Below are 144,179 nucleotides of genomic sequence, written 5' to 3'. Positions count from 1 at the left end.
GGATTCGCTTGCGTAATCTGAACTTGTAGTCTCGGGCATGCGTTCCGGAAATGACTGGGATCACCGCAGTTGAAGCACGATCTGGGTCGTGGGTTTTGGTAGGTTGGTTGTGGGTTCTGCGGGTAGACTGGTGGTGTTGGCGCAATTGGATTGGCGGGAAGGACTCTACAGTTTTCTGCAAGGTGACCAGCGCGGCCACATCGGTTACAAAGTCGACATGGGACTTGAGGTGGGTGGTGGAGTCTACAGGTTGGGCAAAAGGGGTGGTTTCCTGTGTAAGGTTTCTTAGTTGGCGGGGCAGGGAGTGCTGGATTAGTTAAGGCATAGTTGTGGACTATAGGGGGAGTTGGGTAGGCTGACAGTGGGTTAGGCGCGTATACTAGAGGTTGGTAGGCGGGTTGCTGGACTATGGGCGGGCTGGTAAGCGCGTAAGCTTGTCTGCGCCTACGTTTCGGGTTGTTATGGTGTGAGGGTTCAGGTTTGGTTTCTGTTGGTTCAGGGACAGTCTTGGTGAGTTTGGTCTTCTCAGATCCCCGCAGGAACAGGGTTCCTGCTCTGACATGGTTGTCGCTGAGCACAGCGGCCAACTCGATGGCGTCAGAGAGGGTTACTGGGTTTCTAGCCCATACAGAATCTTGAATTTCCATGGGGAGACCCCCAAGGAATTTCTCTATGGCTCGGCGGAAAGGGGTAACAATGTGAGGGACAAGCAGGCTTAGTTCATGGAAGCGCGTCGCGTACTCGCGCACTTCACCGCTGTATTGCTTAAGATTCCAAAATTCCTCCTCCAGGCGCTTAACTTCGTTGGGAGGGCAGAATTCTCGCGTCAGAATTTCCTTGAATTCCTCCCATGTCATGTTAGAAGCAGCTTCTGCGCCACGCACATGAGCTACTCCATTCCACCATGTAAGCGCTCTAGATTCCAGGACACTGGAAGCATATAGGGTTCGTCTGTCTAAGGGGCATTGGGTGTGGAGGAAAGTGTTTTCTATTTTCTCAAGCCACTGGAGCATCACGGTGGCTCCTTCAAGACCTGTGAACTTTGGAGGGTTACCCGCGTTAAAGGACTTAATGTTGTAACCAGAGGTGTTGGTATTGTTTTGGCTCAAAGCTTGGGCTATTGCGGCGGCCATTTCCCGGGAACGTTGCTGCGATCGTCTGCGCGAGGCTTCTCTCCTCTGATGGCGGCGAGATAGCGGAGGCATTCTATAAAAGTTTTAATTTTAGTTAATATCTTGGTTTTAGCGCAAAGTATAACCTCGAAAAGCTTGGTTTCACGGAGTCAGTTACTGTCAAAAGTTAAAGTAAAATAAATGACCCTAAATGCAGACTTAATAAAGGTAACGAATTCGAATCAAGAATCGACAATTCATGTATCACCATGACTTTCCGAATTCCCAATTTAAAATATACGAGCAACGAGTATTGGAGATTGACGATTCATGTATCACCATGACTTTTCAATCCTCAATATAAAATATACAAGAAAATGAGTATTGGAGGTTGACAATTCATGTATCACCATGACTTTTCAAGTCTCCAACCTCAGAACATAATCGTAAATGGAAATTGAAAATCAACTATTCATGTATCACCATGACTTTTCGGATTTTCAAATCCAACAAACGAATATGTAAGTAAAATCAATAAAAATCGAAATTCAACAAAAATCGAAATATCGCGGAATAAAACATAAAATCATACACTGCGCAGGCGCGAGCATATTCATAAATAACGAGTAATTAACAATAAGCGTGCAAACATGAGATTTCTCTCATGCGCGAGAAGGGACTCTTAGGTATTCTAGGCCGTTACGTCTAACCACCTATCCTAAAGTCAACGAGCTCTGATACCAATCTGTAACACCCCGACCAAAGGCGGATTATACATCGGGGCGCCACATATTGTTTCATTACTCGTGACACTATTGGGTGTCAATATTTAATAAATACATTCATTCGCGCACGCGCAAAGTAAACAAGATAACATAAATCATCATAAATCAATATATTATAAATCATAATATTCGAACAGCAAAAACTTGTCTTGATACATTTTAATCTAGGTCCAAAATAAAGAAAACTTCCTACGTGTCCACAAGCTCCAAAACAGCTACTGCAAACCTGAACATGTGTTAAAATAAAACGTCAAACACTTGCGTGTTGGTGAGAAATCAAGTTTAATACAATACATAGATAACAATAAATCTGCGCGCAACATGTGTATGTCTGGTTTTCAACAAGGGTGTAATCCGATCGGGACCAACTCTAAGATTCATAGACTGCCAGTGCTCACAATTGAGCTCACAAACAAGAAAGACTGTGCAAGTGTAAACAAAAGAGAAAATCATAAACGATAGTTCTCCCGTGTTCATCTAATGGATCCATGAAAACTTCGGAATAGGCCGAACAAAGCGGTTAATGATACACACATACAAATAAACAGCCAAGTAAACGTCCTCAACACATGGGATACTGCGCGACTAAAGTTCATAAACAAGTTTAAGACTCAAGTTTGTACAAACACATGAACATCCCAAAACATTAAAAATAAAAAGGGATTAGGTACGAGATTACTCACTTGATAAACGATGCGGTGTAAGATAAAGCAAGAACCAACTTTAAACAAGCACAAGTTAACCTATAAATAAGATTATTGTTTTAATGATTGGTTTTTAGTCTTAATTACAAGTTAGCATAATTAGTAAGTAAATTATTATATATAATATATATTACCGGAAAAGCAGGACAGAACAGGGAGGAAGACGGAGGCAGAAAGGAAGACGGCAGAGAGAGCAAGGAGGAGGTTAAATTAAGTGTTTGTGTGTGATGTGTTAGGAAAAATAAGATTATTATTTATAGGGAAACCCTAGGGAACACAATCCCTAGAAAAGAGGAAAAGATCTCCAAAAAGTAAAAGATTCCAAAAGCAAAAGATATCAAAAGATATGGCAGCTGCAGGGGACAAGAGAAAGCTGACAGGGAACAGTAAACAGGCATGGGAGGGTCAGATAAAGGTACTGGTCAAGCATGGAAAAGCAGATCTCAAAAGATAATGTCAGTCACTTTTTCTGTCAACCAATGGGGTTGGTGCTGTAACATCCTAAAATTTATAATGTTGAATAAAGAAAGTTATGTTTAGTAATTTCACGTTTTAGTTATTTAATGTCGAGTAAGGAACGGGTCTTGGGCTTAGTTATTTTATGAACTCGGCCTGTCTCGACCCGTAGGAAGCCAACCCGAGCCTAACCAAACCCGTAGTATATAAACGAAAGTTCTTGACACTTCCACCATTTTCACCATCTTCCTTCACTTACACCCACCCAAACACTCTCATTTCTAGAGAGAGAAGCTAGAGAGAGAAAGTTCTCAAATCACAAATCCGAGTCCACAATCTTGTTCCTAATCGTTTTTGGTATGTAACATCCTAAAATTTATAATGTTGAATAAAGAAAGTTATGTTTAGTAATTTCACGTTTTAGTTATTTAATGTCGAGTAAGGAACGGGTCTTGGGCTTAGTTATTTTATGAACTCGGCCTGTCTCGACCCGTAGGAAGCCAACCCGAGCCTAACCAAACCCGTAGTATATAAACGAAAGTTCTTGACACTTCCACCATTTTCACCATCTTCCTTCACTTACACCCACCCAAACACTCTCATTTCTAGAGAGAGAAGCTAGAGAGAGAAAGTTCTCAAATCACAAATCCGAGTCCACAATCTTGTTCCTAATCGTTTTTGGTAAGTCCCCCTCGAAAATCATCCGTTTTCATAACCATTTTCGACCTCAAATCGAGCAAAAACTCCCATTTTCGTAACTTGAGTTTTCGGGTCAAAAACCGCCTTGTTTTGGTGTCAAAATACAAGCTTTTGTGTTTAAAAGTACTAGGGATCGATAGCCCTTTCAATCCCGAGCATTTCCATGTCAAAAACTTCGATTTTGGGTCAAAAATCTGGAAAACCCGTGGGTTTCTCCGTCGCCCAGCTTGAAGGAGTCGAATCAGACTCATTCGATCGAACCAGTCGATCGAATCAGTCCATTCGATCGAATGCGTAGATCGAACAAGTCCAGTCGACCGAATAGGGAAGCAACCGAATGGTCTCCAACTCATTCGATCGAATGAGTTTTGTATTCGATCGAATGAGTGTTGTATTCGATCGAACGTGTTCCTATTCGATCGAACGTGTTCCTGTTTGATCGAACGTGTTCCTATTCGATCGAACGTGATGTATTCGATCGAACGTGTTCCTGTTTGATCGAACGTGTTCCTATTCGATCGAACGTGATGTATTCGATCGAACGTGTTCCTATTCGATCGAACGTGTTCCTATTCGATCGAATCAAGCCAGAACCAAGCTGTTTCCAAGTTCGCCTAAGGTTTAACTTCGCCTGAAGCGAAGTTCGTCTATAAAATAAATTAAAAACCTAATGGAAAATGTGTTAAGGCAGTTATCGAAAATAAAATTTTTCCAAGCTGACCTGGCAGCTTAACCCCAGCCAGGGGCTCTGCCCCTTGGACCCCGCTAGGGGCTGCCGCCCCTAGAACCCCGCTACCAGGGGCGCTGCCCCCGGACCCCCGTTCGTTGTGGGTCATATAAAGATAGAAACGCAACATAAGTAGTAGTAGCTAATTGATACGTGTAAATATTATACAGTTAGCCGTGCGCAGCTCAAGAGGGGAATAACTATTAACGGAGAGCGTAACAGTATTCAGGTGAGTTTCTAGCCCCATTTATGTGTTATGTTTTCGGGGCTGTGTGCATACTCGATGTGTTGTTAATACATTTATCCTAAGTGATAAGTGTATGCCATATGTGATATATGTGATGGATATGAATGGTTGCTTGTCGGTACGCGAACGATCTTCGGATATTGCGCGTACTGTCAGGTCAAAAATAAAGGTACGAATATTATACATCGAAGATGTATGAACATTACAAATGAATACTTGTCGGGGCGTGAACGATCTTCGGATATTGCACGTATCGACAAGAGGTATGGTTGTTAAATGAATGATGTAAAGAACGTCTAGGGTGTTCTTATGCTATGATGTAATTATTGTATATGTGAAGTAGGTGTATGCAGTTACACGAATGGTATGTGAGTTCTACGTTCGACATAGTAAGTTAGGATGGCAAATCCCTCTAGCTTTTGTCGGACATAGACTCGGCTGGTGATGGCGTAGTTAAGGACTGCGGGCCTTATACGTAAAGTAGATGATAGATGTAAACGTAGTTAAGGACTGCGGGCCTTATACGTAAAGTAGATGATAGACGTAAACGTAGATAGGGACGGTGGGCCTTATACGTGTTACAGATAATAGACGACAACGTAGTTAAGGACTGCGGACCTTATACGTATTATAGATAGGCATCAGCATAGGAAAGGACTGTGGACCTTATACGTGCTGTAGTTGTATTGTGGTAGCATAGGGGAGGACTGCGGACCTCGTACGTGCTATGGTTTAGGTTGCAACATAGGGGAGGACTGTGGACCTTGTACGTGTTGTGGATGTAGGATGGTATAGGGAAGGACTGCGGACCTTGCACGTACCATAAAGGGTGAACATAGGTAAGGACCGCGGACCTTTTACGTGTTCACGACCTTGAGTACAGGTATAGACGGCGGACTATGAACGTACTCACGGTAGACTGAGGTTAGTGGTTATAAATATGTGTGTATGTATGGTAGTAAGTGTGTATGTAGAACAGAAGGGTAACTAGTGAAGTATGGATATGTATCTACGGATATGTATGTATGTGTATGTATTGTATGGCGTTCGATTAACTAGAACTCACTCAGCGTAGCTGACTTTTAGTATGCACGCAGGTGAGCTGATTACAGAGTTAGCATGAGGACGACACACGGCATGGATTGAACGGCTGGCATCTGAAGAAAGAAGTAAAGATGTTTTAAATATAAAGTTTTGTGTTATGGTATCAAAGAAAAAGTTTAACGTTTTGTAACAAATGATTATGTTTTATATTCCGCGAAAAGTTTTAATAAACTCTGATTGAAGAACTGTGTTTATGAGTAAATCCGACGCTAAAGTAGGGCTACCGGGTTCGGGGCCTTACAGGTGCGCATGCTGCGCCAAAAGTGGCTTTTTAGACATAAAGCAGATTAGGTCAACGGCTCAAAAGATAAGATAACACAAAAGTAAACAGCTGGATTAAACAGAAGAAAAGACTCAAAGGGTTTAGCGCGAGAAGGCAGGAGCGCGCGAGCGCGAAGGCAGACAGAACCAACCTTAACGCGTCGCGGGAAGAACTACATTTCTAAGCGCGCCGCGGGAAGAACTTCAATTCTAAGCGCGTCGCGAGAAGAACTATATTCCTTAGCGCGTCGCGGGAAGAACGGTATCCATAGCGCGCCGCGGGAAGAACTAAAATCCTTAGCGCGCTGCGGGGACAGTTCGTCTCGCGTATCGCAGTAACAGGTGGTCTTCACGCAGGCTTCCTTGTAAGGAGTCTGGCGCGTGGAGCTGCGCAGACAACCTTAGGCGGGAAGGAACAAAGGACAGTTAGGGGTTCAAGGCTTAAGGGCGGGACGGCGACAAGAGGGAAAAGAAGGCGGAAAGAGAGAAGAAGAGGGACGGGACGGCGGAAAGAAAGAGAGAGAAAGAGGCGGAAAGGAAAATATATTATTATTATTAAAAGTAAAATATAAGTATAAATAAATATTAAATCATAAAAGAGAGAGATCGGATCAGAGAAACGGGTACCTGGGTCGGGTCGGATCGGGGCAGATGTCACAAAATAGGTCAATCACTTCTATATATAAAAGTGTATATACTTCATTTTGTCTACTTGAAACTATATTGTTGGAATTGGTGGTCTCGGATTTGACTATAGTTGGTAATCCACATATATGTAAGTGTAGCAGCCTTGTTCGAGACTTCTACATGTGGGAAAGATATTTTGTACATATTTGTCATGGCTTCAAGAAGTGATTTTTTTTAACGACCAACAAACATTGAATGGGTATGTAATCCGTACGAGGTGATCCAATGGCAAAGGTCACCGCCAGCTGGCCCAACTCAACCGTACGAAGCCCCTGAATGCTCACTGGTAATAAAACCTAACCGTATGAAGCTCTTAAGCTTCAAGAAGTGATGACAAGGATTACTCCTAATATTATTATCAAGGAAATGTAATTCCAAAATCTCAATTACAATAAACGCTCTCATATGAATAACCCTAATCGTAAACATAAATGTATAGACGCATCCAAACTTGGTAAATAAGAAAACTAATCAAAATCCTAATTACCGCTTAAATCATTAACAAAAATAATAAATTACTTGGGCTCGGGCCTCCCCCAACCCACCCGACTTATCAGTGGGCTTGTCCTTCGAATGGGAATTACGGAATTACCAACATAAAATCATTCGCGTGATTTGAAAAAGAAAATCCAAAACTGAAATATGATCAGCAATTAATTGAAAGAACAAAAGTACAAAACCATGTATGTAATACCTTGAAATGTTTTTTTTAACAAAATATAATAAAAGTAACAATAGAAACAAAAATGGAAAAAACAAAACATTAATAATACATGCAATTATGTCAGGTTAAGTGCGCACAAACGACCAAAATACTCCACACCACCCAATCAAACACTTCACACTATATTGTAATATAAAGTATAAAGCACAAATATTCTAAAAACACAACTATAATATAATATAATATAATAAATTGATTAAAAACATCAACAACTGAAGATACAACACATTGTGGAATGTGGATAAGATGTCTCAGATGAGTACTTGAGCTCTGATTACATACTTCAAATTTTGTCAAAAATATCAATTCCAATCTGACCTACAGTTGGATATAATATAGCCTAACTAATTAAATAGGAAAGCCCTCAATCAAACATAGAGGCTCCAAGGGTTTGATTGTGCCCTCTCTTTCTTTTTGCTAATTATAGTTAGGATACTTGAGGTCTAAGGGATAATTAAAAAAAAAAAAAAAACTAATATACATCCAATCCAAGGGGGCCAAAAACAAAATGATCATCAATCATCATGGCCATCCCTTTCATCCTAATAAACTTTTCAAAGCCTAAAGAAAATTAATTAGCATGGGAATTGGCATATATTGTGGCTAGATTATATATGGTTCAAAACACTAAATTTTGGTCAATGATGATTGGTGAACAAACTTTTGGTTCTTGGTGAAGGTGGTGGGGTTTATAATCAATATCATCATTATTAACTCCTTCACAACATTGCTCAAAACTCCTTTTTCTAGTAATATTAATCATCCCTCCACCACTAATATATAATTGTGCTAGCACAAGAGTCTTGGTGGAGGAGTATCCGAGGCGTGGTTGCGGCGGTGGGAGTTGATGGGATGGTTACTAGAGGGATCTCAATTGAGTTGAGTTGTGGTGGTGGATGTTGCCATTGAGGAAGTGGACCAGCTAAAAGAAGTGTTTGGAGTAAGGGACCAGCTTCCACTACTGCCTGCAAAAACTTACCATTCTCTGGCAACCCTTTTGTCAGTACTAGTTTGTCAGCTATTATTAACTCTTGTACTTTTGGTTGTTGATGATCACTTGACTGATGCAATGAAACCCTATTTTGAGTACTATTTTCCATTCCTTGAGTTGAACCAGTAGAGTTAGATGAATCCACCCCTAAAAGTGGATCATCTTCCAAGTAATTAGTAGTACTTGTGGTTCTAACAAAATTAGCACTAGAATTGGTAGCTTCAAGTTCTTGAATCTTTTGTTGGAGAATCATGTTTTCCAAAACTAACCCTTGATACTTCAACTGAGCTTCATCTCTCTCCTTAACAGTCTTTGTCAAAAGACACTTGAAATGCAAAACTTCATCTCCTTTTCTTGAAATCTCTTCTTGGGCACAAGCAATTGCTGATTCCAACTCCAATGTGTACAATAAAGTGTGCTTCAACTCTTCAATTCCTTGACCCTATTTACAAAACATAACAAAAAAAGTATTAAACAAAAGTACCAACTATAATCACACTCACACTCACACTCACACTCACACTCACACTCACACTCACACTCACACTCACACTCACACTCACACTCACATCAACAAAACAAAATTTTATTTTAAAAATAGTAGTAAATAATTCATAATCCAGGGTAACCGGGCAGCAAGCTGCGTCACCATCCCATTTTAAACCAGATTCATAATATAATATGTATATAAGAAGTGGTGGTTAAAATATTACCTCTTCTTGGTAGTAAGAATTCCAATGGAAAGGACTACATTCATCATCCATGTTGAGATATAAGAGAAGAAGTAAAGAAAGAAAGAATGAAAGTAAGTAAATATATGAGTGTGTTTGAACAAGAGTGAAGAGAAGGGTTTTAAGTAGAGGTTGTTGTGGTTACTTTTTGAAACTTTAGCTTTTGCTTTTGGGGTGGGGTTTTCTTCACAATGGGGACATAAGGTTGAGAGATGATACCATGGGAAAACAAAAGTGAATAGCGGGTACAATATTAGAAAGGTCACCCATAATGCTTTTTTTATACCGTTGAAAAATCTTTTCTAAGATCCCAAAAAATTAACAATGTACACAAACAGTTATATATAAATATTCTTTTCTTTTTTTATCTGGACATTTAAATATTTCCAATGCTCGTCTTAAACATGTTTTAGCCAATTATATACCCTCTACTCGTATCAACAAATGAATATGTATTTTGTAATTCAAGTAGGCATTTTTGGTAATGTGAAACCCCGCATATAACTTTTAATCATATAAGTTAAATGGGGACCTAAAAAACCCGCAAGGAATCTTGCAAACACGAGTGATAGATGGACTTGGACCATGTATGAGTTACAAATTTACAATTGGACAATTCTAGAATTACAAATAACCCGTGCAAACCTAACACACTGTCGTCCTATTATTATAAAGCAATAGCGTGACCACTTTGTGTACGTGAAACATTTTCAAACATGTTTGACGTGTTTTAAAATTAAAATTAAAATTAAAATATTTTATAAATATAGTGTTATAAGTTTATTTCTCAAAAATTTGTTGGAATGTTTCCCTTATGAAAGGTTTTTATAACCGATTCTTTATAAAATCTTCACATAAAAGACAACCAACTTTATGAACTTGTGGGTTTTAAAAAATATCTCTCTTGTTTTATGAAAACTCCAAGTTTAGGGAACAAAATGAATTTATAAAAAAAAAAAGTTTTACTAGTCATTTTAACATTGCATATTTTACTTAGTCATGTAATTAATTCATTTAATCATTAAACCAATCTTGTATTCATTAAACCAATATTCGATTTATGTGAAGTTGTATAAATGTGTGATCATTTTTAAATGAACTTAATCTCAGTTTAAACACCCATCACATATCCATATATGGATGTTAATGTGCCTTTTATACCATGCATGTGTATCATAGGGATATAACATGGTGCATTCACCATTAATCATCTTTTGTTGCTTGGTCTTTAAATTTGACATGGCCGATACATTATAGCCTCGTGCATCGAATGTAGTACTTTTGTAAGTAGAAGATTGCCTTTCGCTCGGGTACAGAATCGATGTATAAGGATTTAAAAAAAATATGTGTGCTAAGATGCATGGTTATAGTCTTCTCTTGTTAAGGCTACTTTTTTTTTCTTGAAACACCTTCACTCTTATGATGTGATAATATTAGTTGTGTCAGTTTCATGAGCAAGTTGTTTGGTGTCCTCAAGGAATACATTAAACGCTTCGTATAGTTTTCACATTTGTACATAAATTGTCCCAGTTACATGTATATAAAAAAAGTTTTCGTCAGTGTATTTTCTAATTTTCACAATTAATGGATTTTAGCTTTGCGTAATTGTCTTTAGCCCAGTTTTAATCCAAGGGAACCATAAGCTATGGATTCAAATCCTTGGAAGTGCATATGTGTGACGATTCTAAAAGTAATGTAGGTGAATAATAGAGTTTACATTCGTCTATAAAAAAAATATTATCTAATTAGAACAAAAGAGAATTTTGGTGCCGCTAATTAGCCCTCATGAGATCACTTTGTGACACCTTATTGGTCTGTAACATTTTGGTTTTTTAACTTTTGTTTTTTGTTTTGGTTTTAGTATCGTAACAACCATAACAGAAGCCGACCAAACGCAATTTTATTTTTTATACGATGCCGTAACAAATGTGACAGAAACCAACCGAATTCGTGTAGACTCACTGTTTCAATGTCCGGGACTGAGAACTCGGGTTTTACCAACGTCCAAGTTTATGATTGACTCCCCCGTTGTTCCATCTATATATATATATATGGGTTTGGATTAAATACAAATGAAGTTAACGTACTAAACATGATATACAGGTAGAGTAATTATGACATCATAGAGTAATTACATAATTACTCTATGATAAATACTCTACTTGTATATTAAATTACCCTACTTGATTCTCATGTTTAGCACGTTAATTTCATTTGTACGTTAACCTTCCCCTATATATATAAATAGCTCATGTATATATATATATATTGTTTAATAGCTCATGTACCATAACAAACGTAGTTGAAATCGACCGACAACGTTGTGGGTTTTAACCACCGCCTGGGTTTGCCGATCAAATAAACGTCATTTTAAAATTTTATTTTATTATATGTTAATCTTTTTAAAAGTTAATTTGACAAATTTATTTTCTTGGGTTTTAACGTTCAAATTTTACCAACAGTGTCTATACCGTAACAAATGTAATTGATACCAACTAAATTCATGTCGATTCAACGTTGTAAAGCCTGGGTTTTACCAATGGCTAAATTTTAGTGCTCGGGTTTTATCAGCTGTCCGGGCACAACTCAAAGGAAAAAAACTAGTTACACTAAATTACTAAATTGAAAGTATAAAAGAAAAGTGTATTTTTTTTTATTTGTATTCATAAGGAAATTTGTATATGATGATGAACAAGGGCCCACGTACACCCGTGAGATGGGTCGGACCCACAAAAGAAACGCGTGGAGTAGTCAAAGGTTATTGGCTTATTGCTTTCCTTTCGGATATATGCTAATGCTAGTGTTCATTCCATGGGGTTCCAATGGACCCTTTCAATATTATTACCTTTTTATTACTTATACTTATTATTTTCCCTCCATTTTTTATACCCATGAAATGTTTCCCTCCAAAGTCCAAACTTTCTTTCTACTGATAATATTTTTTAACATTTATCCAAGTACCTTCCTTGATTATTTGGCGTTTAAATTTCAATTCTATTGTACTATTGGTGTAACGACTTGCATTATGCTGTCTTTTGCTCTATCTTTCGGCTGCTAGCATATTATTATCAATAAAATTCTATTACTACAAGAAATTTAGTAGAACCAACCTAAAGGTAATAGTTATTACATTACTATTATATATTGAAAAAAAACCATGCTTTGGTGATGCAAGTAGTCTATAGGTCTACTTGACGGCACTTTAGGGGGTCCAACTTTTTTTTCTTAAATAATGTATTTTTTTAGCTATTAACATTCTTCGCGTTTTTTTAATGAGGTCACCTTTGTTCCCGACCAAATTTGCGTCAGTTCGCAGCCGCAATGCGTAGATTTTTTTGGTTTGCTGCAAGTCTTGTAGTTGAATTAATTTGTTCTTTTTGTTTAGTTTCGGTTCCATTAACCGATACTGGCTGAATTTGTGTTAGTGATGAATTTGTATATTAACCGGCTACACCATCAGCTCGATGTAACACATCAGGTGTGATACCTAGTTTACTTTAAACGGCGCCAATAAGAAATATTTTAGAATTACCATATAAAATGAAATATTATACTATGGCAACATCATAAGTTGTTATCAAGAACCGAAAGAATATCATTTAAGTTTAAAAGGTTATCTAACAATAAATTACATATAAATAAGATTCGGATCTCATAAAGTAGCTATATATAATAAGTGACATTACAAAATCTTGAAATCTATATAATTTTTATAAAGTAATATATATCATTTAGACGTATGACGTATCAAAGGGCATGCGCCACGGTACCAAAGAGTTATATTAAGCTTTGCCTTTTAAGGAAGATTTCAAGTCCTATGAATTGTGATCGTAAAGAAAGGTGTACGTTATCAGTAAAGTTGCAAGTATTTAAGCGTTCTAAAAAAATAATAATTTAGATGTAATATTGTATAGTATGCACTTTAGTTATTTCAAATTTCTAAAGTGATCTAAAAATGAAATCCCTTAGCATTATACGTTATACTTATAAAAAAACATACATGTTTGGTAACGTATGATCGTGGTTAGACCAAGTGACGGCCAACAATATTTTTTTGTTCCTTGTTTTTCTAAATTTTTTTTATGTTACTATAGGCTTGTAAATTTCTGTCTAGATTTAGTGTAGATACAAACCAAATTCATGTCAGTTTGTCACTGCAACACGTATTTTATTTTTTGGTTCGTAATGAGTTTAGTCTTTTTTTTCAATATGTAAATTTGTTGTATTTTGGCGTTGATTGATTTATTTTTTGGTTTAATTTTGGTTCGTAACCTGATATCGACCGAATTCGCGTTGGTTCTCTGCCGCAACACGTAGGTATTTTATTCAAACATGTTGATTTGTTGTATATTTGGGTGTTGACTAATTTATTTTAAGGTTTGATTTTGGTGTCGTAACCCAATACTGAATGAACTTTACGTCGACTAGTTGACACACCATGCGGGTTTTCCCAACGTTGTTTTAAATATGTTTTTTAATAGTAAGCTATATGATTTTCAATACTATTATGCGTGTTTTCTTTTTTGGCTTTACTGTCATTACCTTACGAATTTAACCGATACTAATCAAATTCGTGTCGTTGCACCATTGTGTTTTAAGATTCAAATTATTGTGTAACATGTATTAATCATTGTGTTTTATGTATTAGATAATTTGTTGTTATTTTATCATTATTTTTACATATTATTATTACACAATGATGTTATTAGTATTTAAAAAAACATAATGATGAGTTGAAAGACACAATGACAAAAAACGACACAATGATAAGCGAAAAGACACAATGGTGTGCGAAAAGACACAATGGCGAAAAAAGTCACAATGGTGCGCGAAAAGACACAATGACGAAAAAAACACAATGATAAGCGAAAAGACACAATGGGGTGTAAAAAGACACAATGACGAAAACAGACAATGATAAGCGAAAAGACACAATGGTGTCCGAAAAGACACAATGACAAAAAAAGACACAATGATAAGTGAAAAGACACAATAACGAAAAAGACACAATGATAAGCGAAAAGACACAATAATGTGCGAAAAGACACAATGACGTGATTTTTGTTTTAAATTTTATATAACAACAATCATACTCATATCAAAGATAAAAAACGCTTGCTATTATGATGATTTTTTTAAAAAAAAAAATATTATATGAAAAGGTTATAAACGTTCTAAAATGATGGGGGTATTAACATGTATCTTGCATGTGGAGAGAGAAAATGTGTACAATTACCTTTATACCCTTTTTCCTTTAGTCACCACTTGACACATGTCAATTATTTATAGCTTCTCACACTTCTCATTTTTATTACCCTTTATAGAATAACTTGACCATATAATATGATGGTAGTTGCAACTATAACTAAACGGCTAAACCTATACATTTAATGTGACCGTATAAAAATACGGACACAGCATGCTTGTTTGCAGTATTAGTAATATCAAAATACTTATTAGTCATTATGACTTATTTTAGAGCGACTAAGGTGATGTTTGTTTTTGAAGACAAAAAATGTCTGCAATCTGATTTCATCTTATTTAATGTCTGCAACTGAATATGTGGTCTGAAGGTTTGCAATCTGAAAATATAATACTGTTTGTTTTATAAACTGGAAATCGTCTGCATAAGCTGAAAATTAGTTACCTATCATATATATTACAATAGATAAAGTCATTTAACGTTTGTAGACTCCTAAAATAATTGGTAGTGGTGTACGAACTATGGAAGTGGGTGGTGGTAGACGATTGTGGTAGGCGGTGAACGGTGGGTGGTGGTGGACGGTGATGGTAGCCGACAATGGGTGGTGGTGGTGGGTGGTGGACTATGGTGGTGGTGGATGGTTGTGGCGGGTAGTGGTGGATGGTGGTGGCGGCGGACGGTGGGTGGTGGCGGGTGGTGGTGGATAGTGGTGGCGGGTGGTGGTGGCGACGAACGGTGGGTGGTGGTGGTAGTGGAAGGTAGTTGTGGCCGATGGGGGTGGTGGTGGTGATGGGTGGTTAACGGTGGTGAGTGGTTGACGGTGGTGGCGGGCGGTGGGTGGTGGTGGTGGACGGTGGTGGTGGCGGCCGACGGTGGGTGATGGTGGTGGGCGGTGGTGGTGGCGGCGGAAGGTGGTGGTAGGTGGTGGTGGCGGCGGACGGTGAATGGTGGTGGTGGTGGCGGACGGTGAGTGGTGGTGGTGGTGTTGGACATTGGGTGTTGGTACTTGGTATGATGTTAAGAAGTGTGAAGATGGTGAAAAAAAACTTATTTTTTAAGACAATAAAAGCATTTTTCAGATCTTTTTTTTTTTTTAAAACAAACAGTCTTCAAGAGCTTATGTCTGGGCGCCCGCAGACATAGGGTCCTTGCAGACCTTACACAGACCTTATAAGCAAAAACAAACACAACGTAAATTTTTATAATCTACCCTTCTACTTTACATTTTTACACTTTAATCGTTTTACCATCCCATCAAAGTGAGAATGATTAATCATCGTCATACATTCCATGTACACTAGATTAGACTTAAGCTTCAAAAAGTATTTGTTTCCCTTTTATCTACTTAAGGAATCATTCTTATGTGCACTTTTAGCTTTGAAGGATATATATGTCCAAAGATACATGTACAAGATTTTATTCCATTGAAAACCTATGACCATATATTCCCTAATAACTTTTGCTTTTATGAACTAAATCGTTTTTGTTAGTATAATTAACAAACATATATCCTTTTCATATCATATAGGAAATAAATGTATACGATGTCTAATCCTTATATACGATACACTATTTAGTTTTTTTAGATCATGTGGAGTTTGATAGTAACTTCGCTAGGGTAACATTTAACCATTTAAGAAAATAGTATTCTTGTTGCAAGAATCGAACAAAATTTTTTTAACAATAGATACATGAATAATATGCGTCCTTCAAAACAGATTTACGGCTATGCACATATATATCCCATAGTTTAATTAAATACTTTTTGGTTAAAATTAAATCGAATGCATGAAAAAGATAAGAGAATAAAAGTTGTTTAATTGAGTATTTGTGTTTAACATTGGTCCATAAAAACAGAACATGAGATTAGTAAGAATTATCTGTTTTCCATGACACAGCAGTCAAAATAGCTAGGTACCAGGAAATACTCGATCACTCAAAAGCATACATTGAAAAGGAAAAATCTAAAAATAAAGATTAGACAGGGGGTTTCAACAAGGATAATATTTGTAGTGAAACAAAAATGAAACAACGTCATTAAAAGAAAAAAAAACTTCTTTAAATGTCTTCAACTATATTTATTCAATTTAATGATAATTAACCAAAATTGCCTATTTTTAAATCCGTAAATTATGAGCGGTAACAATCATACTATAATAGATAGCAAACTAGGAGTGATATCCCATTCATCTAATATAACCCTCCTACTCATTCATATTTTTATAGATTTAACGGTTTCAAACACTTAACTTTAAGCATCAATGTCTCATTTATATTAGCTTTGCTTTGATCGTTGTGGAAATTACGTTGGGTGGATGTACACTATTAAAACATATATGTTTCAAGAAATGAAAATATATAAGTTTCACGGTCGATGAAACGTTTGATCGTGGCATTAATCGCAAAGGTCCTTACGAAATTAAAATCTCTTTCCTCTGTTGGCTATTTAAAAAAAGAAAAAGAAAATCAAAGATGCTGAACTTTCTGATGTTAAATAAAATTATATACTTCTCTCATCTAAAATTGTAATTTAAATATTATTATAGATTTTTTTAGTGTAAATAGGTTTTATAATAGGAAAAGCTACTATTACTACGAATTACGGACTACATTCCATTGTGATGTATCATTGATAATTCATAGGTAACATGCCACTCGGGATTCGTTGTTGAAGATATTGTCTATAATCTGCCGCTAATGCTAGCATTGGTGATCTGTTATTGACTTTATCGGTGATATGGGTTGCCTTGATGGTCAGTCGGTACGAATAATATTGGCTATTCAGATTTGGATTTTTTTTTACCTATCGGATAACCAAACTGATCCGAATTCGTAAAGGCCTAACCGAACCGAACTCAACACCTTTAAATAGTTGATATCCACATCATAAATTCATAATAATACATTATTAGGCACTAGCTAGTGTGTATTTTGTCCCCTAAAAACTTTAATAATTGGATACCTGAAGAGGTAGGTCCCAGCAGAGCCCAGTTGGACCGCAAGACTCACCTTGAAAAGAGACGTCTACGCAGTTGAACCCGCAAGACTCCTTAACGGACGTCTGCGCGGTTGAACCCGCCTGCGCAGAGACCAACTGGATCCGCAGGACCCACCATGCTCAGAGACGTGACGTCCTTACGCGCAGTACGCTAGTTGTTCCCGCAGGAAACGCCTCCCAATGGTTTCCAAGTACTCCGCCTGTTCCCGCAGTTACGGATACCAGCCATCAGGGAAGGCTACCCGCGCAGCAAGGCTACACGCACAAGGCTTAACTCTCATAATAATTCAGTAGTCACCTGAAGGAATGAGCAAGCCGGGAATACTCCCGCCCAAATGAGCCAGTCCGTACGATACTGAAAGATCTTTTGTACTGTACCTGACGAGGTATGGGCAAAAGATCTGACCAAAGATACGACAGCTCATTGACAACAGTATGGCGAGCAGCATGCTCTTGTACTGTATGTCACTATTAGCCGCTACCTACTCACCAACTCCTGTCATACCACGTGCATAGCCTGTAGTTGGTGGAAAAGGAATGGTACCAGCAGGCCTGGTCACTGTCAGCCGCTGCCTACCCACCAACTACCAGCATGGCACGTGCGTAGGCCACAGTTGGTAGAACAGGAATACTATTCAGCCGGCTATACCTTCTTGGAAACCTACCTTCGGCTATAAATACCCCAAATGGTATGATCATCTAATCTCATCTTGTATCTTATATCTTATACCTGATATCTGCTCTAGCAATCTCTTAATATATACTTATATTCAAGAGCAATCTAGTCTGATTCTCACGCCGGAGGGTGGTCACAAGGAGGAACCCCCCCTTCTCAGTGACGAGCTCACGGTGTCTGTTTTGCAGGTTATCAGAAGAACCATCTTTGCCGGATCTAACCCTTCGTGGGAAACATCTATTTAACCCCAGATTATCCGTAATCTGCCCGGGGTCGATTAGTGTTTCTTCAATACCCAATCTTTTTATTTTATTGAAAATGACATAATAATTATCTATTTCCTAGGACATGCCAAACATGGAGACAACAATATCAACCCCAGATATCTTTTACCAACACTTTTGTAAACAAATGCCAAAAAGCAAGGAGCAAATATGAAAGAAAACGTTAACTTGTAATTATTCAGAGGAACATCGATTGACAATCAACAACACAAACAAACCGAGTATATAGTGGCAAGATAAAATGCAATTTAACGTATGAAACGTGTGAGGGAATGGGGGAGAAAAGACGCGGTGACAATTTAGTAATAATGTGAATAACTAAGCAAAACAAAACGAAAAAGTAATACAGTATAACATAATGAAACAAGTGTTACATACCGCTTTGTAATTCGAGCAATAACCGAAACAAGTGTTACATGCCACCTGGTAATGCGAATAAGCGCGTCTTTCTGACACTTGGTAATTGAAAGAAGTGTTATGTGTTGCATGCTAATTCAATCAAACTCGTGTATTTTTACCACTTGGCAATAGAAGTGTCATCCGCCACTTGGTAATTCGAGCAAGCACACGCCTTTTAGTCACCTAGTAGTTTGAATAAGTGCTACATGCCGCGTGGGAATTTGAGCAACCGTGTCTCTTAATCACTTGGTAATTAGTACAAGTGCCAAAGACTGCTTGGAAATTTGAACAAATGCACATTGGCTCGTTTGAATTACCAAGCAGCGTGTAACACTTGTTTAAACTACCAAGTGTCTTGAAGGGGTGCCCTTAATTGAATTCCTAAGTAATATGTAACGCGTGCTTCAATTACCAAGTGTCTGGAAGACACGCACTTGCAAAGTCACCTATACATTCGCGCCGACTGAATTGCAAAAGCTAAGAACCAGTTTAAGGAGTTGTTGGACAAAGGTTTGAATTAACATAGCTCGTCACCATGGGGCGCTCATTTCTTGTTTGTTAAGAAGAAAGAAGGATTGATGTGAATGTATATTGATCACCGAGAATTGAATAAGGTAACTATCAAGAATCGTTACCCGCTATCAAGGGTCAATGATTTGTTTGACCAATTGTAGGGTGCAATTTATTTTTCTAAGACAATCCTTTGATCTAGATATCAATGATTGAAAGTTTAGGAAGAGGATATTCCTAAGACAACTTTAAGGACGAGATTTGGACATTATGAGTTTATGGTCATGCTTTTCTGACTCATTAATGCACAAACCGCTTATGAGGATTTCATGAATCGGGTCTGCATGCTGTATTTAGACAAGTTTGTCAATATCTTTATAGACAACATACTTATCTGCGTCTGAAGCAAGGAGATCGTGAAAGTCATATCAAATTGCTGCTTGAATTATTAAAGATAGAAAATGCAAAAAAGTTTCAAGTGTGAACTGTGAACTTCGGCTTCACGATGTATGATACTTCATTGGTCATGTCATAAGTAAGAATATAATTCAAGTAGATCCCGTTAAGGTTAAAGTTATAATAGATTGGGAGATTCCCAAGACGCAACCCGAAGTTCGTAACTTCTTAGATCTGGCTAGATACTACAGAAGATTCATTAAGGACTTCACCCGGATTGTACTACCATTGACCGCTTTGACTTGTGGGCTAGGTCAACGCGGTGAGTCCGTTACCATATTCTAATTGGGCCAGCAAATTCAGCCCAATATGGTATATGTACATAAGTCGTCAATAACAAATACATTTTATTATAAAATAAATTATGAAATTATCTAATATTTGAATACAAAATAATTTGTTGTTGAAGAACAATTTTTAAAAATGAAATAATAATTCCACATACTGATCATAGTTTCATGCATGATACGAGGAGCCAAAATATGACGTGACGACAAAAATTGTAATGATTTTGTCTTATTAACCATAAACAAAATTATCTATATATTTAATAAAAATATTAGTAATAGTAATATGATGATTGGTTTCTTTCGTGCATAAACGCGGTTTTTGGTGTTTAACAGAATGGATGTGATGGTGACCTCGTACTCGTAAGATTCAACATATTGGCCTTCCCATGTGACTTGGTTTTATTTTTCAAAAGTTGTTTTCTATTTTCATTGTTCTGAGTCGTCTATTTCTGTGACAATTTCTCACATGAAATAAAATTAAAGAATTTTTGGATTAGCTAGTAATCTAGTATATAACCCTTTTCTTTAATAGATTAAATTAATTAAGGGTTTATTTAAAACTTCCTATTTAGATTTTAGAATTTAACAAGTTCAAATATAAAGTTTGAAAAAGAATAGTTAAACTCTCTCCGATGCACATTTCTAACATAAGTATTTTAATAAAAAAAAATTATGACGTTTTGTTTGTATATATTATTTTACAAAACAGTTCCAATTTTTACTTATACTGTTATACAAACTGATTTAACTTGCAGAATAATACAAGGGAAAGTCATGAAATAGTTTTTTTTTTTTTTTATACCAGAGGGTTTTTGGTCTAACGGTACGAATGTGTTGAATAAGGTTTTGTATTTTTAGGTGGTTAGTGTTAAGTCCCGTGGTTGAAAAATAATGTAATTTAAAAGTATAATTCTAAAAAAGATAGACCAACTTTTCAGCCTTTTTCATCTATACGCATAATATATGTTCATTCTTGCATCCATTTGTCTTCACATGAAATTCACGAAGGTTTTAGTACTACAACTCTACAAGGGTTCAGGAAAAATTTGGGTCGAGCCCACAAACGCATTTAACCAAACTGATCATGACCGAGACGACTTCTCGTATGTTTGCTTGTTAAACCCATTAAAATTATACTTTTTTAAAAAATTTTATATATGCCATAACTTAAAATAATCACATAGTTTATTCAAAATTTTAGAATCTTTATAGTTAAAAAAATGTGATTATTTTACATACATTTATATTTGTTGAAAATTGCAGATTAAATGCATCTATACATTGTTAATCCACAAAAACTCTTGTCACGCTCAGATTCACCCAACACAATTCACGTTCAGGTCAACTTTTCATGTTCGCAAACACGACCCACTTAACAACAGTTGAATCTGTAAATTATGTTCAAACATACGGACAGTTTAATTAATTTATACGATATTATTATACTCGAGATTTTCGTGAAGAGAAAATATGTATTTTAGCAAAACTTTTGACCAAGTAAAAGATCTACTTGACATGAACATGAAGATTATAAGTTTGTCAAACCATAAGCATTTGGTTTTGAATATATTAACTAATAAAAGATATTAGCAAATCAGAACAAGTTCAAAAAGTCATGATTAATACCAAACTGAGTTATCAACATTCAACAATACCTTTACAGTTCAAATTGTTAGAAAATAATTCAGCCAGGTCTACGCATTTTCAAATTAAGGCTAATTTCTTTATAATTCTGAACCTTTTTAGCTGCTACACGTGATGGTCTTGAAATGGATGATCGTCTGTTTTCTCCAATTCCTTTATTTGGTAAAGATTTATCTTCTGCTTCTTTTTTAACACAAAATGCCACGTCGACGTGCATTTTATCATCGGACTCTTCGTTTGTAGGAAATAAGACTTCTGCGGGTTTAGATTCATCATGCTGAAAGCGTGCGGATTGCCTTCTAGCTCGGACTCTGTAAATCAGACAATATATACTGCTTGTTAATATGAATTTATAGTATTATTTTAACACAAATAAGATATTTAACTTAAAAAAAAATACATATAAGTGTGGACAAACCTAGCATTTTCGCAGACGTCCTTCTCCTCAACCTTTCTGACCGATGGGCCTAAACCTAAAAACAAGATTTGATTAACTTTAAAAGTAGTTATTTGATATTGAATGATCAAATCCATTCAGGTGGTAATATACAGGTCACATCCCAAGTGTGAATTTTCTGACATGAAACAAACCAAACATGAAATTCACGGGTATAGGTTTATTATAAATGAGTTAAGGTCAGTTTTGGGTCGAACCGAAAAGCAAGTTTAGCTAAATGGATTGTGTTTAAGTCAACCTTGCGAGTTAATGGTTTACCAGTTTATTTTTTTTAAACTTGTAGATAAGTGTTGATGTTGTAACTTAAACTCACAGGTATATTGCGGGAACGGGCAAACAGATCGTTTCCATGTCAACGCGCAAACACAACCATTTAACACCATGAGGTCCATAAACTAGTTCCAAAATGTAAGAAATTTACATAAAAAAATGATCAAAAACGATATATTGCGGGAAAAAAGTAGTTTAGCGTAGTTTAAGATGCAAAGATTTAAAGGATAGAATAGACATGACAGTTTAAAACTTAATTGTTTAATATATATATAATTTTTGTTGCAAATTTTGTAACATTAAAGGATTAAAACGCAAATAGTAAAATAAAAATTCAACTTAAACATACCATTTTTGTGCTAACCAGCAGACTCTCGTGTCTAATACCATTAAATGACCGAAAACGACATTCTTGTGAAAAAAAAAAGTAGACTTACTTTTAGATTTCTGCCTTCTGTTGATATTACATTGTTGCTCTTTCTCTCTTTCCACTACATTACAGACTTCCATCTCCTTGTGATCAGAAACTTTCAGTTTCTACAAGAGTACAAGTTAAAGAAATAAAATATTTACCCACATTTTTTGCAGCATAATTACTCATGAGATTTGAATGCTAACCTTAATTTGATTTGTTTCACATGCTTTGGTCTTCCTTTTTCCCTGAAACAACATCCAACATGCATCAAAACATGAGATAAAGCAAACTTATAAGAAAAAGCAACACTCTCACCTCTAAATCCAACTTTTTTGCAATAAGCAAGCCATTCACGCATCCAAGCTGATGTTGCAGATATTTTTGCTAAACCGCAATTAACCCAAAAAACGGGATCAGCATAATCATAAACAGATAAGAAACAAAAAAGTAAAATAAAATACCCTATCCTTGCCAGAATTTAGTTCCTGCAATAGTGAAGAAACATGTCAATCTTTCTGATAAAAAAAGCTATAGAAAATTCAACATATTATAACAAGGAAACAAACCGCCAGCATTTGACTATTTGCCTGAGCAAGATGCAAATTCTGCTGCTGCATCTTCTGCAAAGTGAGCCCGAGTTGGTGTAACTCGGCTCCACTTAGTTCAATAATTTTACTGGGAAATATATTAAGGAAAATTTGTATATTCATGGTCAAGCAATGTTTATCTGGGAATTTACTTAACTGCTAAAGCCCTATTTAGTCAAATAAACAAGGTACAAATATGTCTGCCGGAATTTGGCAGGTTGCCAAAAAAAACTAAACAATATAGATGAAAATATTTTAGGCTTGACTGCTATACACAACAAAAAGTGCTTGTGTAGTTGTGTATCAGCTAGGTGCAAAATGAGCGAACATCAGCAACAAAAGAACCGGAATAAAAATATATGATAGATATAGAACTCCCCGAATATAACTAAAAACCAAATATAACTAGCAATTAATATCCTACAACTAACTTCAAAATGTTAGAAATCTTTTAAAATCATCTCATCACAAAAATTCTAATTTAACTAGTTGTATACTTCATTAACTCTAGATAAGAACCACTTTGTAAGGCCTACGTAAAGTTTTGAGAATGAACAAGAGCAGCAGCCTCTGAAAAGATAGCAGAAATATCGAATTTAAGACAGGTATTGTAAAAGCGCCTTGCCTTGTGCGTTTCAAAGAACCTTGCCTTACGTATACGGTCTACCCCAGGTGCAACAGCCTCACACAAGATTGTAAACGGATCGGCTCGTTTGTAGATGAGCTGGCTCGGTCTGTAAACAAGTTGAGCCAAGCCTAGGTTGGCTCGCTCGTTGGCTCGTTTAAATTAAAACCCAAATTTGTATATGTTGAAAATTCTTTATATATCAAAGATTCTTTTAATATGGAAAGTTTTCTTTTCTCTCGTTTATAATTAGAGCGTACAATTGTTTTTCGGTGAAGTCAGGGGATGCAACGATGGTGGTGTTCTGGCCTTTGCTTTAAACCCTAAAATGTTAATATATAATTTTGGGGAAAACTGCACTGAAACTGATGCACCTGTGTTTTTTATTTTTTTTGAACAGCCACCCAGTTCCGGGGAAAACTCAAAACACAAATTTATAGATACACACACACATATATCATGAATTATGCAGTTTATAAACTATGTATTATTTGTATGTTACAAGTAATATTTTTTGGATTCTTACATATATTAGCATGTTAAAAATATAAAGAACTTTTTTATTTTTAAAAACAAATGAGCCGTCTCGATAAGCCACGAGCTGGCTCAAGCTTTTGACTAGTCAAGCTTGAGCTCAACATTACAGCTCATTAACATAAACGAGCCGAGAAAGCCTTACCTGAGCATCCAGTCACGTGTCCACTCGCTTTGGAATAAATAGGTGTGAACTTAATAGTAACTATAATAGCAAAAGGATACTTTTTATCTGCTACGAGCTTCTTGAGTGCCGCATTTTCCTGAATTACGTTAACATGGAACCATGTAAAACCAGTTAAACATGAGATAAACCACAGCACTAAGATTAAAACAAAAACTTGCATAATGACACATGCAAAATCGGGTACCTTTTGAAGTTGTTCTACATATTCTTTACCAGTAGATGAAGTCGGCCGAGACTTGTTATCTTGGGTCAAAACACTAGGTTTCTTTGGCACGTTGCTTATGTCAGCAAGCATTTTCCTTTCTGGATCTCCAACAGAATTCTCCACCACCTTTTCTACTCTGGGCTTATCTAGTTTGACATCAGCTTCTAAAAATGCATCAAAAGATATGAACTTTAAACCTTCTAATATGTAACAATCATAGTTATTAAAAACGTCCACCCACTGCGCCTAGGCGCTCTTTTTAGGCAAGGCGATCATTTAGTGACTCTAAATAGGAAAGGCGCAATTCTAGGGGTAATTTCCGGTTTTTTTTGGTTTTTTAAATTTCTATGATTTTTTTATTTTTTTTTATTATTCACTAAGTGAGTCACAAGAAATACCTAAAAAAGGGAATTAACTTAATTTAATTCTATCTATCTATATAATCATTGACTATTCTAGATGATAATTGCTTATTAAATTTTGTTATTGTTTAATAATTATTTTAATTTGCTTTGCTGAATTCCCATTTTATGATTTATGTTTCCTGTTATATGATTGAAGCTTTGAAACTAAATTTTAAAGGTGGACTTTTTAATCTAAAATGACTAAATTTTGATTATTATATGTTCTAGATTTGGCAAATACAACTCTGATTGTGTTTAGGTTAGGTTGTAGAGCATAATTAGTAATCTTGTTTAACCTAAAATATCTACAAAATGACTTCACTTAGTCGGTAACTGCGTAATTTAGGTATGCTATGATGCTTTTAAACTTTAATTTGCTTTTGGTATTGGATGAACTTTGTTATTCAAGTTTTGGAATATATAGTAAAATTTTAAGTTTTTTTCATTGGCGTTTTCTTTTTCTCGGGCCCTCGCTTCTTTTGCGCCTTGCGCGCGCCTAGGCCCCAAGCAAGTCCTATGCGCCTTGAGCGCGCCTAGCGCATTTGATAACTATGGTAACAATTAACATCTATAAAACCTTTCTGCATACTTAAAGCAAGATTCAGTGTGGAATCTATGTATTAAGTTCAGAGTAACAAACAATTTCCAAGATACAGAACATAAATTGGGATTCAAATCTTCAATACAGCCATTACCAATGTTGCAAAAATCACGATCAGACGCCGACTAATCAGCTATTAACGGGAAATAAGAGGGCTACCGATTCAATTTCACCTAATCGGCCCATGATATCATTAGCAGTCAAAAGTCAAAACCAGTGAAAATGGTCAATATTAGTAAAAAATGATCAAAAGGGACCAAATCATAGTTGTTAATAGCGAATAGCGGTAAATAGCGACACACTACCTATATGCTACATAGCGAATAGCGGTAAATAGCGACCGCTATTTCCTGTTTAGCGGTAAAGTAGTAAAAAATTTTATAAATATAAAAAATAGCAATTTATAATCTTTATATATATAATGTCAATTTTAAACTTATTTGTGTATAGATTTATAAGTTTAAGGACTAAATATAAAGTAGTAATAATAGAAGGGCTAAATATTGAAATACGCAAACTAATTTCAAACTTTTATGTTAAAATTGATAAGTTTTAGGGACCAAATACAAACAATTGAAAGATAAAAGGGGTTAAATGTTAAAATATGTAAAGTTATTTAAACCTAAAAACCTAAAACAAAGTAACATGTAGCGGCATATGGCCGATACGCTATTGTCGCTATTGACAACTATGGACCAAATGTATATAAAATCGGGAAAATTTAGATCAAAATCGGTCAAAATTTTTGAAGATTTGAAAATTTATATTTGTTGTGAAAAATTATATATAAATTTTTTTATTGATATATATATGTATATATATAATTTTAAAAGATTAAATATAAAATTCCAATCTGATTAATCCCTATTAATCGCTAATCTGTACCCTGTCGCCCGACTAGCGCCTAACTAGTTCAACAACACTGGACCTTATAGCTTCAATTACTTAAACTATGATGCAAGAACAAGAACAAGAACAGTTGTTAAATTAGGTTAATGCTGGTAAAATTAAACCAAATGAGTGTAAAATGAAACCCTAATTCGTACTTAGAATCAGTAATTGGAACTCTAATTGCACATATCAATCTAAAAAAACACAAGAATCCGAATCAAAACATGAAGTTTAAGATGCTAATTCGTCTAGTTTAATCATTCGATCTAGCGAGCATATAATATAATATTACAATAAACAGCAAAATTGAGGATATATATACCTTCAGGGATGACGTCACGGACGAATGCAGCTTCCATACTCTCTTGAACCCTAATTTATTGCATCAAACTACAAGATTCAGTATCCGATATATACACTACAGTCTACACAGAGCGGTGGTGGTCTATTTTGAATCTGCGAGCCTATTTTCAAATCTAATAATATTAGTGGGCCTAATGGGCTCAGAATGAAGGCCTGTTTTCATGGTTTTTAATATTTTATTGGTCGAGCCGAGCCCGAAGAAACTCAACGTGGCCCAAACTGAACCAAATTCAAGATAGTCAAAAATATGGGCGAGTAATAACCAAATCGTAATTAAGGCCGGTTATCGGTTTTGTTAAACACGGTTAGCTGAAATTAACCGAACTAAATCATTCATATTTTCATGTATTTGTAGTTTTTATATATTATACCTCCATTTCATGTTTTAATATCTTCATTTCAAGTATTTATACTTTCATTTTATGTATTTATATATATACATCCATTTCATGTCTTTCCAAGGAAAATCTTAGCCAAAATTTAGTTTTGGTTGTTTACCGAATTAACCTCACTGTAAACCGACAATCTAACAAGAGGTATGTAAAAGACGTATGTTCATTAGTTAGGGTTTTGAACTTTTAGGTTAGATTTTATCGGTTTTTAATGGGTTATAACTAGGAAAATTCTCTCGCGCATTGGCGGCATTGTGGAGGGAATTTGGCAATCCATAGGAAAGAAAATGTTTCACGAGCACTATATCGAAGGAGCTTCAACAAATGATGCTCATCGGGATGAATGTTATCAATGGAAGATTTTGAATTAGTGAAAGTTCAATTTTCTAGTAGTAAATTATCAAGCTCATCTTTATCTTTTTGAATTTTGACAAAAAAATACCATTTTATTGAAGTACGACATACATTACTTAAATTATAAAAGGGTCAACCCACAAATGTGTCCTTTGCTAAATATAATTACACATTCAGAAACATACCATGTTTGCGTGTATGTAAAAGTTCGGGCCTTTACTTTCAAACTAAGCTTTTCATTTTCTATTTCTTTTTAGGGTAATGTCTCTTTTCCAATGTTGATCCCAATAGAATCCAATTTTTATAGTAATACTTTTATTCTGTCTATTTTCATACAAGTTAATTATCCACGTACAATAACTTATTTTTGGAATAATGAAAGACGTACAAATTATTTTTAAAATATAATAACTATTTAACTATATATTTTGATTATTTTCTATTTGAAAATTGTCAATGAAATATGCAAGTAAATGAAACAGAAAGAACTCTACACACGGTCTTTAGGTCTTACAACAATTCATACAGTTTTATACTCTAAGATGAATTGACATTTTATAAGAGATGAATTACTAAAAGAATAAATAGTTAAATGCAACATTCAATTTCAAGAAGTATATGTGAAACTAGTTTTTATCCCCCGTATTACGGTGTTGTTTTATGTTATTTGTTTCTAATATTTATTTATTTTTTAAATTTTTATTTTTTTATGTATGATCAAAGTTAATAATATACTTATTGTTTGATAATAAAATGTTTCACAAATAAATGAGATGTTATAACCTGGTTTAAAAGCTATATGGGTTTTATGAGACTTTAGACACATTTATTTTTTTACTATAAAATTGGTTTTTTAATTATAAATAATATATATCTTTTTTTTAAATAAATCAGATATTAAATTTTAGTATATCATTACTTTATAGGATTTTTATATCAAATATTTAGTGAGATTAGTTTTTAATTTAATGAGATGTTATAACCCGTTTAAAAAAAATATGGGTTTGATGAGACCCATACTCGTGAATTCGGGTCAAATGCATGAGAAGCATCCATTTAAAAATCAAGCAAATCTGGTGACTCCAAAAAAAATGGTAGTGACCATATCGCGACACGTAGGATTTTTATGTTTTCGTTTATATATATATATTATACATAGATTTTAATAGGTGATTACGGTGTGACAACAATGTAATCTCAGTTTATATATGATTATAAAGTTGCATCTTATCTATGGTAACTCGTAATGCTTCACGTTTGCGGATTTTCCTATGAGTTTTGGGTATACCATATATGATTATAGGTGGATAAAGGTTATTCGTTAAAATTCCCGTCACCTAAAACCCGATCCAAAATCTCAACCCCAACTCCCAAACCAACTTTAAAAATCAAATACATAGGTATTATTCTAATAATTCCATTTTTTTATATTATTTCATGTCTTTAAACATAGATATCCCAAATTATCATAAATTCAACCAAATGTAGGAAGAATACGGGTTGTAAAACTAAAATGTCAGTAGTTACTCGTGTTTTGTGGCTAGTCATAGTTTTAACATATATAAACATAAAACTTAAATCAATACACACACACTAACAGTCATGTAGTTAATAGATGATTTGCGCAACTAACAAGGCAAATACAATACACTAAGGACTAACGTTGTGAACGTTGCATACCTAGAGGTATCGATGAGTTATTAAACCCACCAATGAAAAAAATTTCAAAGAATTTGTGCCGTGAAAAGAGGAATGACACTATTAACATAGTTATCGACCTTTTCTTTATATATATTTTGGTCCGACTTTATTACTTTATGTATAGGCAATGAATAGGATAAAAGGATTTGATGCTTACCTAGAGAAATATACACATATCCACCAATACCATTATATATTTATTTACACACATATGTACCCTTTATGAAATACCAAATGCAAGTTGTGTTTTTATAGCTAATTATATAAAGAAGGAGAAAACTTTATTATAGATTTTGATTAGTCAAAAAGTTGGTATGAGGATATATACTTAGAAACTAAAGTTCCATATATATGGAACTCATGAGAATTATCATATTGAATATAAGGCAATGCATTAAATAATGTAGTGCGACATGTTTTGATAATTTTATATATAACTAATTATATAGAAAAGAAGAAAAGATTATATAAATATGTATAGCGTTATATGTGTCTTCATGCATTAAGTATATAAATATGATGTGTAAGAAAGCTAACTAATTAGCAAAATACAGTTTATGCAATTGCCATTTTGATGATTTTCATTATAACATCCGTAATCGAGGGTATACGATAAAGGACACCATGTGCGACAATGACAAAAACACAAGATTGTTATTTGTCACTAATAATAACTAGGGTTTGATTTATCCCATCGTCAAAGACACTCTCAAATAGACCGAGATGCGATAATTGATAATTATACAAATAAAGGACTAAAGTAGTTATTAATGATATTTTAAATTATGATTCTTCATGACCTAGCATTGCGGTAAGCATTTTTATACGTTGGTAATAGAGAAGTCCTTGGTATTTGAAAGAAACTTGGTAAAAAAATGTTAAAAAGTTTTGCAACCCACAAGTCCACAACCATCCACACATCTCCTTTTATACCTTTTCTTCTCAAGTCTCAATTAATAAGCATGGCAATCTCAACTCGGTTGTTAGGAACATGTGGGTTAAAATAACTTTTTTTTTATAGTTTAGTGGGTTTATTAGAGTCTCTTTAAATCACAAAAGTGATCATAAATATATAACAAACCCTACCAAATAAGAACAAGCTCAAATATTGGGCGAATAAGGGGTTGATCATTTAGAAAATCACACAATATTCTCTCATTGAAGAGTCAATCTAGAACCACTTGTTCATGAAGAGTGATCACTACGGTTGTGGTTTATAGAAGTATATTAGAATTACGAGTCGTTTTAAAAGAAAAAAACTAAATCACATACCACAATGACTCAACAACAGCACTACAATGCAACCGTTATTATCAATAACTCGCCGACCCCTCCATTACCACCGTCCTAAAAGTAAAATAACCTGACAAAATAGGATGTTAATTAAGAAAAAAAATGAAGATTTCAACTTTAACTCGGGTAACCACTGACATAAAGTAGTAAAACTAAACTTTATGCAATAAAAGACGGATAACACAAACTAAGAAAATGACTTTAGAAACCGAAAGGAGAGAGAGAGAGATTATAAGCATTAACGCTCATTTGCACGTTTAACTCCAACTTTGGATAGAGAAACGTGTATGATGGGTGCGCAAGAATTATAAATATGACTCCAAGACCCCTTTTAGGTTCTAAGTTAAGCAGTTAATGCGGAAAAATATCGGATATCGGTCAAGAACCGATATCTGATATATCAGTTATCGCAGTGAGATATCAGTAGGATGTCGGTAAATTTTAATATCATGTAAAATTCATAGATATAACAATTTAACACTAATAATTCAGTATAGTCTTCTACTATTAACAAATTAACGTTTTGCAAATTGAAAACACTAACAATCGTAGCAAGTAAGAATTGATTAAGACTTAAAACACTAACATTGAACACTAAAAATTGATCATTAAGACTTAAAACACTGATATAGGGAATATCGGTGCTATATCGGCCAAATATTAGTCCAATATCGGCCAAATATCGGTCAATATCGTCGATATTATCAGTATCGATATTCTGATTTATATATCACTGATATATCGGTGATATATCAGCAATATCGACTGCATAAGTTATAACAAATAATGCGATGAATATAAAAACTCCACTTTTATTCTTTTGGAATTTTGTTTTGGCTATCGGTAAATATCGATGGATGTTCAATGTATACCACTATACCGTTGATAATCACTTTTTCGTTTCGAAAATCTTATTCTAGTATTGACCAGTTATGATATAACGGATCACTCACATAACTATAAGATATCTAATTTCAGAAAAGACCCATGTAGTTCAATAGTTGTGCGCTTGTCTGAATTTTTATGTCGAAGCACTTTAAAATTAGCACGATTATAGTGAAAATAAAAGTAATATAGCTTCTTTAATGGTATACATTGAACATACATGACGGCAATGGACTTACAACATCTTTTATAAAATTTGGTCCTACATGACATGGATCCCACGTATTTTGGCCTAACATATGCATCTGTTTTCTTTTTTTTTTTTTCTCATCTAGCTTTTCATTTTATAGCAAAGAAGAAATTAAAATAACTAAGCGGATTGGGCAAGGGAAAAAACAAAATCAATATATATTAAAAATTTTAAATTACAATTGAACGAGAATAAACAAAAGTTTTTGGCATTTATCATAAGTATAACCACATTATATTCAAGTTGACTGAAATGATATTTAAATTTTAAACTTTTGAACCATTTTCGATGCTTCTTAGAGCATCACTAATAGATAGATTTTTAGATGGTGTTTTTAGGTGATTATATGGCATTTGGTCCACCAAAATACCAACTCTCTCTTCTCTTCTCTCTCATCTAGGGGTGTTCAACGAATCAAATTTCGAATATTTGAATGTATTCGAATCGAATTATTCGAATATTGAAATTTTGAAGCTGGATTCGAATTCGAAATAGATTCGACAAATTCGATTCGATTCGATTCGATTCAAATTCAGAATAACTAATCGAAATTCGATTTGATTCGAAAATGAAGTTCGAATCGAATTCGAATCGATTCGAATTCAATTAAAAAATATATTTCAATTTCAAAACCACTATAAATGTGAGCTTTTTAACAACAAAAAGTACAATTCTATAAAATAAATAAATCATTTAAAGTTATCAGTGTCCAATTACATTAATTATTAACCAAAATGATGACTTTCTATTTTTAATCTCTATAACTCAAAAGATTTATATAGTTTATCTCTTCATAAGTATGTATATATATAATAAAAATACAAATGTATAATTTGAATTCGAATTTCGAATCGAATACGAATTTATAATCATAAATTCGTATTCGATTCGAAGTTCGATTACTTAAATCGAGTTCGAACCGAATCAAATTCGAATGACTGAAAATCGAATTCGAATGCGAGCCGAATCGAATTTCGAATTATTCGAGTCCGATTCGAATACTGAACACCCCTGCCCTCATCTCTCTTCAATCTATACTCACAAACACAATCTTGGAAATTCTTTTACAAGAATCTAACATCACATTCTCTCTTCCACATAATCATCTCTCTCTTCCAAATCAGTTTCTCTCTCTTTTCTAAAAACACATAAGAATCTCCTATTAGAGATGGTCTTATAATCAATACAATTATTTGTATGATGGATACATCACTGTCATTCTTAATTTAAATAAATCAAACTAAATTACAAATTAAATGTAACCAATGACTAAATATATATTCGCAAGCTTGTTTTTTATTAGGTTTTTATGTTTGCTATAGTGCCCCCTTAGTGGAGTTTTTTTCCGCAAACTAGCTGAAACTTTGTTATGATAATATAAAGGTCATTAATTACAATTTTTTTTAAAACGACATTCGTAGAATCGTAGACAAAATTATTAACTAATTATGAATTATGTGCATGAAACCATTTCTTCGTAACCACTCCACCATCGACAATTCACTATCACTATGGCGGTTGGTGAAAACTTTTAGTAATTATAACTAGAGTACTCTTATAACTATAGAAAAATTAAGTTAATTATAAGTCATTGGTTCCATCATGATATGGATAAATCAGGAAATATACTTATCAATTAAGAAAATTTTCAAAATAATCAACGAGAGAGATTTCAAGAAATGCCTCTTTCTTTTGTCAAATTCCTAAAATGGTCCGTCCAAAATCTATCGTCACAATGAAATTCTGCTGGAGACAATGAGATTCAACGTCGAATGAGACAGTGACACGTGGCATCAAAACTCACTGTGATAGTGAAGTTGATCTCGAAAGTGGTTTCTCACAAAGCTTTCATAGGAGACGGAGTCTCTAAATACCCCACTATTAAAAACATTGGAATTTCTGAAAAATATTATACTCAGAAGTCTATCACCATTAGAGATGCGCAAAAATCGAGCCCAATACAACTTCGTCATTAGAGTTTACTAATCATATTCGAGAAAATCCTTCTATGTCCACTGGAAAAAAAATATATCACCCATGGTCAATATGCTGACAAAACATCTTATTTTTATACAAGTTTGACAATGAAAAGAATATTATGGTAGAAATGATAAGAAAAGAAGTCAAGGGTGTTAAGTGTAACATGAAGAAAGTAGAAGGCGTGACATGAAATATCTTAAATAGTTAAATGTTATAGATATTCTCTGATCACCCAAAAAGACAACTTTTCCTCCTTTATATTCCCTCAATATTTCTATAGTATTTGTGTGTGTATGTGTGGATATTTGACTTTATCTATTGGGTTTCTTGTTAATTTCTAAATAGAATGATTTATAAACAAGATTGGAATGTAAAGTTTATGAGGAAAACAAAATCTTGGAAGTGAGCCCTCTAAAAACTCAATCATTCCCTAATTATCTTCTTTTCTTCTCCCTCAATTATGCAAAAACCCTACATCAAAAAACAATTTCTTCCATAACCTTTTCATTTAACTACCCGATATTATCACCAAATTGCTATTTATTTAAGTCAATAATTCCCATCACCATATTATACAAATAATTAAAAACATTCATTTTCTTAAAATTAACTTTCTTTCCCTCCAAAACAAAGGATGATTCAACCTTTTTGTTTCATGACAAAGAGATTAAACACTCTTCCTTCCCATTAATTTCATATATTCTTGCACAAAAATGCATCTTCCAGTCACCCACATTCTCCTGTTTTGTCTTTTAACCTCTCTCATATCTGTCATCAAAGCCACTCTTAATCTTTCTCTTCCTTATCAACACCCTAATCCTGAAGCTGTTGTTCATGAAGTTCATAGGTAAACTCTAACCCCACATGATCAAGATTTCATCTTTCTTATTATTTTTATTCATTTATAGACAAATTCCTTTATGGGTTTTGTTTATTACAATGTTTAATATAATGGGTATCTTAAAAAAAATATAAAAAAAATCAAATGAAGTTTCATAAATGTCCAAACTCATGTTCTAATGTTTCCCTTAGATATTTTATTTATTTTATTTTTTATTACTGTCTAGACCCTATTAATAGCTTTTATTATAATTGGTATTTTACTGGGTACGGTCTGCTTATTTTTATTTACTTTTTTTATAGGACCATCAATGTGTCAATACAAAGAAGACATATGTTAGACATCGGTGGTTGCGCGACCGGGAACCCAATCGACGACTGCTGGCGGTGCGACCCAAACTCAGGGGCCGACCGCCAGCGTCTCGCCGACTGCGGCATCGGGTTCGGCCGGTACGCACTAGGCGGAAAAGGCGGTCAATACTACATAGTGACCGACTCTTCCGACCGCGACACGGTCAACCCGACACCAGGCACCCTCCGCCACGCGGTCCTACAAACCGAACCATTATGGATCGTGTTCGCATCCAGCATGCTGATTAAACTCAAACATGAACTCATAGTCAACAGTTACAAGACCATTGATGGTCGTGGAGTCAACGTTGACATAACTGGTGGTGGTTGTATTACTCTCCAATATGTTACAAATGTTATTATTCATAATATTCGTATCTTTAACTGTAAACCTTCGGGTAATGCTATCATACGGTCAAGTCCGACCCATGCTGGCCGTAGAGGGTTATCGGACGGTGACGGGATATCGATTTTGGGTTCACGAAATATATGGATTGATCATTGTTCGTTGTCACATTGTACTGATGGTTTGATTGATGCAATATTGGGATCAACGGCTATTACAATTTCAAATAATTATTTTACTTATCATAATGAAGTTATGCTTATGGGTCATGATGATGCATATTTGCCTGATAAAGGGATGCAGGTAAATTTTTTTTAAAATTTAAACTCATTTTTGTGCATTAGTGAGTTGTACTTTTGGTAATGTTGGTTGTACTGTGTGTTCTTGGTGTTTGTGTGTGTTTTTGTGCATAGGTTACATTTGCTTTTAATCATTATGGGAAAGGGTTGGTGCAAAGGATGCCAAGGTGTAGACATGGTTATTTTCATGTGGTGAACAATGATTTTAGGGAATGGAAGATGTACGCGATTGGTGGGAGTGCGAATCCGACGATTAATAGTCAGGGAAACCGGTATATCGCGCCTCCGGATCCTAATGCAAAGGAGGTAAGTTTGTGTAGTCTAATGATGTGCTATTTGTTAGTTGGTCTGAACAGTTAGAGTCAGACCAACCAGCAAAATTTGGTTAACACTTAATGTTTTTACTATATATATTTTTTGTTTTGTAAATGAATAGGTTACAAAGCGAGTGGAAGCGAATGAGAAGAATTGGGTAGGGTGGAATTGGAGGACGGAGGGGGACTTGATGGAAAATGGTGCGTTTTTTGTGCCCTCGGGTGAAAGCTTAGACACCATGTATGCGAAGGCGAGTAGTGTTGATCCTCGGTTGGCTTTCATTGTAGACCAACTCACGATGAACGCTGGTGTCTTTGGTCAGCCTAGGTACATGTTTTATATAAATTATAGGTTGCTAACTCTATAAAGTGTCATAGTTACATGCTTAGTTGTCTCATTTTAAGGTCATTATGCTAATTTCATGTTTTAGAACATAATGCATGTGAAACAGATTCTTCTTTTTTTTAATTCCACAATTATATAATCCCAACGTTTTATCATAGTTAGATTAACTTAACCAACCCAATATTTTTATGTCCATAATCTATGTGTCGTTAAGACAACCACCGGTCAGGTTTTGGTTATCCAATCTCATATCTAATTGTATTTTTGTATCTCATACTGGTTAGGTATCTGTTGGTTCGTTTTTTTTTCTTATGTTGTTAAAAGTATCCCATTGTCATTCAATTATCAAAAACTCAACTCAACGCATAAACTGACTTAAAATATAATGTACTCTCTCCAACAATTATACACTTTTGATAGCTTTAGTTTCTAGCAACTAAACATGTATTAGATTATATCATACACGACCCAAGCCATTGAAAAAGTTTATAATTTGTCGTATACATGATCTCATAACCAAATACCGTTACGACTATTTCAAGTTGATTTTTTTAAAGTCTACTATTCACATGTTCTCAAGGCTAGATTACAAGGAAGTCTTTAGAACCTTATAAAGGGTATCTAACATCTTTTTCACTAGGAAGGAACTTATACCTTTTACTTTTTAAGGCTAGAAAAGCTTCCTTTATTGGCATCCTCCTAAAGGGTATCAAACTCAGTATGTGTAATATTGTCCCACATTTGATCTAAACACCCTGTAATATCAAACTCAGTATGTGATCTAAACACCCTGTAAATTAATTTATATCACATTTAATTAACTTGTTTAAATGCATAAAGTGTTTCTTCTGTGGTGACAAATTTACCCAACTTGTTTTAGCATTATAGGTGACACTATATGTGTTATATAAATAACACGATTGTTGTGCAGGGATGATGTTGGGACCATGTCATTTGGTGATAACCCGGTCACCGGAGCTGGGGAAAGCAGGAACGGCAACAACCATGATGATGATGGCTACTTTGGAATGATATTTGGTAGCGGCTCGAGCGCAAAATTAGCACCGCCCACCATTATCTTTTCATTTTCACTAATGCTCCTAGTTTTGTACCTTGACATAGTCATGATGAATGGTGGGGGTTTCTTTATGTTATTATCATTGTTATTATTATAGTAATAGATTTGGAAAATTGAGTATAAAATGAGAAAAAAGAAAGAAAAAATATATATAATTTGATCGACTTCTTTTAGCTGTTTTCTATGTGCAATTGAACACACACACACACACATATATATATATATATATATATATATATATATATATAAACTTATTTTTAATTTATGGCTGGTAAGAATTTATGAAAAACTTGAATAAATAATAAGTATCTGATTTCATTGCTAATAATAACATCTTGAAAGTTGAATTAAAATACTAAAGTTATTAAATTTATTACTCTAGTTTAATGTATTGTTTTGATAATTGCCTAATATTCCAAAGCTAATAACAAGTCAAAAGGTGACTAAATGAATAGAACATGAACAAAATGCAAATGTTGGAACGTGGAAAAGTGACAAAAAAGGGTAAAATGTGCAAGCTTTATAAATGCATGTTACAGAGAATCTAAATTCTAACACAAGAAAATTAATTAAAATCTCAACCTAAGAAATTACAAGAAGTCAAGAACTAAAATATAGTTTATGTTAGAAAGAGAATCAATACAAATCAATACAAAAAAATGTTGATTCAGTTTCACATGCATTTTCGATACCGGTGCTCATTTTTGGCGATTTTCGGTATCGGTATTTTCAATGTTGATAGTACAGATGCCAAGCTCATCTCTAATTATCTAGCCAACTAAACAAATTCATAGAAAGAAAAACATTAAAAATATTCATTTCTTTTCATACAACAGTCTTTGGTGATCAATAAAATGAATAAATATTAAATGACTATGGTTATAGGAGGTATAAGAAAATTGATAGCCATAACTAATTTTAATGGTACCATCTCTAAGCCTGCCAAAAAGAAAATAAAAAAAAAACAAGAAAAAATATTTTGCACACAACAAGAACAGTGCGCATTCACAGCCAAGTTTGTATTGAAAAGAAACATGGCCAAAATGGTTAGTTTGACCACAAAAGACTAATATGGTGACATCTTTCACATATCTGTACCATATTACTACAAATAATAACCAAAACAGTAACTATAACAACAGAAGGTACACGTTACCTTTCCAAAACCGCAGAAAAAAAAAAGTCGGTAAATAAATTAAAGAAAATGAAGGTAAAAGTCGTTGGCATGTCCATCAGTGCGGTAATTCACAATAACAAGTGAAGTGCAAGATTTCATGCAGGTTGTGAGGCGATTGACTCAAGTTTTTTCCAAGTCAGCTCACGTTGCTTTGACTTCTCGTTGACCATGGCTTCTTTGTCCATGTATCGAGTCTGGCAATCTTCAAAGAGCTCGGGATCCATTTCCATGAACATTCTTCTGACGTTTGCGGTTAATTCGTTTATTGTTTGGTTCCAGTGGCCTTGTATGTTTCTTTCTAATGATTCAAATATTATTGGTAAAATAACGGGTCTGTTAAGTGCGATTAAGCTCACGACACGTTCGTTGTTCCATAAAAACAGCGCTCGTTCTGCAACCTGCAACAACAACAAAATAAATATTGAATACTAAAGTTTTGCCACCAAGTAATTTGGTAACGAGTTAAAATATTATTACTTTTGTATAAATCTAATCTAATCAATAACTAACTTGGACCGGTATCATAATCCTTCAAATTATCAGGATAGTAGTTATAAAACAAAAGCTTGCTTAACTAATCTATCACTATCTTCAAAGCATACTCTTATCACCCTTACTCTAAATATCACACAACTTATTTTTTATCAAACAACTTACTTTAAAAATAAGCCTTTTATGCTGTTTAATTTGTGAGCTATGGGTTATTTAAAAAATCAAGAGTTTTTTATTCTGATCTTTTGATGTTTTTCATGGGATTTTTAGATTTTTCTTCACTATTTCAGAATTGTTACTGAAAAATATTAGACTTAATTAAAAATTGTAAGAAAACTTGTTCAGTTAACTCAAATTCCCAAACATTTACTATGCAGAATGCTTACATTTAACTTATCTTATGAGATATAACATGTTCAGTTAATTCAAGTCTCGTAGAATCTTACTTTGTGTAGATAATGCAAAAAAATAGGAAGCCTTTAATTGATTTCTGACAAAATTTTAAAACTTGAAAGATAGATATGATAAGATAATATACAAATAACACATAACTGAGATATTAGGAATGTGAACGAGTGAACCGCTCATGAGCTACTCGAGATCGGCTCTCTAAAAGGTTGTATAAAGTTGAGCTTAAATGAGCTCGAGCTTAAATTGGAGCTCGCATAATAAACACACTGAAGCACGAGCTTCATATATTGAACTTTAATACTAGGGTTCTGAGCCTAAACGAGCTAATTATTTATATAAATATAATCATTTTTATTTAATATAGTAAATCCATTTCACATAGTAAATGTTATTGTATATACTATATAGTTGTGATAATAATAGCTAGAAAATATATATCATGTTAGGAATATAATTATAATTATAATCGTAATCATAAATATATAAAAAAATACTAATTAAATATGTTTATTAATAATAAACCTTGTGTAACTGTGTCTGTGATTGATAATTAACAACTTAGTACAATAGGATATAAATAGACTACAATATTACACTTGAGACCCGTCTAATATAAACAATGTTATAATCTGTCTAATAACAAATAAAATGCTTAAATAAACAATAAGCAGTAAAAAAGACAAGCTCGAGCTTTAGATATAGAGCTCAAAACAATTCAGGCTCAAGCTATATGGGTGACCGAACCAGAACCATTTTAACAGCAAATCTAGAACCCGAGGACCAGACCAGACCGGGAGAGAGCGGCCAGTCTTGAGTATATCCTGGTTATGCAGGTCGGGTTAGCCTACAGACTCCGGTCGGGTCACTTAGAATATGATCCATTATGCTTTTATATTAACTTGAAGTTCGTTTAATTAAATTTGTAAATCTCATGATATGACATGATTAAAAAAGCCGTATTGTGTCATATGATCAGATTACAAACGAAACAGAGCTTGTTGAATTATCATTAGAGAATAAACGAACAGTTTAATAAGACTATGATCCACAACACATGAACACTATTTCAATGGCAAAACTGAAGCTAAGTGTTTATAATCTTGTTAAAACTTAAATGCACTAAATGTAAAAACTTTAAAGAACAAAAACACGACATAAATCACTAACCTGGAAATGAGTGCTACTTATGCAGCATCCAATCCTTCTAAAAAGCGGAACCATGCATCTTTGACACTCTGCAGGTTGAGTAGCATCCAACACTTCTTCCAATTCACCGAGAAAAAGAATTTCTTTACCACAATTTGTAACGGGCCAATACTTCAACAACCCTTTAATAACAATATCAGCCAACTTATAATCTTTTTCAACAAACTGTGTTATGCAGTAAGACAACTGCTGATGATACAAATTAATCGACTTTGGTTTGTGAAGCGGAATAAGAGCCCGTGAAAGAAACAACTTATGTTCTTCCTTCATCGGTATTGCAAAACCGTTTATTATACTTCCAAGAATCTCCAACAGTTCACTAATACCAGGGTGCCTTTCGGTTTCAAATATAAACCTATAAAAGATATTATTTATTGCCTTTCTTATAAACGGACGATGAACCATGAACTTACCATACACACGATGCAATATAGTCTTCAAATACTCACGCTCGCGTGGATCTTCTGTATCAAACAGATCAAGCAAGTTTAACACAAACGAGTGGTTAATGTATTTTTTCGCCACTTTCGTATCGGTATCAGATGATATCACATATTTCAAAAGCAATTCATAAACAAGCTGTAAATGCGGCCAAGCCGGATCCAAATACATATCATCTTCTTCCGGATCAAGATTCTCGGTACCCGAATTCTCATGCGATTGAGGCGGTAAACAACGGAAAATATTCAAAGATATCATTTTTATCATCTCCCCCTGCATAATCTCATTCATCTTACTCGAACCCGACTGAACCAAATCAACAAGCTCCATAAGACTCTGCCGTTTAATATCCTTCACCTTAACATTCTTCAACGAGTTCGAAAAATCAAACACATACGAACAAATCTGCAGCTTTTTCAAAAACAAAGCGTGTCGGTTCGCCACGGGGACGTCTTTCAACATGGGCAACACCTCAAGCACACTGGGTTCAAGCTGAGGCAAACATGAAGATACATTAACAGCCTGTGACCTGATAACACTAGCCTGCTGGTCACCGACAACGGCTGACCGAGACGCGTGGTTTACCGTCACATCGGATGATACATTAGGACCCGGTGGCGGGTCAATTGATTCTTGTTTCAATCCCTTCTTTTTGCCCTTAATTATCTTAAACATGGTGATAATATAAAAATAATAAAAAACCCAGTTCAGAAAAACAAATTCTACATATGGGTTCGTGGATTCAATCCATATGGGTACGTGGATTCAATCGATCAAAAACTTAAACCCTAAGACATTCAGTGAACAGAAAGTATACAAATTCGAAATGGGTATTTCGAGAATTGGGTGAGATTAATAACATTGACGGATCGTACCTTGTGGGTTTGAGATCTGAATTAGAGAGTAGAATAAGGGTTTTGGTTAAGCAAATCTGGATCATTTGGGGTTGGATAAGATGGGTTTAGAGTCTAAAGTGTGTTAAAGATAAGGGTGAATGAAGAATTGACAGCGAAGTAAAGGGTTCCGGAAATCTTGGATGAAGACTGGAGACGTGATGATGATGATGATGATGATCTAGAGATGATGAAGATTGAAGACTGAATTCAATAATAATAATAATAATATTATTATTTGGGGTTCTGGAAGTTTTCAAATGAAGTGATGCACTTACCCAAAAATAGTGTGTGCCATTATCTATTTTTTTTAATCCATCAAGATTTTATATATAATTTACCATAAAACGATTACAATAAAGTGGCAGGCAAACGGGCAACAAGCTGCGCCGCAATCCCCTTTTGAATAGCAAAACCAATTCTGCTAAAAACGAAGCTTTGGGACCTAGAAGCTGAAGAGGAATTGTTTTTCTTTTAATAATTAATAACTAGTATTATTAGCTATTTAGGACACGTGCTTCGTGACAGGATAATTTAACCGAACGGTAAAAGTATGTAAAAACGTTAAACCACGAAGTCGACGCAAATTCAGTCGGTGTCGGATTATGAAATCATAACTAAACGCGTCAATGATAAGATACAAGAAATTATTATATGCAGAACAAAGAAAAGCAGGCACGTTATAGTTGTGAACCGAAGCGAATTCGATTGTTATCAGCGGTACCGAAACTAATTTATAAACGTATATTAGTAAACGAAAAACATGTTTTAAGTGTGCGGTATCAAACATCGTAACATAGATAAAAACACATGTGATGACGGGATACTTGTAAAACGTGAAACAAGTTTTAGTCATTGTAAGGACGGACTATAAGAAATACGAAAGCAAACTTTAAATCAATTGTTTAATCAACAATTGAAAGTTCAAAAACATAGTTTTAAAATATTATAATTAGTTGAAAGGAAAACTAAAATAAACGAAACAAAAACCATTTGATAGTGTAAATTTGTGGTTAGCCAAAAATGTGAGAACACGACTATTGCGACTTGCGAGTCACAGGCTAAAAAGTAATCAGACCCGAATTGTTTTATCTGCTGAGCCCTTAAATATATCCGATGGGTTGCTAAAATATGGGCTATCAAAATTGAGGCTATAAAAGGTAGCTAGTGGGCTGTTAAATGGCTTGTTGTTTTTTTTATTTGTGTAAAAACTTGATTGATTAATTAATTTTTTAAATGGTTAGCCAAATTAATTAAGCTATTTTTTGAAACTCAAATTAACCGAACAGTTTATAAATTATATCCATAACCAATCTATCTATAATATATATAAACGAAAACATAAAAATCATACGTGTCGCGACGTGGTCGCTTCCCCTTTTTTTAGAGTCATTAGATTTGGTTGATTTTTAAATGGAGACTTGTCATGCATTTGACCCGAATTCACGGGTATGAGTTTTATCAAACTCATGTATTTCTTCAACGAGTTATAACATCTCTTTAAATTAAAAATTAATCTCACCAAATATTTGATATAAAAATCCTATAAAGTAAGAATATATTAATATATGATTTATTTAAAAAAAGATATATATTATTTATAATTAAAAAACCAATTTTATAGTAAAAAAAATAAACGGGTTTTGGGTCTCATCAAACTCATATAGTTTTTAAACCGGGTTATAACATCTCATTTATTTGTAAAACAATTTATCATTAAACCATAAGTATATTATTAACTTTCATACAATAAAAAAAGCAAGAATTCAAAAAATAAATAAATATTAGAAACAAATAATATAAAACAACCCACGTAATACGGGGGGATAAAAGCTAGTTTATATATTAAAAACCAATTCTTGTCAACCTCACTAAATTCACTATTCATGAAAAACTCAATTATCAGCCACACACGTATGTACCAGTCAACTCCTCCCTGATACATGGGTCTTCACTCTTCACATATCCCACTTTCTTATCTGCCTCTCTGATCCGAACTGAAGCACAGGTTCTTCTCCTCTGGCGATATTTGTTATGCACGTCTTTTTTGTTTCAAGATCGACATTCGTTATGAAAATCTAAAACCAAAATGTCAAGTCACATGCTCTGTTTTGGCTCATAAAACGAAGTGACGAACCTAACCGACCCATCCCCTAGAAAGATAGTAACAAATGACCAAGAAACAAAAAAAATATAGACCACAGTAATATGTACACATTAATTACATATTGTACTAGTCATTTGTTAAGATGTATATGATATATACAACTTAATGGGGGTGATGACTTACACCCCCCATACACATTCTACACTCCATACATTCCTAACTTTTACATTACAAATTTACATATTATACTTGAATACTTGATGCATGATAATATTATTATTACCATCCCATCAAGTTCTTCACAACACGCTCTCTGATCAGGCTCCTTGGCACCAAAGCCGCATCCCCTTCATCCAGTAGAACCCGATAAACTTCCCATTCTCGATCGTCAATCCTATGCCTCGCGATCTCAACCTATAAAAAAATCAATTTATATTTAACAAAATAAGGTGGGCAAAATGACTAAAATACCCTTTTAAGGGACTATTTGTTTAACTTACTCAAAAAATAATAATAATAATAATAATAACAATAACAAACCATAAAAGTTTACAGAAGCTAGTCTTAGACCGATTTTGTAATTTAACAACAATACAAAAAAGCTAAATATTTAAATAAAAAAGATATCCCATTTAGCTAGACTTATTTAACATGTTTTAACTTTACAACCCGAAACAACCCATTATAAATAAATGTCCAACTGTAGTTTTAATGAATAACTTACCGAGAAAATGCGGATGCTAAGACTTGTTATGGCGAGTGTGATGTCATAAAACACAAGCGGCCGACCTCTTCCAGCTAGCTCAACCGGATTAGCCACCAGCAACTCGGTATCCGGACCACGGCTCATCACTTCCACTCGAAGCGGACGAACGAGCTCCATTTTTAAACGCGTGCAAAGCGCTTTTTGCTTCTCGGGGTCGAGTAACTTCTTTCCCTCTACTTGCATTATAAACAAGTCAACTTCAAAGCTTTCTTTTGCCTTAGAGGAGAACCGCCCGTACGAGGTCTACAAATTTTTAAAAATCGTTAATTTAATTAAACAAATTATAACCAAGAGTAAATTACATTCTAAGGTAATTAATTACAAAAGAAAAACAATCATTTATTTGAAAAGTTGTAACATGTTACGTCCTTTCCACTAATTGGTGTTAAAAACTCTATTAACTTCTTACAAATGACTATTTTACCCTTAAACCTATAGGACAAACAAAATATGTATTTTTCACAATTCTTTTCTTATTTATTCTTTATTTCTTTCTTTTTTTTCCTTTTAGTATGAAAAGTAAACAATAGAGAAAATTACACATTTTGTCCTTTAGGTGTAAGGGTAAAATAGTCATTTTTTAAAGGTTAACAGAATTTTTTACACCGATTAGTGGAAAGGACAAAACGTGTAGCAACTTTTCAAATAAATGATGCTTTCTGTATTGATCTATAAGTAAAGATAATTGTGCCTTATACCTGGATGTTGTAATCTTTTAACGTTCGCATGATGTCGTATATCAAGCCTTTATGATCTTGACAAACAATGCGAACCAGGGTGTGTGAACGGCTAAGCTCATTGTCGACTGTAACCGACACGCAGTCAGACGTACCAAACGTGTCATCTGTGATTGCAGGTGGAAGAAAAGCTGATCCTTGAGGATTATCCGTGACTCCAGGGCCCGCCAACTCGATCTCAAAACTAATCATGTTTTCTCCTAACATCGCGCTTAGTTGACCTTTCGTTTCCTCCTGTCGGTTTGTTGTGTGAAGAAGTTCTCTGCATATTTCACAAGGGTAAAATGGTCAATACAAAAAAGTCAACGTTTGACTTTTGAGGTCAAAAAACACAGTACCTTGTATCAGTCACAAACATAAGGTCCATAACCCTCCCATCTGGCGCGGTAAACACTTTTACTCGCTTAACCGTAAGCTCTAGCTCATAAAGGACCTTTGTTACATCTATAGCATAATTAAAAACATTAAATAATGAGCATTTATTTAATATTTACCTATGAATAAAACACTGTATTAAGGAATCATATATTTTATAATAGTTTTAACATTGAAAAAAACACATGAGTTGAAAATATAGCTGGTTGGTGAACAAAGATAACCGATTTCATGGTCATTGTCGGGCTACTGGTTTCAAGTCGCTTTCGGTTTGTATACTATATTGAAACAACTTTGTCACGCGGTTAATAATATATTCAAAAGATGCCGACTACCATATATACAATTAATCTTACTAGTCAAAGCAAGCTTACATTCCCAACTCCTCAAGAAACCTAATCACATTAAACAATTGTACAATCTTGACTGTATCTATGTAGATTCAAAAACATGTGAAGCTTCCTTATAAAATGCAAAGGAATCTTGTATTACCCTCTAAAAGGATATGTTTCATCAAAAGTACACATGCTTGTAAGTTGAAACATATCACATTAGGGTAGATTCTCTTGTCATAATTTTGCACAACATTATCCTTGGAAGTATGACACTGTTAATAAGTGGCATACTGCAACCTTGACATGTAATTAAAAATATGTTACACGGAGAGCGTACATGGCTACAACATTCCACTTAGAGTGGCATACTGTAGCCATGTAAACTTTCTTTCATTTTTTTAAGAATATGTTTTATAAAGTTTGTGCACGGCCACAGTATGACAATGTAAACACTTAGAATGGTATACTGCAACCTTGTCATATTATGTTTCTTGGAAACTGGATATGACTGCAGTATACCATTCTGAGTGGCATATTGTAGCCATGTAAACTTTCTTCCAATTCTTTTAAGAATATATTCTACGGAGAGCGTAGAGTATATTTGTCAAACATTCTTAAAAAAAACTCGATTCCTATTAATTTGTCAAACAAACACATTAAGAATGTATTTGGATTTTAATCCCCTCCAATTCCAATTCCTATTGGAATGTTCAGATTCCAAATCCAATTCCTTCAAATTCCAAATCCTATGCAAATTCCAATTCCAATTCCAATTCCAATTCCATTTCATTCCGTGAAACGAACGCGCCCTTAGAAGTTAGAATGACATAGTGCAACCTTGTCGGATACACGTTCCTTGGAAAGTATGTATGACTGCAGTATGCCATTTTAAGTGGCATACTAAAGCAATGTCTGATTTTTTAACATGTTTGCAGTATGCCACCGAACAAAAAACTTAAATTGTAATATGTACCGTGTAAGAGGCCTTTACGGTCAAAAGTACACCAGAACTTCAAAAGGAAAACCTTGGGCGGCTTCGGCTGTTGAAACTCAGGCCGGAAGTAGAAAATTTCAGATAACGCGGGCGTGCACGGAGGGCATACTTCAAGTAGTCTTTCTCTTAATAAGTACCACCGGGTTGTTGGTTTACCAACCACCCAAAAAACCAGGTAACACCATTTCCCATCTGTTGATACATCTGTGCAAAACAAATGACTCAAACAGATTATAACCCTTTTATTAATCCAAAATGGTCTTTTTTATAGGCAAATTTCAATATTTAAACTTTAATAAGTATTTTGAAATCATTATAGTAAAGGGAACTTGCCAGTTGCCACAAAGTGTGCATTATTTATATGCAAATTGCAGGATTTTACTCCAGAAATTACAATCTTTTGATCAAATTCAAAATACTAAAAAACCTACTTTCAAGGGATAATACCATTTTTGATGACCCATAAGAAGAAATCAAGATTAAATACAAGAAAATGTACCAAAAACTGAAAATTTCAACATTTGCTTCAAAAAATTGTCAATAAAAATAATAATAAAATAAAATTTAGCAAGAACCCATCACTTAAATCACCATGTGAGGCCATCAAGAACAACAATTTTTCCAAATAAAAAAAAAGGTTAGATCAAGTACCTCCTTTAGCAATACTGAGACCAAATAAGAGAATAATCCTACAAAGATCACAACCAAGGCCTGTTTTATCTGGACAATTGACAGTAATAAGAGTGTTGTCTCCTGGTGTTTGTGGCTCTTTAATCACCACTGCATCATCATATAAAAAGCCCATGTTGGTGGTGAACTGATGGTGTTTCTTGAATCTTGATCACATAAGAAAGATAAGATTTTTGAAAGGAAAAAGAGAGCTTATTCTCTCACTACCAACAAGAAGAAGAAGAAATCTTGAAGATTTCACCAAGAAAAGAGGAAAAACCAAACACATGGAGGCACAGGAACTGACTGACTCTAGATGGATGGATGGATGGATATTTTGACTTGTCTTTTACTTTAATAATAATATCTTATATTATATATTATAATAATAATAATAATATCTTTTTTTATTTTTAGTTTTTCTTTTTTATTTTTATTACCCTTGAGGGGTTGTGAAGAGATGCGAGAAAGAGAGAGGAATCATCCCATAAGATTCTGCGACTAGTCCTGTAAATGAATTAAACGTTTATTGAAATATTCGTAAATTATTCGGTAGCAAGTTTTGTAGGAATATGGTTATCTTTTATTAAATATAATCAATAAAATAAATATAATGACACTTTTGTTATACAAGATAAATTCTTTAATATAATACAATATATAAAACTTGATGAGGAAATAAATATAAGGTACAATTTATATAGATATATGATACAAAACGATGTCTTTGGTAAAACTACAATAGAAAATTATTAACTTGAGTCGTCCTATCATCACTCGTCTTTATTTACCTTGTTGTGGCTAAAGATACGTGTTTTTTACCCAACCCTGTTGATTGCAACAATGGATGAGCATGTATTCGATATGTTTAACATATTTTGTGCCCCTTCTTAGACGAACATGTATGTCTCACATGGTACGACAACTGAACAGTAAGTGTACTTTTAAAGATGGCTCTCGCACCCGAGATTACACTGGGTATGTCGGTGTACTCCACTAGGTCTTGTGCTTGTCGTATCAGTTTACATTATCAAAATCTTTAGTGGCAAACATTCCACATTTTTTGTTTATCAATTGCAAGTAACACCCACATTTGAGTGTTATCGAGATGAGTTAATGCAAAGTTTATTTCTTTCTACACGAGTTTAAGAAACCTCTCAAACACCATTTGTATATACTCTAAAGGGTGTTTCTTAAAAAGTTTCTCTCCTGCATCTCTTGCAGATTGATATAGTTTGTTTAACTTTACTTGTGATAGCATTTGGATACCCATGATTTGAACGAGATCCATCTTTCAATGAGTCCATCAATGTTTTTTGTTACAACTTTGTGATCATACCATCACATACTTAGAACGATTGTAAGTCATCACCAAGGACAAACCTAGAAAGTTGAGGTATTCTTCATATTCTCGTAATTTATATCACTTCTTTGGATTGAATGAAAAAAACATCTTTAAATTTGTGTTACGTTGATGCCGATGTTCCACATCAAGAAGTTGGTGATGCACAACAAGCAACAATCACTCAAAATGTTACTGACGTACAAACATATCAAAACCTTGAAGTTGGATTTAATGGATCATATTTTTGAGTTACAAATGTAGTTTTTAGTGTATTGTTTTTATATATTTATAAAAGATATTTATATTTGAAGAGGTAGGTCCCCGCAAAGCCCAGTTGGACCCACAAGACTCACCTTGAAGAGGTACGTCTGCGCAAAGACCAACTGGATCCGCAGGACCCACCATGCTCAGAGAGATGAAGACCTTACACGCAGTAAGCCAGCTGTTCCCGCAGGAAAGCCTCCCTTGGTACAGTACCCTGCCTGTCCCCGCAGCTGTGGGTACAAGCCAAGAAGGAAGGCTACCCGCACTAACAGTAAGGCTACACGCATAAGGCACTAACTCTTAATACTTCAGTAATGTCACCTGAAGGAATGAGCAGGGCGGGAATATTCCCGCCCAAAAGAGCCAGTCCGTACGCTTCTAGAAGATCTTTTGTACTATACCTACCAAGGTATGGACAAATGAACAAGATCTGACAAAAGCAACCCATGAACCAATCACAGGGTGACAGCTCACCGACAATAGTACGAGGAGGAGCACGCTCCAGTACAAAATGTCACTATCAGCCGCTGCCTACCCACCAACTCCCATCGTGGCACGAACGTAACCCATAGTTGGTGGAAAAGGAATATTATATACAGCTGGCCGTACCTGCTTGGAAACATACATTCGGCTATAAATACTCCAACACTTTGGAACGGTATCATCATCTTCTCTCTGGCTATTTCTCTCTATATACACTTATATTCAGAGCAACCTAGTCTGATTCTCACGCCGGAGGGTGGTCACAAGGAGGAACCCCCCCCCCCCCATTGTCAGTGACGAGCTTACGGTGTCTGTTTTGCAGGTTGAGAAGAATAACCATCTTTGCCGGACCTAACCCTCGTGGGAAACATCTACTTAACCCTAAATTATCCTTAATCTGCCGGGGTCATTTAGTGTTTCTTCATTGGTGCCATCAGTGCATTAAGCTAGAACTTACTCTTATTTTTCTCAGTTTTTTCAAACTTCTGGAAAGATGGTTAAGGTTACTCCGATGCCAAAACCACCGAGTAACCAAGAAACTCCGGTAACCACAACCCCAGCTACTGGGGGGGAACACCGGTGAATACACGATTGTTACGAACACTACCCCGGTTACCCAAGCCGGGGCAAGTGCAGTAAACAATCCCCTCCTGGGATTCATTGATACCAAGTTGGGGAAACAACAGACGAGACTTCCGCGACAAACACCAGAACAAGTTAAAGCTTGGGCGGAAGCACGTCAGAAAGAATTCCAAGCCGAGTTGGACGAACGTTTACGTTCACTCCAACAGGCCAATGACGAATTCGGAAGCACTCGACAACAGCTCAACATGAGTAATGATTGCGAGTATGTGGATGATGAAGATTGGGAAGAATCTGACAGTGACGCAAACCCTCGTCATAAGGCGAAAGGGAAGCGTAGAGAAGCAGACTTCCACTCGAGAAGAAATTTCGAGGAAACCTTCAAACCAAAAAACACGGGGGGAAACCCACGTGACTTCTCCAAAACTTTCAGACCAACTGTTGCGAATGCGTGAGCGTCCAAATTTGCAAGGGACATTGCGGAAGCGATCGCTCCAAAGAGTGCCAAACAGATGTCCAACATAGGCACTTATGATGACATATCTGACCCGGACGACCACTTGAACAGATTTATAGCGGGGGCAACCGTCAGTCTTTGGACGGAACCCACATGGTGTTACATGTTCCAGATGACGCTCGTCGGGGCAGCCAGAGCATGGTTTGATCGTTTACCGGTCCACCACATCTATGATTGGGCAGACTTCCAGCACAAGTTCAGCCAACATTTCAGTCAACAAAGAAAATATACTGAAGAGCAATGGATGATCCTCAACTGCATCCGAGAGAAAGACGAATCTTTGCTAGACTTCATCACTCGCTTCAACTCAAAGAAGCTAAGTCTGGGCACTATAAGCGAAGATCTTGTTCGCGCCGCTTTCATCCAGGGCGCTGAGTACCCAGAGCTCATCCGCATGTTGACAGGTAAAGATGGCATGCCATCCACGTGGGATGCCATCATGACAGCAGCTAAACGCTTTGCCGAAACGGAGAAGCAGCTGGGTAGAAATCTTCCCCAGAGCACAAACCTCTACACGCAGAGAACAAGAGAAAATAATGTTCGTACCGCCCGACAAAATAAAAGGAGGAAGCTTGGTATTTGGCAGTCAAGGATAAACTTTGACGCCTCATCCAGCTCTCGCCCTCTCTTAGGCGGAAGGGACAACATGCACTCGTCGAACCGGAATCCCAGATGGACGCCACTCACCAAAAGCGTCACCGAGATATTTGCCACCGAGAGGCTCCCATGGCCAAAGGCTCCAATAATCCCACAGCGTCAAAACGATGATCAGAGCAAATCCAGTGACTTCCACGGGACAAAAGGCCACACCACCGAGGAATGCACATCCTTGAAGGATGTCGTCGAAACATTCGTCAAGGATGGGAAACTCACACACCTCGTGGCGTCAATCAAGAACGGAGGGAGGAAAGACAATCGGTACAAGGGCAATGGAAGGAAGCCCGTCGACATCAGCATTCACATGGTTCACGGCAACATCAGCGGAAGAAAACGACGAACAGAGCCAAGTGCATGGAAGGAAGCAGAAGTGCGCTTCCCGCGTGTGCTAGGGGGGCCCATCAAAGAAGGCCCCATAGTCATCAAAAGCCAGCTAGGGCACTACATCACCTCTCGCACCCTTTCTGATAATGGCGCTTCCTCAACGGACATGTATAGGCAGTTCTTCGACAAGCTAGACGACGAGGACAAGGAACGCCTAGAAACAGTTTACGCCTCGATGGAAGGGTTCGACGGCAGCACAAACACCCCCTTGGGAACCTTATCTTTCCCCGTCACTCTCATGGACGGGAAGTACTCCCGCACGGAAGACGTGGACTTCGTTGTAATGAGGAAGCCACACCACACATACGACATTCTCTTCGGGAGAGACGGGATGGCAAGATTTAATGTCGTGGTGTCTTCGGTCCATGGTATGATGGGATGGCCAACAGCTGAGGGCGTCGCGATGATCACGGGCATTCCCCAGGTATGCATCGCATCCGTCTCATCTAAACCCAAACCAAAAATGGCTAAACCAACCATCTCTGAACCAGAAGAATGGGCCTTCAATGGCAAATACCCTTACCAGGCTGTTACCATTGGCCCAACGATCACTAATCCCACACGCACCTTACTCAAACGCTTGTTGCAAAAAAATGCCGACATCTTCGCGAGGACACCAGCTGACATGACTGGTGTACCTCGAAGTAAGGCTGAGCATAAGCTCAAGTGTGACCCGGCGTTTACACCGGTCATACAAAAGTGTCGCGTAATGGGTGCTGAGCAGGCTAACGCGTGTAGAACCCAAGTCAAGGAACTCCTTGACGCAGGCATCGTACGCGTTAGTAAATATCAAACATGGGTTGCAAATCCCGTCATGGTACCAAAATCCAACAAACAATGGTGCATGTGCATAGATTTTAAAGACCTAAACAAAGCATGCCCCAAGGATTGTTACCCGTTACCCGAAATTGACCTTAAGGTAGATTCATTAGCACCGTTTCGCCTTAAATGTTTCCTTGATGCGTATAAAGGGTACCATCAAATCCACATGGCTGTTGACGATCAGGATAAAACCGCATTTCGGACGCCCGATGGCACATTTTGTTACCAAATGATGCCATTCGGACTAAAGAATGCCGGATCCACATACCAACGCCTGATGGACAAAGAGTTTCATGCCCAAATCGGGAGGAACTTGGAAGTTTACATGGATGACTTGGTCATCAAAAGCCTCGAGCCAGAGGCGATGTTGAAAGACATCGAAGAAACTTTCAACACCCTCAGAAAGATAAACATGAAGCTCAACCCGAGCAAGTGTTCCTTTGGGATGGAAGAAGCGAAGTTCTTAGGAGTCATCGTTACCAAAGATGGCTTCAGAGCGAACCCTGAAAAGGTCGAAGCCATTATGAAAATGGAATCACCTGCTACCATCAAACAGGCTCAGACACTGAATGGACGACTAGTCGCACTTAACCGCTTTTTGGCAAACCATGCGGATAGGTCGTTCCCATTCGTGTCAACATTGAGAAATTGCTTGAAGAAAACGCACTTCCGCTGGACACCAGAAGCGGAAGCAGCTTTTCAAGGGATTCGGTTACGCTTGATCGAACTCCCAACGCTCACAGCACCAGAAGTGGGGGAGGAATTAATTCTCTACCTCTCCGCCACAGACAGAGCAACCGGGGCAGTCTTACTAGTAGAACGAAAAGGCATCCAGATGCCCATCTACTATGTAAGTCGCGTCTTAACAGACGTGGAAACCCGGTACTCCACCCTGGAGAAATTAGTCTTAGCACTTGTACAGGCTTCACGCGGGCTAAGACGATATTTCCAAGGCCACCCAATCACCATTCTCACCAACTTCAAACTTGCAAACGTTCTAGGCAAACCCGAGTTGTCAGGGAGCCTAGCCAAATAGGCAATTGAGTTGGGAGAATACGCGATAAAGTACAAGCCAAGACCAGCCATAAAAGGCCAGGTCTTGGCCGACTTTATTGCAGAAGTCCCCGCTTCGCGGGAAAAAGAGTGCCAGGAAGAGGCTCAACCCTCGCCAGCACAAGACATTAACGATGTCTGGCGACTCTATACTGATGGAGCAGCCAACAACGAAGGTTCAGGCGCAGGGTTGAAACTAACTAACCCATCATGCCCATAATACACTTACGCTATTCGGCTGGATTTCCCAAGTACGAATATCGAAGCGGAGTACGAAGCATTCTTGGCCGGATTAAGAATTGCGCGTAAGATGGGGGTGAAAAACTTGGAAGCCCACGTGGATTCCATGCTAGTAGCCAACCAGATAAACGGGACGTACACAGCCGTGAACGACACAATGGCCCTGTACCTCGCACAAGCAAAAACCCTTATGCGCGATTTCAACGATTGCAAAGTTGTGCACATCAAGCGAAGCGAAAACAAATCTGCGGATGCGTTAAGCAAGCTTGTGTCATCCAAACCGGTACGGAAACATGGATGACGCCAATCATAAATTACCTTGCGATGGGTGTACTACCAGAGTCAAAGACACAGGCAAGAAAGATATGCTGTAAATCACTAAACTATCAACTCGTTGATAACATGCTTTACAGGCGTAATTTTCTTGGCCCACTCCTCAGATGCGTTGACGACCAAGATGCGGACTACCTCCTAAAGGAAGTACACGAAGGCATCTGTGGGATACACGCAGGTCCACGCGCAGTTGTGGCTAAGCTAAACACCGCGGGATACTTTTGGCCGGGGATGCACACGGATGCGCTGGCCTACATCAGAAAATGCAGGTCCTGCCATCTCTACGCACCCAACACGCATCGCCCGAAGAACGAACTTGTTCCAGTCACTTCTTCATGGCCATTCCAGAAGTGGGCCATCGATGTGACGGGCCCATTTCCACAGCAGCAGGGAACGTTCAGTTCCTAGTGGTAGCCATCGACTACTTCACCAAGTGGATAGAAGCAAAACCCCTAGCCCAAACAACCGCAAAACATATCAAAAAATTTATTTGGGAATTTATTATTTGTCGTTTTGGACTTCCACAGAATTTGGTGAGCGATAACGGCACCAACTTTGCTGACCAGAAGCTACAAAAGTGGCTGAAAGAGCTTCAAATCACCCACACCTTTGCCTCAGTGGCACATCCGCAGGGTAATGGTGAGGTGGAAAGAGCAAACAAGAGCATCGTCGACGGCATAAAGAAAAGACTCTTGGAGCATAGATCCGGCTGGGTGGACGAAGTTCCACTTGTCCTTTGGGCAAACAGAACGCTGAAAAAAGCAAGCACGGGCGAAACCCCGTTCAGCCTCACCTATGGCACTGAAGCCATGGTTCCAATCGAGATTGGTCTACCCTCACCAAGAGTCATAACTCAACCAGAAGACAATGATGCGGAAAGACGGTTAGACCTTATGCTAACCGAAGAGCGCAGAGACTTAGCCGCAGCGCGTGAAGAAAACTACAAGAGACAAATGCAAAAGTACTACAATACGCGGGTGAAACTCTGCAACTTCAATGTCGGAGACTACATACTGCGTAACAACGAGGCTTCGAACCAGGAGCGCCCATGAAAGCTGGCCCCGATTTGGGAATGGCCATACATTATTAAAGAAGTTCTGGGAAAGGGCGCATACCGGCTCGAAATGCTCGATGGCACCCCCATCCCAAGAACATGGAATGGAGCTCAATTACGCAAATGCTACATGTAGATCAATTCCAAACTTGTAACGAACAGGCCTGGAGCCACTTCTAATGGAAATGATTCTCCTTATCACATGATGTTGATAGCCTTGCCTTTATACTTATGAACTGACCACACTGATATGCCGGTATTCACCGCATAAATAAGTGAGGAAGTAAGTCGTTGCGTGTGGAAAGCGGCACAACCCGCATAAACACAAAAACAGTAAAAATTTCTAAGGGGAAGATGAGGAAAACCTTCACGCAGGTCAGACATAGATGAAGTTTGGTCATCCTACTAAGTGAAAGTGACGTTACTACCCGCACAATCATGATAGAGGAAACAGAACATTAACCTATTATCTGACACGCGTCGAAAGGTTAACTTATTCAAAACACTTAGAAAATTGCTAAGTTAAACTAAAATATGCATGAGCAAATCATATAATGTTTACAAGGCAAGGCGTTAACAAAACATTTATATTCACATTAAAAGCTGTTCAAACATTACAAAATGGCTAGGTATCTACCCGCCTACAAAAAGTACAAATTTATCCTAACTTGGAGGATTCTGAAGATTCAGGCTTCGGGGCCACTTCCTCCAAACCCACTTGAACCCGCACCATCAGTCGGCTGCGGCGGTTCGAGGAAAGCTTTGAGAACAGCTAGCCCGTCATCAGCAGCAGCAACTTCATTAACCTTCTCCACAACCGGATGAGAGAAAGCAGCATACTGGTTCACAGCTTGGTCATAGGCAGCTTCAGTGTCAACATCGTGTAGAGGAAATTTGGAAGGCGGGATGCCTTTCTCTGCAAATCCTAGACCAAGCAAGAAACCAGCTTTCTCTCCATCCTCATGAGAAGCGTTGAGGGCTGCACTCATGGCATCGTCATAGGATGTGTTCGCGAAAATCCGATGCACAACCTACAAAACAAAAAAAAACTTTTCTAAGTATAAAGAAAAAGAGCAAAAAGCAAAGGATAATGGAGCTATGCGTACCTGCGGCAACGCTTCTCGTAGAAGCCAATCCTTATTGGACAGAGCCTCCTGAAGGGTAGCTTGAGCTTGATCGCGGGAGCGTTCGGCCTCATTCTTGCTAAGGTTGGCTAGCAACACCTCCTTTGCGGCAGCCTCCTCAACGCCTTTAAGCTTGCGCTCAGTGCGATCAAGCACACCCCTCTGATCCAAGAGCTCCTGTAGCTTCTTGGCGTCCTCCAGAGCCAAAGCCTCATGTGCCTGCTGAAGCTTATCCAGTTTAGCTTTCAGTTCTTTATTTTCAGCGCGTAGAGGCTCAGCAACAGCTTCAGCTTTGGAGGCCCTTTCAGTAGCATTGCGCGCAGTTTCCTTGGCCAACCTAAGCTGTTCGTTAACAACTTGAGTAGCCTTGGAACGGGCCTCATGCCTGGCTTGGATTTCGGCCTCAAGATCCTTGAAGGCCTTCTCTTTCTCAGCAGCGGTGGCGGCAAACTTCTTGTTCTCCTCCCGCAGCAATCGCACCTGAGCCCCCTCCAAGCTACGCGCAGTCTTTAACTTATCATTTTCACGACAAAGTAGTTCGACACGCGGCTGCATCCGGGCGAGTAGAATTCGGAGCTCGGTGGACAACCGGCCTTCCTGGTAACTAACCATGGCCTCCCCCAATGCACCACTTGGAGCGGCATGGCGCGCCCAGTCGACGCAGTCTGCAGCCGTCCTGAGAGTTGTCCCTCGGCGGATATTCCACCTTGGAGCATAGACCTCATTGGAATCCGAAACTGCGAAAACAGAAAACAGTTAGGAAAAAATGACAAGGATGGATAACAGGCCAAAATAACCCCACGCACCTGTAGGGTCGATAACAGGCCGATAGCCGCTAAACCCATCACCTGAACCTAAAGGATATCCATCCAAGAGGTCAAGGAGATGGGAAGGAGGCAAAGACTGGACTCCCTCATCAACAGAGGTAAGTCTAGAGGTCCCAACTCTAAACATACCTGAAGAACCGGCCAAGGACGAGGTAGTCGCTGACGCCGAATGTGACACTGTAGAAGCCACTGAGGTAGAGATCATCGGAGATGAACTCATTTGAGATGAACTCATAACCGTGGTAGACGCTGCGGACGAGCTCACAGAAAAAGTCACCGCCGGTCCGGTGAATGATGTAGTAAAGATGGCACTGACGGCCGGCGGAGAAGTTGAACTGCTCAACGCAGCAATGAAAGTGGACGCCATCGTCGGCACAGCAGCCATGACAGATGACGTCATAACTGGAACAGTCGCTTCAACAGTATGAGCAACTGAACCAGCACCGGAAACAGGCGCAGCCGCCTGGGTCATCGCCTCAGATAAGTTGACCAAACCTATCTTCGTGGGTCCTGAACCACTTCCTCCCGCACCGCTCTCAAAAGCAGATAAGCCCACTCCTGCATAAAGAAACCAAAGATATAAAAAACAAAGGCGGAAAGAAATGCGGAAAAGATACACAAAAAGTATACTTACTGGTTTTCCTGATCTTGAAAGCCCTGACAGGCGGAGATGGACCCGATGAAACTGGCCTCTTCACGCCAGTTACCTTCGTAACGCTTGGCGGCTCGGAAGGGACAACCGTTGTCTCAACCTCTGAGACAACGGTCTCGTCACCACCACCAAGATTCCCCGCCGCCTCCTCACTTTCAGTCTCGGAGCTAGACTGATTCCCCAAGTCAACGAAGGTAGCAACCTTCGTTTTGCCCTTCACATTGGCCGCCTTCTTTTTCCTTACGATAAAAGGCCCATCTGCGGATCCCTCATCAGAAGATGACAAGATCAGAGGAATTCCAGCAGAAGTTTGAGCATGAAGAGGACGAGGATTAAAGAACTCCTTACCTGGCCGAGTGGCGCTTAAAATCTCGTGGCCTGGCGGGTAGACCTCTACGAATTTATCCGCAGTCTGCTCCAAAATGGGCAACTCGTTCTCATCAAGGTCACGAGTACCCAACCGCGCGGGACCACCAGTCTCCCGCGGGTGCAAGAGCGGCTGTAAGTTGTTCCCTTCTGAAATAAAAACGATAAAAATGTTAGAAGGAAATCCTAAACCAACACAAAAGACGGAGCATACCATAAGGAATATAGTTCAAACCGTATTCAAGAACGATGGGTATCTGCGGCGTCCCAGACCCGGCATCCTTCCACACGCGGCTCATCCCAAGCATGACCATCCCAGACTTCGCGAAGCGGTAAACAGGAGTCTGAATCTGGGAAATCTTAGTGAACCACTCCGTCTCCTGTTAATTGGAAGCCGAAAGCTTAGGAAGTGCCCTCCCATTCTTGAACGACATCGCGATGGGAATGACACGAGCGGAGATGTAGAAGAACTCACGCTTCCAAGAGCGAAGGCTACGCTCAGTAGCACAAATCTTTAAACCCTTGATCCGAGTGACAAGGGTATACCAACCCTGGACGCACCTCTAGGTATAGAAGGTCATCAGGCGGTCAACTCGAGGCTCGATACCCAAAATACGGCACACCCATTCGAAATGGCGAACTTTGGCAATTGCCATTGAGTGCACCTCTATCAGATGAACACCGTGTTTCTCCAAAACACGGTATACGAACTTCGTTAATGGGAATCTTAGATTCCCATATAGGAAGAACGAAGCGTAAATCCCTATCTTGCCCTTAGGGGCATCGTACACCGTCTGGTGGGCCTCCGGGAACTCTGGCTCATAGGGCTCCAGCATGAACTTCTTGACGATGTAATGGTATACATCGACAGAAAGAGTACACTGACACTCGCCAGCAGTACTCTTATCGGACGTGGACGTCGGGTTCTCGAGGTAAACGTCGGACTCCTCGACGTTAACCTCCGGGTCATGAATAGAAGAAGACATTTTTTAAATGTTAAAGATGAAAAAAAGCGGTTTCAGGAGAATGCTCGCCGGAAAAGATGAGTATTCGCCGGAAATCGCTTAAAAGGAAAAGGAGAGTGAAGTGAAGATATTGGACGAAATACCTCCTCTCCGCCTTATATACTCATCGCAATGAATGCGATGAATTTAATGCGGATGAGAGAGAGAGCGTAGGAGCAATGACACGGCGACACGTGGAAAAAGCAAGATGGCAACAGATGTAAGAATGGCGCGTGCCATGAAGCTCGCGCCCACGCGCCTGAAAAAGCGTCCGGATTGACCACATGCTGTCACGTCGTCGTAACTTCCTGCACGTCCTGAAACCGTCAGAAAACGCCAACGTCCTTTCAACCGTTTGGACTGTCCTTATCTTTTCACCAACCCTTCGAATTTCAAAAAGATTCAAAAATAAGAGGGAATATACCCCCTTACCTTGGAAACAAGAAACCATAAGACAAGTGTGGGTACAGTGTCAAGGCGAAACCCTTCACATACTTAGCACTTGCAGGGAATTGAAACCAAGAAGATCGATCTTATGGGCCATGCTTGCGGAAAGGGAAATAACACCACCGCATGGCGGGACGTTGAGAACTAGATTGTTTGAAGCTTCAAGGTGGAATTGGCTGTTTAACATAACTGATCACTATGTCTAAAACTACCAAAACCTCGTGGAGAATCTACACAAGTGAAACTCAACACTCCCGACTTGCGAAGAGGTTACACACCTACCCGCATCATACCCAAAGATCAAGCAGAAAAAGTCGGGAATTTTCTGCAAGTGACATTAGGAAAACTGCGGGAAGAATCCCCACGGAGAACCTTAAAAAAATGAAAACCCCCTTTTAAAACCCCTTGTTTAAAGTCCAAAAGTTCCCATCATTAACAATTCATGAGAGGAACAATGGACTGGGGGGACTTGAAGAGGTAGGTCCCCGCAAAGCCCAGTTGGACCCACAAGACTCACATTGAAGAGGTACGTCTGCGCAAAGACCAACTGGATCCGCAGGACCCACCATGCTCAGAGAGATGAAGACCTTACACGCAGTAAGCCAGCTGTTCCCGCAGGAAAGCCTCCCTTGGTACAGTACCCTGTCTGTCCCCGCAGCTGTGGGTACAAGCCAAGAAGGAAGCCTACCCGCACTAACAGTAAGGCTACACGCATAAGGCACTAACTCTTAATACTTCAGTAATGTCACCTGAAGGAATGAGCAGGGCGGGAATATTCCCGCCTAAAAGAGCCAGTCCGTACGCTTCTAGAAGATCTTTTGTACTATACCTACCAAGGTATGGACAAATAGACAAGATCTGACAAAAGCAACCCATGAACCAATCACAGGGTGACAGCTCACTGACAATAGTACGAGGAGGAGCACGCTCCAGTACAAAATGTCACTATCAGCCGCTGCCTACCCACCAACTCTTATCGTGGCACGAACGTAGCCTATAGTTGGTGGAAAATGAATATTATATACAGCTGGCCGTACCTGCTTGGAAACCTACCTTCGGCTATAAATACTCCAACACCTTGGAACGGTATCATCATCTTCTCTCTGGCTATTTCTCTCTATATACGCTTATATTCAGAGCAACCTAGTCTGATTCTCACACCGGAGGGTGGTCACAAGGAGGAACCCCCCCTTCTCAGTGACGAGCTTACGGTGTCTGTTTTGCAGGTTGAGAAGAATAACCATCTTTGCCGGACCTAACCCTCGTGGGAAACATCTACTTAACCCTAAGATTATCCTTAATCTGCCGGGGTCATTTAGTGTTTCTTCAATATTTAAAAAACATTACATTATTATTTTATTTAAAAGAAGGGAGTGAAGAGTGGAGTAGAGTGGAAGTGATTTAATGCTCTAAAACTTGGTATTAGTTTTGAACTATACCGAGACATATGCGCCAGTGTTCTACTAATACAACGGAATGTCCATCATATCCTTAAATTGTAATTAGGGTATCTGGAGTGTCGAAGCGACTTCGGTATGCTCAATCGAGTTAACTGGCAACACCATACATATCGGTTTCGTGAATCCGATTGAAGAAGGCTTTTTGTGGATCACTTGTTCGGTAACATCACCCCTAGTACAATTGGTTAGTCAGTTTGTGAAATCGGTTAGGTGGCACGTGAAATTCTTAGGTTCTCGGTTAACGCCCCGAGTAGTCGAGTACACTTAGGGGCTGTTTGACTCATTCAGATCTGAATGAGTTAAATCTGAATGAGCATGTGTCCCATTCAGCAACAATAGTAAGTCTGAATAATTCAGACATAATTTTAACCATTTAGATGTTTTTTCTATTTGGAACCATACAGTCTGAAGTCTGAATGAATCAGATGTTTACATTTGAATGGTTCCATTTAGATGTAAACAAACAGCCTCTTAGCCGGGTGAAGGGAGGAAAATTAAAATGAAAACGTGACGTCATTTACTCTGAAGTGATTATGTTTTTAAAGTTGGAAGATTATTTACTTTTTATGTAACCACTTACATAAAAGTTAAAGCAATTACTTTGTAGGTAACGTGGCTTCATTAGATACATAATAAAATTTGAGATATAAGTTAATAGTGATCATAAGTTAATGATATGATGTTATGGTGGTGAAGACTGTACTTATGAATGTCATTATCATCTTTTTGTCTCCTTTTTACACACCATGTCTTATATTTTTCATTTATCTAGACTATCAAGAATACTATTTTTAAACGCTTATTTGGTCACTTAAACACAACCGAGGGCGGCTAGAGATATTATGCGTATGGGTTGACGAGCAAGACACATACCTGAAAATTATGTCACACGCATGAATTCTAACACAGACATGTTATACACATGCTCATGTGAAGCAACTTGTTTAAAATTATACTTACATATTAGTATTGAATATAATTAAAGTTCCAGATTGACATATTATTTTTATTTGTTTTTAAGCAATGTTTATACCGTGTCTATTTATTTTCAAAGTTCTAAAATTTGGTATTATAAATACCCAAATTGTTTAAGTTATAAATAAAACACATTTGAAAGACTAAAATAGTAAATAAGTAGTTTACACAGGTCAACCATCGACGTGTCGGTTGACACGAGCAAAACATGTTTAGTTAAGCGTGCTTAATGGTTCAACTCGAAAGATCGAAACCGCTCAAACTAGACCCAAAGTCCCAAACCCATGAATGTCGTGTTAGGCTCGTGCTATATTCACACAGTTACACAACCACCGTTTGTAGTTTAAAAAGTTAATATGCGAATGTAAATAGCAAAATTTCGTAACTTTTAAATAAAAAGCCCTTAACTTTTTCTAAGTAAAATGAAAAAAGACTAATGACATAAATATGACCTATGCAACTATTACTTCCATGACGTTCTCCAAAATATCTGAAAAAAATATCTTAAAAGTCCATAGATCTTTGTTGAGGGTCTTCAATTCATCATCAATGATAGTGAGGCATATAACTTTTTTTAAGCCCAACGAATCGTTGCTAGTCGTCTTTTGCGGCTCGAACAAGGGACCTTACACGACTTACTAACGAATTGCCACGCCACCGAGGCGATATAGCACGAGGTGAAGAGATGCCTAGCTTCCCCACTTAAAGGACACACAAGAGAGCTCACCGAAACGTACATTCCTTCTAGACAAATCCGAAAGAGTTTGGATTCTATCAATTTCCGTACTCCACCTGAAGATATTATATTTAATAAAAACCATTCACACCCATCGAAAACATAATTATTACCCGAATTTTTTTCTGCATCCAACATTTTTTTAACTAACTTGACTGATGAGTATGAGAAGTCTCCAAGCCATAACCACCTACCACTCGTTTAGTTCCGCAGCAGACCGCATATCGCGTTTCCACCTCAATTCCAAACTAACTTTCGGTTTTGCCAAGAATATAATTTTTTTTACCTTTTACTTTTTTTGTGCTAACTCGAATATTTCTGGGAAAGTAACCTTCAAAGGTGTTCACGTGTAAGCCAAGGATCAAGATCCATAAATGATATTTTTGATTATTTATATTGCCGATTTACCCTTGATTAAGAACGAATCTCCAACATTATTCCAAGCCCCCTTAACCAATTTTTTGACCGGGGCCGTTGACCAAGACATATTTGCGTTGTGAATAGCTGACATCACCTTCCTTCACAAACATTTTTCTTCAACTTTAAATCTCCGTGTCCACTTTGTAATTAAAGCATTATTTATCTTGCCAATCGGACACATATCGCCTTTGCTTGTCTTTTATGACCTTGTCGCATACAACCCGATGACTTTTTTTCCTTTTCTTCACAGCCATCCCATAAAAAGTTTTCGCAAATGGACTCCAAACCGTTAATAACGCTAAGGGGCTTTATAAAAGAGAGAAATAAGCCGGCAAGCTTTCAAGAATCGATTTTAATAGAGTAAGACGACCCCGGTTGATAAAGTGGAAACTTTCCTTAAAGATAAATCTTTTCATATATATCAAAAACCGGCCAGATAGGTGAATGGAATTGAAGCCATTGTGCACTCCAAAACTTTGGCCATGTTTCATCAACTACAACCTTCACACCATACAAAAAGGATTTATGTAGGTTTATCATATACTATTCTTGTTGTCATAGGTAAGCATAGTCTAACAAGTAATATCACCTTTGACAAATTTTAAGATTAAGTAAGAGGCATAAAAACCCTAACAAACATTAAAACTTACCCCAAACCATATAAAAGGTATACATTTCACAATCTTTTAACAACTAAAAGTCACAATATAAACAAAGACTTGAATAAGAAGAAATGAAAATGATAAAAGATTAGTTAAAATTAAAATATAAAAAATGAAACACTTATTTTGATAAATAACTATTTGCAACTATACTTATTTGAAAAAAACTTGATTCAACTTGATACTAATTTGTGAAAACACGAAACAATATTTCAAGCTAAAAGGGTAAATTGTTCTACTGGCAATATATTGTAAAAAACACTCGATTCAACTTGATACTAATAGTTTATACTATATACTAAGATGCAAGGGGCTCTTTTGGTTGCCTAAGGCGAGTTTTTGGCAAAAATAAAAAAAAGGCTGACTTAAGGAGCAAACCTCACGGACTTGACGAATTCTAGTGCATCATAATGCTTTTTTAGGTTGTACATAGAAATTATTTTGACATTAAAACCATATATAAAGCTTATTTGCGTCCGAATATTAAGTTGTGCTAGAAACCTATAAAAATTAAATAAAAAAGCTATATAAAAAATTGTGCATCGTATATGAAAAGCTTGCTAATTTTGTGCTTCATGTTTTGTGCCATGGTTTTATACCAAGCCACTTTCATGTGCTTCGAATTACACCCTGTCGCTTTTGTGTGCTTTGTGCTTTGCGTCTCAAATTTGTACATTGTCGCTTTTTTATGTTTCATGCTTTTTAAAACCAAGGGTTTGATATTGAGTAGAGGTGGCAAATGGGTTGGGTTGGGTCGAAACGGGTCATGGGTCGGAACGGGTCATGGGTTGAAACGGGTTAGGGTCGAAACGGGTCACTTAAAAAAAGGGTTGTTTTGGTTCGGTCGGAACGGGTTAGGGTCAACAGGTTCGGGTTAGAACGGGTCAAGGTTGGAACGGGTCAAAACGGGTTTGGGTCAAAACCCGTTTAAGCGATTTTTCACTTCGTTTCAGCGCGTAACAGCTCGTTTAAGCGATTTTTCATTTCGTTTCAGCGCATAACAGCTCGTTTAAGCGCTTTTTCAGTTCGTTTCAGCGCGTAACAGCTCGTTTAAGCGATTTTTCAGTTCGTTTCAGCGTGTAACAGCTCGCTTAAGCGATTTTTCAGTTCGTTTCAGCGCGTAACAGCTCGTTTAAGCGATTTTTCAGTTCGTTTCAGCGCGTAACAGCTCGTTTAAGCGACTTTTCAGTTCATTTCAGCACGTAACAGCTCGTTTAAGCGATTTTTCAGTTTGTTTCAGCATCTAATAGCTCGTTTAAGCGATTTTTCATTTCATTTCAGCGCGCAACAGCTCGTTTAAGCGATTTTTCAGTTCGTTTCAGCGCGTAACAGCTCGTTTAAGCGACTTTTCAGTTCATTTCAGCACGTAACAGCTCGTTTAAGCGATTTTTCAGTTTGTTTCAGCATCTAATAGCTCGTTTAAGCGATTTTTCATTTCATTTCAGCGCGCAACAGCTCGTTTAAGCGATTTTTCAGTTCGTTTCAGCGCGCAACAGCTCGTTTAAGCGATTTTTCAGTTCGTTTCAGCGCGTAACAGCTCGTTTAAGCGACTTTTCAGTTCGTTTCAGCACGTAACAACTCGTTTAAGCGATTTTTCAGCTCGTTTCAGCATCTAATAGCTCGTTTAAGCGATTTTTCAGTTCGTTTCAGCGCGCAATAGCTCGTTTAAGCGATTTTTCAGTTCGTTTTAGCATCTAATAGCTCGTTTAAGCGATTTTTCAGTTCATTTCAGCGCGTAACAGCTCGTTTAAGCAATTTGTTCAGTTCCTTTCATCACTTAACAGCTTGTTTCAGCATGTTTTTGTTTCGTTTTTGTCGACTTTTCAGTCTCGGTTAATTTGTCAATTTTTTTTAACGAGGACAACGGACGAAACGTTTTAGTTTTTTTTACATTTTTTGTCTTTGTTTTATTTTTTAGTTATGATTTTTTTATTAATTTTTTTGAATATTTTTTGATGGTTTCTATTAAGATCAAAATCCCTTAAAAAAATTCAAAAAAAAACAAATAAAAAATCATAACTCAAAATATAAACGAATAACGAAAAAAAGTAAAAAAAACTAAAATATTTTCGCCGTTATTCTCGTTATTTAAAAAAAAAACCGACAAATTAACCGAAACCGAAATGTCGGTGAAAACGAATCAAAAACCTTAATCGACCCGTCTAGTGCGAAAACTCGAAAGAAACTGAAACCCAACCCGTCCAGTGCTAAAACTCGTGTCGGCACGAAAGCTGATCCGAGCCGAAACCTGAACCGATATCGTTCCAATCTAAAACCCGTTTCAACCCAAACATGTCACTTTTCCTTAAGAGTCTAAGACACTAACCCACATCGACCCATGGAATTAATTTTGTCAGCCCATTTTGACCCAAAAATAAGAATGTGAAATTTTAAGTGACCCATTTTGACCCATTTAATTAAAACCTATGACCCAAATCAACCCATTTAAATTTTAAAACAACCCAAATTGACCCATTTGGAATGGTTTGGGTCAAGGTTGCCACCCCTAATATTGAGGGATAGTTCTTATAGATACTATACCCGAACACATTCGACCTATTACCGATTCTGGATACAACTTCTTAATAGTTTGTTTGTTTGGTATGGAGTAATGGAATGGACTATGGAATTGAATGAGCAAAGGAATGGAATGAACACGGTAATGGAATTATTCATTATCATTCCATTAACATGTTTGGTTACCATGTGGGAATGAAATAAATTATTAGTTTTTATTTTTTATTTTTGGGTAAGCTAGAAAAAACCGAAATAAGATAAAACTGTTAGTGATTGGCGGTGGGACGGTGGTGGTGGGCAGCGAGCAGTAATGGTGGTGGTGGGTGGTGGCGGTGGTGGGCGGTAAAGGCGAAGGGCGGGAGACGAGGGCGATTGTTGGTAGTGGTAGGTGGTAAGCGACGGGTGGCGGGCGGCGGTGGTCGGTTGGAGGTGGTGGTAGTGGGTGGCACCGATAGGTGGTGGAAGGTGGTTGGTGGTGGCGGCGGAGGTGGGTGAAGGTGGTGGCAGGCGGCGGAGGCGGTTGGTGGTGGTGGAGGGCGGCAGAGGCGGGGTGGTGGTGGTCGGCGGCGAAGTCGGCAGTGGGTGGTGGCAACTGTAGAGGGGTGGTGGTGAGATGGCAATGGGTAGTGGTGGTGGGAGGGTGGTGGAGGTGATATATTGTGAAAGAATGATGGAATGAAAAAAAAATAAGGGGGTGGATGGAATGAATTTGGGGTGTTTAGGGGGAATGGAATGAACATGATAATGAGTGATTCCATTCCATTGACCAACCAAACACATCCTTTTTCATTCCATCATAATCGTCCATTACATTCCGTCTCTCGTCCATGCATACCAAACGCTATCTTAATAGACACGTTAGCAAACTAACAAACAGCCCTGAATTAAATACATATGGTTTAATAGATATTTTAATCGATTTTACATACTAAAATAGGACACGTCCTAAGATGGTTAACGGTTTCACGATTTGTAGAGTCACGCACCTACTCACCTGTCGACAAAATATCCACACCGCTTTCATGTTAAAACATCCAAACCACGTGTACACGAATCACACCAAAACGCCGTCGTATTCACTGTTAACCAACACAGTATACTGTATACACACTCTTTCTTCCCAAAACTCGAATCTTCATTTTTTTCTCCAATGGATCACCGTTTACTCTTTCCTCTCTTCATCCTCTCTCTTAATATTATTATTATTTCTCCGGCGATCAGTTTCCGGCTATCGGACACCAGGTTACCGGAAACTCAAGCTCAGAAGCTCATCAGAGACCTCAACTTGTTCCCCAAACACTACGTCAATATCGTCGATCGCGATGTTAATAATAAATCGTCCGGTGTGCGTCCGAAGATAGTTGAGAAGGCGTTTAGGTTTCCTAATTTCGTCGGTGATTCTGATGGCGTGTCGGTTGAGGAGTTAGGTCATCATGCCGGTTATTACCAGATTGAGCACTCGCATGATGCTAAGTATGTAATAATATTCTCTATACCCTAGCTTATAATTATGTTAGTATATCGGTTAAATTTGATTAGATTATAATTTATAAATCGTTTTGAGATTAATAGTTAGGCTGCTTTGTGTAACTGCCCTAAAATTTGTGATAATTAAGAGATAATATGTAGGATTGTTATTAATTACTTTCCTTGTCCGTGAATCAGTTAAGTTTGTTTAGATTATGATAAAATTAATAGTTAGGATGATGATTATTCTCAAGGACCTAAAATTTGTAGATCGAATTGTGAAGAGATTGAGTGTAGAAATGTTGTTTGTTACTTTCGTTGTTCGTGAATCGATATTTGGAAGTTTAACAGTTAGGATGATTTTTTTGTGAATGACTTAAAATTTGTATATCGAATTGTCATGAGATTGAATCAGTTATGTTTGTTTAGATTATGAATTATTTTGAATTAAATAGTTCGGATGATTGTTGTTACGGACCTAAAATTTGTAGATGACATGTGAAGATATTGAATGCATGATTGTTGTTTCTTACTTTCCTTGTTCGTTAATCAATTAAGTTTGCTTAGCTTATGAGTGATTTGGAAGTTAATAGTTAGGATGATTACTAATAAGGACCTAAAGTCCATAGATTGAATTGTGAAGAGATTGAGTGTGAAAGTGTTGTTTGTTACTTTCTTTGACCGTGAATCAATTAAGTTTTGCTTATAGTATGAATCATTTAGTAGCTAACAGTTAAGATGATTTTTGTGAATGACCCCTAAAATTTATAGTTTGAATTGTGAGGAGATTGGACGTAGGATTGTTGTTTGTAACTTTCCTTGTTCCTTAGTCTGTTAAGTTTGCTTATACTATGAATCGTTTTGAAGTTATTTGTTAGGATGATTGTAGTAACTAGTAAATGATCTAAAAATTGTAGATCCACTTGTGAAGAGGCTGAATGTAGGATTTTTGTTTGCTACTTTCCTTGTTCGTGAATCAATTAGGTTTGCATAGATGATGAATCAATCTGCAACTAAATCAACTAGGGAAGACATTAAAGGCAGGAGTGTTGTTTGTTACTTCTTTGTAAACCTAATCTATAACTGCTATTTTATCACCGACTCTGATGTCAGCTCACATATTGTTATCCTGTCAGTTCTGTGCTTTCTTTGTCATACTTAGACTCTGTTTTTATCTCTTTGCTACTTTTAAGAAGGATAACAAATGAACACCATCATGAATCATGACGCTATGTATTTGGATTGTGCAGGATGTTTTACTTTTACTTCCAGTCAAGAAACAATGAACATGATCCTGTGGTCATCTGGCTAACCGGAGGACCAGGTTGCAGCAGTGAGCTAGCCCTTTTCTATGAAAATGGTCCGTTCAAGATTGGAGATAACTTAACCCTTGTCTGGAATGAGTATGGTTGGGACAAGGTGACTCTTTCTCGGTTGAATTTTGATCTACATGATTAAGTTCTAAGAAATGATGATGTTATTGTCTCCTAATAACTTACCCTTTGTTTTAAACAATGCTTTACTTCAATTTTGTGCAAGTTCAGGCATCAAATCTGATTTATGTTGATCAACCTACTGGGACCGGGTTTAGTTACAGCTCTGATAAACGAGACATTCGCCATGATGAACAGGGTGTGAGTGATGATTTATATGACTTCTTACAGGTATGTTGCCTTTTCTTATTGCTTGTGTTTGTGATATGTAAATGATAACTATTAAAGATTTGATTTACTGCTGTTACATTTCAGGCGTTCTTTGCAGAGCATCCTGAACTTGTAAACAATGATTTTTACATTACTGGTGAATCATATGCTGGTCATTATATTCCTGCTGTCGCTGCTCGAGTCCACCAAGGAAACAAAGCTAAAGAAGGAATTCACATAAACCTAAAGGTTTCATTTGTGTTTTGATTCTTTTTGTTTACTTTTTTTATTCTGAGTTGAGTTGGTTTACCTGTGCTTATGAATGAGTTGTTATACAGGGTTTTGCCATTGGAAATGGGCTCACAGATCCAGCAATTCAGTACAAGGCTTATACAGATTATGCATTGGATATGGGACTTATTAAGGAATCCCAATATAAACGCATCAACTTGATTGTTCCCGTGTGTGAGGCTGCAATAAAGCTGTGTGGTAATCTTACATCTCTCTCTCCCTCACACACACAGACAAACACACACGCACGCACGCACGCACACGTAGGGGTGTAAATGAGTCGAGTCTGAGCTCTACTAGGCTTGAGCTCGTTTAATTTACGACTGAGCTTTATTTCTAAAGCTCTAGCTCGGCTTTTCAAGCTCGACCGTGGCTCGTTTATTATTTATTAATTAGTTTTTGTACATTTATAGTTACTTCTTATATATAATTTAATTATAATTTTGCATATAACATATAATATATTATTGGTTATTTTTATTACAATTTTATATGTATTAATAATTACTATATAAATATATACAATAAAAGTTATATAAGTAATAGGCTCGTTTAGGTTCGCGAACTGGGTTGAGCTTGATAAGTGAAGCTCAGGCTCAGACTCATTTATAAAACAAACTTATTTTAAGGCTCGAGCTCGTTTAAGCCTGGATCGGTTCAAGCTTATCTCGAGTAGCTCATGAGCGGTTTGGCTCGTTTACACCCGTATGCATCCATGGTCACTTTCTTCTGCTGAAATTTGGTTTTCATTTTAGGCACTGATGGGACGATTTCTTGTATGGCCGCATACTTGGTATGCAACGGAATTTTCAATTCAATTATCTCTATTACCGGCAAGATCAATGTAAGAAACCTTGGTTTTATCTAGCATTCAACAATTTTACAATGTATACCAATTAACGTTTTATTTGGTTTTTAGTATTATGATATTAGAAAAGAGTGCATTGGGAGCCTATGCTATGATTTCTCGGACATGGAAACGCTTCTTAACGAAAAATTGGTTCATCAAGCTCTTGGAGTTGGAGATATAGAGTTTGTTTCTTGCAGCACAAGCGTCTATCAAGCTTTGCTTATGGATTGGATGAAGAATCTTGAAGTTGGCATTCCTGGGCTTCTAGAAGATGGAATTAAGTTGCTTGTGTATGCTGGAGAATATGACCTCATCTGCAACTGGCTCGGTTAGTGTTCACTGTTCATTTATTAGACTCTAATAAAATCTTGATTGTTATTATTATTATTGTTATTTTGTTGTTGGGTATAGGTAATTCGAGATGGGTTCATGCTATGGAATGGAAAGGAAAAGAACAGTTTAATGCTTCTACTGAAGTTCCTTTTGAAGTTGATGGAACTGAAGCAGGTTTGCTTAAAAGCTATGGGCCGCTTAGCTTCCTCAAGGTTCATGATGCGGGTCATATGGTTCCTATGGATCAGCCACGGGCTGCATTGGAGATGTTAAAGAGGTGGACCGAGAACTCGCTTAAGGAGCCTGCAAGGGACCCTGGATCTTTGGTTTCATCCATATGATGGTTGTTTGTAAATAATGTTGGGCACGGCCTCGGATCATCGTGCGCTTTAGTTTTAACGTAGTTGCACCATAAAGAGTAGGACCCACTATGAGCATCTTTTAGTTGCTTTACTTGTTCTCTGGATCAGAATCGTTGTAGTGAATCTTGGATTAATGTTGGTTATGGTAATCTTCAGCGATCGCTTGAAATGCTTTGGTTTTGCTTGATTTTATGGTGAATGAACCAATGCCAAATAAAGTTTAAAAGTTAATAGAAAAATTGAGATTAAGGTGGCGGGGGCAGTGGTAATAATGGTGGCGATTGTGTTGATGGTGAGTTGGCTATGGTTGTAGCAGTGAAGAGGTGCAATCGTGTCGATAGTCACTCAATTGGGTTGTTTATGATGAAAAGTTCTGTAAGTTGAACATTTTGATTGGCAATATAACTTGAGTATGCATGTCATATATTGCCCAAGCGTTCACTGCTGTCGCTTTATTCATCTAAACCCAGTGTTACCTCTTTTAAAAGGAACCGTGTACCAGCTTGAGTGAACGGCCAAAACAATTCATTTCCAAAGACCTGCTCCTTCCGTCTTTGAACCTCCTGCACTATTTAGCCAATAAAGAATTATTTGTCTCTAAGATTCGACAAGCCCATTATGAATGGGTGCTGCTAAACATACCCCCCTTTTACTGCTAGTTTTTAATTAATAGTAATACTTGATAGTTTTTAATTTGTATATATAGTGAAGATTATTAAGTGAAAATACATTATAGGGACTAATATGTATATAAATAATGTTAAAGGCTAATAGTAATTTATCTAATAAGTTAATGGGGGTGTATATTCCATTTTTACTAAAGGAACCCTAAACCACTTTCTTCTAAGCCACCCAATGAATGGGTGCTGCTAAACATACCCCCCTTACACTTACATCATTTTTACTAAATATACACCCCCATTAACTTATTAGATAAATTACTATTAGCCTTTAACATTATTTATATACATATTAGTCCCTATAATGTATTTTCACTTAATAATCTTCACTATATATACAAATTAAAAACTATCAAGTATTACTATTAATTTATTTTTTTAGTATTAATATCGTAGATATTTATAATATATTTTTTTTTAATTTTAATAGTATATATATTTATAATATCCTTATTTTACCTCTTTATCTTTTACAAAATAAACCCGAAACTCGAAAACCTAAAACCCTAAACCCGAACCCTAAACCCTAAACCCGAAACCCGAAAACCTAAACCCTAAACTCTAAACCCTAAACCCGAAACCTGAAACCCGAAAACCTAAACCCTAAACCCGAAAACCTAAACCCTAAACCCTAAACCCGAACCCTAACCCTAAACCCGAAACCCTAAACTCGAAATCATAAAAAAAAACGCAACTTGTAAAAAAAATATGAAATCCTTGTTTTTTGTGCTAATTTGGTAATTAATTTCAATGGGTAATATTAAAGTTGGTTTTTCCAGAGGGGAGGGGTATGACAAGCAATCAGGGGGGTACATTTAGCCTGACCCTTTCCAAATTAACATTTGACCATTCCCCAACTAGCATCGCATCATTTGCAAAGCAAATGGGACACCAATGGATCCCGATTGGGAGTCCTAAATCCCTCGAAACCCCCATCTTGTACTGCTTTTGAAAAAATACTATAGAGCGCCTCTATCACGGCCAAGAATAAGAAAGGGGATATTGGATCTCCTTGTCTCATGCCTTTATGGCACTGGAGCTCAAAAGTTGAATAACTAACTTTAAAATGACCGAAGACCTAGCCGAATAGAGAATGCCCGAAATCCATCTACACCACCTTTCAGGGAAACCATTTGTTCCAATACCGAGATCAAGAACTTACTGTTAACATTATTATTGGGTTTCTCAAAATCAATCTTCAGGAAAAATACGTATTTCGACTTATTATCCCAACTTATAAGCTCATTAACAAAATTAACAATCACCTTTCCTTTTAGAGAAACCAACTGAGATTCAGAAACTACCAAGTCTAAAACCTTTTTAATACGATTCGCTAACACATTTTAACTTTACCAATCTCCCTACCAAATTACCAAGCTTAAGAAAAATACTCATTAGGACTCACCGGGTCCACACACTTTTTTGAAACTCGACTTTCAAAGAATGTTTCCTCAAATAACTCCCAAAAATTTACTTTCTATTAAATTAATAATTAACTAAACGGGTGCCCGCGCGATGCAGTGGGTGTTTGAACACAAACACTGTTAATCACATAACAAATATGAGTGTTTATGGTTCGGTTAAAACCTTGAAATCGTTTAAACCAGTCATTGGTTTGACTTGTTTTTTCTATTTCTTTTTTTACTTCAGTTAGTTGGTCGGTTTCAAAATTTTCAAAACGTAGTGAACGATTGGTTCGCGGTTTATACTGGAAACCGGCCACATGAAACCAGACCAGACTGTAAATGTTGAATGCATTTTAATGTTTTTTTATTATTAATTATTAGATATGTTTTGTTATATATATATTAGATATAGTTAAAATGTAATTGAACATAGTCTTTTTTAATACACATAACTTGGCTATTACAACTTTAAATTAACCTAATTGCAGTATAATTCTTTTTGTAATTCTTGTTGTTATTATTTCGCGTCGTAGGTTTTCCATTAATGTTTACCATTTATGTAGCTAAAACTATAATTCTTTATTATGATACTCTCAAATATCATATTATGTTGGCGTTTAGTTAAAATTGATGGTACAGTTAAATTAATAATTATTTTAAACTAAATTTATTATTAAAGTTTAAATTGTGAAACCAAACTGGAATCAGGCCGTTGGTGACGATTCGGTTTTAAATTTCAGTTGTTCATTTTGGTTTTGGACAACAAAAAATCGGTATTAACGGCTGGTCTTACAAGCTTAACTTAAAAATCATCAAAACCGACACTGAACAACCTTATCTGACATATTAATATATTTAAATTAAAAAAAATTATAACAATATCATATTCAAATTAAAGAGAATAAAATGTCCGTTTTTATGGTATAATTTTTTTTATAAAAATATTAACGTATGAAATTGTTATAGTCGTTTAAAAATCATGAATGAGAAGTTAGTTACTTAGTTTAAAAGTTAAATTAAAAACATAATATGGTTAAAAATAAGGGACCAAACTTGTAAGTTGAATGAATTGTGTTTAAAAGACAGATTTATCCCTACTAATACATGTACATTATGTATTAGCATTTGTAAAGCTCTTAAAATCAAGTGTTTTAATTTGTATTATATAGATATAGATTATTTATTAATTACGGTATGTTCATAAATTAGTACACGTGACGTGGTTTAACTACCTCATAGGCTCTACCAGTTCCCAGAACTTTAATCTTCAATTCTCAGTCAAATGGACCACCGTTTACTCCTCTCTCTTATTATTATTGTTATTTCTCCGGCGATCAGTTTCCGGCTGCCGGACACTAGGTTACCGGAAACTCAAGCTCAGAAGCTCATCAGAGACCTTAACTTGTTTCCCAAACACTCCGTCAACAGCGTCCATCGCGATGTTAATAATAAATCGTCTGGTGTACGTCCGAAGATAGTCGAGAAGGCGTTTAAGTTTCCTAATTTCGTCGGTGATTCTGATGACGTGTCGGTTGAGGAGTTAGGTCATCATGCCGGTTATTACCAGATTCATATTAGTTTTTTATTAATATTATTGATGTTTACACCAGATTCAACACTCTCATGATGCCAAGTATATTTTAATATTCTCCATACTCTAGCTTTTACTACTCTTGCTAATACTTAATAGTTAGAAATTTAGGGAACCGAACTAACATTCGTTTGTTAAGGAAATAATGTGTTCACAAACACTTACCGAATGAGATTTTATGTTTGTGTTCAATTGTTCATTCATTAAGGAAATGAATGTCTTCACGAATACAAATAAAATCGGCAGATTGAGATCGATGTAAGTGTCTATCGATGTAAATAATGAGAAAGGAAATGAGAACAATGCCAAAACAATGTGAGAGTATGGTTTCCTATTTTATGTTAGAGGTAATAAATTAAAGAATATAAAAAGTTGAGTTATAACAAGAAGATTAGTTTTTCTAAAAAGGATAGGAAATAGTCTTGTCCATTTATTTTAAAATTGAATGGTTGATATTAGATTAGAGAGATCATAAAGTGTAAAACAAGGGTAAGGGCATAATAGGGATAACACATTTGTTGACTTTCTCTCTCCGCATGCAAGGCACATGTTAAATACCCTCATCATTTTAAAACGCCCATAACTTTTTTATACGACATGTTTTTTTCAAAACAATTTCACCATAATAACGAGTGTTTTTTTATCTTTTATATGAGTACCATATTGCTTTATAAAAATAAAAAAAAATTCGTGGGTTTTTACAAGGTGTGTTTTATTATAATTGTGTTTTACAAAATTGTGTTATACAAGTGTGTTTTATTTTTTCATTGTGTTTTTTACATTGTGTTATTTAATTGTGTTTTCATTGTGTTTTGTCATTGTGTTTTTATTTTCATAGTGTTTTTTCCATTGTGTCTTTTTCATTGTGTTTTTCATAGTGTTTTATTTTCCGGCGAAATTTCCGAAGACTTTTCCGGCAAGGTGGTGGCGGTGGGCGGTGGTAGTTGTAGGAGACGAGTGAAAATTTAAGTGGGTTTAATTAAGTGTGTTTTAATTAAGTGTGTTTTTGAAATTAAATTAAGTGGGTTTCAATATTAAGATAGTAGACTAAAATACCTTCATTCCTAATCTTCTTAGGAAAACCAAACTTGTTTGTTTGTTTGTTTAACTAATCGAAATAAATTTCTTGTTCATGTTTGTTCATTTATTAAACAAACGAACTTCCCGCTGAACGGTTCGCGAACTGTTCGCTAACCGTTTGGTTCGTTTACAGCCCTATTTAGGATGATTTTTTTGAATGACCTAAAATCAGGAGATTGACTTGTGAAGAGATTGTATGTAGGATTGTTGTTTGGTACTTTCCATGTTTGCTTGATTTATTTTGTAATTAATAGTTATCAACTTATGATGATTTTGTTAATGACCTAAAATTATTTGATCAACTTGTGAGGAGATTGAATGTATGATTGTTGTTTGTTAGGATGTCTTTTTGTGAATGACCTGACGGTTGCAAATCGACCTGTAAAGAGATTGAATGCCGGATTTTTGAATATTACTTCTTTGTAAACCTAATATATAATTGATTAATTGCCATTGTATGATTGTATCACCGTCTCTGTATGATGCCTTCAACACTGTCAGATCACATATAATTTTCCTATCAATTCTGTGATTTCTTTGACAGACATGCACTTGCTTATACCTCTTTGTTACTTTTAAAAAGGATTGAACAAATGAACTATGTCATGATGCTCAGGATTTGGATTGTGTAGGATGTTTTACTTTTACTTCCAATCAAGAAACTGCGAGCATGACCCTGTGGTTATTTGGCTGACCGGAGGACAAGGTTGCAGCAGTGAGCTTGCCCTTTTCTATGAAAATGGTCCATTCAAGATTGGAGATAACTTAACCCTTATCTGGAATGAGTATGGCTGGGACAAGGTGACTCTTTCTTGGTTGATTAAGAAATGATGATATTATATTATTATTCTCTCTTTATAACTTACCCTTGATTTTTAAATGAATTAGTGAATTATTAGTATTTGAGCAAACTCAGGTATCAAATCTGATTTATGTAGACCAACCAACTGGGACCGGGTTTAGTTACAGCTCTGATATAAGAGACATTCGCCATGATGAACAGGGTGTGAGTGATGATCTTTATGACTTCTTACAGGTATACTGTTTTTTCTTATTGCCTGTGTTTGTGATAGGTAAATGATTACTATTAAAGATTTGAGTTACTGGTGCATTCCAGGCATTCTTTGCAGAGCATCCTGAACTTGTGAACAATGATTTTTACATTACTGGTGAATCATATGCTGGCCATTATATTCCTGCTGTTGCTGCTCGGGTCCACCAAGGAAACAAAGCAAAAGAAGGAATTCACATAAACCTAAAGGTTGTATTTTGTGTTTTGATTCTTTTTGTTTACTTATTTTAGTCTCAATTGAGTTGGTTTGCATGTGCTTATGAATGAGTTGTTTTATAGGGGTTTGCCATTGGAAATGGGCTCACAGATCCAGCAATTAAATACAAGGCTTATACAGATTATGCATTGGAGATGGGACTTATTAAGAAATCCCAATATAAACGCATTAACTTGATAGTGCCCGTGTGTGAAGCTGCAATAAAGCTGTGTGGTAATTTTGCTTCTCTCTCTCTCTCCTAGGCTTGAGCTCGTTTAATTTACGAGAGCTAGAGCTTGGATCGGTTCTATTTCTAAAGCTCTAGCTCGGCTCGTGAGTAATCTAAGAAGCTCGGGCATGGCTCGTTTATTACTTATTAATTTTTTTAGAAAGGCGGTTATGTATTAAAACTAGCAAGAAGCTTGGCCAAGTATGTTTATGTTATTTTTTGAAAGGTGGTTATGTATTATTTAATATTGGTACATTTATAGTTATTTTCTATATGTAATTTAATTATAATTATTAGGATTAATTAACATAATATATATTTAGTTATTTTATCATAATTTTATATGTATTAATTATTATATAAATATATTATGAGTATATATAATAAAAGTTATCAGGCATGGCTTGTTTAGGCTCGCGAACGGGCTTGAGCTTGATAAGTGAAGCTCTGGGTCGGGCTCATTCATTAAACAAGCTTATTTTTAGGCTTGAGCTTGTTTTAGCTTGCCTAGGTTCAAGCTTTTAATGAGCCGATCTCGAGAGCTCACAAGTGGTTTGGCTTGTTTACACCCGTAGCACCCGTGATCACTTTCTCCTGCTGAAATTTGGTTTTCATTTTACTATTATAGGCACTGATGGAACGGTGTCTTGTATAGCTGCATACCTGGTATGCAACGGAATTTTTCTTTCAATCCTCTCTATTACCGGCAAGATCAATGTAAGAAACCTTGGTTTTTCCTAGTATTTAACAATTTATACCAGTTAACGTTTTGTTCGGTTTTTAGTATTATGACGTTAAAAAAGAGTGTATTGGGAACTTATGCTATGATTTCTCAGACATGGAAACGCTTCTTAACGAGAAATCAGTTCATCAAGCTCTTGGAGTCGGAGATATAGAGTTCGTTTCTTGTAGCACAAGCGTCTATCTAGCTTTGCTTGTGGATTGGATGAGGAATCTTGAAGTTGGCATTCCTGATCTTTTAGAAGATGGTATTAAGTTGCTTGTGTATGCTGGGGAATATGACCTCGTCTGCAACTGGCTTGGTTAGTGTTCACTGTTCATTTATTAGACCCTAACAAAATCTTGATTGTTATTGTTGTTGTTGTTGTTGTTGTTATTATTATTATTATTATTATATTGTTTTGGGTATAGGTAATTCTAGATGGGTTCATGCTATGGAATGGAAAGGAAAGGAACAGTTTAATGCTTCTTCGGAAGTTCCTTTTGAAGTTGATGGAGCTGAAGCGGGTTTGCTTAAAAGCTATGGACCGCTTAGCTTCCTGAAGGTTCATGATGCGGGCCATATGGTTCCTATGGATCAGTCCCGGGCTGCATTGGAGATGTTAAAGAGGTGGACCGAGGACTCACTTATGGCACCTGCAAGGGACCCTGGATCTTTGGTTTCATCCATATAATGGTTTGTAAATAATGTTTGGCATGGTCTCGGACCATCATGCACTTTAGTTTTAAGTAGTTGCACGATAAAGAGTAGAACTTCTACTGTAGAACCCCAATAAGCATCTTTAGTTGCTTTACCTTGTTCTGTGGACCGGAAACGCTGTAATGAATCTTGGGGCTTGGATCAATATTGGTTGTGTTAATCTTCAGGGATCACTTGAAAAGTTGAAATACTTTGGTTTTAGGTTCATTTATGGTGGTTGAATATCTTTACAAGTAGGTAAAACATTCATGGGTATGGGCATATTAACAAATGCAAATAAAACAATTATTTGAAAATGAGAATAAACATTGAGATGATCATGGATACACTCTTTCTTCCCAAAACCACCCTCTACCTATACACTATTTCTTCCCGAAACTCGAATCTTCCTTCATTCCTCTAATGGACTGTTCGAGACTACTCCTCCCTCTCTTCCTCTCTCTCATTTCTCCGGCTATCAGTTTCCGACTGTCGGACACTAAATTACCAGCAACTCAAGCTCAGAAGCTCATCAGAGACCTCAATTTGTTCCCCAAACACTCTGTCAACATCGTCGATCGTGATGCCACCAACACTTCTGTTGCGCGTTCGAAGATCTTCGAGAAGCCGTTTAGATTCCCTAACTTCGTCGATTCTGATGGCGTTTCGGTTGAGGAGTTAGGTCATCATGCTGGCTATTACCAGATAAAACATTCTCATGATGCCAAGTATATTCTCTAAAACATTCTGTATATGACATGTATACCTCTTTGTTACTTTTAAAAAGGATTGAACAAATAAACACTGTCATGATGCTCAGTATTTGGATTCTGCAGGATGTTTTACTTTTACTTCCAGTCAAGAAACAACAAACATGACCCTGTGGTTATCTGGCTGACCGGAGGACCAGGTTGCAGCAGTGAGCTTGCCCTTTTCTATGAAAACGGGCCATTCAAGATTGGAGAAAACTTAACCCTTGTCTGGAATGACTATGGTTGGGACAAGGTGACTCTTTCTTGGTTGAATATTGATCATCATATTAAGATTTAAGAAATGATGATATTATTCTCTCTTTATAACTTACCCTTGATTTTTTAAATGAATCCGTTATATTTGCACAAACTCAGGCATCAAATCTGATTTATGTTGACCAACCTACTGGGACCGGTTTTAGTTATAGCTCTGATGAAAGAGACATTCGCCATGATGAACAGGGTGTGGGTAATGATCTATATGACTTCTTACAGGTATGTTGCCTTTTCTTATTGCTTGTGTTTGTGATATGTAGATGATAACTATTAAAGATGCTGTTACATTTCAGGCATTCTTTGCCGAGCATCCTGAACTTGTAAACAATGATTTTTACATTACTGGTGAATCGTATGCTGGTCATTTTGTTCCTGCTGTTGCTGCTCGGGTCCACCAAGGAAACAAAGCTAAAGAAGGAATTCACATAAACCTAAAGGTTTCATTTGTGTTTTGATTCTTTTTGTTTACTTTTTTTATTCTGAGTTGAGTTGGTTTTCCTGTGCTTATGAATGAGTTGTTATACAGGGTTTTGCCATTGGAAATGGGCTCACAGATCCAGCAATTCAGTACAAGGCTTATACAGATTATGCATTGGAGATGGGACTTATTAAGGAATCCCAATATAAACGCATCAACTTGATCGTGCCCGTGTGTGAAGCTGCGATAATGCTGTGTGGTAATCTTGCATCTCTCTCTCTCTCTCTCTCACACACACACACACACATAGGGGTGTAAACGATCCGAGCTCGACTAGGCTTGAGCGAGGGCTTGGATCGGTTCGAGCATTATTTCTAAAGCTCTAGCTTGGCTCGTTTATTATTTATTAATTAGTTTATGTACGTTTATAGTTATTATTTTATATATAATTTAATTATATTTTTTATATATAACATCATATATATTTAGTTATTTTATCATAATTTATATGTACTAATATTTATTATATTAATATATATTGAATATATATAATAAAATTAATTTAAGCAAGCATGTAACTTGTTTAGGCTCGCGAACCGGCTTGAGCTTGGTAGGTGAAGCTTCGGATCGAGCGCGTTTATTAAACAAGCTTATTTTTGGGCTTGAGCTTGTTTAAGCTTGCCTCGGTCCAAGCTTTTAACGAGCCGATCTCGAGTAGCTCACGAGCGGTTTGCTCGGTTACACCCATACGCACCTGTGATCACTTTCTCCTGCTGAAATTTAGTTTTCTTTATAGGCACTAATGGAACAGTGTCTTGTTTGGCTGGATACTTGGTATGCAACGGAATTTTCAGTTCAATCATCTCTACAATCGGCAAGATCAACGTAAGAAACCTTGTTTTTTCCTGGTATTTAACAATTCAACAATTTATACCAGTTAACATTGTATTCTGTTTTAGTATTATGACATTAGAAAAGAGTGTATTGGGAGCTTATGCTATAATTTCTCAGACGTGGAAACCCTTCTTAACGAGAAATCAGTTCGTCAAGCTCTTGGAGTCGGAGATATAGAGTTTGTTTCTTGTAGCACAAGCGTCTATCTAGCTTTGCTAATGGATTGGATGAAGAATCTTGAAGTTGGCATTCCTGGTCTTCTTGAAGATGGAATTAAGTTGCTTGTGTATGCTGGAGAATATGACCTCGTCTGCAACTGGCTCGGTTAGTGTTCACCGTTCGTTTATTATACTAATCAGATCTTGATCATTATTCTTATTATTGTTATTTTTTTTGTTTTGGGTATAGGTAATTCGAGATGGGTTCATGCTATGGAATGGAAAGGAAAAGTACAGTTTAATGCTTCTACCGAAGTTCCTTTTGAAGTTGATGGAACCGAAGCGGGATTGCTTAAAAGCTATGGGCCGCTTAGCTTCCTCAAGGTTCATAATGCAGGTCATATGGTTCCTATGGATCAGCCCCGAGCTGCATTGGAGATGTTAAAGAGGTGGACCAAGGGCTCACTTAAGGAACCTGCAAGGGACTCAGGATCTTTGGTTTCCTCCATATGATTAGAGTTGTGTCGGGGATGGACGCAATGATAATAATGGTGGCGATTGTGTCGATGGTAACCTATATGGTTCTGCTTTATGATGTTAAGTTATATAAGTTGAACATTTTGATCAGTAATGTAACTTGAGTAGTCATAAGTCATTAGCTGCCCAAATGAACCGGGTTTTACCGTTCTTGAAAAGTTACTCATTATTGCAATCCTTAATGAAAAGCATGAATAGAACATGCCAATTCTCTCCTAAGAGCAAAGTGTGGTAGCACAATGTGTGCACAAGTGTTGGGTAGTTCATTGATTTTGCATCTTGCTCATTCACCGAATGGCCTGATTGCATTTCATCAACTTTTACGCATGCATTGAATTTCTTAGAACATAACTTACAATCATAAAATTTACTTTATTATTTAGACACGCCATGAGAATAATCGATTGATTTCCTTCCGTGTTTCCGGCTTGTGCCCTTATATTTAAGTGTTCTTTAAGAAGATTTAACCTCAAAAGCAGGAGGATACCACACCAACTGTTATAAATTGTCAAATGACTGAAGTTACATAATTAATAAGTGTTCCACCGATTCTAGCGCATCTTCCCATAATAGACATACATTGGTTGCTTCTAAAACCCCTCGTTTATGTAGCACACCTGATGTTGGGATTTTTGAATACATTTTTTACTATTTGATTTCTATGTAAATTAGTTTCCCAAATAAAAATTAGGTATTGTTCTTTGAACTATTATCTAGAGTGATGCTAAGGTTGTGTGTAGTTGGCAACAATTGAGGGCGAGGAGGGGCGACAAAGGACGCAAACACCGCCCCCGGGGGCAATATTTGGGCGATTAGGGGCGGGGGCGGGGGCGGGGGCGGGGTTAGTTTGTCGCCGGGTTTGTGTGAAAAATAATAATATTATATTATTATTACCGTTGGACAACGGTCCAATATAAAAAAATTATTTAATTTAAACAATATATATATATATATATATATATATATATATATATATATATATATATATATATATATATATATATATATATAAACATACACCCTTCTTCTCCATTTTATATCCATTTTATACACAAATCATACCCAAATTCTTACAAAAAATTAACAAAATGAATCCTAGAAACAACCCGAACCAACCGAACTACCAATTCCGTGGTTTCGGTCAAACGTATGGTTTGCAATCGATCCAACCGAACCAACTGAACTACCAATTCCCTGGTTTCGGTCAAACGTATGGTTCGCAATCGAGCCAACCGAACCAACCGAACTTACAATGGATTTTTTTTTAGTTATGTTTTTTATATTTTTAGTTATGTTTTTTTTTGTATTTCTTTTTAATTTTAATGCATTTTTATTTAATTATTAAATAAATTGGTTTTTATTTAATTAGTTTAACTATAAAAAGAAAATAATAAAAAAAGACACTGTGGGTCCAACTTGTAGCCCCTACACTATTATACCCCAAAAACAAATTTCCACTTCATGCTGACTGGGCGTCACGTGTCACAATTCGCCCCTAATTGTAGCCCCTCCACTACACATGGCCTAAGAGACACCATCCTCAAATATCTTTATCTCTACTATATATAATAAAGGAGTAAATAACCTCTTAAAATTTAAGAGGTACAACTTCTAATTCTTGGATTATAACATATAATGCATGCAAATTTTAAAATTTGTGGGTAATTGTGTCTCTTAGTCACAAAGTTTTAGGTTAATATAATTCTTTCAAAAATAGTTACAATTTCTCCCCCTCAACTTTTGTTAAATTAAAGAAAAAGTAAACATTTCCTCCCTCATCTTTACTCATGTATTTGACAACTTAATTTAAAATTCTTATTCTTTATATATTTTTTAATAGCTAATGTTTAATAAAAATTTTTTGTCGACGTTATGATATAAATTTTATTCAAAACTGAGTAGGTGATTGTTATGTACAAGTCATAAAGCTTCAATGTACAAGTCCATCAAGCATCAATATACAAGTGTTTAGTTACTACTTTAAAAGGCTATTACTGACAAAAACTCATGTCCTTTGAATTAAGCAGTTATGCTTATACTACCTTTGTAGATAGAAATCAAATCAATTCGTATTCCCTCCAATTAAAAAACCGTTCCTTCCACAACATCATCAATTAACCGTTGAATTACGGTTTCTATTGGATTTTGTTCAATACTTACTTTCTTTCTTTATGCTTCATTGTGCCTCATGTTTCCCCCTTACAAGATGATGTTAATGGATTCTTCAATGACCACCATTTCAAATGTAAGTTAATTTGGCAGATCGATTAGGGCTCCCATGATTATTTTTTGTTATTTTCTAAATATTCAATGACTATATAAACTCTCTTGGTATTCTTTCCTGCCTTTAATTTCTTTACCCTAACAATCATGTTTCTTGATTATAACTCAGGGGTTCGTCATACTTGCATCATCAAGGCCACGAGGATAAACCCATCCCATCCCATCCCATGGTATAGCATAAAAGGTTTGAACTTTAAACCAACCATTTTTTCCAATTTGTATTTCATCATAAAAATGATTACATTGTATAATGGGTGTAACGTAACAAGAATGAATTTATCTAAAAATAGGACTATGTATGGATAACTAACATCCATCATGTCATGACATATCAATCGGTTTGTGTTTAAAACTATCAACAACCCGCAATTTAACGCAATTCGTGTCGGAACTTTTTATTAGCCCTGGTGATCGTGGAGAGATTATGCCAACAGCTTATAATTATTGTCGCTACTTCTGGTTACTTTTATAATATATTTACTATTGTTTTTATAATTTATTAATAAAAAGCCCAATACTCATCTTGTTGTATGTAGGTTGATATGATTGTTGTTGCTGATGAAAATAGAATATCAGGTTTTGGTGATTTTGGATCTCAAGGAATTGGTAGTGTAATTGAAAATATGGATTTATATGTTGCTGCTGCAGGAATTAACCCTAAGAGTTATTATTTTTCTTTCTAAGATTATTATAGGGGGTAAATTTTTGACACGACGCGAACCTAACTCGACATTCGAACTAAATTAGATTCGAATAATGAGTTCGGACTTGGGTCTTTATCTGAACCCTATTTTGTATTTAGTTAATACGAATTTGGGAATCTTGAACCGAAACGACTCGACTCGAATGGCGTGAATTAAATAATATATATCTTTATAGAATATAAAAATTTTAATTTCATTTGTATATTTTTTTTACTAAATCGGTTTACTCGAGTACACCGAATCATTTCAAATGCTATTATAATTCAAATTTAGTTTTCAAAACAAAATAACCCGGTTTGAATAATCTGAACCTATGAACTCACCTAACGGAAACAAATAGCATCAAAATTTTATTTTTTCATCTCCCATTATTGTTAGGAAATCTAATCTTTTTTTTTCCTTTTGTTCTCTACTTGTCTCCATACATTACTCCTTATGGTCTTCTAGGGTCAATAATGATTTTTGGACGATGTTGACTTGTTTTTCAATAGACAGCTTAATACTAAAGTCCCAATAAGCTGGCAGATTAGTGCTAAAGATAAGAAGTGGGTCTGGAATTCAAACATGCTTAAAAACAAATAAATGCGGAAGAAGAGAGGCGTTTATTGGATTCAATGAATCCTTTTTGTTTGATATATTAGTTTGTTTTATAAATGTAATTCTAATAAATGTATTAGAGTAATAATAATTTGTATAAGTTTGGTATTTTGAATAACTACTTAATTAACTACTTAAGAGATTTTTAAGAGATTTTCCTTGTGTCTTTTTAATTTTGTAAATCGTTTGCGTAGGTTCCGTTCCCTTTATTAATTTTTGCCGCCGCAGCAACGCGCGGGTTTACTACTAGTATATACTTGTATGATTATTACATTATACGAACCATATGATGTCATATGAGTTGTATGATATGATAAAGGTGATCATACAACCCACATATTACTTTGTGAGCTAACTACATCATACTTGATGTATGATCTACGCAACACCACCTTATATGGTTCTTTATACAATTCATATAACCATTCTTTACCGTCCCATATGTATAACTGTATATCTTTATAATAATAATAATAATTGATTTAAAAAAAAGACACAAGGAAAAGGTCTAGTTAACTTTTTATTTAGAGTAAAGTGCCAAAATCGTTCTTGAGGTTTGGTCAATTATGCGACTTTCGTCCAAAAAATATTATTTGTGCAACTAGACCCTCAACGTTTCTCACTTCTTGTCAATTACGTCTAATTTGCTAACTTGGTTAACTTTCAATGTTAACTCAGGGGCCGTTTTGTCTTTTTAAAAAAGCTATTTATTTTGATATTTTCTTTTACTCAAATAAATAAATCCCTTTAATCTTTATATCCATTCTCACCACCACCGCCACCATATCCGCACACAACCACCACACGGCCTGCAACCCTAGATCGGCAGCACCATTACGCGAAATCATCGATCTCTTAATCTCAAACAACAGATCTGGCCATAGCAGCAATAAAGACAAGGTGTGGCTAAGGTTCTGTCGCTGTGCGGTGACAACGACGGTGTGGTGGCGGCGGTCGACTAGAGATTGTAGAAGCCAATACCTGACGATCTAGGGATTGGTGTAAGTGTTTTTGTTCAAGAACGAGTTGGCAGGTGGTGGCCAATGGCTGGGTTTGTCAAGTGGTAGCGGGTGGCCGGGTTCGGCAGGTGATCGTCGGTGGTGAGCGTCATCATCACTATAATAATAATAATAATAATAATAATAATAATAATAATAATAATAATAATAAATTTATTATTGGTTAAAAAAATACAATATGTACTTTGATAAAAAGACGGTTTTGTTCTTGACTTAAAGTAAAAAAAAAAAAAAACTAACGAAGTTAACGATTCGTTAACGATTTGACGTAACCGGCAAGAAGTGGGAAATGTCAATTGTTCAGTTGCACAAACAAAAGTTTTTAGACGAAAATCGCATATCTAACCAAACCTCAGGGACCATTTTAGCACCTTACTCTTTTATCTATATTGTTTTTCACCTTCGTCTCCATTAATTAAATAAACAAAATCCACCGGACCTCCGATCACCGTCGATCCTCCACGCCACCGTCGATCAACTGCCAATCACAATTAAATTCAGGTTATTAGTATTATTATATATAACATTTACTCTCACCTGCTTGCTTATTGTTAGGGCTTGTAATTTACAAAACCACCTGATTAAAATTAATTAACTGATTGATTGATTTCTAGGGTTTACTTTTTCTACTATTGATTCCGTTAACCTGTTCCATTGATTAACAGCACATTTTATTACACCAATTGCAAATTTATGAATGTACGATCTCCTCCGATTTATTGGATCCCCAATTAATTAACTGTTGTTCAGATGCTGAATTTGCAGTCCAATTGTCATAATTGCAGTTTAATAGTTATTGAAATTACAAGTGCAATTATGTATAGTGTGTACTAGTTATTGATTATTATATATTTATATGTGATCACTCAGGAGAGAACCAAATAATGGCTCAAATTCCCAATTTACAGAACGGGCCTATCAATTTCACTTCTATAAGGTTAGTTTTATTATTATTATTTTAGAACAATTCATCTACTTAATATTCTGTAAGAATATCTATTTCTTCGCACTAGTTTTTATTTTTGTTGGGTTTGAATTACAGAGACCAGTCTCAAAAGGAGCTCTTAACAATCCTAAAAAACGTAAGCTTCAATCATTATTATGCAAATTTTATGTAATCTGTACAAGTAACCGATAAAAATAGAAGTTTGTTTAATTTTAATTTTGGTAAATTTACAGATTCGAGGGAAAAAGTGTTTGGTCATCGATCCAAAACTAGGTGGTACACTATCACTAATCGTGCAAACTTCACTTCTCAAGGCAAGTCAAAGTCAACTCATTTATGTTATTTTCTATGTGCTAATAAAACACTTACAATGTTTGTACACAAACAGGAACACGGGGCTGAACTACATCATCTTAATTCAGATTCACTCAAGAGTAACTGCACAAAAGTTGTCTACCTTGTACAAACGCAGCTTCATTTAATGAAGTTTATTTCGTCTCATATTCATAATGACACATCAAAAGGGCTTCAAAGAGAGTATTTTGTTTATTTTGTTCCTCGTCGTGCGGTTGCGTGTGAAAAAGTAAGTTATTTTAGCACCTGAAAATATTTAAGTAGATTGAGTTTTTATGAATGTTATTTACTTTGCAGCTTCTTGAAGAGGAAAAGGTTCATAATTTACTAACTATTGGGGAGTTTCCGTTGTATTCTGTTCCACTTGATGAAGATATATTATCGTTTGAACTCGATTTATCTTATAAAGTATGTATCTTTACATTATTAAATTTATTTCATGACCATAAATGAACTGAACGGGACATGTTTGTGTTCGTTCGTTTATCCTTAGCGAACAAACAATCGAATATGAACAATTAAACTAGACAAAATTGTTGTGGGCCTAAGAATTTAAAATGAATATGCAACCGAACAGCGAACAAACTTAAACAAACCTGAACTAACGAGCTTACGAGCATAAACGAATTTAAATGAGCGAACCTAAACTTACATAAATTAACGAATGTCACGTACATAAATGAAGGAACGGGAAATGTGTTCATGTTCGTTTATTTAACTAAATGAACAAAAACCTTTGTTTATGTTCGTTCATTTATAAAATACACGAACATAGTGAGCTTCCCACCGAATGGTTCACTGAACTTTTTTGTTTGTTTACAGGTCTAGGGAAGTTTTGTGTCTCCATATTTGTTAATTTTGTGTCCATTATTTTTATTTAAACAGGAATGCCTTACGGATGGTGATACAACATCTCTTTGGCATATTGCTAAAGCCATTCACAAGCTTGAGGTTTACCTTAATCCTTATAATATTTATATTTACTTATTTTTATTTTTATATTTAAATATTATATAGATTTTGAGATTACGTATTTTGCAGTTTTCATTCGGTCTGATACCAAATGTTAGGGCAAAAGGGAAATCATCTGTACGTGTTGCTGACATGCTTAACCGCATGCAAGCTGAAGAACCCGTTAATTCAACCGAAGTAATTCTGCATTATACACAATAGTATTTTAATTCTTTATATATATATGCAGTAATAATTTATTGATGTTATATTGTTAATTTAGATGGGTGTCCCAGAGATAAACACACTGATCATTCTGGATAGAGAGGTACTTCATCTGACTTCTGGAATTAGGGTTTAAAAGTTACAGCTAATGTATTTATATCTATATTTGTTTAAAGTTGTGTTATTGCTGTTGAATTGCAGTTGGATATGGTTACTCCTATGTGTACTCAATTGACATATGAAGGACTTGTGGATGAGGTAAATGCAATATAATATGACAATACTAATAAATTAAGCTTTTTGTATCTTAAATTTTGATAGTTAAAGTTTGAGTTAATTACTTGGATAGTCCCTGTGGTTTACCCAAGTTGCACATATAGTCCTTAAGTTTGAGGAATTACATGTATGCTCTCCATTGTTTCTAAAACGTCAAACAGATGGTCCTTGTCATTTCACATGCACTTAACTGGAAAAACTAATGCCCGTCTATTACAACTTTACAAGGACCATCTATGTTACGTTTTAGAAACAATGGGGAGCATACATGTAATCTCTCAAACTTAAGGACAAACACCGCAGGGACCATTCGAGTAATTAACCTTTAAAATATTTTATAGGTTTATTTTATTATTTTTTTAATTTTGGTTTGATACTTTATTATTTCCGCATGTAACCAGAGCTAAAGGTAAAAAATGACCTTTTGTAATTTTAAGCAAGTCAAAGATTATACAATAAGAAAACTCTAGGGATTTGGAAAGAAAAACACATTATTTTTTTTTTGTCTTAAAAGACATTTATTAATTGTGCAGCTTTTACATATCAATAATGGTGCTGTGGAAGTAGATGCGTCAATCATGGGTGCTAACCAACAAGATGGGAAAAAAATGAAGGTTCCTCTTAATTCAACGTATGTGTTCTTTATATTTGTTTATTATTAAGTAGGCTTGTAGACTAACCGAGCCAACAAGAATGGGAACATGTGCGGGTTCGTATAACTTTAACTGAACAACCATTGGGCATGAACAATTAAGAGAACGATGTTTTCTTGTTTGTGTTTGTTCGTTAAGAAAATACATGTGTTCGGGTTTGTTTATGTCTGTTTGTTGACAATATAAACGGTTCACAAAGTAAACGAGTGAACATAACTGAACATAGATGTTGTGTCTAATAAGTTGTATGGGTCTAAAATATTTGAATCAACATATTAACGAATGAACTTAAACTAGCAAACATAAACTCATTCAAATGAACGAAAGTTTACGAACATGAATGAACGCATGTATTCATGTTTGTTCGTCTAGCTAAATGAACAATTTATTTTTGTTCATGTTTGTACGTTAGCAAAATAAACGAATGTAAACAAACTTCCCGCTGATTGGTTCACTGAACTTCCAGTACGTTTACAGGTCTATTACTATGAACTTATTGTACATATTTGTTTAATCTTTTAAGTTGATTTTATTTCAGTGACAAACTGTTCAGAGAAACCCGGGATCTTAACTTTGAAGTTGTTGTCCAGGTTGATCTATAATAACCAATTCTATACATCTTTGCATACTATTTAAAAACCTTTTTTTTAATATTTGTATATAAACATGTTATAAACTTTTAGAGATCATCTCTTAGTTGCCATTTGCAGTATGTTTGCAGGTTCTTCGACAAAAAGCAACTTCCATGAAACAGGACTACACGGAAATGACAACGACCGTAAGTCGGTTCTTTTAAATAAATTATATAAATGTCTACTGTCTAGGCTTGTAAACGAAGTAAACACAACTGGAGCGTGTTTGTTTAACTATAACCGCACAAATGATCGGACATGAACGGTTAAAAGAACGGGGGTTTTCTGTCCATGTTCATTTATGAACATTCGTTAACAGTATAATGAACAGCTCATGAACGTAAACAAACAAACATAAACTAGCGAACATAACTGAGGTAAAACCAATTAAAGTTAAATGCGAACAAGAATGTCTGGGACTTGGGCCTAAAAGATTATTAAAACTAGACTAATTGGAATCGGTCTTAAAGTTTAAATAACAAACAGACTTAAATAAACATAAACTAACGAACATAAATGAACGTAAACCAACTAACATAAATGAACGTAAACCAACTAACATAAATGAACGAACGTGACTCATGTTCATGTTCAGCTATTTAAATAAATGACCAGAATCTTTTGTTCACCTTCGTATGTTTATTAGATACTTGTACATAAACCAACTTCTCGCTGAATTGTTCACGAATATTCAGTTCGTTTACAGGTTTAAAAGTGTCATATATGATCTAACTTATGAAGCTAATGATATGTGATTTCAGAATCAAACCGTCTCTGAGCTGAAGGATTTTGTCAAAAAGCTCAACTCACTGCCAGAAATGACTGTATGTGACTTCTTTGATCTATTGTGGCTTTTATTTATTTATATTTTAAGTTTATTTAAATTTTTGTAGAGGCACATAAATCTTGCTCAACATCTATCCACACTTACTTCCAAACCTTCGTTTCTTGGGCGACTTGACATGGAGCACACTATTATAGAGGCTGAAAGCTATGATATGTAAGCTTTACATTTTATCTCTTTTTCCAGTAATATAAAATAACATTTTTTATAAAATTTCATTTTGAGTTTTTATCATATTTTGTTTGCAGATGCTTTGAGCACATTGAAGAAATGATTCATAAACAGGAGCCACTCGTTAGTGTCCTACGGCTTCTTATCTTACTTTCAGTTACCAATGCTGGCTTACAAAAAAAGGCACTTTGACTATTTAAGGTCAAACTAACAAAATTATATGTACTATTTTTCATTTTCAATATATCAATACATAATTAATTATTTTTTTTACTTCTTGATTTAGGGGAGAGATTCTTCACAGCTATGGTTTTGAACACATATCCACTCTAAATAATTTGGAAAAAGCCGGGTTGGTCAAGAAACAGGTTCTTATATTTTTTTTATTTTCTCCCATTTTTATAACCTCTTATTTTTTGAAAATTTGAATAAAGTTTACAAGCTTAATTATGTGCAGGAAGGAAAAAGCAATTGGTTGACTATCAAGCGCGCTCTTCAACTCGTGGTTGAGGATACTGATACCACCAAGTAATATAATTATATGAACGTGGTATAATATCATATTTTACCTAACAAAAAATCATAATATCAAATACATCCATTATTAAAATTTCGAAATTTATACCCTTCTCTTAAAATATGCATTAGTCCATGAGAGTTTACCATTGTAAAGAGAGTTAGAAGGGCATAATGGTCTTATTAGTATTTTGAGCGGATACATTTGATATTATAATTTATTTTTTGATCGGGTAATATGATATTATGAAATAGTTCTCTATGCATATTTTAATTTTAATTTAATTTTTTTATGGCAGTCCGAAAGACGTGTCATATGTTTTTTCTGGATATGCGCCTTTGAGTATCCGTTTAATTCAACACACAATTCGATCCGGATGGTGAGCTAACTTATATTTATTTGTTTTTCTTTTTAATTCATTTAACATTGAAATATTATCAACATGTAAAATATTGTCTTTCAGGCGCCCCCTTGAAGAAATATTGAAGCTGTTACCGGGAACTCACACAGAATCAAAAAGGGTTAGTAATTATTTAGAATATTCTTGATATTACTTTAAAATATATATTTTTATATTTTAATATATTATAAAAAAAATTTACAGAGCGTATTTGCAAACAGTCCATCATTCGATATACTACCAGGGGGTGCACAAATGGACAAGTACATTTTCTGTAACACGTCATGTTTAGTTATTAAATATGTCGACGAGATTAATTAGTTTTAATTTATTTATAATTTTATATATTTCAGAGCTCAAGATGGGAGGCGTTCTCTCGTTCTAGTTGTATTTGTTGGTGGTGTAACATTTGCAGAGATATCCGCCCTCTGCTTTTTCAGTTCGCAGGTATTTTATAATGTCCCTTTTTTTATAAACGGGCCAATATGGGTCAAACGGGTTGAAAGTTTTTTATTCAAAGATTTAATGTTAAGGTTTGTTGTCACTTGCAGGAAGGGATGGCATATGATATTATCATAGGGACAACAAAGATTATAAATGGTAATACGTTGATCGAAACCTTCATGGACAACTTGGGTTGACTCGGGTTTGCATCTTCTACTTGTACTATGAGCATTCGGGTTTGTAATTCGCATGAAGTGGGACTATTGGATCGTGACCGTTGTTTTTGCATTTGGGTTTCTTTATCTTCTGCTCTCTTTTTGTTGTTTGTTTATACCTTTTGATTTTGATTTTTGAGCTTATTTGTCTTTTGCTTTATATTGTAATTTCACTGTTATGTCACTGTGTGATAAGTTTCTGCCACTGGTTCGGTTACTGTAAGTTAGGCCGACAAATTATTCATTTAAGTGTCCGTGTTTGTTTTTTCAGTTAATTTTAATTAATGAACGGACGAGCCGTGTTCATGTTCTCTTGCAGTGGTAATTCAATGATCCATACTAACTTCAATCTGATTACTGCTCCATTCCCTATCACCCCTTTAATGTACCTATTATATTTTATCTCTAGTTTTGAGTGATTAAAGTTTAGAGATGGTACTCCGAGTTATGCCCGACAAGTTCTTCCATGGAATTGGGCTCCATTGTCTTGTAGAATGATGTATTGCCCGTATGATGCTACACCATAGGCCTTGTTCATTATTGCAAATTTTCCGCAACCATTTAGATGGTAAGGCTAGTATGAGACATGGATCTTAAGAAAAAAAAGTAATATTAAGTGAAGAAAGGTTGCTAGCTTTTAAGAACCGACTTTAATGGTGTCAAGCGCCCAACAATCGCTAATGTTTTAGCCTTCCATATAGATAGCCGATCTTCAAACGCTTTAACCATCGGATTCCAATTTTAGATCAGATTTATGTTTGAAGGTAAAGGAGCCAAGCTTATTTTTAATGTTATCATGTTACTCCCAAATAGAGGTGCACAAAAAACCCGGAACCGAACCCGATAAAAACACCCGGAACCGGTTTTGTTAATACCTGAACCCGTACCCGACCCTACCCGTAGGGTACGGATAGGGTATGCATTTCGGTACTAAAACCCGAACCTGAACCGAACCCGATTTGTACCCGATAATACCCGAAAACCCGAACCGGTTCCATACCTGGAACCGTGTTTTTCCAATACCCGAAACCGGGTATTTTAAATACCCAATATATACCTTAAAAATACCCCTAAAAGGTGCAAACTTTTAAAAATCCAATTTATACTTGAAAGATACTCGGAAAAAAGCCCGAAAAACCCGAAAATAAGGTTTTTTCAATACCCGGAAATAGGGTATTCAAATACCCCGTTTCATACCCGACCCGAACTCGATACATATGATATGGTTTTTAGAGACAATACCCGGACCCTGAACCCGACACGGGTATTACCAATACCTGATTTTTCAATACCCTGTCATACCTAAACCAGGTTCCATACCCGAACCCGACCCGGATAATAGACGGTGTTGGCATATCAGTATTCATTTTCCTGAATATGAAATCCTAAAATCAAAATCAAAATCAAAATCGGTGAAAATGTCAGACCGCATTCCGTTTGAAATCGAATCGGAAATCATCAAACGTGTTCATCCGGTCAAATCTCTGATCCGCTTCAGATCCGTTTGCAAACAGTGGAAGTTGATAGCTCAGAGTTCATCACTTGCTTAATAACAACACTCAACATCATCTGCTCATAAGGTACAAAGAAGCCGCTTCTGGCATAAAATACGTTTCAATGGTTGATGATGATAATAATGATATTGATACTTTCCCGCAACACAAGTTTTATCGCACTCTTCTTCCCACTGCGACCTCTAAATTAATGCGCGATTCCTCAAACGGATTGGTCTGTTTCATCAGTAAACTACTCATTGTTGTTTGGAACCCCTTCATTAGGAAATCGGTTGCTATCCCCTCGCCCGTTGGTGCATATATTGCTGGTTTTGGAGTCTGCCACGGTGTATCCGGTTCAACAGCTACTCCTTTAACATAAAATTCGAATAACCCAAATTAGAGGTGGCCATAAAATCCGGTTCTGGACCTGACACGGTGTATCCGACCTCCGGATGCGAACCAGGTTTTGGTTTCTCAAAGAAAGTGTACCCAGAGCTGACCCGGATCAGCTGCAATCAGTTCCAACTTTACCTGGTCTAAACCCGGACCCGACCCAGGCAATACCCGATAAAAACTCCGCAAAACTGTCAAAACCCAATCATACCCGGAACTGGTTGCTACCCAACCTAGTTCTTGATTTTTGTTGACCAAACCTGGAACCGGTTCATAAAAATACCCTATTTGCCCAGCTCTAACCCGAATTCGCATTATATGTATGTGTGTGTGTATAAGCTTTAAAAATAACATGACATGCTAGTTTTTTTTTTGGCTAAAAAAAGAACTACACTAAAAGCCTAAATCAATTCATCATTCAGTTTACTTTAAAATTTAATCTAATCGCTAATCTTAGTTTACACTTTGAAAATTTAGTTACATATGTTCTAATTTGGTTTATTCGAATTCTACCCTGATTTGAATAAAGTTATCTATTGCCAGTTAAATTCGAATTTAGTTTTAAACTTTTCAGATTCGAATAACCCAATTTCCTTGTAATTTATTTTAATAATAAGAGAATACAGAAGAAATTAATGTTCTATAAATGATAATCAGAATAGTCACAACTTACAAGTTATAATGAGTATAATATCTTTAAACCATGATTTATGTTTTTCTTTTCATATTAGTGAGCTGGTTAGAAGTATCTCGTGGTGTCGTTTAGCAAATTTTGAGAAAAGAAATCTTTGTGCAGTAAACGAGTTAAACACACTAAATTAATTTATCCACACTTGCTTCCAAACCTTCGTTTCTTGGGTGACTTGACATGAAACACTCTATTGTAAAGGCTGAGACAGGGCTGACAGGCAAGGTCTTATCGTGTAAACATGTTACAGATGATGCGATTAACACATATTTCAAACATAAATACGGCTCATTTAACTACTTTATATCTCACGTCTATAGCACAGTTTTAAGTTTCATATACCAATAAGGAGAAATGATGAAGTATAGCCTACTAAGTTTAATTATTTAAAAAAAATATAAAAAATCATATAGTGTAATTTCACTATTATGTCATTTGTGTCATTTTAAATTATGCCGACAAATCATTCATTTAAGTGTTTGTGTTTGTTATTTTTTTAGTTAAGCTTTAAAAATGAAACATAAGGAGTCGTGTTCGTGCCCTTTTGGTTGCTTAGAGATATTATAAAAGCCTTATAGCTGCATTTGACTGGGCATGGATAACATTGAGACGGGTATATCAACACCATTTTGATAATCAAAGTGGTTTTATAAACTTTGCCAACATTTGGAATTTTACTTTTAATAATATGCAACAAACGCTTTCTTTTTGGAGTTTAGTCCACCACAAAACTTACTAAATTTTTTGATATCAATGATTTTAACCGGGTCATTATAAATAAAGAAGTAATATAAAGAAAGGTTGCTGAATTTTAAGAACCGACTTTAATGGTGTCAAGCGCCCAACAATCGCTAATGTTTTAGCATTTCATAATTCATATATATAACCGATCCTCACACGCTTTAACCACCAGATTCCAATTTTAAATCAGATTTATGTTTGAAGGTAAAGGAGCCAAACTTATTTTTAATGTTATCATGTCACCCCAGAAAGTAAGTATTTTTCTTAATATTTTCTAAAAAAACTAGGGATGCAAATGAGCCGAGCTGCTCGAGATCGGCTCGTTAAAAAGCTCAACAATCGCTTAGTCCCCCACAAAACTTTAAAAATTTTTCGAGATAAATGATTTTAACCGGGGCCTTATAAATAAAGAAGTAATATAAAGAAAGATTGCTGAATTTTAAGAACCGAATTTAATGGTGTCAAGCGCCCAACAATCGCTAATGTTTTAGCATTTCATAATTCATATATATAACCGATCCTCAAACGCTTTAACCACCATATTCCAATTTTAGATCAGATTTATGTTTGAAGGTAAAGGAGCCAAGCTTATTTTTAATGTTATCATGTCACTCTCAAAAGTAAATATTTTTCTTAATATTTTCTAAAAAAACTAGGGGGTGCAAACGAGCCGAGTTGCTCGTGAGCAACTTGATATCGGCTCGTTAAAAATCTCGATATAGCCGAGCTTAATCGAGCCCGAGCCTAAAAGTAAGCTCGTTTAATAATCGAGCCCAAGCCCGAGCTTCACTTATTGAGCTCAAGCCGGCTCGTGAGCCTGTCATTTATATAATTTTTTAAAATATATATTTAATATTTATAAATTAATATATATATATATATAATGTTATGAAAAAAGAACTAAATAATATATAAAAATAATTATAATAGAAAAAAATTATATAAAAATAAATATAGTTATATAAAAATAAATAGTAAACGAGCCGAACTCGAGCTTGAGAATCTACTCACGAGCCGAGAACTAATAGAGTTAAAATGAGCAGAGCTCTGTGTAAGTTAAATGAGCTCAGCTCGAGTCTAGTCGAGCTCGGGCTCAATTGGCTCGTTTGCACCCCTAAAAAACACAAATTAACAACCATAAGCCCATTGGCCCAAGATAATAATAGTCAGTGCTCAGTGTAGACATATCACGGGGTGTTTGGCCTAGCTTTTTTACCCAAGCTTATAGCTTTTTTTTTATATAAAATAAGCTTTATTTGGTGTTTGGTTTAGCTTTTTTAGCTTAGGCTTATAAGCTTATATAGGCTAATTTGAATAAGCTTATTTGAAGATGGTTTTTTAGCTTATTTGAAGAAGCTTATTTGTTTAAGAGGGTAAATTACTCATTTGCCTTCAAATGGTGATGGATTAATAATATTGAAGTAACTTATTACTATAACAAATTAAAAATGATGGATTTAACAACTTATTAAGATGTATAATCAACTTATAAAATATAAGCTAATCCAAACACTTAAAAAGTGCTTATCAAATGATATAAAATAAGCTATAAGCTTCAAAAACATATAAGCATAAGCACAAAAATATAAGCCAGGTCCAAACATCATTTTCCTGAATTTGAAACCCGAAAATCATAATCGGTGAAAATGTCAGACCACATTCCGTTTGAAATCCAATCGGAAATCATCAAACGCGTTCAACCAGTCAAATCTCTGATTCGGTTCAGAAATCCAATCGGGTTTCAAACGCGTTCATACTGTGAATTTCTTGTCGGATCCGCGTGAAGGAAGGTCCACTCTCCGACCAGCGGACATTCTAGTGTTTGGATGGGTGGGGGGGAAGCATGCTTGTATGGACCTTACTGGAGTGTCCCCTCTTGTCTGGCTTAGGGACACCGGGTTTGTTGCTAGGCAAGCGGTGCTAAAGGCAGAAGCAGGAAAAATTACTAAACACGATAAGGCGTGTGTTGAGAATCAACATGCCTTCATCGCTTTTGCTTTTGATACATTTGGGTCTTTCGCCCCCGATGCTGCTTCGTTTTTAAAAAGAGTTCAGCGGGTCGTGCACAGTAACTCAGCGACGCCGAAGAACGATAACTGTGTTTTCAGTAGGATCGGGTTTGCCATTCAAAAACGGGTGGCGGCGCAACTTGTTGCCCGCTTACATGTCTTCTGTTGTAACCGGATACTTTTTCTTATTATTTTAAATAGAATCCAATACACGTTCAGATCCGTTTGCAAACAGTGGAAGTCATTGATCGATAGCTCAGAATTCATCACTCATCACCTACTTAATAACACTCAACCGCATCATCTGCTCATAAGGTACTTCCTCGCTTCTGACTTAAAATACGTTTAAGTCGTTGATGAAGATTAAGGGTGGCAAACCCAACCCAAATGGATTGTTTTGGGCCAAGATGGATAAACTTTAAAAGTAAAATGGGTTATGATGAATCATAAAAATTCTTCAAGTGGGTCAGGATGTGTTGGAAATATACAAGTGAGTTTCATTTATAGGTTAAAATGGGTAGGTCAAACAAAATATCCAAGTTATCCAAAATTTATCTAATTCAAAATACCAAACTATCACATGCGAAACAAAATTCATCCAAAACCCAAAAAACGATCAAAACGAAACAAAAACCCTGAACTGACTAAAACGAAACAAAAATGAAACTGAACCGAAATAGAAAAACGACCAAAAAGAAACAAAAAAACGGAAATGAAACCGAAAAACTGACCAAAACGAAACAAAAAAGGTAAAATGCAACCGAAAAGCTAACCAAAACTAAACAAAAACACCGAATCGATCAAACCGAAACAAAACTGAACCGAAATAGAAAAACGACCAAAATGAAACAAAAAAACGGGAATGAAACCGAAAAACTGACCAAAACGAAACAAAAAAGTGAAATGCAACCGAAAAGCTAACCAAAACTAAACAAAAACACCGAATCGACCAAACCGAAACAAAACTGAATTGAAATAGAAAAACGACTAAAACGAGACAAAAAACCGAAATGAAACCGAAAAGTTGACCAAAACGAAACAAAAAAAAAGCGAAATGCAACTGAAAAGCGGACCAAAACAAAACAAAAACACTGAACCGACCAAAACGAAACTAAAAACCGAATCGACCGAAACAAAACGAAACTGAACCGAAATAGAAAAACGACTAAAACGAAACAAAAAAAAAGCGAAATGCAACTGAAAACGGACCAAAGCAAAACAAAAACACTGAACCGACCAAAGCGAAACAAAAAAACCGAAACGAAACAAAAAAAACGAATTGAAACTAAAAAACTGACCAAAAGGAAGCATAAAAAAAACTAAATACAATTTAAAAACCCTTTAGTTCTTTTGAATATTTTAGTTATTTTACAAAGGGTTTTTTTTTATTGAACGAGGATGATGGGGGAAACATTTTAGTTATTTTACATTTTGCGTTTTTTATTTATATTTTGAGTTATTATTTTTTTAATAGTTTTTTTGAATATTTTTTTGATGGGTTTTTAAAACCCTTTGTATGTCAACATTCACTTGGGTCAAGATGAGTTAGTTTAATCCATCTTGACCTATATCCATCTTAACCCTCTATTTTAAAAATCCATCCTGACCCATATCTAACCTATCACCCAAATCCAACCAAACTAATTCCCATTGCCACGAAGAGAATGATAATGATAATGATAATGATAATGATAATGATATTGATACTTTCCCACGACACAAGTCTTATCCCACTCTTCCTCCCAGTGTCACCAATAAATCAATGCTTGATTCCTCTGACGGACTGGTCTGTTTCATCAGTATTGTTCGAGAACTACCGAGTAAACTCATTGTTGTTTGGAATCCGTCCATTAGGAAATCCATCAGTATCCTGTCGCCAATTGGTACTAATATTGCTGGTTTTGGAGTCTGTCCTAACACTAGTGACGTTAAAAGACTGACTCGACGGCCGAGGTTTTTACGCTAAGCACTAGGATTTGGAGGAATCTGTTTAGCACGTGGATTACATTTTCGTATAATAAGGTGGTGGTTGTAGATGGGGTTAGTCATTGGGTTGCTTATGATCCGAATGAGGAGGAATCTCGTAAGAGGATTATTAAGTTTGATTTGGCAAGTGAGGAGTTTGGAGAAGTAGCTCTTCCAGATGGTTTAGTAGACTTTGGATGTGCTGGCATATTGAGATTCAACCGATAGTAACACCACGCGATGTTTCTTTGGAAAGAGAACTTGAAGTGAACCAATCTTGGAACGCGTGAATGGTCTTGGGATTCATGGTTCGTTCTTTAACATGGTCAACTACACAGAATCTCTATTCCTGCTTAATCATCCTGATTCTATCATTGAGTGACCATGGTCAATCTTTATTACATGTTTTGTTTCTGTTTTGGAAAGTTATGCAATGCATACGGACAAGCTTGAGTCATTATATATGCCTTCAAGTGTAGTGCTAAGTTGTTAGCCTTTATATTGAAAATATATCTTCTAAACATGGTAGGTGACTTTGCAAGTTTGCATTTATGATTGTTAAGCGTCTATCTTTAGTGTATTTTAGTTTTAAACATTTGAAACTTTGATTATAAGTATTTGCTTGAAATTTAAGGATGATGTATGCTCTGTTGATGGCTAGAAAGCAATGAAAACTTTAGTAGAACTTGTAGCAGCCTCTATTAAAATGATGATCTGGTCTCTCTAGGCACAACTCAAGTTTTTAACAGAATAAGTCAAAATATAATGTCTTAGTGTGGTGGGGTGGAAGCGGGTAAAGGCTTCCGGGTTCATGGGAATACCGCTTGCACCCCCACAATTAAGCCCGCCGGGTGCTTTTTCAGGGTGGTAGAACCCATCAGCCACAACAAAAAAATTTTTTTATAGCCGTTCAACGGCTATATTTCCATTAAATGCCCCATTTCTAACGGCTATATTTCTAACGGCTATATTTCCATTATATGCCCCATAAGATTTTATACTTTTAAGTATAAAATCCCTAAAGTTGAAACCCAGAATCAAAATCGGTGAAAATGTCTGACCACATTCCTTTCGAAATCCAAACCGAAATCATCAAGCGTCTTCATCCTGTCAAATCTCTGCTTCGGTTCAGATCAGTTTCTAAACAATGGAAGTCGTTCATCGATGGCTCTGAATTCATCACTCATCACCTACTTAACAACAACACTCAACATCATCTGCTGATAAGGTACATGCTCGATTCTGGCATAAAATATGTTTCAATTGTTGATGGTGATCATTCTTTACCCCAACACAAGTTTTATCCTGTTCCTCCCATTGCCAACGCTAAAATGCTCGGTTCCTCTCACGGATTGGTGTGTTTGTTCGGTTCTGCTCCCGAACCACCAAATAAACTGTTTTATGTTTGGAATCCCTCCATTAGGAAATGTGTTCGTATAGTGTCACCGATTGATACATATATTGCTGGTTTTGGAGTTTGTCCCAACACTAGTGACCCTAAGATTGTCGCTATCAAGCATGGCTTGAAGGCGGAGGTTTTTACATTAAGCACTAGGGCGTGGAGAAGTGTTCCGATGAATATGGTTAGTAGTTCAGTTGCATTTTCAGGTAATCCAGTAGTAGTTATAGATGGGGCTATTCATTGGCGTGGTTATGAACGGAATCCAAATGTGAATTTTAATGAAAGGATTATTAAATTTGATTTGGTAAGTGAAGAGTTTGGAGAAGTAGCTCTTCCAGATGGTTTAGTAGACGTTAGTAGTTGGGATATATCTAGGTTCAAGGAGTCTCTTGCTGTGATGGGCTATCGTGAAGATGATGCGGGGAAAATAGTTTGTGACGTATGGGTGATGTTGAAAAACGGTGTTTCGAACTCCTCGTTTACAAAACTGTTCACTGTTAAGAATAACTCGTTATGTTATATTGGAGTAATTGGATTTAGGAAGAATGGCCAACCGATAGTAGTACCAAGCGATGAATATCTATCTCTGGAAAGTGAACTTCAAGTTTATGAGCCTAGCTCAGAACAAATGAATGGTATTGGGATTTATAGTTTGTTAGTCGACATGGTCAACTATACAGAATCTCTACTTCTGCTTAATCACTCGGATTCTATCATTCAATGACAACGATAACGATGATGATAGTCACTCTCCATTCAATCTTTATTACCTGTTTTGTTTCTGTTTTCAAAATAAATAACTTTGCTATGCAATGCATACAAACAGTCTTTGAGTCCTTGTATTTTCTGCAAGTAGTGCTAAGATGTTAGCTTTTATATCGAACATATATCTTCTAAACATGTAGCCGAGTTTTTATTTATTGCAAGTAGTCTTTGTGTATTTCAATCAACATTTGAATCTTTGATTGCAAGTATTTGTTTGAATTTTAAAGATGTATGCTCTATTGATGACTAGAAAGCAATGCTGTTCTCTTTAGGTACAAATCAAGTTTTAACAGAATGTGACAAAACAGTTGTGTTTTATTACATCCATACGCGGATTTTATCATTTTACCTTCTTCCAAATTTGAGTATATCATTGCTTGTTACTTTCCAGCTTCTTCCAAATATTAGTATGTTATTGCTTGTTACTTCGCTTGTTCAACAACTACAACTTTTACATGTTTAGTTGCAATTTCTTGCAAATATTTTCAATTTACCATTATAAATGTTGTTAATGATCAAATCAATCCCGCCGGTTGCGTTTAGGGGGTGTTCATTATTGGAATTAGATGACTAGAATAACCTCAATTTGAATTGAACCGAATTTGATTTCTAGGTTATTCAAATTAAACCCTTTCTCAATTTGAATGTAGCTCGAGTTTAAGTCTAGGTATCACAAATTGATTCAGTTCGATTAACCCGAACTCGCATTATATATGTGTGTGTATTGGTATAATATACTTATGGTTTATAGTAAGGCGTTAAAAATAAAATGACATGCTAGATTTTATCCGGCTAATGTTAGTTAAAATAATATGACATGCTAAAACATTATCGTTAAAACAGTCTATTCATTGTGCATTTTACTTTAGCGTATAACCTAATCGCTAATCTTAATTAAGCGTTTGATTATCTAATTGTTTATGTTCTAATTTGTTTCGCTCGATTAGATTCGAATTCACTCGGATAAATTTGAATTCGACTAACTTGGAAAAACACATTTGAATCAATCAATTCTAGTTTAGTTATAAATTTTTCAAATTCGAATAGCCCAATTTACACTTAAATTATTTTAATAATAAGAGAATAATTTTTTTTTAAATAATATAATCAGTTTAGTTACAACTTACAAGTTATAATATGATATCTTCAATTTATATGGGAGATATGAGGGATGACCCTGGCTTGCTAGGGTTCGAGTTCTGATCTCACCCGGTTTTACCGGCTCTACGTTGTCGTGCCGCTTGGCGGGCGTGGGGTCGGGTTTTATCCGGGGAATCCCTCAATAGGCGGACCGCTAGGAGCTCCCTCCGTCCGGACTAGTGGCCGGTTCGGGCTACCTTTAGCCAATAAGGGCCGCGTACGAAGTACACGGCGTTACTTAGTTGGTCGTTCAAAAAAAATAATATGATATCTTCAAACCATAATTTATGCTTTTATTTAATTATCAGTGATGTGATTAGTATCTCGTGGTGTCTATTAGCTGAAAGTTTTATGATTATTGATAAAAGATATCTTTGGCTCTTTACATACTAAATGAGTTAAACATTTTGAGTTGATTTGTTGCAAATATTTAAAAAAAAAACTATATTACCGAAACTACAAGAACTTAATTATTTATTAATAAAAAAGGGTAAATTAAATTTTAAAAATATAATTTATTATTAATGGTTAGTGGCCTATAATTTGGATTATTAAATTCTGATTACGCTAATATACCTAACATGTATCATACACGTTAAGCGGTTTGATAATCAAAGTAGTTTGATATACTGCTGTTTCTTTTGGACAGGCGGTTTTGAGAGCGGAATCTAGGAAGGTTGCTAAGCATGAGGCAGCGTGTTTGGAGAATCAGCACGTGTTCATTCCCTTTGCCTTCGACACATTTGGATCCCTAGCTCCCGAGGCGGTTCGCTTCTTGGAGCGAGTGCAGAAGGTGGTCCACAGTGACTCGCAGAGCCCGAGGAACCAATGATTTATATTTAGTAGGATAGGCTTTGGGATTCAAAAGGGAATAGCGGCGCAGCTTGTTGCTCGCTTACCCATTATCCAGATGTAGCTCGCTTTGTGTTATATAAAATATTAAAACTTTTTCACTAAAAATATATTTTGGACATTAAAATGATAAATCATTTCTACAAACCTTTTGTTTAAAGGAAAAAAGTTTTGTCCTAAAAAATGTTCGATGCCTTTCTTGAGTATGAAATGAATGTATACCTTCTACATCATTCAATCCTAAAGCGGTATGAGTTTCGACTATGGAATTATGATTTAACCTTGGAATCGGTTTCAAACTCTACTTTTCGAAAGGCTTAAGCTTTTTAAGTTCGAGATCAATTTGCTTATTGTTTATCTAGTTTTATTTGCCTTAAATTTATGCGAAATAATAATTTGAATACATTACATAAAAATATTATAAATATTAGACTTGTTTAGGTTTCCAAGCCAGCTTGATATTGAGACCACTCGTAGTGATCATGTTGTGGGAGCAAAACTGGCTTCAAAACTAAGTGAACACCACTACGCCCTTTAGTTTTGAGGTTAGTTTTGGGCGGGCTTGTGGCTTGTTGTATATACAACATTGTGATAAGTAAAGCTCACATACACTAGTGCTCATTTATTAAACAACTCGAGCTTGATCTCAAACAACTCACAAGCAGCTTGACTCGTTTACACCAAACATAAAACTCTTTATTTTTCTGTTTACCGCTTTAAATACATATATATATATATATATATCTAACTATCTATAATTGTCTACTATGAAATCCTAGGTGTCGCTCTCAGGTTGTTCCCCCCATTCTCTAGAGCCACCAGATTGCTTGATTTCTAAATGGAGGCTTCTCATGCATTTAACCCGAATTCATGGGTATGGGTCTCACCAAACCCGGATAACACTTAAACGGGTTATAACATCTCATTTATTAGTGAAATAACCCCTTAATATCAAAAAATAATTTTCACGGGTTATGGGTCTTACCAAACCCTAATAGTCCTCAAATGAGTTATAAAATCTCATTTATTGGTAAACACTTTCATCATCAAACCCTAATTTAATTTCTCTCATTTACATGTTCTCCGTTGCTGGTATATCATCTCCATCGGCAGTTAACTTTCGATACTACCCACCACCGTCAACTACATCCACGCCTCCTTTTTCATTAGACAAATATTTGTGTTCATGTTTGTTCATTAAAAAAAATCAACATGCTTGTGTTCGTTTATGTTTGTTCGTTAAAATCTAAAAAAAAACCTACTCATCTTAATTGAAAAAACCCAAACGCTAAAAAAATATAATAACAAACTAATATATATGTATTAAATTAAGGAAATTGGATTTAAATAATCCCACCTTTAATGGATTGGCCAATAATAATCACACCTCCGGTATTTCCTGCTGACAGTCCCACCTTTTCAAGGTTTTTTGTTTTATGATCCTCCGTTAAAAATAATTAACGGGGTTAAGTTTTAGCTGATGTGGATAGTGAGTTGGCAGTGTCATAATCCTACATGGCGAGTGACTTGGCAGTGTCCATTAATTACGTTGAATACCACCCTTTTAACCCCCAAAATTAATTGGTTGAGCCCTAATTATCGACTGAATCCCTCACCCACGACAAACTCAGACCACAATTATCATTGAATCCTTCATCAATCAAACCCAGATTCAAGAAAGCTACCATGAACGACCTGCTGACCATCGGACCCGGCCCCCACCTCCAGATATCCAGCTTCAAACACCAAATCCTCACCACTAATATTAATCCCAGTGATCCCTCACCACTGGAAGAAAGCCCTAACCCTAATTACATTCAACTCAGTGATTCAAGTAGGTGGCGAGGTAGTTGTTGCGCGTCTTATACCCTCTTTAAAATAAGCTTAAAAGTACTAACTTAGGAAGTACAAGGACCAAAAGTGCAAATTCTGAAAATTTGTTCCCATCGCGATACGCGACGGGGTAACAATCAACCCATCGCGTAGCGCGATGGGCTTGCTGAGTCAGTGGACACGTGTTGAGCATCGTGTCGACATGTGGCGCAATATGACAGGCCACATGTCACAACCGCATAAGGCGGCGTAAAAAGTGCGGCGTCGCGATACGCGATGGGTCACCAGGACCCTATCGCGTATCGCGATGGGGATGAAAGTTGGCTATAAAAGGGGGGTGACGGGCATGAGTCCCATTCATCCCCAAAACACCTTCATTTTCACACACATAGCCTCGAAAGACGTGCCCCGTTGCCGTAACAAGCCGACGTGCTGTTTTCTCATAATTCGTGCAAGAAACGAAGTTATAATCAAGCTAGCAATCATATAAGCGAGTAGATCAAGATCCTGCCTTTTTCTTATTATCAATCTTAGCATTCAATCTAAGGTAGGAGTTATGTTTAAGTTATTTGAATTATAGCTTAGACTATCAATCGAGGCTATGGCCTTTAACCTTGATCGTATTTTACAAACATTCGTTCACAATCATGTTTTCATAAATGTTACTTCATGATGAAGTAATGTTAAACGAAAAATATATTTTGACGGGCATGTAGTAATTGGAAGGGGGATATCACTAGTAGTAAGTTTCTTGCCTAAAGAAAAGTAATTCGTTTAAATCCCAATCAACCGAGGGACCCGTTTACTTACCTGGAGAAACTTACCAACGTGTTGAACCTATTAGGCCAAAGCATGCTATATCAAACGTCACATAAAAACCAAGTGTTTTCATTCACAATCAAGTATAAACGATTTCAATGTTAAGCTTACAATCATAGCTTAACACCATTCAAAACATTCATACGAACCTATTTATGTATAGGTTAATATCATTCACAATCGATCAATCAATCAGTCAGTCAAGGTTTCCAACACCGACGGTACAGGTGAATACGTTAACCTTTTCAATCAGTCAAAACATATTTATACTCAATGAGACGAACAGGTGTTTGTCTTAACGAGTCAATCAATGTCTACATGAGATCGAGAAATCTCTAAAACTTTATAATACAAAGTAGAAAATAAAGTCATCTCAGACCGAATACACATGTGTCTGGATCCAAACATAACCTTTCAGCCTAAATCATTCAAAGGCTACGTGGCCGCGGGCTAATGGTCATAACTAGTCTCCCGGTAAGGGCTACGTGGCTCGGGAACAATTGTGTGTGTAGGGCAGTGGTACATAGACCAGAAGTAGAAATGATTCTGCTAAGCTTGTAGAGAAAACTATATTTGTATTATATTGTCATTCAAATGTTTTATTGAGTCATACGTGTTCACCAACATTTCGCTGACGTATTTTTTTAACCCATTGCAGGTAATTAAGCATAAGTAACATTAACAAGGATTGGAGTTTTATTGAAGATAGAAGTGCGTACAAGATGGCTCCGTTTTTTATATAAAATCCTTGTAATATGAAAACATATCTTTTGTGAACCAATACTCGGGTATTTAATTCCCGAGTAAATTTTTAATGTAAATTAATATTATATTCAACCTAAAGTCTTCCGCTAAAATAAATCCATAAACTCTGATATATTTACAAAACAGGTACCAACTTGTGGTCACACGCCTAGGCCCTAAGTCGGGGTGTGACAGTTGTCCGGCAAGAGGATGAGGCGGCATGGGCGGCCAAGGTGGACGGCGATGAAGATATTAGGGTTAGGGTTTGAGGTCGTAGGAGAGGAAGTCCGTTGGGAGGAGTCCGATTGGGAAGCCGTGGTAGGTCAGGACAGAGTGAGTCGTGGGGAGTGAGTTAGGGTTAGGGTTTGTGGATAATACAGAGATGATGAAGGTGATGAAGGTGAAGAAGATGATGATAGATTTGGACATGGTGTTTACAGAGATGAAGATATTATTATTGTTATTATTATTGTTGGGATAATGATGAAAGGAAAGCCACGTAGGAAAATAAAAATATAGGTAAAAGCCATTTAGGAAAATAAAAATGCCAAGTCATTAGCCACATCAGCAAAAACTTAACCCCGTTAATTTTTTTTAACGGGGGATCATAAAACAAAAAACCTTAGAAAGGAGGGACTGCCAGCGGGAAATACCGAATGTGGGATTATTATTGGCCAATACGTTAACGGTGGGATTATTTAAATCCAATTTTCCTTAAATTAAAACAAAATTACGTTAAAAAAATCATCATAAAATAGCAAAACGATTAGAAACAAAAACTTATATAAACTCCCGTAACACGGGAGGATCAAACTAGTATATATATGGGATGAATATTTTGAGAACTTGATGAGTTGTAAGAACTTTGAGAACTCAATTTTGGACCACAAGTTTAATTAAATGATTTGAAATATGTGGCTAAGATTAAATTTAATTAAAAAATGAATCAGGAGAGAGAATAAGTATTTTTGTTAATTACACAAGTTTAAACTTTATTTACAATGTGTAAAAAGTCGATTCGGTGTGTAAAAAATTACGGTAATTTTTTATACATTACTTACACTTACGTATTAAACATGTGCAAAAAAATTAAAAAAAAATTGTTACGCCGAGTTCTTTTGAGTTCTTAAAACTCAAAGCGTTTCTCAAAAGAAATCAATCCTATATATATATATTTGTCATATTCTTCAAAAAAAAAAAAAAAAAGAAAACAAAACATCACAAGTACATAAGACACTCCAAGCTTTACCTTAAATCAGCGACCGATTCTTAGTTGACGTCATCGTTGACTCTCTCAATATTCAACTATGAGCACATAAAGACCATTTCTTCTTCTTCACTGGTATTCGCCACTTGTTCATAAACAAATCCTGAAAAAGTCAACAATAATAATAATAATAACAATACTCATACATAAATACCCATCAAACAATTAACCATATCCTATATTCTATATACAATCACTGGCTTTTAAATCTCTTAGCTGCGTGTGATTTTGTGGTCCAACAATGTCCAATGATCACGAGTCGGGTGGTGTTCTGGTGAGTCAACTCGTTGACTCAGTGAGGGAGTTTACCGGGTTACCAGAGTGTAGAAACGCTGCAAGAGATATGTATGGGAGTTTGGTGAGAAGAGTGAAGCTTTTGACTCCATTGTTTGAGGAGTTGAAAGAGAGTGAAGAACATGTTGATGATGTTGAAGGGTTTAAGTTGTTGAAAGTTGCTTTGGATTTTGGTTTGGGTCTTTTGAAATCAGTCAATCATGGAAGTAAAACTTTTCAGGTACCTTGAGTTCGGTTCGGTTTGAATTCTAATTCTAAAGCTCGAGCTTAGCTAATGTGTTTTTTTTTTAAAGTTGAGTAGCTTAGCATATATAATCTCTATGCAGTTATAATTATTTTATAGGTATATTAGTTATATATTGTTTAGTTATTTAAATCATAATATTGTAAATATATTAATTATTATATAAATATATGTTGGATAATATAAATAATAAGCTCGTAAGCAGGCTCAACTTGGGCCCATGCGCATTTATTAGACAAGCTTATTGTTAGGCTCGAGCTCGTTTAGGATAGACTCGATTCAAGCTTTTAGTGTGCCAATGTTGAATAGCTAGCAGACGGCTTGACTCTTCTAAACCCCTATGTGTCATACGGCCCATATAGTCAAACGAGCCGTATGGTAGATTGGGAATGCAGAAAGTAGTCAAACATGTCGTTTTGATAGTCATACGGGTTGTATGATAGGGAGAAATAGGCCATACAGATCGTATGAGGGTCAAATCATACGAGTTGTATGTTTTTAGAAATGACTAAGTGACCACGGACAAAAATCATATGGGTCGTGTGAAGTTTTCGCTCTATCACACGGCCCATATGACATCATATGACCGGTATGACATGACAAAAATAGGTCATAACGCCTGCATGATGTGAGCTGGTGTACAGTTTTGGGTTGGACCATTAGTAATTGGGTGATGATCAAGTTATAACTATTGTTAAACAGGCACTGCAACTTGATACAACCACCAGCAAATTTCATGAAGCAACAATAATGATTGAAGAAGCATTAAGCAAGATTCGTTACAACCGATTCAACAAACCCGAAGAAGTTAAAGAACAGGTGAGCATGATCTTCTAATCATCAATCTTTACTCACTTCCAAAATAACGCATAATCTTGCAGATACAACTAGTACATTCACAGCTCAAAAGAGCAGACTCACAAACAGAGTCCTCTGACATACAGCTTCAAACAGACCTGTCAATATTGAAAATGGGGGTCGAACCGGACATAGAAATCGTTAGAAGGCTTTCCGAGAAGCTGCATTTGACCACCATTGATGATTTGAGGAAAGAATCACTCGCGATTCATGAGATGGTTATAATGAATGATGGTGGTGAGTTTGGAAGTGTTTTTGATACGATGTCGTTTGTTCTTAAGAAGATTAATGATTATGTGATGTTGGGAAATCCTGCTGTTGATGATTCGGGTCATGAGAAGGGGTTTTTGAGGCATCGGTCGCCGGTTATACCAGATGATTTTAGGTGCCCGATATCGCTCGAGTTGATGAAAGATCCCGTGATTGTTTCTACTGGGCAGGTATGTAATGCTTAATTTTGAAACCGGTCTGAGTCGGGCTTCGGAAGCCCGGTTTCTTTAGGTCGGGCCAAAAAGTAGTATAATTGGACCTTTTCACAGGCCATTATAATGGTGTGGAAAAGAGCAGGTTTTGGGTTGTCATATAACTTTTTTGATAAACGGGTCATTTTCGGGGTTAACTTGTCTGACCTTTTTTATACAATCTTGCAGACATATGAAAGATCTTGCATCCAAAAATGGCTAGACGCGGGCCACAAAACCTGCCCGAAAACTCAACTAACGTTACAACACACGTCATTAACGCCCAACTACGTGTTAAAGAGCCTAATCACTTTATGGTGTGACAGCAACAGCATAGAGCTACCAAAATCACAACCAAACTGAAAACCCGTAACACCCGGCTCCGAATGCAACCAAACCACCATCACAACATTACTCAACAAACTCACAAATGGCAACTTAAACGAGCAACGGGCCGCAGCCGGTGAACTCAGACTACTCGCAAAACGAAATGCTGATAACCGAGTATGCATAGCCGATAATGGCGCCATTCCCATTTTAGTCGAATTATTATCTTCTAAGGATAACCGAACGCAAGAACACGCGGTCACAACGCTTTTAAACTTATCGATAAACGAAGATAATAAACAGATTATTGTTAACGTCGGTGCGATACCCGAGATAGTCGATGTGTTGAAGAACGGAACCGTGGAGGCTCGGGAAAATGCGGCTGCCGCGCTTTTTAGTCTCTCTGTGGTGGACGAAAATAAGGTCGCGATTGGTGCCGCGGGTGCAATGCCGCCACTAATTGATTTGTTGCAACACGGGACACCGCGAGGGAAGAAAGACGCGGCAACCGCGATATTTAACCTTTGTATATATCAAGGAAACAAGGTGCGGGCCATACGGGCCGGGATCGTGGACCCGTTGATGAGGTTGGTTAAGGATGCGAGTGGTGGGATGGTGGACGAGGCGTTGGCGATTTGGGCAATACTTGCGAGCCACAATAAAGGGAAAGTGGCCATTGGTGAAGTGGACCCGGTCCCGGTTTTGGTGGAGGTGGTTAGGACCGGGTCCCCACGAAACCGTGAGAATGGGGTGGCGGTTTTGTGGTGCGTGTGTGCGGGTGATATTGACCGGTTAATGGTTTTGAAGCGGGTTGGAGGAGAGGAGGTGTTGCGGGAGTTGAGTGAGCATGGGACCGATCGGGCTAAACGTAAGGCTCGAGGTTTACTGGAAGTTGTTCAACGAGTCGAGTTTAGGGAACCCGCGATTAATGTAGTATGATATATTGGATTTACATACATTTGTGAAAATAGAATATCACAATTCCTTGCATATGTATATAGTTATTTCTTATCTTTTTGGACTCGTATCAGTTTAAATGAAGTTTAATATAAAGGAGTCGAGCATGAGCATGACCTGAGCTCGAGCTTTATAAATAGATCTGAAGAAACACTAGCCGGACCCCGGGCAGATTACTGGTAACCTGGGGGTTAGATAGATGTTTCCCACGAGGGGTTAGACCCTTGGAAGATGGTTCTTCTGATAACCTGCAAAACAGACACCGTGAGCTCGTCACTGAGAAGGGGGGGGTTCCTCCTTGTGACCACCCTCCGGCGTGAGAATCAGACTAGATTGCTCTTTAAATATAAAAGTATATTAAGAGATTGCTAGAGCAGATATCAGGTATAATATGATGATAATGTAGTAAGATATGATAAGATGAGATGGTCATACCATTTGTGGTATTTATAGCCGAAGGTAGGTTTCCAAGGAGGTATGGCCGGCTGCAATAGTGTTCCTGTTCCACCAACAGTAGCCTACGCACGTGTCCTGCTGGTAGTTGGTGGGTAGGTAGCGGCTGATAGTGACCAGACCTGCTGTATACTATTCCTTTCCCACCAACTGCCGGCTACGCACGTGGTATGACAAGAGTTGGTGAGTAGGCAGCGGCTAATAGTGACATACAGTGTAGGAGCATGCTGCTCGCCATACTGTTATCCATAAGCTGTCGTATCTTTAGTCAGATCTTTTTCCCATACCTCGTCAGGTACAGTACAGAAGATCTTCCTGTATCGTACGGACTGGCTTATTTGGGCGGGAGTATTCCCCCTCCCGCCCTTGTGCGGGATTGTTCCCGGCTTCGCTCATTCCTTCAGGTGACACTGAATGGTTGAGAGCTAAGTGCCTTGTGCGTGTAGCCTTGCTGCGCGGGTGGCCTTCCCTAATGGCTTGTATCCGAGGCTGCGGGGACAGGCGGAGTCCTTCACCATTGGGAGGCATTTCCTGCGGGACCAGCTTGCGTACTGCGCGTAAGGACGTCACGTCTCTGAGCATGGTTGGTCCTGCGGATCCAGTTGGTTTCTGCGCAGACGTCCCTGTTTAAGGTGAGTCTTGCGGGTCCAACTGGGCTCTGCTGGGACCTACCTCTTCAAGTCCCCCCAGTCCAATGTTCTTCTCATGCGTGTTTAATAAAGTGAGGTGAACTTTTGGACTTAAGCAAAGGGTTTTGAAAAAGGTTTTTTAAGGTTTTCCATGGGGATTCTTCCCGCGGAAGTCCTTGTCATTTGCAGAAATTCCCGAGTTTCCTGCTTGGTCTTTGGGTATGATGCGGGCAGGTCTGTAACCTCCTCGCAAGTCAGGAGCGTTGAGTCCCACTTGTGTGGATTCTCCATGAGGTTTTGGTAGTTTTGAACATAGTGATCAATTATGTTAAAACCACCAATTCCATCCTGGAGCTTCAAACAACGTAGTTCTCGACGTTCCTGCTATGCGGGGATGTTATTTCCATTTCCGCAAGCATTGCCCAGAAGATCCTTCTTGGTTTCAATTCCTAGCGGAGCGCTAGGTATGTGAAGGGTTTTGCCTTAACACTGTACCTGCGCTCGTCTTACGGTTACTTTACTTCCAAGGTATTCCTGGCGTCAATTCCCTGAGGGTGCTAGGTATGTGGGGTTTTGCCTTTACACTGTACCCGCACCCGTCTTATAGTTACTTGGTTGCCGAGGTACTTGGCTTCAATTCCCTGCGGGTGCTAGGTATGTGAAGGGTTTTGCCTTAACACTGTACCCGCATCCGTCTTACGGTTACTTGTTCGCCAAGGTTTTCTTGGCTTCAATTCCCTGCGGGTGCTAGGTATGTGAAGGGTTTTGCCTTAACACTGTACCCGCATCCGTCTTACGGTTACTTGTTCGCCAAGGTTTTCTTGGCTTCAATTCCCTGCGGGTGCTAGGTATGTGAAGGGTTTTGCCTTTACACTGTACCCGCACCCGTCTTATAGTTACTTGGTTGCCGAGGAACTTGGCTTCAATTCCCTGCGGGTGCTAGGTATGTGAAGGGTTTTGCCTTAACACTGTACCCGCATCCGTCTTACGGTTACTTGTTCGCCAAGGTAAGGGGGTATTTTCCCGCTTACTTTTTAATATTTTTAAATTTTGAATTTTGAAATTCGAAAGGTTGGTGGAAAGATAGGAACAGTCCAAACCTCTGAAACGTCGTGCGACAGTTTCTTCTGACTGTGTCAGGACGTGCAGGAAGTTATGGTGACGTGACATTATATGGTCATTCCAGACGCTTTTTACGGCGCGTGGGCGCGATTTTTCGGGCGCGTGGCCGCGAAATTACTGGCACACGTCCTGTCAACAGCTGTTGCCAGCCTGCTTTTTGCCACGTGTCATAGTTTTATTGCACCTTCGATTTCTCTCTCCTCCGCATTAAATTCACCGCATTAATTGCGATTAGTATATAAAGGGGGAGAGGCCTCTTTGTAATCCACACTTTCACCTTTCTTCTTCTTCTTAGTGATTTCCGGCAAATACTCCCCTTTTCAGGCAAGCATTTTCCCGAAATCACTTTCTTCTTTCTGCAAAATGTCTTCCCATGATGCTGAAGCTGTAGCCGACGATAGGAGTACTGCTGGCGAGTGCCAGTGTGCTCTACCTGTCGATCAGTACCAGTATATCGTCAGGAAATTCATGCTTGAGTCTCTTGAGCCTGAGTTTCCTGAATCCCACCAGACTGTGTACGATGCCCCCAGTGGCAAGATCGGGGTATATGCTGCATTCTTTGTTTATGGGAACCTTAGGTTCCCATTGACAAAGTTTGTGTACCGTGTCCTGGAGAGGCACGGTGTGCACCTGACCGAGGTGCATCCGATGGCGATTGCCAAGGTCCGGCACTTCGAGTGGGTGTGCCGGATTCTGGGTATTGAGCCCTACGTGGACCGCCTGATGACCTTCTATACTTGGAGGTGCGTCCAGGGGTGGTACACCCTGACAACCCGTATTAAGGGTTTGAAGATCTGCGTGACCGAGCGCAGTCTCCGATCGTGGAAGCGGGAGTTCTTCTACATCTCTGCCCGCGCCATCCCCATTGCCATGAAGTTTAAGAAGGGTCAAGCGCTTCCGAGCCTTCACGCTTCCAGTTACCAGGAGGCGGAATGGTTCGCGAAGATATCCCGGGTCCAATCTCCGGTTTACCGGTTTGCGGAGTCCGGGATGGTGATGCTGGGGATGAGCCGGGTATGGAAGGAGGCGTCTCGGTTTCCCATCCTTCTCGAATACGGTTTGAACTCTATTCCTTATGGTATGTCTTGTCTTTCTTGCTGATATTAGTTTGTCTTCTAACTGTTTCTTTTCTTTCAGAGGGGAATGACTTGGAGTCGCTCCTGTACCCGCGGGAAGCTGACGGTCCCGTGCGGGTGGGCACTCGTGCTTTAGACGAGAATGAGTTGCCCATCCTGGAGCAAACGGCGGATCGGTTTGTGGAGGTCTATCCGCCGGGCCAAGAGATCCTGAGCCACCGGCGGCCAGGTAAGGCGATATTCTATCCTCAACCCCTCAATGCTGTACCTGCTGCTGGATTTCCTTACATCCTGTCTTCTTCTGAGGAATCCGCAGATGGTCCTCCGCTGGTGCGGAAGAAGAAGGCTGCCGGCGGGAAAGGGAAGGAGAAGGAGGCCTCCACAGCTGATCCGGTGCTTCTATTTGACACCGAGTCAGATAGTGAAGAGGTGGCGGGGAACCCCGGTGGTGAGAAGACCACTGCTCCGGAGGCTACGACTGTTACCTCCGGAGAACCAACGACGACGGTGACCGGCGTCAAGAGACCGGCCCCATCGGGCTTGTCCCCGCCCGTCCGTACGTTCAGGCTCAAGAAAACCCGTAAGTACAAACATCCTTATCTTTGTAGATTTTACTAAATTTATTTAAACACTTATCTTCTTGTGCAGGCGTGGATGTTGACGCATTCCAGGGTGAAGTACCGAGTAGTACCTCTCCGCCGATGACGGTAGGCTTGGTCAGCCTACCTGAGGCGTCGACCCAGGCGCCTGCGCCTGGTCCCGCTGGTTCAGTTGCTCACTCTGAGCCGACTGTTCCAGCCGAGTTTACGCCACCGCCGGCCGTGAGTGCGATTTTTACGGCGTCCTTCACCGAGCCGGCGGTTACGATTGCTGCGGATTCTGCGGCAGCGACTGCGGCGGCTGCCACCATGCCCCCGCCACCGGCACCGACGGCCGGCTCATCAGGTACGCATGGGAGTACTCGCCAATCCTTGCCACCTTCCCATCTGCCTGACCTTTTGGATGGGTTTCCTTTGGGTTCAGGTGATGGGTTCGGCGGCTATCGGCCTGTTATAGACCCTACAGGTGCGTAGGGTTCCTTTGGCCCTTTTTCACTTTTATTTTTATCATCTTTTCCTAACTGCTTTTTTGTTTTTTGCAGTGTCGGATTCCAATGAAGTGTATGTTCCGCGATGGAACATACGCCGAGGAACAACCCTTCGTACCCCTGTGGAGTGCGTGGAATGGGCTCGCCACGCTGCTCCCCATGGTGCGTTGGGGGAAGCCATGGCTAGCTACCAGGAGGGTAGGCTAACCAATGAGCTTCGGGTTCTCCAAGCCCGGATGCAGCCGCGCGTCGAGCTGCTTTGTCGTGAAAACGACAAGTTGAAAGCAGCTCGCGCCAAGGACGTATCTCAGGCGCGGGCTCTTCGGGAGGAGAACCAACGGTTGGCCGCAGCTGCTGCGGAGAAGGAGAAGGCCTTCAAGGCCCTCGAGGTTGAAGTTCAAGCGCGACTCGAGGCCCGCTCCAAGGCTGCCCAAGCTGTTAACGAACAGCTTCGGCTGGCTAAGGAGACTGCGAGGAACGCAACTGAGAGGGCCACCAAGGCTGAGGCCGTTGCTGAGCCTTTACGCGTGGAGAACGAGGAGCTCAAGGCCAAATTAGAGGCTCTCCAACGTGCTCATGATGCCTTGGCCATGGAAGATGCCAAGAAGCTCCAAGAGATCCTGGACCAGAGGGGCGTGCTTGACCACACCGAGCGGAAGCTTAAGGGCGTTGAAGAGGCTGCTGCAAAGGAAGTGCAACTTGCCAACCTCAATAAAAGCGAAGCCGAACGCGCCTGCACCCAAGCCCTGGTTGCCAAGGAATGGCTTCTTCGAGAAGCGTTGCCTCAGGTATTTTAGCTTTACGTCTTCACGCTTTCCTTTGTACATAGAAAAGGTGTTTGACACTTGTATTTTCTTTGTAGGTTGTGCATCGGGTCTTCTCAGAGACATCCTACGACGATGCTATGAGTGCAGCCCTCAATGCTTCTCACGAGGATGGGGAACGGGCTGGCTTCCTGCTTGGTCTAGGGTTCGTTGAGAAAGGCTTCCCGCCTTCCAACTTCCCTTTGTACAATGTTAATACTGAAGCCATATATGACCAGGCAGTAAATCAATACGCCGCCTTCCCGCATCCAGTGGTGGAGAAGGTGAACCAAGTAGCTGCTGCTGATGATGGGTTAGCTGTCCTTAAAGCCTTCCTCGAACCGCATCGTTCTTCTGACGGCGCTGGTTCAAGTGGAAGTGGCCCTGAAGCCTGATCCTGAAGATCCCTTCCCATTGCTAGGATAGTCTTGTACAGATGTATTTATTTTCTTTTCGTAGGCGGGTAGTTACCCGGCCATTCTTGTAATAATTCGTTTGTGAAATATTAATCTTTTTGCGTATAAGATTGTTATTTCCTTCTTTGGGTTTCTTGCTTTATAAACTTATGACTTGCATACTTAGTTTAAATTAGCAATTTTCCAAGTGTAGAATAAGTTAACCTGTTGAACGTGGTTGATAATGGGTTAAAGTTTTGCTTCCTCTTTCGTGATTGTGCGGGTAGAACCGTCACTTGCACTTAGTAGGATGGCTAAACTTAAACCTTCATCTGACCTGCGTGTAGGTTTTCCTCATCTTTTGAGGATAAGTTAACCTTTGAACGTGGTTGATAATAGGTGTGAAGTTTTGCTTCCTCTTTCGTGATTGTGCGGGTAATACCGTCACTTGCACTTAGTAGGATGGCAAAACTTTACCCTTATCTGACCTGCGTGTAGGTTTTCCTCATCCTTTTAAGAATTTTGTTTTGAACCGTTCGACGCGCGGTTGTCAATAGGTTAGTGTTCAGTTTCCTCATTATGATTCGTGCGGATAGACCGGCACTTTCATTTTTGGGTGCTGAACCTTTTCCCTTCAACTGACCTGCGTGAAGGTTTTTTCACATTATTGGGTTTATGTGGGTAGGACCGCCTTCCCACGCAACGACTTCACGTAATTATGCGGTGAAAGCCGGCATTCTAGTGTTCAGAAAAGTAAAATCATCAGCTTTGATGTTCTAAAGAGAATCATTTCCATTAGAAGCGGCTCTTGGCCTTTTCTTTACAAATTGGAATTGATTTACATGCAAATTGTGTAAATGAGCTCCCTTCCATGTTGGGATGGGAGTGCCATCGAGCCGATACGCACCTGGTTCGGGATCTCGTTCTTTACGCAGCATGTAGTCTCGACATTGAAGCTGGAACTTTTATTCGTGTTTTCCCCAGCTGAGGTTCTACACGCACCCGCCTGCTCAGCCTTTATTGCGCCACGAGGTGCGCGAGCGTCCCATCTCTGACAAATGCCTCGACCATGTCTTTTACGTCTATGCATTCTTCAGTGTTGTGGCCTTTTGTCTTGTGAAAGTCACAGTATTTGCTCCGATCAGCATCATGACGATGTCGGATTATTGGAGGCTTTGGCCATGGGAGCTCTTCAGTAGCGAATATCTCAGTGACGCTCTTGGTGAGTGGCGCCCATCTGGAGTTCCGGTGCGGATGTACATTATCCCTTCCGCCCAATCGATATTGCAAGCCGGATGAGGTGTCAAAGTTTACCTTTGACTGCCAAATGCCTAGCTTCCGCTTTTTATTTAATCGGGCGGTGAGGACGTTGTCTTCTCTCGTTTTCTGAGTGTAGAGGTTTGTGCTCTGGGGGAGATCTCTACCCAGTTGCTTCTCCGTTTCCGCGTAGCGTTTTGCTGCTGTCATGATGGCATCCCATGTGGATGGCATGCCATCTTTACCCGTTAGGGTGCGGATGAGCTCTGGGTCATGCGCGCCCTGGATGAAGGCAGCGCGAACAAGATCTTCGCTGATATTGCCCAAACTTAGCTTCTTTGAGTTGAAGCGAGTGATGAAGTTTGGCAGAGATTCATCTTCTTCTCGTATGCATTTGAGGATTGTCCATTGCTCCTCGGTATACTTCCGTTGCTGGCTGAAGTGTTGGCTAAACTTCTGCTGGAAGTCTGCCCAGTCGTAGATGTGGTTGACCGGTAGACGATCAAACCAAGCTCTAGCAGCCCCAACAAGCGTCATTTGGAACATGTAGCACCACGTGGGTTCCGTCCAATTGCTGACGGTTGCCCCTGCTATGAACCTGTTCAAATGATCGTCTGGATCAGATATACCGTCATATGTGCCTATGTTAGGCATTTGTTTGGCACTCTTTGGGGCGATTGCTTCCGCAATGTCCCTTGCAAACTTGGACGTTCCTGCATTTGCAATGTTTGGTCTGAACGTTTTGGAGAAGTCTCGTGGACTTCCACCTGTGCTTTTTGGTTTGAAGGCTTGTCCAAAATGCCTTTTCGGTTGGGATTCCATTTCCTTACGCTTCCCTTTTGCCCTATGGCGAGGGTTCGCGTCGGAGTCGGATTCCTACGAGTCATCCAAGTAATCTTCGAATTCGTCAGCCTGTCCAACTCAGCCTGGAATTCCTTTTGTCGTGCCTCCGCCCATGCCTTAACTTCATCGAGAGTTTGGCGGTGGAGTCTTTGTTTCTCAAACTGGGTATCAGTGAATCCCAGTGAGCGATTGTTTACTGCACTTGCCCCAGCTTGTGTAACTGGGGTAGTGTTCGTAAAATTTACTTCACTTGCCCCGGCTTGGGCAACCGGGGTAGTGTTTGTAAAAACTGTGTTGCCGGTATTCCCCCCAGTGGCTGGGGTTGTGGTTACCGGAATTTCTCTAACCATCTTTGTAGAAGTTTGAAAAAACTCGAGAAAAATAAAGTTCTAGCTTTATGCACGGATGGCGCCAATGAAGAAACACTAGCCGGACCCCGGGCAGATTACTGGTAACCTGGGGGTTAGATAGATGTTTCCCACGAGGGGTTAGACCCTTGGAAGATGGTTCTTCTGATAACCTGCAAAACAGACACCGTGAGCTCGTCACTGAGAAGGGGGGGGGTTCCTCCTTGTGACCACCCTCCGGCGTGAGAATCAGACTAGATTGCTCTTTAAATATAAAAGTATATTAAGGGATTGCTAGAGCAGATATCAGGTATAATATGATGATAATGTAGTAAGATATGATAAGATGAGATGGTCATACCATTTGTGGTATTTATAGCCGAAGGTAGGTTTCCAAGGAGGTATGGCCGGCTGCAACAGTGTTCCTGTTCCACCAACAGTAGCCTACGCACGTGTCCTGCTGGTAGTTGGTGGGTAGGTAGCGGCTGATAGTGACCAGACCTGCTGTATACTATTCCTTTCCCACCAACTGCCGGCTACGCACGTGGTATGACAAGAGTTGGGAGTAGGCAGCGGCTAATAGTGACATACAGTGTAGGAGCATGCTGCTCGCCATACTGTTGTCCATAAGCTGTCGTATCTTTAGTCAGATCTTTTTCCCATACCTCGTCAGGTACAGTACAGAAGATCTTCCTGTATCGTACGGACTGGCTTATTTGGGCGGGAGTATTCCCCCTCCCGCCCTTGTGCGGGATTGTTCCCGGCTTCGCTCATTCCTTCAGGTGACACTGAATGGTTGAGAGCTAAGTGCCTTGTGCGTGTAGCCTTGCTGCGCGGGTGGCCTTCCCTAATGGCTTGTATCCGAGGCTGCGGGGACAGGCGGAGTCCTTCACCATTGGGAGGCATTTCCTGCGGGACCAGCTTGCGTACTGCGCGTAAGGACGTCACGTCTCTGAGCATGGTTGGTCCTGCGGATCCAGTTGGTTTCTGCGCAGACGTCCCTGTTTAAGGTGAGTCTTGCGGGTCCAACTGGGCTCTGCTGGGACCTACCTCTTCAAGATCTCTAAATGAGCTTGCGCTCGGGCTTGACTCGGCTCAATTACGCCACAGTCGATGCATTCTGCAATTGTCTTGAAATACATCTTATGGGCTTCTGCAGTTTACTCTATAAATGTAGACAAAATGCAAACATAATAATAGAAAACAGTTGTAAACATTCCAAATCAACACATAAAAGATAGAACTTAGAACACACAAAACAAGTTGTTCAGTTTTACATGCCGAAAGCAAAACCCCCCAAAGTAAATGAAAACTTAAAATTTTAATTTCAAGTCTTAGCAATTGTGATTGATTTTGTTTGACCAGTGGACGTTTCCACTGCAGAGACTTGAAGGATTCCGTTAACATCTATATTGAAGCAAACCTCTAGTTGTGACGTCCCATTGAAACACGGCTTAAGCCCATCAAGTCTGAAGCTGCCAAGTAATATATTGTCCTTAATTTTGTTGTTCTCGCCTTGATAAACCCTGATGCATGTTTGTGTTACATTGATCTTTGAATAATATATTTGTTTCTTGCATGTGGGTATGGATGTGTTCCTGGGAATAACTACAGACATGCAATCTATCACATCATTTATATCCACGGCTATTCCGAGTGAGAGAGGAGTCACATCTAGTAACATAATATCCCGTCCGATATCATCATCATCATCATTTCCACTTAACCTGGACGCCAAGACTGCAGCACCGAATGCCACAGCCTCGTCGCCATTCATGTTCTTGCAAAGTGTCTTCCCATCGAAAAACTCCTGCAACAATCGTTGCACCTTAGGAATCCTGGTGGACCCCCCAACAACAACCACCTCATCCACGGTATTCTTCTTTATCTCCCCATCAAACAAACATTTTTCCACTAGTTTAATGCATTTCTCAAAGTAAGTTGAATTCAGTTCCTCGAATTTGGCTAGACTGATTTTAATGGAAAAGTCAATCCCCTCATACAAGCAGTCGATTTCAACTTGACCAAACACAGCTGACGAAAGATCCCTCTTTGCTTTCTCGCAAGCGACTTTCAACCTCCTCATTGCTCTTAGATTTCCTTTTATATCCTCACTGTGTTTTTTCTCGAACTCTTTTACGCAGTAATCAACAAGTGTCATATCAAAATCCTCACCGCCTAGATGCGTGTCACCCCCAACAGCTTTCACATCTACGACACCGGTCTTACCGATTTTCAAAAGAGATACATCAAAGGTTCCACCGCCTAAATCAAACACCAAAACAATTTTATCATCGTGCCATGTTTGGTCAGCCATATGGTCCAAACCGTAAGCAATTGCAGCGGCAGTAGGCTCGTTTATCAACTGCATCACATTAAAGCCTGCAAGTGTTGCCGCTTCCTTTGTTGCCTCTCTTTGATTATTATTAAAATAAACAGGAACAGTGATGACAACATCTGTTACCTCTCTTCCGATAAACGCTTCAGCAGCCTGTTTCATCGTCTTGAGAACCATGGCCGATAACTCTTCAGGCGCATATTTCTTCTCTTCGCCCATCAACTGAACTACAACACTTGGCTTCTCGTCATGCCCTTCAACGATCTTGAAAGGCAACGACTCCATGTCCTTCTGCACTTGAGGATCACGGAATCTGCATCCAATCAAACGCTTCACATCTGTGATTCAAAAAAACAAATTTATGCCCTATATCAGCAAACAAGTATTGCGCGCGTTTATTTCAAAATAAGAAGTAAAAAAGACTTGCCAAAGACAGTGTTGGTAGGATTCCTTGCAATCTAGTTTTTCGCTCCGTCGCCTACCAATACCTCTGAATCATTAAAAGCTACAAAAGAAGGGGTGATATTGCTTCCCTGCTCATTAAGTATGACCTCCACTCGCTTTTTTATGTCAAACCAAACAGCAGCACACGAATACGTCGTTCCAAGATCAATACCAATTGCGGCTCCCTTAACTTTTTGAGACATTTTTTAACCTGATAGAAAACGAAATAAAGAATTACTCCCAAACGGCGGTTGGGACCACTCCTCCCAACCGCCGTTTGGTTTTGAACTTGAGAACGTAAGATACCATCACCCCCATGCGGACGACTAGTTCCCAACATGAAGATCCACTTAAGTTGTAGACAAAACCATAAACTAAAATGATGATTCACTGAGTTCATATATATCAACTAAATAATATTATTTTACATATAAACATTAGTATTTGGTTGATATTCGACCAGAATGGTGACCAAAACCTTTAGTTTATCTACTAAAACCCACCACCACAATTACAATATCAATATGAAGTAAAATCGATGGATGGTTATTACCTGCAAAAAGAAAACAAGAGTGATTAAACTTTGTCCTTCATTACTTTTGGCATATGATTAGGGTTTTAAATTTTTATCTTTTGACATATGAACGAAGGCTACCCAAAAGTTATCAACTTTAAACACACCCTTATCAAGTTATCAGTTTTCAAATTTTTTATTTTTCTTTCCAATATATTATTCTTATGGAGTATTATTTTATGATATCGTGTTTCCTTATTCATCACAATTTGTAGTAAAATTAGGTAGCAACCACAGTAATATTAATTCAGTTGGTATCGATTAGGTTCATACCACTATACCAGCACATACACTAAAAATAATAATAATAATAATAAATAAATAAATAAATAAAATAAAACGGTGAAGCATGTGGTTTAATTTGATGTAAAGCAAATAACCTTACCCGGGCCACTTGGCCTTCCAATCCAATCCCAACAATGCACTTCTAGAACGGAGGAGGGACTACTTGGCATTACATATTAGAACCCATTAAAGCCTGATTCACGTCATTATACTCAATATAAGGAATGAAGGAAGCACTAATAGAAAAACATTAGAAGACAAAAATACTTCGAAGATGAGCCGCAACTTTTTATTATGTGCAAAGGAATCCTATCTAATTTACTAATTCGTGGGAAAATACTGCACTTTTGTCATTCGGTTAGTAAAATACAGACATTACAACGGTGAGTTCACACGATTTGGTCAGTATCGGCTACGTTTGTTATGATACCGGGACTACATCCAAAGAAAAAGAAAAGTTTCGTCACGTTATCATATTAAAAACAAAAACACGAGCGTTGCGATGACGAGCCGACACAAATTTGATCGATATCAGTTAGATCTATTAAGAGCACAAAACTAAACCTAAAAAATACAGTTATTTAGTGTGTTAGAGAAGAAACTTCAAGCCATCACACCAACAGATTGGATAATGAGTGAAATTTTTGTTATATAAAACATCAAAAAATGGCCATAAAAAGTTTTTTTGACTACTATATATATAAAATTAAATAAAATTCTAATAAAATTCACTTAAGCTTCAAGCCCAACACCACTTGAATGCTGCTTTAGGCCCATTATTTATCCAAGACTACTACTCTACTAGTACCGGCCCAACTTGAAAAAACTTAACCCAACTTCTAACACAACATCTAAATTCTAATGTCCTAAACTAATAGTGCTAAAACACACCTTAAAAGAGTTGTCATGTTTTTCAATGAAGTACAAACCATCGCTTTGACTTCAAACATATATTTTAACACTTATAATTTATTCTCCCTAGCAAGTTTGTACATAAATTACAGATTCACATAGTAGTAAGGAACACAAAGTCACAAAGACATCGGATAACACAATGTTATTGAGTAACTTTAAGTCACCAATTTCGGTAACCTTAGTACTCGTACATTTGGGTGGCCAACAAACATATTGAGTTCACGAACATCAATACGGTTTAATAAGATATCATTTTTCTGTTCCTTTTAATCTCATAGTCACAATGGTCATGGTACTTGAGTCATTAGCATGAGATGCAATGGATCACTGGCACAAGTTTGCTTATTAAGGTCCATTCACAATATCAGCCATATTATCGAACAATCGGATAATCAACATGTAAACACAAAAACACCCACATAGGACGATAAAATCAGAACCAGGAATTTGCACCCACTCACTTGAGTGTAACTACTACTTATATGAATGTTGGCGAATAAGGAGACCCATGTATTGCACTGTCAATAGTTTACTATTACTTTCTTACACTAGTACATATATTGTCATTTGAAGCGGTTTTGGACCGCTAAAGAAAATAACGCTTAAAAAAATCATTCTATACCTTAACGGAAAAAAACTGATTGATAAATTTTTTTGAGTTTGACTCATAGTAATCATTTATTAAAGAATGACTTCGGTCATCAAATGACTAAACAACTGGAACAATTTATCCGGTTATGAAACTAAACCAAGCAATTGAGCTAGCAAAACTATAAAACACGTGATCTAGGTCCCATTTTCAAAACATTACATAGAACCTTATAATACAAAATTAAGAAACTAATAATGTAGACGTTTTTATATTGGAAAAGTATTGTTTCTTAATTAATTTAAAAAGAAAGAGAAAGGATAATCATGAATTATGAATGAAAATGAATATATATGTTGCGTAAAAGCATCTCTAGTAGTCTATCTTTATCTCATTAATAATTGGTGTCCGTAAATTTAAATTGATTAAGAGATGACTATACGTGTTTTCATATTTCACAAATGTAAATGAATGCCTTTTTTGGGAAGGAACTCATCGATTGAGTCTGCAGGTACCGACAATTTTAAAAAATGTACTTCTTAATAAATATGCAATGGGGTAATTTGTGACGTGTTGATTTTCAATAATAGTTACATGGTAATGTAGCTAAAAATAAACACGACTTAAATACTTATGAAATTTAAGTGAGCCAAGGCCCTCTCCAAGATTTCAGATTACTTCAAACGACTACTAAAAAAGACCCTTATATGTTATATGTAATCTTTTCCCCAAAGATCAATAATACTAATATAATCATAAAGCTATAAAACTATTACTATAAAATCGATCAATGCATTGAATCCTTCAATATATAAGTAGAATTTACATTTTAAATAAATAGAATGATGAAAATTATCCCCAAATTGAATTTACCCAAGTGCCAACTAATTGCCAATTAATTCGATTGATTAAAAATCAACCCGGCCCCTACTAGTTGTTTGATCTACTGATCAAGCTCGAGATTCCAGATTGTAGATCCTATTCCATCGTACTTTATCTGTGGTATGATGCAAAATGTTGTCGATTGTTGAATTAACATGGGTCCGATATTAGTGGGCTAATCTATTAATGGTGTTGTGAGTTAAAAAAATACAGTGGGGTCGGTTTAAAATCGAAAACGAGCCTGAAGCGGCCCCCGATGTCTGGTTGCGCTCCCAGACATCCCTGAAGTGAACGTAATGCCATTGTGAAAAATAAGTCATCACAATCTATTTTATAAACCTTTTGGTTATTGAGTTCAAGAGTAAAACAAGGTATGTGTAAAATTAATATTACGATTTAAAAACAAACATAAAAAGCTAATTAAAACAAAAGAATGTGTTGCATAAAGAAAGTTAAAATTAAAAATCAAGAAAAAGAAAAAAAGTTAAATCCTAAGTGTGAAATGAAGAAAATCGAGTGGTTCAGTGGCCCGTTATTGATCCGAATTGACCGTTTATAAATAAATAAAAAGTTAAATTAACCATGTTAAACAGTATAAAACATTGTAAAGCGGAAAATATTTAGAACTTATATTCGAAAATAAAATAGGAAAAAGAAACCCAATAAAAAAACCAAAACAAAATATAATTAATAATATGATAACACGACATATATTAAATTTCATTTCGGTCATAGTCAATTATTTTAACAAATCTTTATAAAACCGACTTTGGTTTTTAGTGTACATTATAATATTGCGAAAACCCATGTAACAATTATATTTTGTATACTTTGGTTTTATAAAGGTTTTACATAAAAGAAAATAATAAAGTCACATTGTTTTCTTGTCTCTTGTGAAATTGAAGAAAATTAACAAATTTTAATTAATTATATATAACATACACATGCGTATTTGTACATCATACTTGTAGATAAGTGATTAAAAGAATAAAGACATATAAACAAGTTAGTTTGATGAATTTTACAAATATAAAGATATACATTTGTATTTAAGAAATAATAGTTTAAAAATATAATCCCTTCATAAAAAAATTATAATCTAAAAATATATTTCTCCCAAATCTCACCTTAATTACATATGGGCAACATAGTTGCCAAAACATGCCAAAATAATTATTTTACACATTTTGGCTTGTAGTTCGACGGTATCAAGCTATTAAATTTGATATAGTTTTTAAGTGATGAATGTTTAAGTCTCGTTATGAACTTGAATTTATAGGTGTGCAATGCGAGTTTGAGATCAGTCTTAAACCGCACATTTACTAAAGTCAAAGGTTAGGCAAAGCCTTCCTTTGGGAATACTTATAGTAGGTAAGGGTTGTGTTGCACACTTTCACTTGTGAGGCAATTATTAATGCTAGTCTATGCATAACCGTGTTTTTTTAGAAATAAGAACACACACCCATCACGCACTCATGAGTCAACCACTCATACACACCAATAAAATAAAAGTTGGAGTTTCGTGAGAAAAAGGTATGAAATAAGTCTGAACAGTTGACTTGGTAGAATCAATAACAAGTATGTGAAGATAACAACTTATTAAGTTCGAACCGCATTCCCACATCACATCTCTAGCAGGCTGATGTGGTCAAATCCAGACATGATGATAGACTTAAGATCACAAAATAAATCTCACACAAATCTTTGAACCACGCACGAAGATTAGAGATGTGCTAGATCATCAAACTGAGCACCAAAGCTCTTCAAGCACTTGTTAAGATAGACCAAGATGGTTCATGATAATATGATTGCAACTTCCAAATTGGGCACTAAAGCTCTAAGGGAGCCAGCTGTTTGGTAGCTTCTTAATAGTCCTTAATATGCTACCTCTTAAAGATTCATAACATGTTAGTGGTTAAGAGGTAGTAATAAGTTTGAATGGTTAAGAGGTGGCCTCTTAACCATTTAGACTTAAGGCTACCTCTTAACCATTAGGAGGCTACCTAACAACCTAGCGATAATCATGCGTATGTTAACTATGTTAACTACGTAACAAGGATATATTTAAATTTAAAAATATGACTATTTTATAACTGATCAATATTCTTAATAAATGCACACAAAAATAGCTATGATATACTTGGCTTCTTTGGTCGTTGTCTTTGTCTTCGTTACTCGCCTACTTGGTGCATCAGTCTTCACTCTTCACATATATTTGTTTAATTAACAACATTTCACATATATTGTGAGAAAACACATCAATGGTAAGACAATAATCACACACATAAAAATTTTCATACGGAACAAAACATATTGAAAAACAATTTTGAGCCTAACGCTTTAATTGAAATCCTAACCCACACAAACATAGGCAAGTGTCGCTGATTGAACCCACACATATTATAAGTTATAACTAAACAAATGACCAAGCATGCTTGCCTAATAACATGGTTTCACTATTTGAAATCCTAAAATGTACACTCAAGTATGGGAAACTCTTGCCAATTGATCCACACATATTATGATAACGAAAGAAATGATAATAAATGTTTGCCTAATTCATAATGCACTCATAATAATACATCATATTATAACGATGTGACAACGAAATGATAAAATAAGCTTATGTAATAATAAACAATACCAAGCAACAATAGAGAAGAATACGAAACAATATGCAAACATGGAAGAAAAACATTTTCGTAATCTAAATCAGCAACATAATAATTACTCTCATTCAAAAACTTTCCTTCTATCACTTATGTTTCTGTATACATCTCTACATCACATGCCAATCCCAATATGCTTTTCACACTTCACATGAAATTAGGTCTTTTTATTGCATTTATTTTTGTTTATATATATGATAAAGAATGTAAATATCCAAATGATGGGTTTATCCTAGTGGATGTGATGTGGATGGTTGAAAGACAACCAAATCTTGTTCGCATAAAAATGCACCACTATGAGAATTAGGCACATCTACATGTAATTTGCTTTTATTTTTAAAATTTACTATTTTTTGATACCTACTATAATAACCTAAAACATTAATATTTAAGGTGTTTTAATTCAATCTTTATGTACCCAATATAGTATCACCTTTACGTGTAATTGACCTTCTGGTTCAATTGTATGAAAATAATGGTTAAGACTATGGATCTTTAAGGTCTTAAGTTTAAAACTTGACTCAATAAGGTTTTTTTATAGTGATGAGTTTTTTCATTGATGGTGTTCTTGGGAGAGGGGTGAGTCAGGAATATAATGTCAAAATCAGTATGGAAAATTATAAAAAGTATCATCTATACGTGTTTTATATATTATTTGACACGAATTATAAGTTTTTAAAAATATAAAAGTCTTGCAAACTAAAAGAGGTTGGAAGTTTGAAATATGAGGTGGTATTAAATGATTATAAATAAAGGGTGAGCAAAGGAGTATGAGAAGCATTATTGAGAGAGTAGAAATGGCGTCATCCCACTTATCTCTCATCTTACTTCTTTCTTTTTGCTACCTCTTCTTTGTTCTCACTGCAGCAACAACAGAATCTGCTTTGAAGACAAGCCAAGAAGACGAAACCGGCCACCATTATCATACCCTGAAACTAACCTCTCTTTTACCATCATCTGTTTGTGACTCATCTCCTGCAGGTTGGTTTTAATTTCTATAACATGTATATTACCTCTCTCTAAATAAATATATTTTGTTTATGTGAAAATCTTCTCCCAAGTTAAATAAATTTCGTAGTGATAATTTTAGTGACTTTGTAAGTACATGATTAAAGACTTCAAATTAATGTAAACAGTCTATGTGTTGTTAGCAAATACCACTTGGATATATATAGACACGCGTACGTTTGATATATTTTTAGAACTACAAGAACGGTATAATGTATTTGTGCGTATGGGTTTGAATGTAGTATATAAGACAGATATGAGACCGTGCATTTATCCCTATCCCGTTGCCTATAATCATTGTTTACGAATTATGTATATCGTTATTTTTAGGTTTATGATTACCTCATAATATATGTCCTTGTTAATACAAATTATTTGATGTTGTAATTTAGAAAACTTGAAACATGTTAAGGTTATTAAGATGCAATTTTTTTTTCATTTGTAATTTGAAGACGTTTATATAATTTTTTATAAATAAATTTAAGAAAAAAAAAAGATTGCTTAATTTAACTAAAAATTGCCAAATGGTCAAATAAAAGGTACATAACAACCATGGAAGGTCTCCATTTTTATCCACTTATGTAGCTTCTATTTTATTGTATATAACAAAATAAAAATCATGGCTAGTAAAAATTACTTTACTTTTCTAAACATTGATGAAATATCACTTTATTTTTCTATAAAATATTATTAGTCTCTTTCAATGTTTCCTTTTTGCACGAAATGAAAGAAAGAAATGGACCCCTAGATAGGTAATTAAGCAACCACCACTAGTAGATTATTCGTTCATCACTAATTCTTTGCCAACACACTTTCATTAACCACCATTATTATCAAGTTGTTATTATTATTACTTCATTATTAATATTAATATTAATATTAATATTAATATTATTTGGTGAGAGATTGATAAATAAATATTATTAAATACACTTTTATTATTTTGAAAAATACATACAAAATAATAAAGTTATTTATTTTTATTATTTACGGTCATATATCTTATTTTAATGGACTAAAAAATGTTGATTTATCATGTGTATTATATATATATATATATATATATATATATATATATTGAAGCGATAACTAATTACGCATGTCTAATTATATATAGAGTGTGTAGATATTAAACGGTGTGATACTTGTAGCTTAAGATACATGAGTCGCAACCAGTATGAAATGATATAAATTCTCAAATGTGTTTGGGTCAAAATTTTACGACACTTATAGATCTTCCTTCTCAAATAATTTATAGTAATAGATTATTTAGGGTGTTAATGATTAAAGATTATATTTTAGCGTAAATGATAAGATTTTAACCATGATTCATCAACCTTCTAATTCTAATTTGAAAATGTATTTTATGCTTAAATAGTGATAATTTAACTAATTAGTCTACGATGTATAAAATTAAGTTTTTTTAATACATTATATAGCATAAAAATATCATAAGCACATGGACAATAATATATTGTCACCACTAAAGTATGACAAAAATGTTTTTTGTATTGTATGCTAATTTTATTGAAGAATCACATGGAAAGGGGGCCTTCCTTTTATTCATATTATATGGTTTTTGTTGGGATGGTTTTGATTGGAATCTAATTAGGTTTAGCTCATAATCGACCTCAAATCATGTTATGAGTGTCAATGTCCGATACGACACGACAATGTCATGAAAATAATCAACTTTCGGGGTTGTTTCGGTGCTTAAGCTTGTTTCACATAAAGGTGACTATACTGATTAGGGTCAGGTCACGTAACATATGAAACATATAATTTGTCAAACTTTCTTGTATCTTATTAGACATGTTAGGATGTTGTAATATTGATTATACACTTATAAAAATTTACTAAATAAGATCTAACTCTATGAACTAGGTAACAAGAGAGCAAAGGGGTCATTGGAAGTGGTTCACAAACATGGACCATGCTCTACATTAAGTGAAGACACATCTAAACTCTTAACAGTGGAAGAAATATTAACCCATGACCAGTCTAGAGTTAACTCAATAAGAGCTAGGCTAGCCATCAACAATGGAAACAAAGACATACTTGGCTCCAAGGCCACCATCCCCGCAAAATCCGGTACCACCATCGGCTCGGGTAACTACTTTGTCACCGTCGGCTTAGGCACGCCACCCAAGAAACTTTCACTCATATTCGACACGGGAAGCGACTTAACATGGACCCAATGCCAACCTTGTGCAAGATCATGTTATGACCAACAAGACCCCATATTCACCCCCTCCGGGTCCACCACATACACCAATATTTCATGTGGTGCAACCACGTGTTCTGACCTCATTCCTGCAACCGGGAACACCCCCGGTTGCAGTGTGTCCACATGTGTGTACGGTATCCAATACGGTGATTCGTCATTCTCGGTTGGTTTCTTGGGAAAAGAGAAACTCACATTGACTCCAAAAGATGTAGTCAATGACTTTTATTTCGGGTGCGGTCAAAACAACCAAGGGCTCTTTGGTCAATCCGCGGGCCTACTTGGGCTCGGCCGCGAGAAGCTATCTATCATCTCACAAACCGCAAGCAAGTATAGAAAGGTTTTCTCATATTGTCTCCCGTCACGGTCTAGCTCAACGGGTTACTTAACTTTTGGAAGTAGTCCGGTTCGTAACATTAAATACACACCACTTTCAACTAGCTCACGAGGCGGTTCGTTCTACGGGCTTACTCTAACAGCTATAACCGTAGGTGGGACCAAACTACCTATAAGTCCAACATTGTTTAAGACATCAGGGATTATTATAGACTCGGGAACCGTGATCACACGGCTCCCTCCTACCGCCTACTCAGCTCTAACTAAGGCGTTTAGAGCGCAAATGTCAAAGTACCCGTTAACCAAACCGTTATCTATACTTGACACCTGTTACGATTTAAGTAAATATCAAACAGTTGCAATACCAAAAATAAGTATTGTGTGGGGTGGGAATACAATTGTGAATATTGCACCACAAGGTATTCTTTATGCAAATGGACTTAGTCAAGTGTGCTTAGCATTTGCCGCTAACGGGGATGATTCGGACATTGGGATATTTGGGAATGTTCAACAGAAGACGTTGGCGGTCGTGTATGACGTGGCGGGCGGGAAGGTAGGCTTTGGTCCCGGAGGATGTGCTTGAATGGATACCATTTGAAGGATAATGTTACAAACTTACAATGATACAATGTTATATTTAAAGGTTTTATAGGATCAATTTAGAAACCAAAAGGTTGTTTGAATAAGGTGTTGATGCAGGATTTGGTTATTGATTACCTGCATTGTTTGATATTGGGATTTATATTTATATATGTGCAACAAAATGTAAATTTGATTGCTTTTAAATTCAATGCATGATGACAAAGGTATTTTGTCCACATAGAAAGATTGCAAAATTGTGACATTTAACACACCTTCCGTAACAAAATTTTGTTTTGAACAATGAAACCAAAAAATTTCAATTCACGAAGTTTTATCTTACCCGAGAATGATATTAGATTGAACTTGTGCGAAAAAAAATACTCAAATTGAGCTTTGTCGGGTCGGTTTTCGGTTAATTCATGTTATTCAAATTTGAAAGTTTTAAAACTGAATTTAAATTTAATATGTTCTACTAACAAATCTAATAAAGAAAAAAATTACAAAAATAGAAAATTTAGAAAAGCTTGAAATTTACAAAAAGAATAATTATTCTAATTCGGGTTATTTGGAATTTGAATAAATCGAACTAGGAAAAACTTTACAAGAATAGAAAAGACTTATAATACTTAAAATTTATTTATAAAAAAAAACGTTTATTATTCTAATTCTGTTCATTTCGGTTTTAGTTTAGTGTTTTCGAGTCTGATTGAAATATTAAACACCCAACCGACATAATTATTTTTTTTTGTAAAGAACGTTGTAAGGTATTCATCCATAGGATTAGGGTTTCTATATGTGGCTAGAAAAGATCTAATAGAGTAACAGATAAAATCAGAGAAATATTAATATTAATTTAACATGTGTTCATTTATTTATTTATTTTTAAATTTATATAATAAAATTGATGTAAATGTAAAGGGAATGGATCTTGCGAGAAGTGATATTACAGCGAGAAGTGCGAGAAATGAAGTTGTAACTCCATTAATCCATAATTTCACTTCTTTTCTTATGATGCTACCTAAATGTATGTAGGTTGTTTGTATTTATGTCTTAGCTACACACATTCAAACCTACCTACACACATATACATGCGTACCTACACACATTCAAACCTACCTACAACATACAAACGTACCGAGCCACATTCAAACCTACATACCTACACACATACAAACATGCATACACATATACAAAAAATACGTACCTACAGACGTACATACGCACCTACACAATAGAAAGAGGGAGAAATTATGGATTAATGGAGTTACACCTTCACTTCCCGCACTTCTTTTTGTAAAAAAACTTCTAAAATGATTCAATACCTAAATGTAAAAACTAAAAAGATTAACAGATAATGATATGAGAATTGACATTCTATTTATTTATTTTCTTTAACTTATATAATAAAAAATGGTCCAGAAAGTAGATTTAAGTTTTTTATGTGATGGTATTTCATATTTGATATATTACCTATTTGTTTGTATCCTATTTAATTTAAACCTTTAAGTAATGTAACATGCATGACAATTCATTGTGTTTTAAATCGTTGACACGTTATCTTTAACCTCTATTTCCATCATTGATTTTTATATTTAAATCACGACACGACTTCTTGTATGCATTCAAATCCTCATGTTACATCATGAGCCAACCGAAACCTTCTTTATGTCAATTACAATTATTGTAAACCTTCTTTATGTCAATTATATATTTATTAAATAAAACAAAACCTAAACCTCCATGAGCACTTAATAGTAGGCTATCACTGTTACAATAGAGGAGGACCTTAAATCAGTCCTGCTTTTAGATAACCGGCCATTTGTGGTCCATCTGCAACCGCGATTCTTAATCAATTGATTTTGACGACCCGGTTTTTAATTGGTTTGCGAAAACATTGATTTTTATGGTATTTGTCCGTAAAATAAATTTTTGGGTGCATTTAGTTTGCGAAATTCAAACGAATTTAATGAAATTGGAATTTTAATTCTTGTTAAAGTGTTTGTTGCAATGATAATTGTTGGGATTAGGTGTATATTGGAAGCAACCTCACTATCCTTGATAGTTTGTTCAGTTGGCATATGAGTCCCAATAGAAATTATAATTCTTGTTAATGTGTTTGTTGCGATGATAACAAAAAGCAAGACATTTTAAGCCAGTGCTTCGGGTGACTATTTTTCTATGGCCCAAATGTTTACATATGTATAAAATTGGGCTTGGAAGTCAAAGCATTAATTGAGTCCATGAAGCCCAATCACAATGAAACTGACATCACAGAAATATTCATCATCATTTCGATTCAATATCAAAAGTCCATAAGCACTTTGTAACTTGTATCAACATTTCAATGAAATGTGGTTTCTGATTATATGGTGTAAGTCTTTTCTTTATGTATATCTTTAAGTTTCATTAGTATAAAAATACTTGTCTAATTTATATCAGTTTGCTTGTGAAGCTTTGTACCACTTGTTTGATACCAACTAATTAATTGAAGGTGTTGATGTCATATTTACATGACTCTATCATATGTTTAAGTTGTTGATGTTCCATGGTTGTCAAAAAGGTATTGTGTTTAGGAGTGTTTTTAAGTTGTTGATGTTACATGAATCATCATCATATGTATAAGAACTTAAACAAACAAATGTGAGGTGTTATAACAAGTTGTTAACTACATGCTTCTGTGGTTGTATCTTTAAAATTCTGATTTTTTTTTTAAATTTACAAGCTCATATTAATAAGAATTCATATTAACATTTATGTACCCGTTGCATTTTTTTAGAAATTTATGTCGTGGATACACCATTTGGAGCTCAAAACTAGAGCAAATGAACATGTCGTGGATACACCACTTGTCCGGTATCATATTTACATTTACGTGTATCATTCATATAAAAAGATCTCATATTTTACCGCAAAACTCACCATCTTAATTCTCTCTTAATTGTTCTTTTACTACATATCACCATCTCTCTCACTCTTACAATATTGTAACTAGTTTTTAGAATTAAAGGCACAATATAGGATCAAAAGCAATATACATTTTCTTCTTTTTACCTCAAAAGGCCCCTATTGGTTTGGAAGATTTTGGATATGCTAGTATAAATCAATTTATCGGATTTGTTTTATGAAATTGATATTTAGAAATAAAATGATATTTGCAAAACCGAAAAAAAGTTTAAATTAGTCAATCATGTTTTATGCATGATATATCATGTTTTTTTTTTAAAAGTTCAAGCATGTTTTACTTAAGATATAGTATGTTCATTTGTTAAACATAAGCCATATTGTTTCTTTAGTTGATTTATTTACAAGATCCTATTCCTATCACGTTCTACTGGATCTACTCTGATTGAGGAAGGTTTGGCCCAACATGAAGATGTTCAAGAGAGCGTTCTCGGCCCAATTCTGATTTGCAAATCATGTCAGGCCCATCTATGAATATAACCCATGACGGCATGGCCCATCACGATTAAAACAGCTTTTGTAGTTTCAAATGTCTTCTCAATTTTGGATAACTCGACTACACAAACGCATGTTTTAGATGATACTTATGACGAGTCTTCGAAGTTGTGTAATAGCGAAAAGCGGGAAGCTAAGAGGTATTGTGATTCTACAATGCATCCCGCACATGATATTTTCTCCGGAAGGTATGAAGTTTAAAAAACTATTACGATAGCTTCAGAATGAGTTACGGGGATATTTGCATAAATGATGTGGACTTGGATGCCGGCTATGAAGAAGTTGAATCTGAAATGGAGGGCACGACTCGTTGTATGACTAAGAATGTGACTTAGTCTTTGTTTTATGTTCTAGTTTGGTTTATGTTTTTTTTTTTGAACAGCAACAAGATTCAATTAAACAAAAGGAACCTCCGGCAGGTAATTGGAGAAATTCCAAAAACATTACACTAGTCACAAAATAAAAAAAAACTACATGGGGATCAACGGCCTTTAAACCATAAAACAAGAAAGATGAGTTTTTTTGAAAAATGTCTCTCTTTTGTGGTCTCTCCCCCTCTTTGGTAAAATGTCCATGGGGATCAACGGGCTTTTTTTGAAAGGGTCCGAACTCTTGTTTTTTTAATTCTAACATAAAAATAATGAATTTAATTTTGTGATTAGCCTATTCAAGTTCATGTGTCAAATTGAAATTTTCTAAGAGTATGTTTGGTTGAAAGTATTGAAATGAAGATGGAATGAAATGAGTTAAGGAATGGAATGAACAAAGGAATGAAATGGATCATTACCATTTCTTTGTCTTGTTTGGTAAACATATGAGAATGAAATGAATAATTACTTATGTTGTTTGGTATCTAAAAACATTTGTATGAATGAAATAGAAATAATAAAAATATTCATATCCCAAAATATATTTATTTCACCCAAAAAAAAAACCCTGAAATGGTGACGGTGGTGGTAGCTTCGGCGCGAAAATGGTGGTGATGGCGGTTACGCGGGGTGGTGGTGGTTGTAGGGGTGGCGGTGGTATTGGTAGTGATGGCGGTGATAGGGTAGCGACGACGGTGGTGGTGGTCAGGCAGCGACAGTGGTGGCGACGGTTATGGTCAGATGGCTGTGGTAGCGCTGGTGGTAAGGTGGTGGCGGCGGAGGTGGCGGTGACGGTCAGGTGGTGGTGGTGGCGATGGTAGTGGTGGTTGTTGTTAGGTGGTGGTGGTGTTAAGAAAGTATGGTGAGGGAGGAATGTAATGAAAAAAAGAAGGGGGTGGAAATGAATGATTTTTATGTAATGAGATTCCATGTGTAATAAGATGATTCCATTTCATTGAGTAACCAAACACCACTTTCTTCATTCCTATGTAATGAATTATTCTATTTCCCCTGTCATTCCTGTATACCAAACGCTACCTAATTGTTTCGGTATAACTTAAAATAAAATAAAAATTATCGTGATCAAACTACTAAAAACTAAATGGCTTGTTATAAAATAGTAACAAGTGGTAATTAGGTTAACACAAACATTAATCTTTGAAAATATACATATGTAATGCTTACTTAGGAAATGATGTATTCACTTCCAACATATGTATATGATTAATGGTGTTATCTTATGTTATATTATATGTTAGTGATGTATATATATTGTATGAATCATATTTATTTTTAGCAAAAATAAACTGTCACATACATAATATAAATGGTCGATTAATGGATAAAAAGTTGATTTTATCTGGAGTCCATGTTTGATGTAACAATGATTTGACTAACTAGGAGACACTCCATGTGAGATTACACATCAATGGGAGTTCTTAAGATGGTGCAATATTTGTTTTTATGAGAACATAGGTCAGTCAGCTTATCTTTTTAATTATTCTACTTGTTTTATTATCAACTAGTTCATATCATGACTGATCGCTCAATGTGTTGTTTAAGTTGACAATTCTATTTTCTTATGATCGTAGTATAGAAATCTTTCTCTTTACTCTTTTATATATAATGTTCGTCAAAATTAAGTTATGAATTGTCATATTATGTTTAACACAAATCGTTTTTTTAATAATTAATCGACTCATGTGTACCCCTGTTGATTGATCTTATGCTAAACATGAAACACATAGTCATATTCTCTTATCTGAAATGTTTTGTTTTAAAAAAATTGTATTTTCATGGGTTTAATGGGCTAGTCAGTTGGATTTTTTCGGGTTTGGCGTGACAGGAGACAGATCCGGTTGTCAAAACGCCCAATAACTTCCTAAAATTTAAAGTTAAGTCAAGACCACGAACCTCATTAATCACTCTCTCGTTGCATGGTTTTGATTCACCAACCATACATTAGCTCATGTCTTAATAAGAAAGAGATACATGCTTATAGAAAACTTTAACTACGGTAAGTGAAAAATGCTAAACAGCAAGACAATGACCAGTTTTTTTTTCTACTTCGGCTAGTCACTCTTTTGGCCAAAGCTCCAAACTAAACTAGCATTAGTTATATATAACTTATAGTAGAACAAGATAACGTGTAAATTGGTTTGTCTACACAGGGCCGGCCCTATAAGCTAATTACCTAAAGCTAGGGCTTTAGGCCCTGTTTAAAAAAGAAAATAAAACAAATTATATGTATAATGCATGTTATTTTAAGTATAGTTTTTAAATATATGCATTTGTTTTTGCGTGGTGGCTAGGGCGGTGAGTTGTGATCATGGAGAAGCACGCTCGAATCCCTGTTGCTACCCATTTTTATCTTTTTTGCATCTAAATGCATGCGTAGAGGCTTTTTAGGCTCAAAAGTTTTCTAACTTCATTACTTTTCAACTCTTGCTTTCAATACTGATTTAGGATTTTAGGAATGTCTCAATTATTTCCTTTTTGTGTGGTTATCTTTCATACATTTTTTTCCATCCCATTCTTATGCATTTCTTTATTTTTCTTTTGTTTGATTATGTTCTGTTCAATTTCTTTCTCATTTGTATTGTAAAGGATATTTTTTTTGGGTTACTTACATAATTATGTAGTAATTAAGATATTTTTGTATCAAAGTTATTGAACAAAACTTAAGATGGAGTTTTTATGAGCAAATTACTTGCATTTTGTAGTTGGGCGTGAAAAAATTGATTTGGATTTTGTTGTATAGCTAAGGATCAAATTTTGTTAACGAATCAAATTAATTTAATAATTTCAAAACTATTAATCAAATAAATACAGTACAAAAGGCCTCTGATTTTTACTTCGCTTTAGGTCACCTAAATGGTTGGGCCGCCACTGTGTCTACATTATTGGTTTAATTTGAACATTATTCATTTATTCATTTTGAACTTTACCTAAGATATTGCACGATCTGATTAGCACATAGTTAAATGAGTTGAATCTAGACAAATAATGCATTTAAATAACTCAAACTACGTTAATATCGACAATGTTAATTTTAACAGTGGCATTTATTTTGTTTCATATGAATCACACTTAACAGCTTACTAAAGAGTTGATGTAGTGTAACATGTGAATATAATTATATTCATATTTATATCGCTCCAAATAGTTCATTACATTCATGTTCTATTTGGCATTTTCGTTGATATTTTCAATAATAATAATAAATTAATAACTTAAAATTTAATATATTCCCTTGGAGAACATGGAGCTCTATATTAAAGCAAATTTGGGCCATCCGAACAGCAGATGGTGTTGCAAAACCACTAACTTATCATAGTTAAAAATGTTGGGTTGCCACCTAAAGGGGATCATTTGAACATTTTCATATCCTATTTGTGTACCCACAATTAGCTGGAACAAAATGAAAGATTGATGTTGTGAGAAATATTATTGTATCGATTTACTTCAAATAAATTTTGAAATAATTCGTATAAGTTTTCATGTGAATTTAAAATATGTCATAAATTTTCATGCAATTTCTAACAATTTCAAGCAAAAGCCTCATGTTGTCAAGCTAGACTAAAAGACTCTAATTCATCATCTTACACATTTTGACCTATTTCATCACTCAGAAATGTAAACAACAAGTTCATTCGTCATCAGTCATCTTAAAACCATAAATTGCATATTTCATGAGAAAAAACTTTGAAATTAAAACCCCTACATACATAGTTACATAAAAACTCATTCATCAACAATGGAGGTTTATAAGTTTAAGCAACATCAAATCAAATATCATATTTACTAGGTCCTTGAGCGGTTGAAAATTAAGTGTGAAGGTTCTTGGGTAGAGTGGTTGAAAAATCATCTTATATTATGCATGCAGTTTATTTTTTCTCACCTGTCTAAAGTCTTGTTATATATTCCGAGTTTTATAAAATGTCGTTGTTTAGAAAAAAGTAAAAAAAAAAACTTTACTAGCTCCTACTTTTGAAATCATTTTCAGTTTATTTCATCAAATGAAACTAAACCCATCGTAAATCGTGGATTCTTTAATTCTTTTATGTGGCTCTTAGACTAATTAAGAAGAACTTAATATTTATTTAATTAAACAACTTCAGGAATATGTCGTTGTACCCTCGTGGGAGATATGTGATTTGTTCACAAGTCTAATGTGTATCAACTCTTCTGCTCTTGTCAAATTTTATAAATGGACTCGTAGATGCCTACAAACTCAACTATCCATACGTATCATGGAGAATAATATACGACTCAGTTGCTTCGAGCGTATATATAAGTGTGTAAACGATTTAGTAAAGATCTAGGAAGAACTAATGTACTTGAGCATATATGTAGTCGTGTAAGATTTGTGATTAAAGATATTATATTGTAAAGGTATGATTAGTATACATCACTCGATTATTGTAATAAGTTTAAATAAAAATCATCATCTTGTCAATAATGTGCCTAACAGATAGATATAAAAGTGTTTAGATAGACTACAGCCCATTTTGAAAAGATACATACATGTCACATGTGAACGTGGAAATAGGTTACGTGGCCGATTTTGAACTTATAAGGATTGTCCCAAACTCACGTGAAACAGATTGAATACGAAGTAATTGGGACCTTTTCGTGTCTCTAATGTGAGAGTGAGGATTCCTTGGGTTATGAATGTCTCAAGAGGTCCTATAATAATTTAATTGAAGTAGTTATGGATCGATGCATATATTCTATTCTATATATATATATATAATATTGTTTGAGGTGTTTTTTGTTTTGGTGTCTTGTTCTTGTGTGGGTGTAGCTCTATCTTCTTTTGGACATGTTTTGGTATTAATTATATCTTTGTTTGGTTGTTAAAAAATATATTTTTTTTAAAAAAAAATAAATAAATAAATTGGTTGTGGCTCAATGGTAGAGCACTCACTTTACTAGTGAGAGGTAGGGGGTTCAAACCTCACTACCACCAATTTATATGAGGGATGACCCTGGCTTGCCAGGGTTCGAGTCCTGATCTCACCCGGTTTTACCGGCTCTTCGCTGTCGTGTCGTTTGGCGGGCGTTGGGGTCGGGTTTTATCCAGTGAATCCCTCAATAGGTGGACCGCTAGGGGCTCCGTCCGTCCGGACTAGTGGCCGGCTCGGGCTACCTTTAGCCAATGGGGGCCGCGTACGGAGTACCCGGCGTTACTTAGTTGGCCGTTAAAAAATATATATATATAAAAAAATAAAATAAGAAAATAAAAATAATAAGCCCTAGTTAGGGGGTGTTTGGCCTAGCTTTTTTATCAAAGCTTATAGCTTTTTTTTTTTTTATATAAAATAAGCTTCATTTGGTGTTTGGTTTAGCTTTTTTAGCTTAAGCTTATAAGCTTATATAAGCTAATTTGTAGAAGCTTATTTGAAGATGGTTATTTAGCTTATATGAAAAAACTTATTTGTTTAAGGGGGTAAATTACTCATTTGCTTCAAATGGTGATGAATTAATAATATTGAAGTAACTTATTACTATAACAAATTAAATTATGATGGATTTAACAACTTATTAAGATGTATAATCAACTTGTAGAATATAAGCTAATCCAAACACTTAAAAAAGACTTATCAAATGATATAAAATAAGCTATAAACTTCAAAAAGATATAAACATAAGCATAAAAATATAAGCTAGGCCAAACAACCCCTTAAACTCTAAACCTAGAGAGGAGAGGTCACCAATTAAGACTACATAAAGGATGTACACAAGATTAATTGCATTGGGTTTTCAACTAATTAATTTGTAGATTAAAGCATATATAAATTTATTAATATATAAACAATTGAAGTTTAACTATATAAATTTTAATTATTATTATATTAATATATTAATAGCTTTTTAAAACTTTACTTTTTTCAAACATAAAGCGAAGGAAAATACAATACAAAGATAAAAAAACTTCAAACCCAATTATATTACTCATAAACTCGCTACATTACTCCAATACAAATGCAAATAGAGAAGGATAGCCCCCCTAATTGCTTAGCGGTTACTAATTAGTAATTACCACTAACTCTATAGCTATTGTCGAGATCTCTCCTAACTTTTTTATCCACTTCTACAATCATGCTTACAATATAAATTGCATGAAAATAGGATATAAAGATTACACAATTTCATTAGGTATAATTGTC

At 36.6% G+C, this 144,179-nt stretch overlaps 9 protein-coding genes and 4 pseudogenes across 15 annotated transcripts; 8 read left to right on the top strand and 5 right to left on the bottom strand.

The window, feature by feature from the left end:
• Nucleotides 1–7,383: 7,383 nt before the first annotated feature.
• On the bottom strand, nt 7,384–9,576 carry LOC143580771 (uncharacterized). Its single transcript, XM_077063716.1, has 2 exons — nt 9,211–9,576; nt 7,384–8,939 (listed from the first exon to the last, which is right to left on the bottom strand). Exons 1-2 carry the CDS (start codon nt 9,259–9,261, stop codon nt 8,280–8,282), a joined length of 711 nt encoding a protein of 236 aa, XP_076919831.1. The 5' UTR covers nt 9,262–9,576; the 3' UTR covers nt 7,384–8,279.
• A 12,070-nt stretch (nt 9,577–21,646) lies between these two features.
• LOC143580749 (shugoshin-1-like) lies at nt 21,647–27,343 on the bottom strand. 4 transcript variants are annotated; one of them, XR_013143718.1, is made up of 9 exons: nt 27,187–27,343; nt 24,948–25,132; nt 24,802–24,839; nt 23,397–23,505; nt 23,146–23,315; nt 23,034–23,075; nt 22,853–22,952; nt 22,107–22,161; nt 21,647–21,999 (listed from the first exon to the last, which is right to left on the bottom strand). XR_013143718.1 is itself a non-coding variant. In XM_077063697.1 (8 exons), exons 5-8 carry the CDS (start codon nt 23,085–23,087, stop codon nt 21,729–21,731), a joined length of 480 nt encoding a protein of 159 aa, XP_076919812.1. In that variant the 5' UTR covers nt 23,088–23,315; nt 23,397–23,505; nt 24,802–24,839; nt 24,948–25,132; nt 27,187–27,343; the 3' UTR covers nt 21,647–21,728. The 4 variants fall into 3 exon arrangements, 2 of the variants coding, with proteins under 2 accessions (XP_076919812.1, XP_076919822.1); XR_013143716.1 differs by having other exon boundaries at nt 23,034–23,315; XM_077063707.1 differs by lacking the exons at nt 21,647–21,999; nt 22,107–22,161; nt 22,853–22,952 and having other exon boundaries at nt 22,963–23,315.
• A 7,152-nt stretch (nt 27,344–34,495) lies between these two features.
• Nucleotides 34,496–37,843, top strand: LOC143582736 (putative pectate lyase 5). The gene is made up of 5 exons (XM_077065227.1): nt 34,496–34,929; nt 35,226–35,922; nt 36,033–36,224; nt 36,355–36,560; nt 37,510–37,843. The coding sequence occupies exons 1-5, from the start codon at nt 34,796–34,798 to the stop codon at nt 37,751–37,753; spliced, it is 1,473 nt and encodes a 490-aa protein (XP_076921342.1). The 5' UTR covers nt 34,496–34,795; the 3' UTR covers nt 37,754–37,843.
• Nucleotides 37,844–38,613: 770 nt separating this feature from the next.
• Nucleotides 38,614–42,566, bottom strand: LOC143582743 (serine/threonine protein phosphatase 2A 57 kDa regulatory subunit B' beta isoform-like). The gene is made up of 2 exons (XM_077065238.1): nt 40,904–42,566; nt 38,614–39,231 (listed from the first exon to the last, which is right to left on the bottom strand). Exons 1-2 carry the CDS (start codon nt 42,056–42,058, stop codon nt 38,929–38,931), a joined length of 1,458 nt encoding a protein of 485 aa, XP_076921353.1. The 5' UTR covers nt 42,059–42,566; the 3' UTR covers nt 38,614–38,928.
• A 1,976-nt stretch (nt 42,567–44,542) lies between these two features.
• On the bottom strand, nt 44,543–48,599 carry LOC143582729 (ACT domain-containing protein ACR10-like). Its single transcript, XM_077065217.1, has 6 exons — nt 48,242–48,599; nt 47,570–47,794; nt 46,225–46,330; nt 45,848–46,148; nt 45,108–45,392; nt 44,543–44,797 (listed from the first exon to the last, which is right to left on the bottom strand). The coding sequence occupies exons 1-6, from the start codon at nt 48,393–48,395 to the stop codon at nt 44,663–44,665; spliced, it is 1,206 nt and encodes a 401-aa protein (XP_076921332.1). The 5' UTR covers nt 48,396–48,599; the 3' UTR covers nt 44,543–44,662.
• A 19,609-nt stretch (nt 48,600–68,208) lies between these two features.
• LOC143582699 (serine carboxypeptidase-like) lies at nt 68,209–72,284 on the top strand. The gene is made up of 8 exons (XM_077065197.1): nt 68,209–68,656; nt 69,901–70,069; nt 70,195–70,314; nt 70,399–70,542; nt 70,632–70,782; nt 71,340–71,428; nt 71,504–71,762; nt 71,846–72,284. The coding sequence occupies exons 1-8, from the start codon at nt 68,334–68,336 to the stop codon at nt 72,106–72,108; spliced, it is 1,518 nt and encodes a 505-aa protein (XP_076921312.1). The 5' UTR covers nt 68,209–68,333; the 3' UTR covers nt 72,109–72,284.
• A 3,174-nt stretch (nt 72,285–75,458) lies between these two features.
• LOC143582720 (serine carboxypeptidase-like) lies at nt 75,459–79,911 on the top strand. Its single transcript, XM_077065209.1, has 9 exons — nt 75,459–75,777; nt 75,821–75,848; nt 77,519–77,687; nt 77,803–77,922; nt 78,004–78,147; nt 78,238–78,388; nt 79,012–79,100; nt 79,168–79,426; nt 79,536–79,911. The coding sequence occupies exons 1-9, from the start codon at nt 75,498–75,500 to the stop codon at nt 79,796–79,798; spliced, it is 1,503 nt and encodes a 500-aa protein (XP_076921324.1). The 5' UTR covers nt 75,459–75,497; the 3' UTR covers nt 79,799–79,911.
• A 103-nt stretch (nt 79,912–80,014) lies between these two features.
• Nucleotides 80,015–83,068, top strand: LOC143582711 (serine carboxypeptidase-like; annotated as a pseudogene). Its single transcript, XR_013144035.1, has 8 exons — nt 80,015–80,531; nt 80,640–80,808; nt 80,931–81,050; nt 81,125–81,268; nt 81,358–81,508; nt 82,046–82,134; nt 82,209–82,467; nt 82,552–83,068. The product of XR_013144035.1 is annotated as a serine carboxypeptidase-like (transcript).
• A 4,817-nt stretch (nt 83,069–87,885) lies between these two features.
• Nucleotides 87,886–94,318, top strand: LOC143582683 (vacuolar protein-sorting-associated protein 33 homolog; annotated as a pseudogene). The gene is made up of 23 exons (XR_013144023.1): nt 87,886–87,942; nt 88,312–88,378; nt 88,484–88,523; nt 88,621–88,701; nt 88,776–88,970; nt 89,039–89,149; nt 89,627–89,692; nt 89,783–89,890; nt 89,976–90,020; nt 90,119–90,175; nt 90,727–90,824; nt 91,385–91,436; nt 91,568–91,624; nt 92,240–92,302; nt 92,372–92,478; nt 92,571–92,694; nt 92,780–92,861; nt 92,951–93,021; nt 93,309–93,389; nt 93,474–93,531; nt 93,615–93,673; nt 93,764–93,857; nt 93,962–94,318. The product of XR_013144023.1 is annotated as a vacuolar protein-sorting-associated protein 33 homolog (transcript).
• A 7,267-nt stretch (nt 94,319–101,585) lies between these two features.
• Nucleotides 101,586–103,781, top strand: LOC143582673 (F-box/kelch-repeat protein At3g23880-like). The gene has a single exon (XM_077065193.1). The coding sequence runs from the start codon at nt 102,414–102,416 to the stop codon at nt 103,485–103,487; it is 1,074 nt and encodes a 357-aa protein (XP_076921308.1). The 5' UTR covers nt 101,586–102,413; the 3' UTR covers nt 103,488–103,781.
• A 7,158-nt stretch (nt 103,782–110,939) lies between these two features.
• Nucleotides 110,940–113,375, top strand: LOC143582665 (U-box domain-containing protein 14-like; annotated as a pseudogene). The gene is made up of 3 exons (XR_013144009.1): nt 110,940–111,540; nt 111,603–112,019; nt 112,230–113,375. The product of XR_013144009.1 is annotated as a U-box domain-containing protein 14-like (transcript).
• A 9,288-nt stretch (nt 113,376–122,663) lies between these two features.
• On the bottom strand, nt 122,664–124,326 carry LOC143581607 (heat shock 70 kDa protein 4-like; annotated as a pseudogene).
• Nucleotides 124,327–130,772: 6,446 nt separating this feature from the next.
• LOC143582657 (aspartyl protease family protein At5g10770-like) lies at nt 130,773–134,418 on the top strand. The gene is made up of 2 exons (XM_077065179.1): nt 130,773–131,013; nt 132,925–134,418. The coding sequence occupies exons 1-2, from the start codon at nt 130,803–130,805 to the stop codon at nt 134,181–134,183; spliced, it is 1,470 nt and encodes a 489-aa protein (XP_076921294.1). The 5' UTR covers nt 130,773–130,802; the 3' UTR covers nt 134,184–134,418.
• The last annotated feature ends 9,761 nt before the right edge of the window (nt 134,419–144,179 follow it).

The sequence above is a fragment of the Bidens hawaiensis genome, unplaced genomic scaffold (assembly GCF_021521415.1).
Source record: "Bidens hawaiensis isolate Kalapana, Puna unplaced genomic scaffold, B.hawaiensis_p1.1 tig00001511_1, whole genome shotgun sequence".
NCBI lineage: Eukaryota > Viridiplantae > Streptophyta > Magnoliopsida > Asterales > Asteraceae > Bidens > Bidens hawaiensis.
Note: the sequence above shows the minus strand (reverse complement) of the source record. Positions and strands in the feature narration are given on the sequence as shown.

Bases quoted from the DNA above. Each gene is read 5' to 3' on its own strand.
- LOC143582673 (XM_077065193.1), top strand. From the start codon at position 102,414: ATGTCTGACCACATTCCTTTCGAAATCCAAACCGAAATCATCAAGCGT.
- LOC143582699 (XM_077065197.1), top strand. From the start codon at position 68,334: ATGGATCACCGTTTACTCTTTCCTCTCTTCATCCTCTCTCTTAATATT. The intron at 70,315-70,398 runs GTATGTTGCCTT...GTTACATTTCAG, and splicing joins ATTTATATGACTTCTTACAG to GCGTTCTTTGCAGAGCATCC. The intron at 70,783-71,339 runs GTAATCTTACAT...TTTTCATTTTAG, and splicing joins GGCTGCAATAAAGCTGTGTG to GCACTGATGGGACGATTTCT.
- LOC143582736 (XM_077065227.1), top strand. From the start codon at position 34,796: ATGCATCTTCCAGTCACCCACATTCTCCTGTTTTGTCTTTTAACCTCT. The intron at 34,930-35,225 runs GTAAACTCTAAC...CTTTTTTTATAG, and splicing joins GTTGTTCATGAAGTTCATAG to GACCATCAATGTGTCAATAC. The intron at 36,225-36,354 runs GTAAGTTTGTGT...GTAAATGAATAG, and splicing joins CGGATCCTAATGCAAAGGAG to GTTACAAAGCGAGTGGAAGC.
- LOC143582720 (XM_077065209.1), top strand. From the start codon at position 75,498: ATGGACCACCGTTTACTCCTCTCTCTTATTATTATTGTTATTTCTCCG. The intron at 79,101-79,167 runs GTAAGAAACCTT...TTCGGTTTTTAG, and splicing joins CTATTACCGGCAAGATCAAT to TATTATGACGTTAAAAAAGA. The intron at 79,427-79,535 runs GTTAGTGTTCAC...TTTTGGGTATAG, and splicing joins CCTCGTCTGCAACTGGCTTG to GTAATTCTAGATGGGTTCAT.
- LOC143582743 (XM_077065238.1), bottom strand. From the start codon at position 42,058: ATGTTTAAGATAATTAAGGGCAAAAAGAAGGGATTGAAACAAGAATCA. The intron at 39,232-40,903 runs GTTAGTGATTTA...TTGTTGTTGCAG, and splicing joins TAAGTAGCACTCATTTCCAG to GTTGCAGAACGAGCGCTGTT.
- LOC143580771 (XM_077063716.1), bottom strand. From the start codon at position 9,261: ATGGATGATGAATGTAGTCCTTTCCATTGGAATTCTTACTACCAAGAA. The intron at 8,940-9,210 runs GTAATATTTTAA...TTTTGTAAATAG, and splicing joins ATTCTTACTACCAAGAAGAG to GGTCAAGGAATTGAAGAGTT.
- LOC143582657 (XM_077065179.1), top strand. From the start codon at position 130,803: ATGAGAAGCATTATTGAGAGAGTAGAAATGGCGTCATCCCACTTATCT. The intron at 131,014-132,924 runs GTTGGTTTTAAT...TCTATGAACTAG, and splicing joins TTGTGACTCATCTCCTGCAG to GTAACAAGAGAGCAAAGGGG.
- LOC143580749 (XM_077063697.1), bottom strand. From the start codon at position 23,087: ATGTTGTTTCAGGGAAAAAGGAAGACCAAAGCATGTGAAACAAATCAA. The intron at 22,953-23,033 runs GTTAGCATTCAA...GTACTCTTGTAG, and splicing joins GTGAAACAAATCAAATTAAG to AAACTGAAAGTTTCTGATCA. The intron at 22,162-22,852 runs GTAAGTCTACTT...TCTTGTTTTTAG, and splicing joins CAGAAGGCAGAAATCTAAAA to GTTTAGGCCCATCGGTCAGA.
- LOC143582729 (XM_077065217.1), bottom strand. From the start codon at position 48,395: ATGGGCTTTTTATATGATGATGCAGTGGTGATTAAAGAGCCACAAACA. The intron at 47,795-48,241 runs GTACTTGATCTA...TGTTTTGCACAG, and splicing joins TCTCAGTATTGCTAAAGGAG to ATGTATCAACAGATGGGAAA. The intron at 46,331-47,569 runs GTACATATTACA...ATTATGCTATAG, and splicing joins CCGTAAAGGCCTCTTACACG to ATGTAACAAAGGTCCTTTAT.